Below are 144,179 nucleotides of genomic sequence, written 5' to 3'. Positions count from 1 at the left end.
CCATTCTCATCACCCAGAATATCTAGCTCTACTGCCACCTGCTGAATGTTTGATTGTATACTCAGAAGCATGTTTCTATTCTCACTTCCACATTTTTCTAAGAAGGGAGATTTAAAATTTCAGGGCCCTTATCATTTTAGAGATCTACATCTAAAATTCTTTCCAGGATCATCTTCTTTTTTATTCAAGGACTCAGCTCAGTGGGGTAAAAAAGAAAAAGAAAAATCCAACAATCCTTCTCTTAATCATCATTATAGCTATGGATTCTTCATCATAAAGCGTGGAGTCTGAGCCATATCTACTTGTTTTCTTTCCTCTCTTATTATTCTTACATTTTGTGTGGCTCCTAATTATTCTATTATTTACCAAATTAAGGGTATTCTATAATACAACAGAGTTGCGAACAGAGTTCAATAACTATAGGAGAGAAATTTTAGATGGGCACTCTTCAAGTGCTGAGTCCATAAATCATTGTTTTAGATATACTAGTATAAGAGTCTTAGATATTTAGAACTTTTCCATTTCAGACATAAAATGATCATCCTATGCGTCCTATTTACAGTTGGTAAAGGTTGCAAAACTTGGGTGTGTCTCATTCATTGTTTGTAAAGCAAATTTACATAAATCTTTATATTTTTAACTCCCTTAGTTAACATGAACAATTTTGATCAGCCTGAGAGTATTTGGGGCCATTGCTCATATGAAGAAGGCCACTGATGCCATGTAGGCAAGATCTAGATTAGCCATATTCCTTGGGTTGATATAAAAAAAAAGCATTTCCCAGTTGCATTTTTATCCAGTTTAGGTGCATGCAATGAAGGCTTCCAGTTTGACGCCTCTGGACTCCATACTACAAGACTGATTTCATCTCATGGGTGATAGGGCAGCTGGTGCCATGTTAATTCTTTGTCATAGCTTCACATAAGTTTGTGTTCTGAGATTTTGGGGGCCTGGCATCAGAGCATACAGTTTGTTGAATGGCCAAACACTACTCTACCCATTAGAGGATGAAAGTTCCCTCTATATTGTTTCCCGCTGGCGTCTATCCTCCTCCCTTGACTGGCAACTCTGTGTGGCAATGTCATTCTTTTTTATTAATTTATTTTAAACTTAAATACCAAAAGTTAAATACTCAATAATAAAAATAAAATATATGAACTTAAATACCAAATAAGAAAAGAAAAAAAGCATCACCATATGTGCAGCAGAAAATAAGAAAGGATTCAAAATACACCAAACAATTTACATTTCAAAAAAATCCTATATAATAAATACTATACATTGTGTTCAGAGCTATTCATATTTTCTTTGTTTCCTTGTAAGCTTTCTTTTATTCTCCTCTGTGAACTTTTTACTATATTCTTTTTTTTCCCACTCCTCCCTCTGATCCCACAAGAAGGCTACAATTAAGCCTGGATATATAGTTTCATATGTATACACACACACATGCATATACACACATGTGTATATGCATATGTACCTATTCACATACACATGCATATATTAAAACATACACTTGCACACATGTATACATACATATTCACACACACACATGCATACACTTACACATACATATACCTAGAGATCTATAATCATATATATAGACATATACATTCACATGTATATATGTAACGTGGCAGTGTCATTCTTTAGGAATGATTCTCCTTTTTCTCGTCACACCATAACAATTTCAGTTATTATCATTTTCAGAATATACGAGAAGAATTTTCAAGTAGTTAAGTAGAAAAATCTCAGCTAAACTCTGGTTTAATTTTCGTACTATTCATCTAAAAGAAGAAAAAAGAGTAAGATGATAATATATGACATACAAGAAAAAGGGGAAACAAGGCTTCATCTTATAATCAACATTCAGTTTAATTAGATATAGTTGGCTTTGCCCAGGACCTGCCATGACATCTACCAAGTCCTAGTTCTGGACATAGAATGGGAAAAAGGAAGTACTGCAAGGAAGTAGTGTAAGAAATATGTTGTATTGTGTTTTGCCCACATGTGTTATATTTGCCCTCATGGGTCTGTCTAGATGTGACTCATAACAAGGCACAAGTAGATATCTCTGGAATCTCTTCCCTTTGTGCTTCTTCATGAGAAGCTTTAACTCCTGTCAAGAGAGTGCCCAAGCTCTCAGGTACCAAAAGGGTGTAGCAAGATTGAATTATATCTACTATACCTCCCAAATACTAATAGTCTAAGGAAAATAATGATTTCTAGGTTCAATCTGAATTCATGATTACTATCCCTTAATGAGGAAATAATGACCTAAACTGTGTATACAAGCTTGACTCTATTCTGATAAATTGGAAGTTTTACCAGAAGCACAAATGTTGTTCATTTGTTTCAGCTGTGTCTGAAACAAATTCAGACAGGTCGTCTGGAATGAATTCACTGACTCAAGCATTCTAGAAGTCAAGGTGGCAAAGTTTATTGTTACATTTTTCAGCAGGCATGGATTCTTACAGATCCTGCAACCTTAGAGAGGTACAGTTAAAGTTTATATAGGACAAAATACAATAACACATGTGCCAAATATGCTAACTAGGGGATTCAGGGTGGGATTAGGCAGTGGTTAAGGAGTGGTCAGTTCTTAAAGAAACATGCACTTCTTGTACCTACTGTGCAGGCATTTTACCCAGAGTTCACTGGGAAAAGCCCACAGGGGGGCACATGAAGGTGTGGTTTTAGGCTTGCTACATCACTAAGTCAACCAGAATTCAGGGTAACTGAGAGTTGTCCAGTCTGCCATCAATCAATGTCTTGTTTTACAAGATAGATGTAGGTAGTATACATATATCTTACGTCTAGAATACAGTTAATGAGGAGCCCAGGATGTAGATAATGAGGTAGGGCAGTAGTATAGATAGTCCATTGGGTAAGAATGTCTTTATGACCCAGTACAAAGCCAGTTTAAACTAATAATTCCTTCAGGTGCTGTTTGCAACTGCACCAGGGAAAGAGATAAGGGTCTTATTGGGGCCCAATCATGAGTAATTGCTAAGCACAGAGTCCTTGGGCTGGGAAGAAACTGTCAGGGATAGTGTTTCTGAGGCTAGGGAGAAATTGGGGTCCAAGTACAAGCACCCAAGCACAGCCACCCAAGCACCCCGTCATGAACACTTATACTTCAGAAATCAGCAGACATTGAAAATTAAGGCTTGACTTTAATTGGTTTTCTTAATTGTTTAGACTTAAGAAATGGAGGAAGAAAATGTTAATAGTGTAGATTGAACAAAAGTGTATCATTCATATATTTTTCTCCCTTGAGACCTGCTTGTTAAAAAACTTACCAGCAGACTTTGGCTTCCAGGATCCAAGATAGCAGAGTAAAAAGGTAGTCCTTCTAACTTTCCCCTATCAACCTCTGAAAGCCCAGAAAATATTTCCCCAGAAACTTATCACAAGAATAATGAACTATGACCAGGTAGGATTTATACCAGGAATGCAGGGCTGATTCAATATTAGGAAAACCATCAGCATAATTGATCGTATCAATACCAAAACCAACAGAAACCACATGATCATCTCAATAGATGCAGAAAAAGCTTTTCACAAAATACAACACACATTCCTATTAAAAACACTAGAAAGCATAGGTATACACGAAGTCTTCCTTAAAATAATAAATAGCATATATCTAAAACCTTCATCAAGCATTATACACAATGGGGATAAGCCAGAAGCATTTCCAATAAGATGGGGGATGAAACAATGATGTCCGTTATCACCAGTGTTATTCAATATTGTGCTGGAAACATTAGCTTTAGCAATAAGAGAAGAAAAAGAAATCGAAGATATTAGAATAGGCAAAGAAGAAACAAAGCTAGCAGTCTTTGCAGATGACATGATGATATACTTAGAGAATCCTAGAGAATCAAGTAAAATACTACTTGAAATAATAAACAACTTTAGAAAAGTCGCAGGCTTTAAAATAAACGAACATAAATCATAAGCATTTCTATATATATATTACCAAAAAAGCCCAAAAGCAAGAGATAGAAAAAGAAATCCCATTTAAACTTACTGTAGACATTATAAAATATTTAAGAGTCTACCTCCTGAAACAAACCCAGGAACTATATGAACACAATTACAAAACACTTTTCACACAAATAAAGTCAGATCTAAATAATTGAAAAAACATCAATTGCTCATGGGTAGGCTGTGCTAATATAATAAAAATGGCAATTCTACCTAAGCTAATTTACTTATTCAGTGCCATATCGATGAAACTACCAGAAAATTATTTTACAGAGTTAGAAAAAATAATAACAAGATTCATTTGGAAGAAAAAAAGGTCCAGAAAATCAAGGGAACAAATGAAAAGAAATTCAGGGGAACGTGGCATAGGAATTCCAGATCTTAAAATGTATTATAAAGCAGAAGTAGAGTGATGGATCAGTGGAATAGGTTAAATATGCAAGACACAATAGTCAATGACTATTGTAATCTATTATTTGATAAGCCCAAAGACCCCAGCTTCTGATTAAGAACATACTTTTTGAAAAAAAAACTGCTGGGAAAATTGGAAAAGAGTATGGCAGAAACTAGGCATTGATAAAAATCTCACACCATATATGAAAATAAAGTCAGAATGGGTTTATGATTTAGATATAAAGGCTGATACTATAAGAAAATTGGGAGAGCAATGAATTGTTTACCTATCAGATTTATGGAGAACAGAAGAATTCATGACCAAACAGGAGATAGAGAACATTATAAAAAGCAAGATGGATAACTTTTCTTACATTGAATTGAAAAGTCTTTGCACAAACAAAGCTAATACAACTAAGATTAGAAGGAAGGGAGAAAATTGGGAAATAATTTTTACAACTAGTGTCTCTGATAAGGGCTTCATTTCTAAAATATATAGAGAATTAAGACAAATGTATAAGAATACAAGCCATTCCCCAACTGACAAATGGTCGAAGGATATAAACAGGCAGTTCTCAGATGAAGAAATTAAAGTCATCTATAATATGAAAAAATGCTCTAAATCATTATTGATTAGAGAAAAGCAAATCAAAAAAACTCTGAGGTACCACATCACACCTACCAGATTGGCCAAGATTATAAAACAAGAAAGTGGGAAATGTTGTATAAGATATAGGAAAACTGGAACACTAATACATTGTTGGTAGAGTTGCAAAATGATTGAAACATTTTGGAGAGCAATTTGGAACTATGACCAAAAATGCTATAAAAATTTGCATATCCTTTGATTGCAAAGAACTTCTAGGGCTATATCCCAAAGAGATATTACAAATGGGAAAAGGAAACACATGTACAAAAATATTTATAGCAGCTCTTTCTGTGGAAAATTTAGAGGATGCCCATCAATTGGGGAATGGCTGAGCAAGTTGTGGTATATGAATGTAATGGAATGCTATTATGCTATAAGAAATGATGAACTGGTGGATTTCAGAAAAAAAAAAACTTGATAAGACTTGTATGGACTGATGCTGAGTGAAGTGAGCAAAACCAAGACAACTTTGTACACAATAACAGCCATGTTGTACGATGACTAATATTGATAGACTTAACCCGTCTCAGCAATACAAGGATCTAAGACATCTCCAAAGGCCTCGTGATGGAAAATGCTATACTCATCCCAAGAAAGAACTACGTAATTTGAATGCAGATTGAAGCATCCTATTAGCTATTTTTTTTCTCTCTGTTTACTTGTGTTTCATCTTTCTGGTGGTTCCTCCTATTGGTTCAAATTCTTACTTATAATACCACTAATGTGAAAATATGTTTAATAGTAATGTATATACATTGCCTATATCAGATTGTATGCCATCTTGGGGAAGGTGGTGGGGAGGAAGGGGGAGAAAAATTTTAAGCTCAAAAGCATATGGAAGTGATTGTTGATGAATCAAAATAAATTAATAGTGATAAATTAAGAAAGGAAAAAATGAATCTAAATGAAACAGATAAGCAGGGAAACCACATTTTACTAAAAGTACTGTAGACAATAAAGTAAAAACAATATTAAACATATATGCACCTAAATGGTACAGCATCTGTGTTCTTAAAGGAAAATTTTAATTAATTATAAAAGGAAACAGATTGTAAAACTAGTTGAAACATCAACTTTTCCCTCTCAGAACTAGATAAATTTAACCTCAAAATAAACAAGAAAGAAGTTAAGGAGGTGAAAGAATTATAGAAAAAATATATATTAAAGATCTTTGGAGAAAATTGAAAGAAAATAGAAAGGAATATGTTTTATTTCATCAGTAATGGTACCTACACAAAAATTAACCCTTTATTAGGTTATAAAACCTCAAAATCAAACTTTGAAAGGTAGACATATTAAATGCATCCTTTTCAGATCACAATGCAATAAAAATTATATTCAATAAGCAGCAGTGGTAAAATAGATAAAATTAGTGGGAAACTAAATAATCTAATCCTGAAGAATGAGTGCGCTAAAGAATAAATCAGAGAAATAATAATTTCTTTAAGCAGAATGACCACAATGAGATAACACACCAAAATTCATGAGACAAACCCAAAGCATTGCTTAGAAGAAAATTTATATCTCTAAATGCTTATATCAAACAAAATAAAGAGAGAGCACATTGATGAATTGGGCATGCAAATAAAAAAAAAACTAGAAAAAGAACAGACTTTAAATCAGTAACTAAACATCAAATTGGACATTCTAAAATTTAAAAAGATTTAAATAATTGAAGTAGGAAAACCATCAAACTACTAAATGAAACTAGTAGCTGGCTTTATGGGAAAAGAAAAAAATAAAATAGATGAGCCATTGGTTAATTTGATTTAAATAAGAAAAGAGAAAACAAAACTACTAGTATCAAAAATGAAAGGGGTGAATTCACCACCAATGAAGAGAAAATTAAAGCAATTATTATGAGCTATTTTTTTCTCAATTAAATGCCAATAAATCTGGCAATCCAAGCAAAATTGAAGAATACTTGCAAAAATGTATATTGCCCAGATTAATCAAAGAGGAAATAGAATACTTAAATAACTTGATATTAGAAAAAGAAATGAAGCAAGCCATCAATCAACTTTTCAAGAAAAAAATTCCCAGGGCCAGACGTATTTACAAGCAAATTCTACCAAAAATTTAATGAACAATTAATTCCAGTAGTATCTGAACAATTTGGAAAAACAGGTGGAGTCCTACCAAATTCCTTTTATGACACAAATATGTTGCTTAGACCTAAAACAGGAAGAGAGAAAAAAAGAAAAATAAAACTATGGACCATTTACCTCATTAATATTAATGCGAAAATTTTAAATTAAATACTAGCAAGTAGAATTCAGCAATATATCACAAGGATCATACACAGTGACCACGTGGGGCTTACACCAGGAATGTAGGGCTCATTCAATACTGGAGAAATTAGAGCATAAATTGACCATCAGTAACAAAACAAAGAGAAATCAAATGATTATCTTAATATATATTTTAAAAAAAGCTTTTGACAAAATACAGCATCCACTCCTATTAAGAACACTACAGAGGATAGGGTTGGATTTAGTTTACCTTAAAATGATAAATAGTATCTATTTAAAACCATTTGCAAGCATTATCTGTAATGGGGATAAAGTGGAAGCCTTACCAATAAGAATGAGGTGAAGCAAAAGAAGAATGGAAAGAAAGAAGGAAGGAAAGGAAGGAAGAAAGGAGAGAAAGACAGACAGACAGACAGAAGAGACAGAGAGAGAAAGAAAGGAAGAAAGAAAGGAAGAAAGAAAGAAAGAAAGAAAGAAAGAAAGAAAAAAGAAAGAGAAAGAAAGGAAGAAAGAAAGAAAGAAAGAAAGAAAGAAAGAAAGAAAGAAGAAAGAAAGAAGAAAGAAAGAAGAAAGAAAGAAAGAAAGAAAGAAAGAAAAGAAAGAAAGAAAGAGAAAGAAAGAAAGAAAGAAAGAAAGAAAGAAAGAAAGAAAGAAAGAAAGAAAGAAAGGAGAAAGAAAGAAAGAAAGAAAGAAAGGAGAAAGAAAGAAAGAAAGAAAGAAAGAAAGAAAGAAAGAAAGAAAGAAAGAAAGAAAGGAAGGAAGGAAGGAAGAAAGAAAGAAAGGAAGGAAGGAAAAATGAAAGAAGAAGAAAGGAAAGAAAGGAAAGAAAAAAGAAAGAAGGAAGAACAATGGAAGGAAGAAAGGAATGGAAACCAGAAAACATTATGGCAAAAACTAGATATAGAACAACATCACAGATAGTATACCAAAATAAGGTCAAAATGCATACATGAGTTAGACGTAAAAGATGATAACATAAGCAAATTAGGAGATCAAAGAATAGTCTACCTTTTGGATCCAAGGGAAGAATTGAGGACAATGCAAGAAGTTAAAGAGCATTATGAAATATAAAATGAATTATTTTGAATATGTGAATTTAAAGTTTTCACCCCCAAAAAAAACAAATGCAACCAAACTTGGAAAGAAAGTAGAAAGACGTGAAAAATTTTTTTAGCAAACATCTCATTTCTCAAACATATAGACAATTGAGCCAAAGTTATAAGAATACAAGTCATTCCTCAATGAATACATGGTGAAAAGATTTGAAGAGGTGGTTTTCAGAAGAAATCAAAGTTATCTATAAATACTATGAAAAAATGTTCTAAATCACTATTAATTAGAGAATTGCAACTTACAACACCTCTGAGGTACCAGCTAACACTATCAGATTGGCTAATATGATAGCAAAGTCAAATTATGTATGTTGAGGAAAATGTGGGGAAATTGGGACATGAATGCATTGTTTGTGGAGTTGTGGACTGATCCAACCTTTCTGGAGAACAACTTGAAACCATGCCCATAGGGAAATCAAACTGTGCATACCCTTTGATGCAGCAAAACCACTACTAGGTCTGAATCCCAAAGAGATCATTAAAAAGGGAAAAGGACCTACATGCACAAAAATATTTCTAAAAGCTCTTTTTGTGTCATCTAAGAATTGCAAATTGAGGAGATGCCACTCATTTTGGGAATAGTTGAAGAAGTTGGGGTATTATTTTAATGGAATGGTTTTTTGCTATAAGAAATGACAAGAAGGATGACTTAGAAAACATGGTAAGAGTTACATGAACTGATACAAAATAAAGTGAGGAGAACCAGGAGAACACTGTATTTGGTAATAGCAATATTGTATGATGAAAAACTGTGAATGACTTTGCTATTCTCAGTAACACAATCCAAAGTAACTCCAAAATGAGTCAAGATGCTATCCTCCTCCAGAGAAAGAACTGATGTTGTCTGAATACAGATTGAGATATATTAATTTTCACTTTCTCTTCCTTCCTTCCTTCCTTCCTTCCTTCCTTCCTTCCTTCCTTCCTTCCTTCATTCTTTCTTTTTTCTTTCCTCCTATCAAATCTTATTCCACAAAATTACTACTATGGTACAGTTTGATCTGATGGCACACATATAACCTATATTATAATTACTTACCATCACAAAAAAGGGGGTGGGAAGGGAGGGTGGGATAAAACTGGATCTCAAAATTTAATAATTTTTAAAAATTGTTTTCATAGGTAATTGGGAAAATTTGTTTTTTATTTTGAATATGCTTGTATGATTTACATTTCAAAGGTAACAAAATCAGATGAAGTTAATCTGATTGTGTTAATTGATCCAGAAAAATTTCGAGCAAATGGATATTTGAAAAATCGCCTGCTTCTATTTTATCTTCATTTCATCCTTGTGCAAGAGTTCTTCATCCCCCGATCCCATTTTGCTTCCTGAATTTACCCACATCAATTCATCTCCCTCCATGCAATGGAAAGGAATAGAATAGAAAAGCATCTAATAATCTCTTACCACATGCCAGGCTTTATAATAAGCATGCTATTTCCATTTGGATTCCCTTTTACCAACCTGTCACATTAGAATAAGGCTTAACCTTTCAACATTATGTCTAGCTCAAGTGTCTCAATCCCATGTTCTAGTAACACTTAAGAGATCCATTTTGCATGTTGGAATTCATATCTTGATTTCAATTTCTGGGAGTCAAGATGGCAGATTCAGCAGTAAATTGCTCTCACTATCCTTTACTGACCTTGACAAACAAAGACAATATTGCCCGAGGAAAAATCCTGGAATAGTGGAGCCAGCAGAAAGACGAGATACAGCAGTCTTCTGGCTAGGGGGATTAATGGAAAAGCCTCTTGCTGTGGCTGAAGGGGAGCAATACAGGATGGGAGGTATCCTACTGGCAAGCCAGTGGCAAGTCCCACTTTGGCAAACCAGTGGGAGATCTTGAGCCCAATGGTGGTTGAGCAGGCAAGAGCCAACACCAAGCACACAACAGCCACCACCAGCTCCTGCTCAGCACCAGGTAAACTACCAGATGCCTACAGCCTCCAGCTGACAACATCTGAGGCCCCAGCACACAAAACCAGTAACCAGGCCCCTACACCCCCAGTACAAGAAGCCTGGGTCAGTGTCCCCAATAATGCAAAAGCAGCAACCAACTTTAAAACACAGAAAAAAAGGCAAACAACATGAGCAAGAAGAAACAAAGAAATTTGTATCTTTGATTGGAACAGTTCGATAATAGCTTGGCAAAGGTAAAGAAAAAAAAAGTCCAGGGCAGTTGAGAGGCAAAGAGACATCTTGGACATCATCAAGGACTCAGTGATTCACTAGGAAATACCTGAAGAGGATATACTTGAAAGGAAAGGCTTGCTTTTTATCCTTATGGATCTAAATGTCTCTTCAAACTAGTGCTACACAGAAGTCATGATTATTCTTGCTTCACAGATCAGGGATGTGAGGCACACACCAATATATCCAGTCAAATCAAGAGGACCATTTATGAAGTGAGAGGGATATAATTTTGATAATGTGAGAGGTCTGACTGAAAAGAAGCTTCATATTACCTCTAATTACATTGTCATGATCCTCTGATATGTGCATGAATGTGTGGATATATATATAACACATATATGTATACACATGGGGTATATATCTACATATATACACATTTGCAGGATCATATGCATAATATGTACATATACATATATGTATAGACATTTTATATGTATGTACCTAGAGGTAAGTATGTTTATATATGCACAGTGTGTATGAAAATGCAATAGGATGCACATAGTAAATGTCTGATAATTCCTAATTTGCCTCATATTTGGCAACTTCATCAGAATTAGTCATATACAAAGCATGCAAACCATTAAAAGAATATGTCTTTTCTTTATTTCTGGGGCATAAGGATGGGAAGTTTCTCAGGGTCACAAAGGAGATTAGATAGATAGATTCACAGATAGATAGATGGACAGATGGATGGATGGGATAGATGTTCACTGTGAATTGGGAAGAAACCAAAGAGCTTGAAAACTTTTCAGCCTCATACTTCAGCTGTTATTCTAAGTGGTCTCCTTGTGCTCAGTGTTCTTGACTTTCTTCTCTAAGTCATTCTCCACATGGCCTATCTGAATGAGTGGGTTTACATCTGGTCTCATACTCCTTTTTCTCACTGTGTCTCTTGCACAGTAATACATGGCTATGTCCTCAGCTTTAAGAGAATTCATTTGCAGTTGCAGCATGCTGTTACTGTTCTTCCTGGAGATGGTGAATCGGCCTTTCACAGAGTATGCATCGTATGTGCTTCCTCCATAAATATGTGCGAACCACTCCAGCCCCTTCCCTGGAGCCTGGCAGACCCAGTACATGTAATAGCTACTGAAGGTGAATCCAGAAGCTTTGCAGGAAAGGCTAAGAGATCCTCCAGGCTGTCTCACATCACCCCCAGACTCTACCAGCTAAACATCACAATGGACACCTGCAAACAAAGAGTCATTTAAGACAATAGTCACACAAATACACCACTTTAAAAAGTGTATAATTGGTCAAAAAACAAAGAAAAGACAAAACTACCTTGTAAAATAGTCAGAATGAAAATGCCATTCACTCCAAAACCGATTGTTCAGGCTCTACAGTGTCAGTCCTATAGAGAGAAAGGTCACACAGAACAAAAGGTCCTCTCCCAGAGCTGCAGACACAGGTTTTTGCTGGTTTTCATCCCTAAAGGGAGGAGCCTAATTTGCGTGTCTCCCTCTGTTTAGTGAGAAGAGCAACTGCCTCCCAGTGAAATGAGTCCCCTCCCTGAGCTGCAGAGAAGTTTCCCCCAGAATTGATTTAAAACTCTGGGGAAGGTTAATGACACTGAGAATCCAAATATCATTGGTAAGAACTCAGTGTCTGTCCTCTCCCTCACTCCAATCTACCTTCAATATCAACGGAACGCTCATTAGGCTTTTCTATGTTCCTGATACTTTCCTAGCTTATCCCAATGCCATTTTTAATTAGGAAAGAACTCCAAGCTTTTGTTATTTTTTATCCTCAGAAGATATTGGATCTACCTTAAGGATTTTTTTTTTCCTGAGGCTTGGGGGGTAGGGTGGTTTTTCTGAGCCTACTCCTGTTTGCTCATAGGGCTAGTTTTTGCTCATTCTCTTTGTAACTGGATTTCATGTGGATTATTTACTCCAAACCAATTCATGATCACTTTTATCGAGGGTGTGATCTGTTGGTATGAGAGAGGTCATTGTAAAGTTTTCGATATGAGCACTTATACTTCAGAAATCAGCAGACACTGAAAATCAGGGCTTGACTTTAATCAGTTTTCTTAATTGTTTAGACTTCAGAAAGAGACAAAGAAAATGTTAATAATGTAGATTAAACAAATGTGTATCTTACATACATTTTTCTCCGTTGAGGCCTGGTTGTTAAAAAACTTACCAGGATACCCAAGCTCATATCCCTCTTTGATCTGGAGGAATCCACAAAATCGACAAGGCATAATAAAGCCCACAGAGTTTCTTGGATCCTCCAAATTGTCCCATGTTTTATTCCTCAGAAGGACTCTTTGTGTGCTATGAGACAGTGACACCTTATCCTCTGGGGAATGTGTATATCTTCTGGAGTATCTGGGAACAGGTATAGGCTGAGACTCAAACTGAATGGACCTGCTTCCCAGAGCAACCAAGTCAGCTGCCACCCTCTGCACACAGCGACATCAGCTGAGACAACATATTTCTGGCTTATCTCCACTTAACAGTAATTCTTTCCTTCTTGGGAAAACTTAATTCTCATCAGGGACCATTTGGATGCTGGCAAAAATACAATTTATTCTCCAATTAGCCTTTGAAATTGGAATTTTGTATATTGTAAAGCCTGAACTGGGTGAGTCTGTCTCTTGTTTTTTCTTCCCCTAGTTTCAAGCCTTACTTTTGCATTGTCCTGTCATTGCTACATAACATATAGGAAAAAGAACAATTCAAAGCAGCTTATGGAATACAGTTAAATTTCTGTTCCTACAAAATATATCTTGGCCTCCCAAGTCTAAGAGGCTCACTGACCCTATGTTATTTTCAAGCTATCTTTTTAAAACTTTTCTCTTTCACTAACTCCTAGGAAAAGTATATATTTGACAACTTCCTTTAAGGTGCTTCTCAACCTTTTGTAATCTGTTTTGTGACCTTCTCACTCAAGTCATCTACCTCAGTCTCTCTTTGCCCAAGTTGTGTCTATCCATACCACTACCATACTTAATGAAACCCAGTTTCTCACTGTTGTCTCTAAGATCTAATATAAGCTTTAATCTCTTCTGCTAATTTTTTTTTCTGAAACAAGCCCCAACTTATCTTTGCAGCTTTATCATATGCTATTCTTCTCATTGAACTCTATAGTCCAGTTAAACTAGCCTTTCCTTTGCTCCTTCTAAATGTCACTCCTTCTCTCGGTTTCCATGCCCTTACAATGGGTGTCCCCTATGCTTGGAATTGCATTATTCCTAATATATATTTCTTTTTATTCTTTGATTCCAAGTTGATCTCAAGTGTCATCCTCTACATGAAGCCTTTCCTATTTCCTCCATTTGCTAGTGCCCTCTATCCCAGAGTTACCTTTTATTTATTTTTATGTAGCTTCTATGTACTTATTTATGTACATATTTTCCCACAAAAGAATGTAAGCAATTTGAGAGCACTGCTGCTACTAATGTTTTGGAGTATAATGAGACTTTATTTTTATCAAAGGATTCCTTGGTATATGAGCCCAGTAATGGACTTCCTGGTTCAAAGAGTATGGGCATTTTAGTCAGTCTGCATAATTCCAAATTGCTTTCTGAAATGGTTGTACCATTCTTTACCTCCACTAATAGAACATTAATGTGCCTATCTTCCCACAATCTCTCTAACATTGACTACTGCCAGATTTTGTCATTTTTGCCAGTTTGTAGAATGTGAGATAAACCCTTAGAACTGTTTTTATTTACATTTCTCTCATTTTCAATGATTTGAAGCATTTTCCATATGATTATGAATGCATTGCAGTTTTTCTTTTGAGATCTGTTTGCAGCATATTTTCTACCTCGTGACAGAGAACAGATGGATTCAAGGGATAGAAGAAGTCTTAGTTTTGCATGTAGTCACAGTGTGAATTTGTTTGGCTTGAATGTGTTTAGTTGTTTTAGGGGTTTTTAGTTGGGGGAAGGAAAAAGGGGATAATTATGGCAATTCAAAACAAAGGAAAGGTAAAAGAAGGTTATTGAAACATTAAAAATGAAGGTCAGAAAGAAGTAGAGGTAAGCAAGCCAATTTGGTAAGTAATGTGTTACACTGGCTATATTTTTTAAGAGGGTGAAAAAGAGATCTACAAATTCATATGTAATCCTCTTTATCTGTTCTATTTTGTATATATAAGGTGTGGGCTCCAAATATGTCATCAGAAGAAATCACAAATGTTTTATTCAATGGTGTCATTGTGAATGATTTTATGCGCATCAAAATTGTAGGGGTTCAGGAGCCACAATAACAAGTTGTTGAAAGAACAAGTTATGAATTACAGCTGTTGGATAAGTTGCCCCTCTCTAAGAGTCCCCCAAATCTGCATCCTAGTCCTACACCTCACTATCTCTAGGTGGATGGCATGTTTCCTGATTAGTCCTCTGGAATTATCATGGTTGGTAATAATTGCCCTGAGCAAAATTCCTAATTTTTTCAACATTGTCTATCTTTATCATATTGTTGTCACTGTATAAATTCTTCTTCTCTTCTAATCGATTCACTCTGTATCACTTTCATTACATCACATTTATACAGCATAATTTTTCAGTCATTTCCCAGTTTTTGAGCCATTCCCTTAGATTCCCATTCTTTGACATTTGCTTAGAAATAGTTGTTTCTTTAATCTACCCTCCAACTAATTTTCGCTTCTTCCTTTTCACCCACTTCCCTCTCATTGTCCTGTTGAAATCGGTGTCATAGTTTATAGAACACTGGGCCTGGAGTCAGAAAACCCTGAGTTCAAATCCTGCTTCAGATCCCTACTAGATGTGTGACCATTAGTTAAGTCACTCCTGTTTGCCTCATCTGAAAAATGAGCTGCAGGAGGAAATGTCCAACCATGTCTTTATCTTTGCCAAGAAAATCCCAAATGAGTTCATGAAGAGTCAGACAGACTAAAATAACTAAAAATTTTGTATTCAGTTTAATATGTGTGTGAGTTTTCTTCTCTTATTTTAGACAGTTCATATAAGAATGAGGTACAGGTGTCAGCTACTCCCTCCCAACAGGTGGTTTTATTTATATAAATGTTTACCTGTGCACCCTGATTATATGACATAATTTTCCCCAACCTTTCTTTTCTTTTCTCCCTTGTGTGAATATTCTTCTTCCTCTCTCCATTCTTCTCTTAGGATCAATAAGACATAACAGAGCCACTCTCACCTTCTGTCTAATGAAATTTCTTCCATAGGGACACAATCTCCCCATATGTGAATGTAAGTAGTTTATCTTTGTTTAATCTTTCTATTCATATTTGTGATATAAGGAGAAGGGAAGAGAAGGAAGGAGGGGAAGGTAGTAGGCATTTCTACAGTACCTACTATGTTCTAGTAACTATGCTGACTACTTTTTACAAATATTATCTCTTCTCCATTCCTTATTTCATATTAATTGCCCATGATTTCCTAAAACCCATGAGAAAAAAAAAGCAAAACAATACATGGATATCATATTTCCAGACGTCATAAATGAACTCATCAGACCTATTAGAAGAAGAGGGCAAAGTAAAAATAGAAATAATCCACTGGACAGATCCTAAAAGACACTGTCAAAATGAAAGTTAAGACTGTACTTCAGAATGTCTGGTCAAAGCAAAAATGTAGCATGCAGCCAGAAAACATGGTCCAACAGCAATAAAGAACCAGAGCAACTCCACAGGAGACCTGAGATCCAATCCTGTAAAATAAGTACACCTCAAAATATATTTTTATGAAAGGCAAAAGCAAAGGTTCACATCCGAGAACAATTTACTCAGCAAAATACTATTGTTATACAGAGGGAAAATAGACTTTCAATAGAACAGAATCAAGTACAGGAGGGAAAAGTTTGAATTAACAAGATAAATCTGAAAAGATAAGTATGCATGATGGGGAAAAGATATGAAAATATACATACACACACACACACACACACACACACACACACACACATATATATATATATATATATATATATATATATATATATATATATATATATATATATATATATATATACATATATATATATATATATATATATATACATATATATTCCAAGAAGAAGAGAACAAATTATTCCCATCAAGACCCTAGTATCTCCTTTTTTTTTTTTTGGTTAAGCAATCAGGTTAAGGGACTTGCCTGGGGTCGCACAGCTGGTAAGTGTTATGTATCTGAGGCCGAATTTCAACTCAAGTCCTCCTGAATCCTTGGCTGGTGCTCTATCCACTGCTCCACCTAGCTTCCCCCCTACTATCTTCTAAAATGAGAGAAGGAGTGAAATAAAACAAAGAGTTAATAAGTGATTTTATTTCATTTTAATAGGCTTTAGAGAGGAAAGGTAAAAGAAGGATAAACAAAGGCAATAAACTAGGCCAGCACATTCAATAGCTAGAGACAGATGGTCTCCATTTATTGAATTGCATATAAGTCAGCATTTTTCAAGTAGGGCCTAGAACAGGCTATAGTCCTGGAAGGTATAAAGCAGACTTTCCAGTATTCTCTTCCCTTTGAACCCCTGCAACACTGAAAGATCCCTGTTTCTGGAAGTCTCTGTTCTTAAAGATCAGACTGGGTGGATGGAAACTGGCAGATACCAAGAGGTAGCCAGAATAAGCTATTTTTAGGGACTTGGAGCTCCAGGCTCCCTAAGCAGCTGCTTTTGAAAAGTAGTTTCTTGCATTTTACTGTCCCCTAGTTGCTGTTGTTGTTTGTCCTTCATTCTCAAAGGGGACCATGACAACAGGAAGGTGATGCCATTACTTACAAGTGAATTGGATTTAAGTGAGGGAGGGCTGTGCAAAGTCACCAGCCTTGCTTTCTCCTCCAGAGTCATCTGGGTCTGGTGGTAAGATATAGATCAGGATGATTGTAGTTGCGCCTCACCCCAGTTGCTACTGAACAGATGACACAGTGATAGAATCACATTTTGTCCACAGTTGACTATTACTGATTGGATAATATAAGATGGTCCTTCCCGGAATATGGATAGAGAACAGGAAGCTTTTATTAATAAATGGAAGTGATACATTAGAAATCTCACTTGCCTGGTCTCTCTGGTATTAGCACTCTTCAGAAATAGTCACTGACTATTCTGGGGGCTGAGGCTTCCAGTCCAAATCCTAGAACCCAGACTCTTTCCTTGACCCTATGGATCCAACCTATAAAGACCTGGCTCCTGAGGAATGCCAATTTGCCTGGTTATCTGATGGCTCTTTTCACTACAAGAGAGACATATGTAATTGGTTTTGACAATCACTAATCTGATAAGAAATACTACCCTAGGGTGTAGAGATACTGGTAAGTTCTTCGAGTTGGTTGAACTCCATGCTGCATGACTGGCATGTGAAAGAACCTAAATGTTCTCCCTAAAGGGATGGAGAAGACAAGGTCTTCATCTATACCATAGTTAGGCAGCAGCTTTGAATCAGTTCAAGTGGTCTGGTGCCTGGAGAGAACAAGACCGAACAATCAAAGGCTCTCTCCCTTGGTGCCCACAATAGTGGAGCAATTCTGCTGATGACACCCATTGAATATAGTTATTTGTGAGGCACCAGTTTGAATCACATGTTAAACAACCAACCAGGCTGGAGTTACAAGAGTAGCAGTAGTTGGGAAGTGGATCCATCATCAATGTAAACATTTAAGTGCTAATGTGTTGTGCTGGGCATGGAGCCATATGTTCCCTCTTATTAAAGATAAGGTGGCTACTCTAAACCCAAGTAGTCCCCAATCTGTCCCTAACTGCCAAAATGGAACTTTTCCCACCTTAGGGTAAGGGGATTGCTTGTAGTGGTGAATAGTTGTATCATTATGCATCTGACTACCCAAATCAGGAAGCAACTTCCTGAAAGCTATGTCCATAACAATCTCCAAGATAATTGACCTAATAAGAATAGAGTGTTTGGGGGTATAGTTCGGGCTAATCTTTTCAAGCCCTTCTTTATTCATTTCCTAGAACACAGATGCCTTAACCTCAAGATCCTTGCCCCTTCACAGGGCTCCCTACATCCTGGGAAAGTCATTCAGGAGTGCATCAACTGGCATCTTTTGAGATGGTTTGTGGAACTCTTTCCCAGAAGAAGGGCTATTATTGTTGAGAAGTATCTTGCTTTCTAATAGGATAGAAGTAGTAACATAGTTGTCTGGTACTTGAAAACATCTTTCTCTACCATATTCTGGAATAGTTCTCTTTCTCAAGGCATCTCTGAAAGTTCTTCTTCAGATTTGTTTGTCTAGTTCCACATCACTTATACAATCTTAGATGCTCTTGCAGAAATCTTTTGCAAAGTAGATTTCAATGCAGTTTAGGACACCACCTTACATTTTGCTTCCCCAATAACTAGTTCACTTGATGAAAATTAGCTCAAAAGCAAGCTAGGTGACACAGTGGATAGAGCACAGCCCTGGACTGAGGAAGACCTGAGTTCAAATGTGGCCTCAGACCCAAAGCACCCACTAGTATTGACCATGAGCAAGTCACTTAACCCCATTGCCTAGCCCCCCCCAAAAAAAATTAGCTCAAATCTTTTGGTTTTATGTAAGATCTTAACAATAGAACTATAAAAAGTACATCAGGAACCTGTAGCTCACTTAAAACTTCAGAGCGCAGGACAGGAGATACCATCTTTAAAAACTCCAAGAACTAGCTCTGAAAGCAACAGAAGAAAATGCCTAAAGCTTAGAATAGAGCCCCCTTTACCCCAGGAATAGACCCCAACTTTAAAATAATATTAAAAGTCAAGAAATAGTCTGGAAAAAATGAACAAACAAAAACAAAAAAGAACTCAACCATAGAAAGTTAATATAATAACAGAGAAGTTCAAAGCATACACTCAGAAGACAAGAAAATCAAAATAGCAAATGTAAGTTGGTCTCTAGCCAAAAGTGAATTCCAGAAAGAGCTCAAAAACAATTGAAAAATCAAATGAGAGAAGTAGGAGGAAATTGGGAAATGAAGTGAGAGTGAAGCAAGAAAATTATGAAAAGGGAATTAACGGTGTGGTAAAAGAGACGCAAAAAAAATGAAAAAAGTAACACATTAAAAATCAGAATATGTAAAACAGGCACAAAAATGCACTGAAGAAAGCTCCTTAAAAAGCACATTAGCCAAATGGGAAAAAGATACATAAACATTCATTGAGAAGAATTTTTTTAAAAGCAGAATAAGCCAAATGTAAAAAATGTGAAAAAATTAACTGAACGAAATAGCTCCTTAAAAAATAGAATTGGGAGCAGCTAGGTAGCACAGTGGATAGAGCACTGGCCCTGGATTCAGGAGGACCTGAGTTCAAATCTGGCCTCAGACACCTAACACCTACTAGCTGTGTGACCCTGGGCCAGTCACTTAACCACATTGCCTAACCAAAAAAACAAACAAAACAAAACAAAACAAAAAAACCCAAAACAGAATGCAAATCAGACCTCTGACCAAACACTTGACACTTACTAGCTATGTGACCCTTGGCAACTCACCTAACCCCAATTGCCTAAAAATTCTTAAAAAAAAATAGAATTAGTCAAATGGAAAGGGCAGTACAAAAGATCTGTTAAGAAAATAATTCAAAACAAAATTAGGATTAGGCAAGTAGAACCTAATGACTCCACAATACATCAAAAAACAATAAAACAAAATCAAAAGAATGGAAAAAAATTAATTGTGAACTATCTCATCTGAAAAACAACTGACCTTGAAAGTAAATAGAGGAAAGATAATTTAAGGTTTCTTGGACTACCTGAAAGCCAAGATCAGAAGAAGAGCTTAGACAATATATTTATAGAATTTATGGAGAAAAACTACCCTGATATCCTTTGACTGCAGAGTAAAATATAAATGTAAAGAATCCACCAATCACCTCCTGAAAGAAATCCCAAAATGAAATTCTAAAAAATGTTATAACCAAATTCCAGAGGTCAAATACATAAGGAACTGAGTCAAATTTATAAAACTATAAGTCATTCCCAAATTTGTAAATGGTCAAAGATATGAACAAGCAGTTCAAAATCAAAGATAACAAATCTCATTTTAAAATGATCTAAATCACTATTGATTAGAGAAATGTTAATTAAAACTACTCTGATATACTACCTCACACTTATCAGATTGTCTAATGTCGCATAAAAGGAAAATGAAAAAATGTTAGAGGGGATGTGGGAAAATTGACATACTAAAGCACTTTTGGTAGAATTTGGAACTGAATATGAAACGTTCTGGAGAGAAATTTATCCCAGGTTTTTCTGAAAGCATCATCCTCATTTCTCATAGCACAATATTCCATTACATTCATACACCACAACTTGTTCAATCACTGTACAGTTGATGGGAATCACCTATATTTCCCGTTCTTTGCCATCACAAACAGAGCTAATATAAATATTATTATACATATAGGGCATTTCACTTTTTTATACCTTTAGGACACAAACTTAATAGTATTGTTGCTGGATGGAAGAGTATGCACAGTTTAATAGCATTTTGGGAATAGAAGCTCTAGACTAACTGTTGCAAAGTGAAGTGAGCAGAGCTGGGACAGTAGTGTCCACAGTAATGCCGGTCCTGTAAAGTGGTCAGCTATCAATGACTTAGCTATTCTCAGAAATAAAATCATCCAAGACACTTCCCAAGCACGTATGATGAAAAATGGTATTCACCTCCAGAAAAGAACTAATGGAATCTCAATGTAGATCAAATAAAAGTTTACTATAATCATTTACTACTGAATGGTGCATGTCTACTCTGTTAAACCGAGTAGTTCATGTAATTCTTTTTATGCTTTTTTGAGAGCATCCTGCTCAATATTTCTTGTAGTACAATAGTATTCCATCACAAACACACACAATGAACTGTTTTTACTGAAGGTAAGTGTCCAGTTTCTCCTTGATATTGTTGAAGGAATTTGCTCCCATAGAATCAGCCTGGCCTTGCACCCACCACTCCTTGTGTTCATCCAATTATACAAATGGTTGGGATGGAGGGCTGAGGTCCCCGATGTACATATGTGAGATTGCATCTGGGATTTTCTCTGTGAAGGTGTCTTTACCAATACCAAACTAGGGAGAAAGGGAAAATGTTGGTGTTGAAGATATCCCACCACATGGTGAGGAATTGTGAGTCATGATGGTGTCATGAATTTCATTTCTGAAACTTCAGTTGGAGGTTACAAGTATAATTCCATGATTTATTCATCTCAAGAGATATATGAATTCTGCAGTTTCCCCAAGTGCCTTAAATGCCTGATGGTAGAAGTATATAATAATGCTGCTTACATTATAAATAAATGCCAGGTGCTTGCTTTCTGATATTTGTTTTTGCCCAACTACTAAGGAAGATGTTCATCATGACCTGATCCTCACCATCAAAGCCGTGCTGTTCAGAAGCCATATGTAATAGCTGCTTGTATATTTCAGTGGAAGGTCAATAAACAAAGACTCCAGAATTGAAACAGTCAGACCAACCTGAGTCTGGTGCAGCCAATAGCTTCTCTCTCTCTCTCTCAAAAAAGCTAATCAGCATTTGCCAGTACCAGAGTATCTGCCTGAACGAACACACATTATGAATACTATATTAGTGATCAGAAGGAGAGTTTGGTTAAGATGACACTCAGCACAGACCTGTGTCTTTTCACTGAGGTTAGATAAGCTGGATCTTCACTGTCCAAGGTGGTGATCATGATGAATACATTGAAAATCTTTCCTAAACATTCCTCATATAGTGCTGAGGGGTCAGTGAGTGATCGTTATTGAGTATAGGAACCCAAGGCACTGAGGTGAGGGAGCAACTGAAAGGAACATCTAAACTTCTTTACTTTTTTTTTTTAAAAAGAATTTAAATCTTTTTTTTAATAAGTTGTTCTAGCAATGTTTGCCAATTTGCCTTAAGAGTTTTTTTGTCTGTATCGGTCGGTCAATCACTAGAAGTTCACAGTGTAATGTCAGTTTCATTCATGATTAAAGGCCCTCAGATCTCCTTAAGTTGATTAATGAAATTTCTCACATCAGTTAAAGGATGAAAGTATAAACATTTCTTTACATTTCCTTACAAGTTATGAATGGGACACTCTTTAGTCTCTATGTAAAGTCATGTTGATGCATTTGAGAGAAATAATTATTTCTCTCTTATATTTAATAACTAATTCTTTAAAAATGACCAAGGTTAAAAAACCTAAAAACAAAACAAAACAAAAGGGCAGCTAAGTGGCACAGTGGATGGAGCTCCGGCCCTGAAGTCAGGAGGACCTGAGTTCAAATCTGGCTTCAGACCAATCACTTGACACTTCCTAGCTGTGTGACCATGGGCAAGTCACTTAACCCCAATTGCCTAAAAACAAACAAACAAGAAAAAAAAACCTAAAAACAAAAAATAACCAAGGTTTTCCCCTTTTTCTACTTTTTCATTCAGAAGCCACTCTCTCTGGGTTATTCAGGCAGCCTTTGAAGGGCTGATACTGAGAGGGAGGACTCAGATTTGTTCAAAAGGTGAAGTTAGGTGAATTGATGGATTGAAGCCCATTGTGTTTAACTAAGACAAGTCTGGGAAAATGTGGAGTCTCCCTTTTATCAGACAAGGATATGGATCCAAATAATTCTCTTTGGTCAAAACCAAGTGATTAGAATCATATACCCCACACCCTCAGTAGGATAGGTCCATGTCTCGGTATAATATTCATTTTCTCATTGTTGACCAATCAAAGTTGATTCCAACTCTCAGCAACACACATTTTTCCCATGACCATTGAATGGGTTCCATGAGGGGTTTTTGGTAAAAGAGAGATGGCCAAATGGCCATCCCTTTATTAATAACATGCTAGCATTATTAATAAAATGATTAATTACACAGAAACTATGCTTCTCAAATTTTTCATATGTCACACATAATGTATGTGAGATTGCTGTATGCATATAATACTGAGAAAATTAAAATTAAAATGGATCTGTTGAGGTTTAGAAGTGTAGGAGTGCTGGGACCACAAAATCACAACATTCAGTTCTTGTCCAAATGAATTCAACCCAAGCCTTCTTTCAGAGAAGGACAAGGTTTATTAGAACATTGGGGTAGGTGAGATTTAAAGAATCTGCCAGATTGGACAGATTTGTAAGGAACCTAAGCATGTGTATTACTAATGCAACTGGACCAGATGTTAAGAATCTGAGCCCCTTAATGGAGGACAAATGGACCTTATATACAGAAAGACTGTGGGAGGGATCTAGGAGTGGGCAATGAGTCTGGGGTGACTGGAGGAGGAGTCTAAGGAGGATCTGAATGGGAGTGGCCAGTAAGCTGGGATGACTGTGAGGTAACAGAACACCAGGGACCTGAACCACATGGCCAAAGGAGAATGCAGCTCAGATAGGATTAAGGAATGGAAGTGGCTGGGCCATAGGGAGGTAAGGCAAGGGAGGGCTAGGCTACATTAAGGGTAACAAGGAATTGGGAGATTGGGCATAAAAGATAATAAAAGGCTGGTTGTTGGGATTATAGCCTCAGAAGAACCAGAGATTTGGCCATGTAGGAAAGTCCAGGACTTTTCCTTTTTGGAATCCAAATCCCAAAGACATGATCTTTACCTTTTAGGGGTTCAGATCCCATCCCATCAGATCCTGTATCATTTTTTTTTCTTTTTGGCGAGGCAATGGGGTTAAGTGACTTGCCCAAGGTAACACAGCTAGTAACTGTTAAGTGTCTGAAGCTGGATTTGAACTCAGGTCCTTCTGACTCCAAGGCCAGAGCTCTATTCACTGCGCCACCTAGCTGCCCCCCTTGTAACATTTTCTTATTGATCCTTTTTAAAACTAATTGATTTTGTCCTGTAACTGACTTCTTAGTCTCTGTCTCTAAACTTAGTTCAGAATTCACTGACCTGTAATGGGTTAAGTTTAGAAATGAAGTTCTCTTGATAACTACTATTCTAATCCTGATTCAAGGAATTCTGCTAACCTTGGAAGATATGGTCTGCCATAAGAGAGTGGGGCCTAATATATTTTTAACACCTTCAATCCTTCAATGATTTCTGGTTTGCTGTCCAAATAAGTGTAGGCCATTATCTTGGGCCTTACAAGTGGACTCAATCCATAGCCACTTCCTAGTCATGAGAGAGTGGAGGAGGCTTGCTAGCCCCCCAATTTTCAACCAATTATGTTCCCCACACCTCAAATATATGACCAATTATGTTGTCCTTAAGCACATGATGTCATCTATGCTATTCTGTTCTTTGTTCTATGGTTGCCAAAAATCTCTAAAAGGGGACCTGTTCTTTTCCTTGGGGTCTTTGACAGGAGACTGAAACAGCCATTGAATGATCTCATTCTCAGGTTATTAGTCTTCATAATAGAATATTAATTTGCTTAGAAAAATATGCCATAATTTATCTTTTTGTTAAACTTGACTCTCAACAATATTTAATAATTGTGGTTATTTTTTTCTTAATGTGTTAAAATGTTAGAGAAATTACTCATTATGTACATAACATGGAAATCATGGACAGAACACATCTCAGCAATATTGGAGAGTCTTATTCATGAAGAAACAGAAGGTCAAATCAGCAAGAACCATTTATTAAGCACTTACTATGTGCCAGTAATGGTGCCAAGAACTGGGATATAAGGACAAAAAACAGAACCTGTTTTTAAAGAGGTTAGTGTCATTCAGGGAGATACCATGAAAATAATTATGCTCTCTCTCTCTCTCTCTCTCCATATATATATATATATATATATATATATATATATATATATATATATATATATATATATATATATGTGTGTGTGTGTGTGTGTGTATATATATATATATATATATATATATATATATATACACAAATATACAGGATATATCCAGCACAAAGGCACTGAAATTAGGATTGGAGAAGGTAGAGAGGGGCAGAATTTCAGGTGAGATTTGAAAAAAGCCAGAAGGGAGAAGAGGAAGGGATGAGGAAGAGAAGAATTTCTTTTTTCTTTTTTTGGGGTGGGGTGGGAACAGGTGGGGGGAGGGCAAGGAGGCAGTCAGGGTAAGTGACTTGCCCAGGGTCACACAGCTAGTAAATGTCAAGTGTCTGAGATCAGATTTGAACTCAGGTCCTTCTGGCTCTAGGGCTGATGCTTTATCCCCTAGCTGCCCCTAGGAGAAGAATTCCAACCAGTGAAAACACATGAACTAAGGAATTGAAATCTCTTGCGAGAGCAACAGCAAAGAGGTCAGCGTCACTGAATTGCCAAGTATGTGTAAGGAAGCAAGGTAGAAAACGATAGGAAAGATAAGAAGGGGCCATGCTATGAAAGGTTATAAAAGCCAAATAGGAGTTTGTATTTTTTCCTGGAGTTAATACAGAGTCACTGGAATTTGGGGGAAATGGTCAGATCTGTGCTTTGGGAAGATGATTTTGACACCTAAATTTAGTATGGACTAGAGTGAAGGAGAGTACTGAGGCTGGGAGAACAATCAGGAGACCAGCATAATAGTACAGCTTGAGCTAGTAAGGGCCTACCTCAGGGTGGTTGCAGTACCTTGTGGAGAGAAGGGAGAGTGTACTAGATATGTGATGAAAGTAGAATTGACAGACATAACTACCAATTAAATGTGAGGTAGCAGTGGCAGTGAGAGTGATGCATTAAGAATGATAGCTAGCTACTAGAAAAGTTGCTTTCTCCAGGGATAGAAGAAAAAACAACACAGACCATAAATACAAATGGTTCACATTCTCTCTACATGTGCTGCTGGATCTGGGGATGTTTTACGTTGTGCATCATGAGCTCAACCCTCTTCTGGCCTCACTGGCACCTCACCTCCTGGCAGGGGAAGTTTCTGCGTAGTCTCACATTACTTTTCCTCACTGTGTTTCTTGCACAGTAATACACAGCTGTGTCCTCAGTCTTAAGGGAAGTCACCTGTAGACATAGCATGCTGTTGCCATTATCTCTGGAGATGGTGAATCAACCTTTCACAAAGTCTGCATAGTATGTACTACTTCCACTATTACTAATAGTTGAAACCCATTCAAGGCCCATCCCTTGAACCTAACATACCCAGTACATCCAGTAGCTACTGAAGGTAAATCCAGAAGCTTTGCAGGAGAGATGCAGAGAACCCCCAGGCTGTCTCACATCTCCCCTAGACTCCACCAACTGCACATCACACTGGACACCTGCAATACAGAGACCTTGCATTAAAGTCAATAATCATGTTAAGTCACCACTTCACATTGCCCTTCCCTCTCCTTAAAACTACCTTGAAAAATAATCAGAAGAAAAATCCAGTTGAGCCTAAATTTCATGGTAAGTTTTTAGGTTTGTCCTCTGCATCAAATGACACAAAGAGCTTGATCTTGTCTCCCAGAGGAGGTACAGGTACAGGTTTGGGACTGCTTTTCATCCCAGTAGGGAAGGACCCAATTTGGTGTTTTGCTTTATTCAAAAAGAGGAAGAACGCCTTCTTACTCCCAGGGATAAGTCTCTTTCCTGAAGTTCAGAGAGAAAGTTCTCCTAGAGCTGGTTCCAAAGCACTGGAGAATGTTGGTAACACTGAAACTCCCACAGTTGATGATTTTGACTCAGTATCAATCACACCACATCACTTTAATACCTCTAAACAGTTGGATCTCATGTAGTATGCCTTTATGTGCTCCCAAAAACCTTCTCATCAATCTTAATCTCATTTCTGATTGTCATAGCTCCTTAACTTTCTTACATTTCCAATGAATCAGTTCTATGAATCACTTTCTTCTCAGGGTTTCCTGTCCTGATTCTTGTCACCTCTACTGCTTTCTGAGTCTTCCTTTTATTTCTCTTTACCTAAAATAACATTTAAATTAAATTATTTATCCACAATCCCAGTTGTACTCTCTCATGATCCTGCTAGAAGCAGCTCATATTTTTATTTCACTCTTCTGAAGTCACAGCATACATTAAGAAAATAGCAAGTCTCCTCTGAGAAACACCTTGTCCTCAGAAGGGCATATCCTGTTTGATAGGAGAGAGAAACTTTTACCCTTGTGAGACTGACCTAGTAGTCTGATTTATGGAACAAGTATGGATCAGATCTCTATGAGATGATCCTCATATTTCAAGTACCATTCTCATTACCCAGAATATCCAGCTGTACTGCCACCTACTGCAAATTTAACTGTATACTAAGCCACACTTTTATTCTCACTTCCACTTTCCTTTTTTTTCCCAGAAGAGAGATTTGTAATTTCAGAGTCCTTATGCTTTTAGAGAGCTAGATCCAGAGATCTTTTAGAGATCATCACTATTTTGAAAGATTCAACTCAGTGGAGAAAAAAGCCACTAATCCCTCTCTTGGTCATTACTATGGCTATGGAATCTTTATGACAAAGTGGAGAGGTCTGAGCCATGTCTTTTTGTTTTCTCTCCCCTGTTATTGTGATTACATTTGAAGTGATTCTTTCTTATTCTGTTATTTACTAAATTAAGAGTAACATAATACACCTGAGTTGTGAATGGAGTTCAATGAGTATAGAAGAGAAAAGTTCATGACGGTCCTCTTCAAGTGCTGAGTTCATAAATCACTATTTCAGACATGCTAGTATAAAGGTCACAGATTTTAGACTTTTCCCATTTCACATATAAAATGATCACCCTATGTGTGCTATTTACAGATAGCAAAGGTTGCAAAACTTGAGAGTGTCCCATTCACTGTTTGTAAGGAAATTAAAAAAAAAAGTTTGTATTATTTTTAGTTCCTTAGTTGAAAGGAACAATTTTAATCAACATGAGAGTATTTGGGGTCCTTGCTTATATAATGAAGGCAACTGATGCCACATGGGCAAAATCTAGATTAGCCAAGTCTTTTGGCTTGATATGAAAAAGCAATCTAGTCAGTTCTGTTGTAAACAGACGGAGATTCAGCTCTGCTGCACAGAGTTGAGCTAAGGAAAAAAAAAGCCTGACCAGGGGATATAATTGTAAGACCTGCCCAGAAAAGATCTTGTTCCCACAAAGAGAAATGTGGGAGTTTCAAAATAAGAATGAGAAAGTCAGGTTATTAAAGTGAAAGAGACATGAGTTGGTTTGGCCATATGTATTCTTTATATGTATCTTTCAACTAGCATATTCTATGCAAGTGCCCACTCTTCCCCCTGACTCTGTGTGTATTTGTGGGAAAGTGTGCCTCATTTTTATAGTTAGAAAGTTCATGTTATAACTTTTGTCTTTGCTTTAAACTAATTGTGTCAACTGTTTTGGACCCATGAGCATGGACTTACAAACTAATTGGGTTAATTCATGGTAAATTTCCTCCAAAGGAATAGGCCAAGAGGAGGATGCTGTATTGGAAATAACAATTTTTTTTCTGGTATCAGGAAAAGTAATCGTTATATTTCCTTTAACAAGAATATAAACAGGGGTAGAGCCAAGATGGCAGAATAGAAGCAGTGACTTGCTTGAGCTCTCCCCCAAGCCCCTCCAACTGCCTGTAAAAAAATGGCTCTGAACAAATTCCAAAGCAGCAGAACCCACAAAAGGACAGACTGAAACATATTTCCAGCCCGAAAGAACCTGGATGGTTGAGTAGAAAGGTCTATCATGCCAGGTGGACAGTGAAGCACAGTTTACCACAGGTGCGCAGCCAAAAGAAGCCTCAGCAAAGCTGAAGCAGACCTCATAGCACTGAATCATGGGCAGCCATGGTGGTTTCAGACTTCTCAACTCATAAATGGGAAAGTGAGTTTAGAAGGTCAGTGGGGAAAATCTGTGAGAGAGAAGGTAGGTCTCAGCCCCAGGCCTCGTGCAGCCCTGGGGTGTCTCCTGTTTCCAGAGCTTCTGGCCAACAAGCTGAAGGAGAATCTAGTGCCTGATCAGAAGGGGATGGCAGGGTTCTCTTTACTGGTGCTGAGGCAGGATTTTCTTGCTTTGCTTGTGCTTGGGTCTGGGTCACAGTTCTATCTGGTGGTCCTGGGGAACAATGGAGTGTTGGCATTGTGGAGCTTGTAGTGGCAGTGTAGAAATACTCCTTACCCTTCCAAGGCAGAAAACTGTGTTTGTGGTCACTCATGGACCATAGCACAGGCCAGGAAAGGTGTAAACTCTTAGCCCCTTATCATACTACCTTGGAAGAACTGAAAATGTACAGGTCCCTAGAAGTGTCTCTGAAAACAGCTGCACAAAAACCCCGAAGTTTGGGAGAGTACATTTTCCACACTGGACACAGATTCCTACCTTAACAAAGAGTTTAAAAGTTAAGTCATTGGCTGGGATAATGAGCAAACTGTGCAAAAAGAGTCAGACCATAGAATCTTTCTTTAGTGACAAAGAATATCGAAAAAGACAACCAGAAGAAGAGAACAAAGTCAAAGCCTCCAAGAAAGAAGTGAATTAGTCCCAGGCTATAGAAGAGCTCAAAAAGGATTATGAGAAGTAAGCAGAAGTAGAGGAAAAACTAGGAAGAGAAATGAGAGTGACGTAAGAAAATCATGAAAAATAAGTTAACGGCTTGCTAAAGGAGACCCCCAAAAATGCTGAAGAAAATAACACCATAAAAAATAACCTAACCCAAATGGCAAAAGAGGTCCAAAAGCTAATAAGGAGAAGAATGACTTCAAAGGTAGAATTGGTCAAATAGAAAAGGAAGTCCAAAATCTCACTGAAGAAAATGCTTCATTACTTCTCCTTCTGGAAGCCAAGATGTTGGAGTAAGAAGTAAGTCACTCTTACCTTCCCTTATCAGCCTCTGAAAGGACAGAAAATATCACCCTAGAAATATAGCTGTTCTGGAACAGCTGAACCAGAAGAAAGACAGGGTGCAGCAGTCTATTAGCCCAGGCAGCTTGAGTGATTAAAGGGAAAGGCCCCTCTTGTCCTGGAAGAAAAGAAGCAGTACAGAACAGGAGGTGTCCCAGCAAGCTATCAAAAAACCCCACCTCAGCATATCCCGAGGATATCTTGAAACCCAGGTGATGGAGCAGGCAAACGCCAACACCTGGACCCACAAGTGCCTCAGTGAAGGCAGGGGAACCTTGGAAACCAGTTTGGAAAACCACCACATGCCTGGCATTGTACAGCAACCAAGTCTTCTAGTGCCTCAGCAAAACTCTGGGAAGTGCTCCAAGGGGACCCAGGTGGAGAAACATCCTGCAACATCCATCTGAAAGGGGCTGAAGAGAGCAAAAGGAAGCAAAGGTCTGGACGAGCAGGCAACCTCCAGGGACCACACTACACAATCTTGCTCCTAGAGTTCCAGTGTTGCTGATTCCAGCCCAACACCAGGTAAGCTGCCAGAACCCTATAGCCTCCAACTGCCAACATCACAGGCCACAACATAAAGCCAGGGGGCTTTAAAGGCCAAAACATAAGCAAACTCCACGAGAAAAAAGAAATGTACTATAGATTCATATTATGAGAACAGTGAAGATCAAGGCAGAAATTCTGAAGAGGACAATATTGTCAACAAACTCACATCTGGAACCTCAAAAGAGAATATGAATTAGTCTGAAGCCCAAAAAGCCTTCTTAGAAGAGCTCAAGAAGAATTTTAAAAGTCAAATGAGAGAAGCAGAAGGAAAAATGAGACACATGCAAGGAAGTCAATAGCTTGGAAAAAGAGGGACAAAAATTAACTGTAAAAACCATATCCTTAAAAAACACAATTGGAGGCGGAGCCAAGATGGCAGAGTGAAAGCAGTGACTTGCTTGAGCTCTCCCCCAAATCCCTCCAAACACTCATAAAAAATGGCCCTAAACAAAATCTGAAGCAGCAGAACTCACAAAAAGACAGAGTGAAACAAATTTCCAGCCAAAGACAACCTGCATGATTGATCAGAAAGGTGTATCGCATGGGGCTGGGAGTGGAGCAGCACGGCATGGGCACGCAGGCCATAGGAAACCTGGAGCAGGCCTCAGACGACTGAATCACAGGTAGCTGTGGATGTCAAAGGAGATGGGATTACAATCAAGAATCACCTACCCAGCAAAACTGAGTATAATCCTTCAGGGGAAAAAATGGTCATTCAGTGAAAGAGGTTTCAAGCATTCCTGATGAAAAGACCAGAGCAGAATAGAAAATTTGACTTTCAAATACAGGATTCAAGTGGAACATGAAGAGGTAAACAGGAAAGAGACATCATTAGAGACTTATTAAGTTTGAACTGTTTACATTCCTTCATGGAAAAATGATATTTATAACTCATGAGACCTTTGTCAGTATTAGGGTAGTTGGAGGGAAAAAATTATATGGATGGATAGATAGATAGATAGATAGATAGATAGATAGATAGATAGATAGATAGATGGATAGATAGAAGGCACAGGGTGAGTTGGAGATTAAGGGGTCATATCTGGAGAATAAAATTAAGGGATGAGGGAGGATCATACTCGGAGAAGAAGAATGGGGTAAATTATCTCACAAAAAAAAAACAGAAAAGTCTCTTACAGTGGCAGGGAAATGGGGAAAGGTGAGAGGGAATGAGTGAATCTTATTCTTATAGGATTTGGCTTAAGGATGGAATAATAATTCAATTCAGTATGGAAATCTGTCTAACTCTACAGGAAAATAGGGGGAGAAGGAGATAAGAGAGCAGGGGGATGATAGAGGGGAAGGCAGATTGGGAAAGGTGTAATCAAAATTAAATACTTCTGAGGAGGGACAGGGTCAAAAGAAAGAATAGAATAAATGGGAGGGCAGGATAGGATTAAGGGAAATAGAGTTAGTTTTTCATAACATGTCTACCATGGAGTGTTTTGCATAACTGCACATGTATACTCTATATTGAATTGCTTCCCTTTTCAATGAGGGTGGGTGGGGAGGGAGGAAGAGAGAAAATTTGAAACCTGAAGTTTTAAAAACATATGTTTAAAAAATGTTCTCACATGCTACTGGGAAATAAGAAATACAGGAAATGGGGTACAGAAGTCTATCCTGTCCTACAGGAAAATAGAAGGGGAAGGGGATAAGAGAAGGGAGGAGAGATAGAAGAGAGGACAGAATAGGGGAAGGGATATTCAAAATGCATGCCATCTTGGGGTGAGGGGAGGGTTGAGATGGGGTGAAAATTTGAACTCAAAAACTTGTGGAAGTAAATGTTGAAAACTAAAAATAAATAAATTTATATTTAAAAAATACAATTGGCCAACTGGAAAAAAGTACACCGAAGAAAAGAAGTCCCTAAAAAATACAATTGGTCAAGTGGAATAAAAGTACACTGAATAAAACAGCTACCTAAAAAATACAATTGGCCAATGGGGGAGGAGGTATAAAATCTAATAGAAGAAAACAATCTGTTAAAGATTAGAATTGGCCAAATGGAAGCTAATGACTCTATGAGAGAGCCAGAATCATTCAAACACAAACAGAAAAATGAAAAAATAGACGAAAATGTAAAATATCTCAATGGTAAAGCAACTGACCTGGAAAATTGATCCAAGAGAGACAATTTAAAAATCATTGGTCTACCTGAAAATCCCAAGAATAAAAAGAGTCTGGACAGTATCTTTTAGGAAATCATAAAGGAGAACTGCCCTGAGTTCCTAGAACCAGAGGGTAAAATAGCCATAGCAAGAATCCAGCGATCACCTCCTGAAAGAGATCCCAAATTGAAATGCCAAGGAATATAATAGCTAAATTCCAAAATTACCAGGTGAAAGAGAAAATACTACAAGCACCCAGAAAGAAACAATTTAAATATCATGGAACGAGAGTCAGGATTACACTGGACCTTGCAGCTTCTACCTTAAAAGACTCTCGGGCTTGGAATGTGATATTCAGTACGGCAAAGGAGCTTGCATTACAACCAAGGATCAACTACCCAGCAAAAATGTGCTTGATCTTTCAGGGGAGGAGATGGATAGTCAAAGAAATAGGACACTTCCAAAGCTATCACTCTTTGCAGATAATATGATGACATCCTTAGAGAATCCTAGAGAATCAAGTAAAAAACTACTTGAAATAATAAATGACTTTATACAAGTTGTAGGCTTCAAAAGGAACCCACATAAATCATTGGCATTTCTATATATTACCCACAAAGCCCAACAGAAGGTGATAGAAAGAAAGAAAAATTCTGTTTTATAATTTTTTTTGTTTTATTTCTATGATTTTTGATGCATCACCTCTCCCACTAAGATGAAAACATAAACAATTTTATTGTAAACATTTTTGTATGAGTTATTACCCTCATTGTAAGCTTTCTGAAGACAAAGATTCCACCAATATTGTATCCTCATCACTTAGTGCATTAGGTGATTATTTATTGAATTGAATAAACACAAGAAATCAAAATAAAGGCTGGATAGAGTTAGATATTTGTAAAATGTGCGGGACCAAAATTACCAAATTATGGATGTAACTTTTTATGACAATATATTTTCTTCATATTGTATTAAAATAAGTAAGATGAGGTGGGCCAGGTATGTAGCTAGGCTGTTAGACCATAGATGGACAGTCCTAGTTCTTGCTACCTTGGTACCCCTGAGTTGTTAAAAGAACTCAAGGAAAGTTTCCAGGTGTTCAGTTGATTTCTTATTAAAGAAAAATATCAATATATGGGGAAGAATGACATAGGATAAGAACAAATAGTAGATGTTGCGATTGGTTTTGTTTAGCCTTTGTTTTCAAAGAGGACATTAAGGAGTGACATCATGACATGCACGTGAATGGGATTTAAGTGAGTCAGAGCTGCACAAAGTCATCAGCTTCACTCTATCTTCCAGTCATTGACGTTCAATGGCAAGACAAAAGTCAAGAGGGATGGCATGGGACACAGTGGATGACCTTGGTGTCCTTGATGTCTGATCTTAAAAAAGCAGAAGGTAGGGAAGAGCATTATTCCTTAGATGAGTGGTTTCTTGTCAGCAATAAAAAGAATCCTCCCGCCCCCCGCGAGCTAAGTGCTCTCCACAACCTACATCAGCCATCTTCATGGCCACTGGAACAAATGGCTATCATCCACCCATTCTGCTGGAGGCAAGTCTTCACGTGCTTTGAGTAGACATCCTGGTAACTCGCTGATGGGTTTGAGGTCCATTGGTTACCCTCAACCTGTTTAGCCCATCTACCAAGATCATTTTATTGCAGTAAGGCCTCTGAGTATGCTACACCTTCTTGGAGCTACAGGTAAGTTAGGTGAGAGGTAGATACAAAAGATGAATAAGTAGCCCTGAAAAGGGCTCTGCAAGCCCTCACACCAGAAGTGCTAGTCTTTTCTGAACTCATGTTCCCTAGGGAGAACTGGGTGGCATAGTGGTTAGAACACTGTCCCTGGAATCAGGAAGATGGGTTCAGATCCAACCTCAGATACTAATTTTATGACCCTGAAAAAGTCACTTAACCATGTTTGCCTCACTTTCCTCGTCTATAAAATGAGCTGGAAAAGGAAATGGCAAATCACTCCAAGAAAATTCCAAATGGAGTGATGAAGTTGGATATAACTGTACAACAAAAACTCCTCCCCCACCCTCAACAGACAATAATTACTATCTGTAATAGAGAAAAGTTACATCCCTTTCTAGTAACATAAGCAAGAATGCACATCATACAATATGTTGCTAGAAATTGTAGCCATAGCAATAAGGAAAAGAAATTGTGAAATAAGTATGGGCAAAGAACAAGTAGCATTATCACTTTCTACAGATGACATCATTGTATACCTATAGAACATCAGTGTTACTAAAAAGTAATTGAAGTAATTAATAAACAGAAAAATCATGTAAGATAAATCCATATAAGTCATCATTCCTATAGATAATCAAAAACTCCACTAGAAAGAGCAAGAAAGAGAAATATCATTCAAAATTGCCATAGCAGCTACAAAATATTTAAGATTTGATTAACCAAGATTTATTCTCAGAAGAAAACTTTGACAAAAGAAATGAGTAATTGGGCAGCCATATCAGTCAACCTGTAGATTAACTTATTAAACTGCCAGTCAGATACAGACAAATTTTGGTATACGGAGAACAGCTGAGCCTTTGGGTAAGGGCTTTTCCAGATGCTACTGACCAGTCATACTTGCACCTAGGTTACCAAACAGACCACCAGGTTTACATCCCTGCCATGTAAAGCCTGCTATGACTGACCTCAGCACAGCAGAGAAAGCAACCCCTGGATCAGTCCCTGGATCCAGTTTTGATGAAAAAGGACACCAAAACAAGCAACGGTCTTGGTCATTTATTTGATCCTAGTAATTGAAATCTAATACTCAGTCATCTTCCATGTATTTGTTGCTTGCATTTTCTGCCCTGCTTTATCCCTCTGGGGTTGGGAGAACAGGAAAGCCCAACACTTATGTAGTGTGATCCAACATACCAGCCATCCTTTTAATTGAATCAGCTACTGCATATGCAGACATTCCCCTTTGTCTTTAGGGGAAAGGATGCCCCTGGTATGCATGGGACTTGTGTGATTTTTATTTGGCAATCAATAAGGCAAATTTCAACAAAATACCAAATTGTATAGAATGGGTTAGAAAATAATTTCTCCAACTTATTCATTTTTATTTGGGAAAATATTACTAACCCTTAAAAATTCTTACGCCCCTCTCCTCCTTTGAACTGGTGCCATATTGTCAGGCTACATGTCGGTACTATATCAGAAGTGGCTTGCACATAGGTCCGTGACAATTTCAACGACATTCATACCAACATGGACTCAGTTCAGATTGCATGGAACAAGTTCTAAGAGGATAGGAAGGATCCCTAGTCACCTTGGGAAGGGCTAACCTTGACTCTCCAAACCCTTATGGATAAAGTATCTACTTGTGCATTTGTTTTGTGTTTCCTCATAGAGATAGCATGTTGTTTGTTTTTACATTGCCTCCCTTGGTGCAAAGAACTGATTCCCCAGCTGATTCTGGTCAAGATATTAGGAGATGACCTGTTTTCCAGAGCTTTCCAGAGTTTTACAGAGCCCAGCAACCAAGCTGTGCCCTGAGCTTGGCATAGCAACAATCCTTTGTAATTATCTTCTGCATGATTTCAACCACAGCAAAATCCTGAAATTGTTTCATATAATATTATATTGCTTTTACCAGCACCAGATGTTCTCTGTGCTTGGACAATCACCAGAACAGCTCAGACAATTATCTGTGTGACAGTTATGAAGTCCTGCTATGAAGCATATCCCTCATTGTCAGGACTACAGCTACAATGCAGAAATTGGTACAAGTGTTGAGATCTTGGGTGTCTCCATTAGGGGAGGGATTCTGGCATGTCTGTCCTTGCTTGCAAGCCACACTCCTCACTTTGAAATTAAACTATACATATATAAATATAAATATAAAATATATATATATATATGTGTGTGTGTGTGTGTGTGTGTGTGTGTGTGTGTGTGTGTGTGTGCATGTATATATAATTGGAAAGTTTTCAGCATTCTGTAAAGCAAAAGTCAAGTCAAGTAACTCGTTGGGAAAATGAGCAGGCAGTGGACAAAACAGACTGTAGAATCTTATTTCAGTGAAAAAGAAGATCGAAACATACAACCATAAGTAGATAACAAAGTCTAAGCTTCTACATCCAAAACTCCAAGAAAAATATGAATTAATCCCATTCCACAGAAGAGTTCTAAAAAATTTAAAAATCAAGTAAAAGAAGTAGAGGAAAACTTGGGAAGAGAAATGATATTGATGCAAGAAAATCATGAAAACTGAGTCAACACCTCGCTAAAGGAGAGCTAAAAAAAGAATACTGAAGAAAATAACACCTTAAAAAAGAGACTGACCCAAATAGAAAAAGAGGTTCCAAAAGCCTATGAGAAGAAGCATGTCTTAAAAAGCAGAATTAGCCAAATGGAAAAGGTGGTAAAAAAAACTCACTGAAGAAAATAATTCCTTAAAAATTAGAATGGACTAAATGGAAGCTAATGACAATTTGAGAAATCAAAAAAAAAAATGTAAAACAAAACCAAAAGAATGAAAAAATACAAGGCAATATGAAATAACTCACTAGAAAAACAACTGACCTGGAATATAGATTCAGGAGAGATAATTTAAAAATTATTGAACTACTCGAAATCCATGATCAAAAAAAGAGCCTAGACATCATCTTTCAAAAAATTATACAGGAAAACTGCCCTGATATTCTAGAACCAGAGGGTAAAATAGATATTGAAAGAATCCACCAATCACCTCCTGAAAGAGATCTCAAAAGAAAAACTTCTAGGAATACTATAGCCAAATTGAAGAGTTCTCAGGTCAAGGAGAAAATATTGCAAGCAGCCAGAGGGGAAAAAAAAAACAATTCAAGTACTGTAGAAATAGTCAGGATAATAAAGATTTAACCACTACTACATTAAGGGATTTGAGGGCTTGGAATATGATATTCTGGAGGTCAGAGGAGATAGGATTACAACCAAGAATCACCTACACAGGAAAACTGAGTATAGTCTTTTAGGGGGGAAATGGATACTCAGTGAAATAAAGGACTTTCAAACATTCTTGATGAAAAGACTAGAATTGAATAGAAAATTTGACTTTCAAATTACAAGACTCAAGAGAAGCACAAAAAGGTAAAGAGGAAACAATAATCATAAGGGACTTAATAAAGTTGAACTCTTTACATTCCTACATGGAAAGATGATATTTATAACTCGTGAGACCTTTCTCAGTATTACAGTGGTTCGAGGGAATACACACACACACACACACACACACACACACACACACACACACACACACAGAGGGTGAAGGGTGAGTTGAATATTAAATGATAATATCTAAAAATAAAATCTTGGTGTGAGAGAGGATTGTGCTGGGACAAGAAGAAAGGGAGAAATAGAATGGGGTAAATTATCTCACATAAAAGAGGCAAGAAAAAGCAATTACAATGGAAGGGAAGAGGTGGGGAGATGTGAAGGATGAGTGAACCTTACTCTCATTGGATTTATATTCAGGAGGGAATAACATACACACTCAATTAGGTATATCTATGTTACCTTACGGGAAAATAGAGGGGAAGGCAATAAGGGAGAGTAAATAATAGAAAGGAGGTAAATAGGGGAGGAGGTAATCAGAAGCAAACATTTTTGAAGAAGAACAAGGTCAAAGAAGAGAATAGAATAAACGAGGGGTGGGATAGGATGGAGAGAAATATTAGTCTTTCACATTATGACTATTATGGAAGTGTTTTGCGTGACTACACATGTATAGGCTATGTTGAATTGCTCACCTTCTCAATGAGAGTGGGTGGGGAAGGAGGAAGGGAGAGAATTTGGAACACAAAGATTTAAAAACAAATGTTAAAAATTGTTTATATATGCAACTGGGGAAATCAGATGTACAGGTAAAGGAGTATGGAAATCTATCCTGACCTACAGGAAAATAGAAGTGGAAGGGGATAAGAGAATGAGGGGGTAATAGAAGAGAGGGCAAATTGGGGGAAGGAGAATTTAGAATAGATGCTGTCTCTAGGTGGAGGGAAAAGGAGGGATAGGGAGAAAATTTGGAACTCAAAATTTTGCAGAAGTGAATGTTAGCAACAAATTAATTAATGAATTCAAAAAAAAACAAAAAGATATAAATATATCCATAATAAGACTAAGAGAAACCATATGATTATCTCAATATATGCAGAAGAAGCTTTTGACAAAATACAACAGCTATTCCTATTAAAAACACTAGAGAGCAGAGGAATGAATTCCTTAAAATGATAGGTAGCATCTACTTAAAACAATCAGCAAGCATTATATGTAATGGGCATAAGCTAGAAGCATTTCCAATAAGATCAGGGGTAAAACAAGCATGCCCATTATCACCATTGTTATTCAAGTATGTTTTAGGTTATAGGGATTTTATTTTCTTAGGTGGCTCTTTTTTTGATAATCAAGTTATTTAATTATTCTATTTCTTCATCTGTAAATCTGGGCAATTTATATTTTTTAAGATATTCTTCCATTTCACTTAGATAGTCTGTTTGAATGGCACATAATTGACCTCCTAATAATTCCTTTATTTTCATCTTCATTGGTGGTACATTCATCATTTTAATTTCTGATACTGATAATTTGGGGTTTTAAATATCAAATTAAATGTTGATTTACTTTGTTTTTGTTGTTATTTTCATAAAACCAACTTCCATTTTTGTTTATTGATTCAATGGGTTTTTACTTTAAATGTTATTGATCTCTCAATTTTTACTACAATTTTATAAGTCTTTGCTTTTCAGGATTTGTACTTTAGAGTTTAATCGGAATTTTTAATTTCTTTTTTCTAGTTTTTAAAGTTGCATACCCAATTCATTGATCTTCTCTTTGTCCTTTTTTTTGTTTAATTTAAACATCAAAAGATAAAAGATAAAAGTTTCCCTGATTACTGCCTTGGCTGCACCCCACAAATTTTGGTACAGCAGCACATCACAAGGATCATACACTGTGACCAGGTAGAATTTATAACAGAAATGTAGGGCTAGTTTAATATTAGTAAACCCATGAGCATATTTAACTGTATCAATAACAAAACCAACAGAAATTACATGATTATCTCAATAAATAAAAAAAGAAGCTTTTAACAAAATACAAATGAATACCTATTAAAAAACACTAATGAGCATAGGAGTAAATGGAGCTTTCCTTAAAATGATAAATAGTATCCATCTAAAACCGTCAGCAAGCATTATGTGTAATGGGGAAATGTTAGAAGTCTTCCCAATAAGGCTGGGGTAAAGCAAGGGTGCCCACTTTATTATTGTTGTTGTTGTTGTGAGATTGTTACTTCTATTATTAGTGCCTGTTATTTCATATTGCACTAAACATGCTAGCTATAAGTATAAGAGACAGAAAAGAAATTGAAGAAATTAGAATAGGCTATGAGGAAACTAAAACTATCACTATTTACAGATGATATGATAATATACTTAGAGAATCCTAGATTATCAATTAAAAAATTAGTTTAAATAATTAGAAACTTTTGTAATGTTACAGGATATAAAATAAACCCACATAAATCATCAGCATTTCTACATATTATCAATAAAGGCCAGGAGCAAGAGATCGAGAAATACCGTTTAAAATAACTGTAGCCAATGCAAAATATTTGGGACCTGCAAAGAAAAATCCAGAAACTGTACAAATACAAAAGACTTTTCACACAAATCAAGTGAGATCTGATCAAAAAATATCAGTTGCTTATGAGGAGGCCAAAATAACATAGTGAAAATCACATTTTTACCTAAATTAATTTGCTTATTTAGTGCCATACCAACCAAATTGCCAAAAGATTATTTTACAGAGCTAGAAAAAAAATAATAATTCATCTAGTAGAACAAAAGCTCAAGAAAAAAGAATGTGAAGGAAGGAAACCTAATAGTATTGGATTACAAACTATATTACAAAGCAATAATCAGGCTAAGAAATAAAATGGTGGATTAGTGTCATAGGTTAGGTAAACAATACTTAAAAGTAAATGACCACAGTAACCTAATATGTGATAAATCCAAAGATTGAGGTTGGGTGGGAGGCAGTGATAAAAACTTATTATTTGACAAAAACTGATGAGAAAATACTGGGAAGAAACCAGACGTAGACCAACATCTTACACTGTATACTGAAATAAAGTCACATTGGGTACATGATTTAGACATAAATAGTGATTCCATAGTCAAATAGTGGAGCTTAGGTTACCTTACCCATGAGATGCATGGATAAGGGTAGGATTTATGACCAAACAAAGGATAGAGAGCAATATGAGATATAAAATGAATAATTTTGACTATATTAAATTAAAAAGTTTTTGCACAAACAAAACCAATGCAAACAAGATTAGAAGAAAACAGCCTGGAAACAATTTTACAGCAAATGTCTCTGATAAAGGCTTAATTTTTCAAATATTTAAAGAAGTGAGTCTAATTTATAAGAATAGAATTGATTCCCCAATTGAAAAAATGGTCAAAGGATATGAAAAGGTGGTTTTCAGAGAAAGAAATCAAATTATTTTTAGTCAGATAAAAAATGCTCTAAATCAACACTAATGAAAGGTTAAAAGTAAATTAAATTAAGGGCAAAGAAGCAGGTTGTTTGTTGTGTCAAGATGGCAAAGTGAAGAAAGAATTTTCCAGGAACTCTCCAAAATTTCCCTGCAAACAGTCTTGAAAAAGCCCTCAGAACTGATTTCAGTGTGAGGAACTAAATTACCAATGTGGCAGGAAAGGTCCATCTCTCTGGGGAGATGGGGAATGGGAGCCAGCAAACAAGCAGCAGAAATGGGCCACACCATAGGGAGCCACCAGCAAAGATACAATCCCCAGGACAATCCACCAGCAGAGGTCCCATACCTGTGTAAGTCAGCAGCCCCAAGGAAAACCAGAAGTGCCAGACCAGAAGCAAGTGTGGCCCTACATGCAGATGACCAGCAGTGAGACCTCATCTCTGTGGCCATTCAGTACCAAGATTTTGCCCTGAGGCCAGTCAGCTGAGAAGCCCTGCTCCAAGGGAGGCCAGCAAGAAGTCTTTTTCCCCAGTGCAAGCCAGCAGGGACACCACTCCTTCAATGCAAGCCAACAGTGAAGCCCTACCTCCGTAGCAAGTCAGTTAGGAAGCCTTCCTGTTGGGCAGAACATCAGCAAGACTCCATGATGTCAGGGAGGTGGTGACATGACTTACAATTGACTTTGACTTGAGTGAGGGAGGTCTGTGCAAGGTCACCAGCTTCACTTTCTCCTCCAGAGCCATGTGGGTCAAGCTGACAGATATTCATCTGCAATACTGGAGATGGCCCAGGGTGCAGTGGGAGACTATGACCCTTTTAAGCCAATGTGTTTACAAGTTCTCACTTTGAGTGAGGTAATGCTATTCAGTGAATAGGCCTCTTTCAAAGGGATGACCTCTTTAATCAAAAAAGAAAAAAAACATCAATCTGGGAGGGCAAGACCTTCAGGGTTGCTGGTCAAAAGAGAAACAGTTACTACTTAAATTCACTCTCAGCCAGGAGGACCCAAAAATAGCCATTAAGTGGTGCTTGGGCAGTGACCTATTGTTGTCCAATGTATGAGCTCCAAAGTGAATTGGGTTTAACGCTTGGTCTTTGAGAAAGAAACCTAGCCATTAAACCCCAGAAAGGAGAAGGAGAAGAAAAGGGAGAGGGAAAGGGAAAGGGGGAAGGGGAAGGAAAAGGGAGAAGGGGAGGAGGAAGGGGAGGGAGAAGGAGAGGCAGAGGGAGAAAGGGAGGAGGGGGAAAGGGAGAGGATACAAGGAGCTGAGTTATGCAACTTGAATGTGCCGGATGGATTGCTATTCAGGCAGCTTAGACTACTCACAGGTTGCGTTTGTCCTTCATTCTCTAAGAGGACCACAACATCAGGGAGATGATTACATGATTTATATGATCTGTCATATATATATAATATATGATATCCTGGAAGGAAAAGGAGTTAGGGTTGCAAACATGAATCACATTCTCAGGAAAACTGAGTATGATCCTTCAGGAGAGCAAATGGTCATTTAATGAAATTGAGGATTTGCAAGCATTCCTCATCACAAGACAAGAGAAGAATTTTTTAAAAAAATGATCTTCAAATATAATACTCAACAAAAACATAAAAGGTAAAAAAGAAATAATGAAGAGAAAACATGAACCTGTTTGATAAGGTTAGACTTTTTATTCCTGTATGACTCTTAAGAATTTTATCACTATAAGGGCAATTCAAAGGATTATATACATGAATAGAGGGTGCAGGTGTGAGATAACTGTGATGAGATAATATAAAAAAAAAACAGAAAGAAAAAGCAAAACTAAGGGGTAAAAAAGAAGACCATACTGGGAGAAGAAAGAAGGGGAGATAGAAGGGGGAAAATTATGACATGTAAAAGTGGCATAAAAGAGCTATTATAATGATTGGGAGGAAAGGGAGGTGGCAGGCAATGCTTTAACTTTAATCTCATCAACACTGGCTTAAAAAAGGTATACAAAAGGTAAAAAAGGGATTTGTTTGAGTTCTCCTCCAAACCCCTCCATATATCTGTAAAAATTACTCTAAACAAATTCTAGAGCAACAGAATGCAAAAAAGACAGAGTGAAAAAAATTTCCAACCCAAGACAACCTGGATTATCTGTTGTGCTGGGCTAGGAGAGGACCACCAGCACAGACCAGCCCCAGGAAACTTGGAACAGGCCTCAAGGAATTGAATCACTGGCAGTGGTTTCCAGGCTTCTCAACCAACAAAACCAAAGACAACTTAGAAGGTAAGTGGGAAAGGTCTGTGAGACCTGGTGAGAGAGGAGCATGGTCAAACCTGAGCCCCAGTGCAGTCCTGGCTGTAGAAATGGTGGCAGAGGCTTCCTCCAGAGCTCTCAGCCCACGTAGTAAGGAGATTGAACAACTGATCAGAAGGACATTACAGGGATTTCTTTGCTGACACTGAGGCAGGATTCTGTTGTTTTGCACATACTTTGATCTGGGTCACAGTCCTGAGGCAAGGAGGAGCACTGGCATAGCAGAGCTTGTGGCAGCAGGAGAGAGGTAACCCTTCCTCACAGTTCCAGGGCAGAGAAAAATGCTTGTGGTCACTCACTGACCAAAGTACAGGCCAGGAGAGGAGCAAACATCTCTCCTTAGATCACACCACCTTGGAAGAACTGAAAGTTTACAGGTCCCTGGAAGTATCTCTGCAAACAGCTGTGCAAAACCCCCAAAGCTTGGGATAGTACACCCTCCACAATGGAAGCAGAGCCCTACCTTAACAAAGAGTTTAAAAGTCAAGTAATTGGCTGGGGAAATGAGCAAACAGAGGGGGGAAAAACTCTGACTATAGAATCATAATTTGGTAACAAGGAAGATTAAAACACACAATCAGAAGAAGACAACAAAGTCAAAGCTCCTACATCCAAAGCCTCCAAGAAAAATATGAATTCATCGCAGGCCATGGAAGATCTCAAAAAGCATTTTGAAAATCAAGTAGGAGAAGTAGAGGAAAAATTGGGAAGAGAAATGAGAGTGATGCAAGAAAATCATGAAAAATAAGTCAACAGATTGCTAAAGGAGAACCAAATGACAAAAGGGGTCCAAAAAGCCAATGAGGGAAGAATACCTTAAAAAGCAGAATACAAATCCCAAATTAAGCACCAAATTGGGAATTCTGAAATCAAAAATAGTTAAATAAAGTTGAAAGTAGGAAAACTATTGAACAGCAGTTCAAATAAGTAGCTGGCTTTATGGGAAAAGAACATAATAAAATAGATGAACCATTGGTTAATTTGATTTAGAAAAAAAGAAAGAAGATAATGAAATGATTGTTATCAAAAATGAAAGGGGTGAATTCACCCATATTGAAAAGTAAAGTAATTATTATGAGCAATTTGCCCAATTATGTGCCAGTAAATCTGACAATCTAAGTAAAATTGAAGAATTACAAAAATTTCCCAGACTAAAAGAAGAGGAAACAATACTTAAATAACCCAATCTTAGAAAAAAGAAACTGAACGATGCATTAATCTACTTTTTAAGGAAAAAATCCCCAAGGCCAGGTGGATTCGCAAGTGAATTCTACCAAAAATTTAAAAAAAAATTAATTCTAATACTATGTAAACTATTTGTAAAACTAGGGAAAAGAATCCTACCAAATCCCTTTTATGACATAATTATCATGCTAATGCCTAAACCAGAAAGTGCAAAAAAAAGGAAGGAAAAATATAGTCTCATTTCCCTAATGAATATTGATGAAAAATGTTAAATGAAATACTAGAAAGGAGATTATAGCAGTCAATCACAAGGATCATACACTATGACCATGTTGGATTCATACTGGGAATGCAGGACTCATTAGCAGAATTGACGATAACGCTAACAAAAGGAACAGAGGTCAAATCAACATCTCAATAGATGTAAAAAAAAAATTTTCACGAAATATAGCACCCAATCCTATTGAAAACACTAGAGAGAATGGGAATAAGTAGAGATTACTTTAAAATGATAAGTGTTATCTATCTAAAACCATCAACCAGCTTTATCTATAATGAGGACAAATTAGAAGCTTTCCCAAAGAGACTGGGGTGAAGCAAGCATGCCAATTATCACTATTGTTATTCAGCAGTGTACTAGAAAGTTACCTATAACAATAAGAGAAGAAAAAAAACTTGAAGGAATTAGAATAGGTAATGAGGAAACAAAATTATCACTCTTTGCAGATAACATGATGATATACTTAGAGAATCCCAGAGAATCAACTAAAAAAAAAAGCTAGTTGAAATAATTAACAACTTGAACAGAGTTACAGGACACAAAATAAACCCACATAGATCATCAGCATTTCTAAATATTACTTACAAAGTTCACCAGTAACACATGGAAAGAGAAATTCCATTTAGAATAACTACAGACAATACAAAATATTTTGGAGTCCAACTGCCAAGACAAACTCAAGAACTACATGAAGCAATTATAAAACACTTTTCACACATATAAAGTCAGATCCAAACAATTGGACAAATATTCATTGCTCATGGGTAGGCTGACTCAATATAATAAATGACAATTCTATTTAAATTATTCTTAAACTATTCTTATTCAGTGACATAATAATCAGACTACTAAAAATTATTTTATGGAGCTAGAAAAAATAATAACAACATTTATATAGAACAAATTTAAAGAATATCAAGGGAATGTGAAGAAAGTAGCTGCACAAGATAGAACACTGTAATATAAAGTGGTATTTACCAAAACAATCTATACTTGCTAAGAAATACAGTGGTGGATTAATGGAGTAGATTAGGTACACACAACATTGTATTAAATGACTATAATAAGTCATCCACCACTTGGGAATAATTTGACTGGAAATAAAAATTGTACAAGTATCTCTTTTATAAATTTTAAAAAATTTTTCCAATTACGTGTGAAAACATTTTTTACTGCTTTTTTAAGTTTTGAGTTCCAATTCTTATCCCTCCCTGCCTCTCCACTCCTTTCATTGTGATAGTAAGCAATCTAATACAGTTATACAATTGCAATTACATGAAACATTGTCATATTAGTAATTTTGTGCAAGAATATTTGAACAAAGCAATGAAAGAAAAAAGGAAAGAAGAAAGAAGGAAGGAAGGAAGGAAGGAAGGAAGGAAGGAAGGAAGGAAGGAAGGAAGGAAGGAAAGAAAGAAAGAAAGAAAGAAAACTGCAAAACAGCATGACAAAAACAAGGTATAGTCCACCCTTTGAGACAGTGTATGTAAAGATAAGGTCAAAATATATACATTATTTAGAAATAAAGGGTTACACCATAAACAAATTAGTAGAGCAAGGAATAGTTTACCTTTCAGATCTATGGCTCAAGGAAGAATAGCATTATGAAATACAAAATGGATAATTTTGATTATATAAAATTAAAGTTTTCAGACAAATAAAACCAAGGCATCCAAGATTATAAGCAGAAAGCTCTGGGAAAAAAAAATTAGCAAATGTCTCTATTAAAGACCTTGTTTCTCAAATCTATAGACATTTGAGTCACATTTATAAAACTACAAGTCATTCCCCAATTGATAAATGATTAAAGGATTTGAAGAGGCTTTTTTTTCAAATAAAATATCGAATGTATCTACAATCATATGAACAAGCCTCTAAATCACAATTGATTAGAGAAATGCAAATTAAAATAACTCTGAGGTACCAGCTCACACCTGTCAGATTACCAAATATGACTAAAAAGTAAAATAATAAATGTTGGAGAAGACGTGGGGAAATTGGGATAGAAATGCACCGCCTGTGGAATTGTAAACTGATCCAACCATTCTGGAAAGTAATTTGAAACTATGCCCACAGGGCAATCAAACTGTGCATACCCTTTATTCCAGCAATACCACTCCTGAGTCTATATCTCAAAGACATCATGAAAAAGGGAAAAGGATCTACATGTACAAAAATATTTATAGCAGCTCTTTTTGTGATGGCTAAGAATTGGAAATCAAGGGATGTCACTCATTAGGGCAGGAGTGTGTAACCTGTGGCCTCAAGACCACATGTGGTCCTTTAGATCCTCAAGTGTGGCCCTTTTGGATTCAGTCAAAGGGCCACACTTGAGGATCTAAAGAGCCACATGTAACCTCAAGGTTTCAGATTCCCCACCCTTGAATTGGAGAAATGGTTTAACAAGTTGTGGCATATTCTTTTAATGTAATATGTACATGCTATAAAAAATGACAAGTAGGATTACTTCAGAAAAACCTGGAAAGATGTACATGAATTGATACAAATGAAGTGAACAGAACCAGGAGAACATGGTACACAGTAACAGCAATATTGTATGATGAAGAATTGTGAATAGCTATTCTCAGTAATACAACAATCCAAGACAACACGAAAGGACTCGTGGTGAAAGATGCTGTCTGCCTCCAGAGAAAGAATTGATATTGTTTGAATACAGACTGAAGCATACTATTTTTCACTTTCTCTTTCTCTCTTTGTTTTTTCTTTCTTTCCTCCTTCCTTATTCCTTTTTTCCTTCTTTTTTTCTTTAAGTCTCCTTGAATAAAATTATCGATATGTAAATGTTTTACACATTGCACATGTATAAGCTCTATTCGAATTGCTTACCATCATATGGAAGTGGGTGAAGAGAGTAGGAGGGATAAAATTGGAGGTCAAAACTATATTTTTTTGATAAATAATTTATTCATTTTTAGTTTTCAACATGCATTTCCATAAGATTATGAGATTTAAATTTTCTCCCTCTCTCACTTCTCCTCCCTACCCAAGACAGCATACGATCTGATACAGGCTCTACACATACATTTATGTTGAGTATATTTTCCTATTAGTCATCATATAAAGAACAATTAGAACTAATGGGAGGAACCAGAAGAAGGAAGCAATAAAACAAAACAACAAAGGAAAAGAAGAGCAAATAGTATGCTTCCATCTACATTTACACTGCATATTTCTTTCTCTGGGTGTGGATAGCAATTTCCTTCTTGAGTCTTTTGGAGTTGTCTTAGATTCTTGCATCGCTGTGAAGAACCAAGTCTATCAAAGCCAGTCATCCCACACCATGGCTGTTACTGTGTACAATGTTGCCCTGGTTCTGCTCAATTCACTCTGCATCAGGTCATGTAAATCTCTCCAGATTTTTTTTTTGAAGTCTGCCTACTCATCAATTCTTATAGCACAATAGTATTCCATTATATTCATACACCACAACTTGTTCAGCCATTCCCCAACTAATAGGCATTGACTCATTTTCCAATTCTTTGCCACCACAAAAAGAGGTGCTATGAATACTTTTGTACATGTGGGTCTTTTTCCCATTTTTATGATCTCATTGAGATACAGACCTAGTAGTGGTATTGCTGGGTGAAAGGGTATGTACAATTTTATAGTCCTTTGGGCATATTTCCAAATTGCTCTCCAAAGTGGTTAGATCATTTCACAACTCCACGAGCAATGTATTTGTGTTCAAATTTTCCCATATCTTCTCCAACATTTATAATTTTCTTGTTTTGTCATGTTAGTCAATCTGACAGGTTTGGTGTGGTACCTCAGAGTCATTTTGATTTGTATTTCTCTAATCAACAGTGATTTAGAACATTTTTTTTCATATTACTATAGATACCTCTAGTTTCTTCCTCTCGAAACTTCCTGTTCATCTCCTTTGACCATTTATCAATTGGGGAATGACTTGTATTATAAATTTGACTCAATTCTCCGTATATTTTAGAAATGAGGCCTTTATCAGAGACACTGGTTATAAAAATGCTTTCCCAATTTTCTGCTTCCATCCTAATCTTAAATGCATTGGCTTTATTTGTGAAAACCTTTTCAACTTCATGTAATCAAAATTATCCATTTTTCATTTCGTAGTGTTCTCTATCTCTTGTTTGGTCATCAATTCTTCCCTTCTCCATAGATCTGAAAGGTAAACTATTCCTTCCTCTTTTACTTTGCTTATACTATCAATCTGTTTGTCTAAATCATGTACCTACTTTGATTTTATCCTATATAGGTTGCAGGATGTTGGTCTATACCTAGTTTCTGCCATGCATTTTTCCAGTTTTCCCAGCAGTTTTTGGTAAATAGTGATTTCTTTTCCCAAAAGCTGCAGTCTTTGGATTTATCAAAGAGTGGATTAGTATAGTCATTGACTGTTCTTTCTAGTATACCTAACCTATTCCAACGATCCACTGCTGTATTTCCTAGACAGTATCAAATAGTTTTGATGATTGCTGATTTATAATACAATTTAAGACCTGGTATAGGTAGGCCACCTTCACTTGCAGTTTTTTTTTCCATTAGTTCCCTTGATATTCTAGACTTTTTGTTCTTCCAGATGAATTTTTTTATTATTTTTTCATCTGTATTAAATATTTTTGATAGTTTGATTGGTATGGTGCTGAATAATTAATTTAAGTAGAATTGTCATTTTATTATATTTTGCTTACCTATGAGCAGCTGGCATTTTTCCAATTATTTAGATGTGACTTTATTTGCGTGAAAAGTGTTTTGTAATTGTGTTCAGTTAGTTCCTGGTTTTCTTTTGGCAGGTAAACTCCCAAATATTTTGTAATGCCTACAGTAATTTTAAATGAATTTCTTTTTCTATTTCTTCTGCTGCACTTCATTGGTAATACATAGAAATGCTGATGATTTGTGTGGTCTTATTTTATATCCTGTAACTTTGCTAAATTCCTTTATTGTTTCCAATAATTTTTTACTTTAATTTCTAGGATTCTCTGAATATACCATTATATCATCTGCAAAGAGTGATAGCTTTGTTTCTTCTTAGCCTATTCTAATTTCTTCAAATTCTTTTTCTTCTCTAATAGCTAAAACTAACATTTCTAGCAGAATATTGAATAAGAGTGGTGATAATGGGCATCTTGTTTCACCCGTAATATTATTGGAGGTACTTCTATCTTATCTCCACTACATATGATGTAGTTTTAGATAGATGCTACTTGTCATTTTAAGGAAAATTCCGTTTAATCCTCTGCTCTCTAGTGTTTTCAACATGAATGGGTGCTGTATTTTGTCAAAAAGCTTTTTTTTGTGGGTCTATTGAGATTATCATATGATTTCTGTTACTTTTGTTTTTGGTATGGTTTTTGGTATGGTCAATTATCCTGATAGTTTTCCTAAGATTGAATAGTCCCTGAATTCCTGGTATCATAGTGTATTAACCTATAATCTCTCTGCTATATTTAATTTGTTTGCATCTATATTCATTAGAGAAATTGGTCTGGAATTTTCTTTGTCTGAAAGATGATACCATTTAGGGATCAGTGCCATATTTGTACCATAAAAAGAATTTGTTAAGACCCATTCTTCATGTGTTTTCCCAAATAGTTTATATTGTTTTGGAATTAGTTGTTCTTTAATGTTTATAGATATCACCTTTAAATCCATCAGGCTGATAGCTTAGAAGTAGTTTAAAAATACCAAAAGTAATAAGATCAATAATTTCTTTGTGTGATAATCTGAAAATGTAATTGATGTTTTCTGAAGTGTATTATTTGTGTTATTACTGCATTTCTCAAGTTCTAATCTGGATTTTGATACATATGAATTGATCCTTTTGAAAAGAAAGGGATGTGATAAAATCTTTTTGAAAACTGTTAACTTTTAATGAAGTATATTTGGTTATAATCAAATAACAGTAATAATTCTGATACTATAAAAGCTGATTTTTTCATTTGAAATATTTGCTATTATAAAAATATATAAGGTAGTTTTAGGTTGTAGTTTCAACAAATTAATGATTCCTCCCCATTGTTAAGACAGGTGATATGCAAACTGATGTCTCCTTAACCAGTAATAAGTGGTCTTTGTCATATACCTAAAATGATCCTCATTTTAATATGGCCCACTTCACAAAGTTGATAAGCATCCCTAGGGAACACCTACTCTTCGAAGGGCATATAAGGCTGCACCCCAAAAATCCAATTCAAGGCAGTTCTGAACTGGTCAGTCCCCTTACAGGGACCAGGTTTTGGACTGAACTCCAATGCAATGCAAGTCAAGCCTACTTGAGAGAAATTAAACTGTGGACACACATACCCGAATTTTGTTTTTCTATTTCTTAGAGTTGACTCTGTTTCAAATTGGGGTTGTTTTTTAGGGGGTTCTCACACCTTTGTCCAATTGTTCCTCCTCAACCTTCTTCTTTTGCTTCCTGAATTTCCCCACATCAGTTTGCCTTCCTCCATGAAATGCAAAAGAATGGAATAGAAAACCATGTAATAATCTCTGACCACATGCCAGGCTTTATAATAAACATGCTGACTCCCAATGAATTCCCCCTTACTAACCTGTCAGTATTTACCCTGCTCAAGAGTCTCAATTCCAAGTTGCAGTAATACCTAAGAGGTCTATTTTGCATCTTGGAATTTATATGTTTGGATGGGAAAGTTGGAGAATAGCGTGATATTCAGGGAAGAAAGAAAAAAAAAAGCCTGGGGAATTGAGAGGCAAAGAGACATCTTGGACATCATTAAGAGCTCAGTGATTCACTAGGAAATGCCTGAAGAAGATATCCTTGAAGGGAATGACTGTTTTCACAGATTCCTAAGGCCATTTCTAAAGGGTTTTATCCTTATGCACCTCAATATCTCCTCAGACTAGTGCTACAGAGAGGGAAAGGTTATTCAGACCTCACAGATCAGGTATTTCAAGCACACACAGATATATCCAGTCAAAACAAAAACTATCAGTTATGAAGTGAAAGAAATGTAACTTTGATATTATGAGAGGTCTGATTGAAAAGAAGCTTCATGGGCAGCTACATGGAGCAGTGAATAGAGCTCTGCACTGGGAGTCAGGAGGGCTTGAGTTCAAATCCAGTCTCAGACACTTAACGCAGACTAGCCGTGTGACCTTGGACTTAACCTCGATGACCTCACCAAAAAAAAAAAAGAGAGACAGAGAAAAGAAGCCTCATATTCCCTTTAATTACAGTGTCATGATCCTCTGATATGTGTATGAATACACATGGGATATATGTATACATATAAATCTGCATACATACATATCGGGAGGATCATATGCATAATATAGACATAAATATATATGCATATGTATTAAATGTATCTTCAGGTAGATATGTTTTCCACATGCACAGTGTATGCAAAAATTCTATAGGATGCATAGTAAATGTTCAATAATTCCTGATCTCCATCATGTTTGACAACTACAGAGAAGTTAGTCACCAAAGGCAAAACATGAAAACCATTAAAGGAATATATCTTATCTCTGTACCTGCAGGCAACAGAAATGGGAAAGATTCTCAGGGAAACAAAGGAGATTAGGTAAATAGATAGATAGATTAACAGATTGATAGATGGATGGATGGGATAGATGCTCACTGTGAACTGGGAAGAAACCACAGACCTTGAAAATTTTTCAGCCTCATACTTCACCTGATATTCTAAGTACTCTCCTTGTGCTCATGTTCTTGAGTTACCTCTCTAAGTTATTCTCCACATGGCCTCTCTGAATGAGGAAGTTTGTGTCTGGTCTCATACTCCTTTTTCTCACTGTGTTACTTGCACAGTAATACATGGCTGTGTCCTCAGCTTTAAGGGAATTCATTTGCAGGTGCAGCATGCTGTTGCTGTTGTCCCTGGAGATGGTGAATTGGCCTTTCACAGAGTCTACATACTATGTGCTTCCTCCATTGCTATTAATAGCTGCCACCCACTCCAGCCCCTTCCCTGGAGCCTGGTGGAGCCAATCCATGCTATGGCTGCTGAAGGTGAATCCAGAAGCTTTGCAGGAAAGGCTAAGAGATCCTCCAGGCTGTCTCACATCACCCCCAGACTCTACCAGCTGAACGTCACAATGGATACCTGCAAACAAAGAGTCATGTAAGATAATAGTCACACAAAGACACCACTTCAAAGAGTATATCCTTGATCAAAAAACAAGCAAAAGAAAAACTACCTTGTAAAAGAGTCAGAATGAAAATGCCATTCACTCCAAAACCCATTGTTCAGTCTCTACAGTGTCAGTCCTTAGTAGAAATAGGTCACACAGAAGAAAAGCTCCTCTCCCAGAGCTGCGGACACAGGTTTTGCTGGTTTTCATCCCTAGAGGGAGGAGCCCAATTTTCATGTCTTTCTCTGTTTAGTGTGAGGAAGAGAAACTGTCTCTCACTGGGATGAGTCCTCTCTCTGAGCTGCAGAAAGGTTTCCCCGAGAATTAGTTCTAAAACCCTGGGTAAAGTTAGTGACACTGAGAATCTAAATATCTTTGGTAAGGTTCAGTGTCTATCCTTCTCCATCACTGCAATTTACTCTCATTAAGAAAGGAATGCTCATTAGGCTTTTCTGTGTTCCTGATATTTTCCTAGCTTATCTCAAGAGTATTTCTAATTAGAATGGCACTTAAGCTTTTGGCATTATTTATCTTCAGCAAAGATTGGATCTACCTAACAGATTTTTTTTTGTGGGGGTTGTGGGATAAGGCAGTATTTCTGAGCCTAGTCCTGATGTCTCTGCTTCCTTATACAGACAGTTTTTGCTCATTCTCTTTGGAACTGGATTTCATGTGGACTATTTGCCCCCTATCTTCTTCATGGTCCCTGATATCCAGGTTATGCTCTGTTGGCATGAGAGAGGTCATTATGAAGTTTTTGATGTGAGCATTTATACTTCAGAAATCATCAGACACTGAAAATCAGGCCTTGACTTTAATTGGTTTTCTTAATTGTTTAGATTTAAGGAAGGGAGACAGAAAATGTTAATAATGTAAATTAAATAGAAGTGTGTCATTCATACATTTTTCACCCTTGAGATCTGCTTGTTAAAAACTTGCCAGCATACTCAAGCTCATATCCCAATTTGAGCTGGAAGAATTAAGGCACAAAATAGACAAGTAATAATAAAGCTCACTGAATTTCTTAGATCCTTCAAAATGCCCATGTTTTGTTTCTCAGAAGGACTCTGTGTGTGGTGAGACAGTGAGACCATATCCTCTGGGGAAATGTGTGTATCTTCTGGAGTATCTGGGAATAGGTACAGGCTAAACCTCAGACTAAAGGGACCTCCCTCCCAGAGCAACCAAGTCTGCTGCCATCTACTGTACACAGCGACGTCAGACAAGGCAACGTTTTTCTGGCTTATCTCCACTTTATAGTAATTATTTACTTCTTGGAAAAATGTAGTTGTCATCAGGGACCACTAGAATGCTGGCAAAAATACAATTTATTCTCCAATCGGTCTTTCAAACTGTGGAAATTTGTATATTGTAAAGCCTGAACGGGGTCAGTCTGTGTCTTGTTTTTTCTTCCCCTGGTTTCAGGCCTTACTTTTGCATTCTCCTGTCATTGTAACATAACATATAGGAAAAAGAACAATTCAAAACAGCTTTTGGAATACAGTTAAATTTCTGTTCCTACAAAATATTAGTTGGCCTCCAAAGACTAAAAACGTTCACTAACGTTATGTTATTTTCAAGCTATCTTTTTAAAAACTTTTCCCTTTCCCTAACTCCTAGGAAAACTATATACTTGATACCTTCCTTTAAGGTGCTTCTCAACCTTTTGTAATCTATTTTCTGACCTTCTCATTCAGATCATCTACCTCAGTTTCTCTTCATATGGCTGCCAAAGTTTTGTCTATTCATACCATACTTAATGAAACCCAGTTTCTCCCTGTGATCTCTAAGATTTAATATAAGCTTTAATCTCTGCTGTTAATTTTTTCTGAAAGAAACCCCAACTTATCTTTGCAACTTTATCATAAGCTAGTCTTCTCATTGAAGTCTATAATCCAGTTAAACTAGCCTCTCCTCTGCTTCTTCTAAATGTCACTCATTCTCTGGTTTCCATGCACTTACAATGGGTGTACCCTATGCTTGGAACACCATTACTCCTAATCTATGCTTCCTTTTATTTGATTCCTTCTAAGTTCATCTCAAGTGCCGTCCTTTATATGAAGCCTTTCCTGTTTCCCTCCATCTGCTAGTGCCCTCCATCCCTGGTTTACCTTCTTTTTCTTTTCATATAGTTTGTATATACTTATTTATGTAACTATTTTACCACAAAAGAATGCAAGCAATTTGAGAGTAGGGATTATTTCATTTTTGTCTTTATACCCCAACCACTTTGCTCCTGGTGTATTGCAGGTGCTTAATAAAAGGGGGTTAATTTATTGACTAACTGATTGAATTTAGAAACAGTTCAATGTTTGTTAAGGATTCTGCTCAAAGAAGTTTTCCAGGATAAAATATGTTTCTAATATACTGTCCTTCTGATCTTCATAATTAAATATTACCTGAATAGACATGATTAAAATGACTGTGAAAGTTTCAAAGTAATGCTGTAATGTCCTTTAGAAAAGATATTTCAACAACAGCATGAGACTGAATAAGGATAAAATACTCAAAGAAAAGGTACACTAAGTTCTTTCATCTATCCTCATACTATTTTAAAAATGAGTCTGAAGATTAGAAGGCCTTAGGAAAGGGTTGATGCCAGAAATACCAATGTTCCCACTCAAATGATAGTCTAGTACTGCCAGAGACTCTCCAGACACATGAATAACTTACAGGCTCTGTTTTTGGACAAGATGAGAGCAAAGGCCTTCATCATGAAAGTCCCAACATATTCATAAATGAACTGTGTGGATTTTGGAAGTGACTTGTATCAGCAACAATCATTGCAGGGCACATGCTCTTTCTATAGAACAGACTGAAACTCCTCTGGCCCTCTACCTCTTTGACCTCCTCAATGTCAGGAGGTTGCACAGAGTGCATCTAAAACATTCAAGAGGACCTTATCTGAGAAGGTGGAGGTTAGCATGGAAATACAGATGACACCTCAAGGCCAAGCAGGGCTGATCATCTGTCCAAAAAAATTAAGCAAAAAGCAGAACTGAGCTGTGAAACAAAGCCTCTACTCAAGGACAAAGGTTTGAAAATGGGTTATCCAAAGAAAAAACTGCCCACCATAAAGAACTGTTGTAAGGAAAGATGGTGGCATTGCTAAGATGTAGAGGAGATCTGATTCCCTATAAAGTCCTCTATGGAGCTCAGAAATGCACCAAGTATAAGAAAAAAAAATAAGGAACACCTATAGACTCCATCGCAAAGCCTTTGAGATCCATTTTCTCTCTGGCCTATCATAATGTTCAGTATGTTTAGTTCAAATAGGCATGCCAATTTTTCACTTTGCTTCTTTCATTTTTTTTGTTCAAATCTTCTTGTGCAAAACCACTAATATGGAAGAGTTTTAAATGATTGCACACGTAATCTATATTGGATTGCTTACTGTCTCCGGTATGGCAGAGAGTAGGAAAGGAGGATGGGAAAGAGAAAATTTAGAACTCAAAACTTTTTTTAAAAAAGTTTAAAAATTGTTTTAACATGTAACTTGAGGGAAAAAAAACACCATGAAAATAAAAAGAATATACTTAAATTGTCATAAAGATGAAAGGTTTCTGTCAATCCTCTTCAGACACTATGCTTTCAGGTCTATATGACCTCATTCTCCTTGAAACATGCTTCTCAATTTCCTTGAATGTAGTTGAAATCCCTTTAATAAAGGAGTAAAGAAATTTATGTCAATAATTGATCAGAGTTGTTCTAGACATGGATCTGTTTGTCTTCTAAGTCATCATGATTGCCTAGCTCATGTTAGATTGTTGTCTGATTGTTTGAAAACCTAATACTTCCATAATTTTCTTTAGTGAGATCAGCACATTCAGTTGATCTCATGGAAAGTTAGAGACTATATATCTTCTTCATTATCCATCATCATGATGACAACAATAACAATAAATACCTTTCATAATACTCTTTAAGATCTGCAAAGAGCTTTACAAATACTATTATTTTATATCCTAACAACCCTAGGAGTAAAATGTGATAATTATTATTCTCTAAGTCTGTGCAACTCTTAAAGGATTTTCCAGGGTAAGAAACACATACAATGGACATTCAGTGTAAGATCCATCTTTCCTCCTTTTCTAAATCTCAAAATCCCTTGGCATTATTTTTGAACCATTTCAACCATTCTGCCTTTACAATATTTTCTGATGAAAAGGCAATAATTCTCAAGAAGGCTAAATCCTGTAAATGTGCATTTGATTCAGCACTCTTCGCATTTCTTCTATAATTAGAGAATACCCAAAATCCTGCCCCCCTAATTTTCAACCTTTTCTCTTTTGTCTGTATATTGTGATTAATTTTTTAAAAATTTTTATTTGTTTTAAACTTAAATACAAAAAACAAAAAGTGAACTATATATACATATCACAACAACAACATAAAAAGGATTCAATACAAAACAATGAATTTCCATGTCATTGTTTACTTTAAAAAATCAATGTAGTACATATTATATATGATTTTCAAAGCTACCCTACATTTCTGTACTTCATTCAAAATTTTGTTTTGTTCTCTGCTGTGCAAATTTTTTCTTCCTTCCTCCGCACTCACTCTGGAGATTGCTACCATTAAATACAAATATGTTTGTGTGTATGTATATGTGTGTGTACATATGTATATGTATGTATATATATGTATATATATATATGTAAAATCATACTATGCGTTTTTCTATTTATCAGTTCTTTCTATGGATATGGATAGTATATTCCTTCATAGGTCCTTTGTAGTTGATTTGAGTATTTATAATACTCAAAATGACTCAGTTATTCAAAGCTGTTCTTAGAATACTTTTGCTGTTACTGTGTACAATGTTCTTCTGGTTCTGCTTATTTCACTCTTCATTATTTCTTCATTATTTCAGTCTTTCTACATTTTTCTAAAATCAACCAGCTTATCATTTCTTATGGCACAGTAGTATCCATCATAATCATATATCACAGCTTATTTGGCCATTCTCCAACTGATAAGCATCCCCTCAATCTTGAGTTCTTTGAGAGCTGCTATAATTACTTTAGAACATATAGGTTCTTTGGCTTTTTCCCTTAATCAGCTTGGGAAACTGATCTAATATTGGCACTTCTGGGTCAAAGGTTATAAACAATTTTATAACTCTTTGGGCATAATTCCAGCTTGCTCTGTAAAATGATTGAATCAGTTCAAAGTTCCACCAACAGTAAATTAGCATTCCAATTTTAACACATCCCCTCTAATATTTGTTGCTTTCCTTTTCTATCATTTTATCCAATCTGATAGGATTAAGATGATATCTTAAAGTTGTTTCAAACTGCATTTCTCCAATCAATAGTGATTTAAAGCATTTTTCATATGACTATAGTTTTGACTTCTTCATTGAAAAACTGCCTGTTCATATCCTTTAACAATTTATCATGGGGAGATGATTCATATTATCAATTGGACAAAAGTTTTATATAGTATATATGAAACATTTATCTGAGAAACCACCTTTAAAATTTTTCCCACAACTTTCTATTTTCCTTCTGATCTTAGCCACATTGATTTTATTTGTACAAAACCTTTTTACTTTAATGTCATTGATATTAGCCATTTTACACCACACAATAAATTGCTCTCTACTCCATAAGTCTGATAGGTAATATAAGCCATACTCTTCTAATTTTTCTATGATATCTACCTCTCTATCTAGGTAATGCACAGATTTAGACCTTATTTGAAAATTCAGTTTCCTGGAGAAGTATATCGGCATTGTATGTCAATTTCATGATGGCATGCTTGCCAGGTTCTGGATAATGGGCAAAGGTCTTATGCTTTCCCATTCACCAATGGAGTGAAACAAGGCTGTGTGCTTGCTCCCATGCTTTTTTTTTTTTACTTTCTAACATAAATTTATTTAGTTTTAGTTTTCAATATTCACTTCCACAAGATTTTGAGTTCCAAATTTCTCACCCCTCCCCACCCCAAGATGGCATGCATTCTGAATACCCCTTCCCCTGGTCTGCCTTCTCTTCTATCTCTCCCCCCTCCTTTCTCTTATCCCCTATCCCCTGTAGAGCAGGATAGACTTGTGTACCCACATTTCCTGTACTTCTTATTTCCCAGTTGCACGTGAAAACATTTTTTTTTTAAAACATGTGGTTTTTAAAACTTTGAGTTCCAAATTTTCTCCCTTCCTCCCTCCCCACCAACCCTCATTGAAAAGGCAAGCAACTCAATATAGGTTATACATGTGCAGTTATGCAAAACACTTCCTTAGTAGACATGTTGTGAAAAACTAACTCTATTTCCCTTAATCCTATCCTGCCCTCCCATCTATTCTATTCTTTCTTTTGATTCTCTCCCTCCTCAGAAGTATTTACTTCTGATTACCGCCTTTCCCAATCTGCCCTCCTCTCTATCACCCCTGCTCTCTTGTCCCCTTCTCCCCCTATTTTCCTGTAGGGTAAGACAGATTTCCATACCCAATTGAATGTGTATGTTATTCCTCCTTAAGCCAAATCCTATGAGAATAAGATTCCTCATTCCCTCTCACCTTCCCCTGTTTCCCCTCCACTGTGAGAGACTTTTCTTTTCTGTTTTTTTTTGTGAGATAATTTACCCCATTCTACCTCTCCCTTTCTTCTCCTGAGTATCATCCTCTCTCATCCCTTAATTTTATTCTCCAGATATGACCCCTTAATCTTCAACTCACCCTGTGCCCTCTATCTATCTATCTATCTATCTATCTATATCTATCTATCTATACATACATACATTTTTTCCTTCAACTACCCTAATACTGACAAAGTCTCATGAGTTACAAATATCATCTTTCCATGCAGGAATGTAAACAGTTCAATCTTAATAAGTCTCTTATGATTTCTCTTTCCTGTTTACCTCTTCATGTTCCACTGAGTCCTGTATTTGAAAGTCAAATTTTCTGTTTCAGCTCTGGTCTTTTCATCAGGAATGCTTGAAAGTCCTCTATTTCACTGAATGACCATTTTTTCCCCTGAAGGATTATACTCAGTTTTGCTGGGTAGGTGATTCTTGGTTGTAATCCTATCTCCTTTGCCCTCCGGAATATTATATTCCATGCCCTGCGTCCTTTAATGTAGAAGCTGCTAAATCTTGTGTTATCCTGATTGTGTTTCCACAGTACTTGAATTGTTTCCTTCTGGCAGCTTGTAATATTTTCTCCTTGACCTGGGAACTCTGGAATTTGGCTACAATATTCCTAGGAGTTTTCCTTTGGGGATCTCTTTCAGGAGGAGATCTGTGAATTCTTTCAATTTCTATTTTGCCCTCTGGTTCTAAAATATCAGGGCAGTTTTCCTTGATAATTTCTTGAAAGATGATGTCTAGGCTCTTTTTTTGATCATGGCTTTCAGATAGTCCAATAATTTTTAAATTCTCTCTCCTGGATCTATTTTCCAGGTCAGTTGTTTTTCCAATGAGATATTTCACATTGTTTTCTAATTTTTCATTCTTTTGGATTTGTTTTACAGTGTCTTGATTTCTCACAAAGTCACTGTCTTCCAATTGCTCTATTCTAATTTTTAAGGAAGTATTTTCTTCAGTAATCTTTTGGACTTCCTTTTCCATTTGGCCAATTTTTTTTTTAGGGCATTTTTCTCCTCATTGGCTTTTTGGACCTCTTTTGCCATTTGGGTTAGGCTTTTTTTAAGGTGTTATTTTCTTCAGTTTTTTTGGGTCTCCTTTAGCAAGCTGTTGACTTTTTTTCATGATTTTCTTGCATCACTCTCATTTCTCTTCCCAGTTTTTCCTCTACTTCCCTTACTTGCTTCTCAAAATCCCTTTTGAGCTCTTCCAAGGCCTGGGACTGATTCTTAGGCTTTGGATGTAGGAGCTTTGACTTTGTTGTCTTCTTCTGGTTGTATATTTTGATCTTCTTTTTCACCAAAGTAAGATAATATAGTCTGACTTTTTGCACTGCTTGCTCATGATCCCAGCCAATTACTTGAGTTTTAAACTCTTTGTTAAGGTAAGAGTCTGCTTCCAATGTGGAGATGTACTGTCCCAAGCTTCAGGGGTTTGTGTAGCTGTTTTCAGAGATACTTGTAGGGACCTGTAAATTTTCAGTTCTTCCAAGGTGGTATGATAAGGGCGAGGTGTTTACTCCTTTCCTGGCCTGTGACCACAAGTTCTTTCTGTCCTGTAACTGTGAGGAGGGTTCCTCTCCACAGCCACTCAAGCTCCACCACGCCAGTGCTCCTCCTCACCCCAGCACGCCCCAGAACTGTGACCCAGATCCACACATGGGCAAAGCAAGAGATTCCTGCTTCAGTACTGGCAAACGGATCCCTGCAATCACTCTCTGATCAGCCACTGGATTCCCCCTCAGTCTGTCAGCCGGAAGCTTGGGAAGCAGCTGCCCCCCCAGGGCCCCTCTTGGGGAATGGAGCTGAAACCCCGCCTTCCTCTCTGACACTGACAGAAACAGACTTTTCCCACTGACCTTCTAAGTTGTCTTTGGCATTTGGGGATTGAGGAGTCTGGAAATCTCCACAGCTGCCTGTGATTCAGTCCTCTGAGGCCTGCTCCATTTTTGCTGTGGCCTGTGCACCCACGCTGCGCTCCCAGCCCACTGCGATACACATTTCTGATCAATCATCCAGGTTGTCCTGGGCTGGAAATTTGTTTCATTCTGTCTTTTTGAGGGTTCTGCTGCTTCAGAATTTGTTTAGAGCCATTTTTTATGAGTATTTGGAGGGGTTTAGGGGAGAGCTCAACCAAGTCACTGCTTTCACTCCGCCATCTTGGCTCCGCTCTCATGCTTTTTAGCAAGATTTTTTCAGCCATGTTGTCAAACACCTTTGATGAGGACCAATAGCATCAAAGTTAGTTCCAGCACTGACAGTAAATTGTTCAACTTGAAAAGGCTACAAGCCAAGACAGAGTGGAGGAAGTGTTGGTGCATGATTTTCTGTTTGCCAATGATTGTGCACTCATTGCAGCCTCTGAAGCTGAGATGCAACAAAGTATGAATCCATTCTCTGCTGTTTGTGCTCATTTTGAGCTAACAACACCCAGAAAACACAAGTGTTCCAGCAGCCAGCACCACGCCATCCATATGTAGATCCACTGGTCACAGCAAATGGAGAAGTTTTACATGCTGTGAATAAGTTCACTTACCTTGGCAGTATACTTTCCAGGGATGTACACATTGGATAAGGAGGTTGATGTACCCATTGACAGAACTAATTTAGTATCTGGGAGGCTTTGAAGGAAAGAGTAGAAGAGAAGAGGTATTAGACTTACTACCAAACTGAAAGTCTGCAGAGCTGTTATGCTGACATTGTATGCCTGTGAAATCTAGACAGTATACCAGTACCATGCCAGAAAATGAATTGTTTCCATTTGAACTGTCTTAGGAAGATACTGAACATCACCTGGTAGGATATGATATCAGACACTCAGCTACTTTTGTGAGCTAAACTGTCAAGCATTCAAACCCTAGTGCAGAGAGCACAGCTTAGATGGGCTGGCCACATTGTTCACATGCCAAACGTATGCTTGCCAAAAAGACTATTTTCTGAAGAACTCTCACAGGGCAAATGCTCACATGGGAGTCAGAAAAAATGATACAAGGAAACTCTCAAGGTTTCTCTTAAGAATTTTGAAATTGATTATGTGACACTGGCACAGGCTCACTCAGCATGGCATGCCTTCATCAGAGAAGCTGCTGCTCTCTAAGGACAAAGCAGAATTGAAGAAGCTCAAAAGAAATGCGAGATGCACAAATTTAGAGAACCTACCCCAAATGTTCACCTGTGGAGATTTGTGCCCAACTAGTGGTAGAGTATTCTGAGCTTGTATTGGTGTGGTCAACCACAGTCAGATGCACTGTAACTTGACTCTAACATAGTGATGTCATTTTGGTGCTCTTTGAAAAGGAAGGACAACAACCAACCAATCTTGGCAAATGGTATAAGATATTGGTCTTATTAAATTGGCCCAATTTGTGTCAGACTGCTCTTCAGCTTTCCCAACAATTTTGACCAATAAGAAATTCTTCTCCCAAAAGCTTAAATTTTCACATTTATCGAATATAAGTTTGCTATAATCATTTGCTACTGTATGTTGCAGATCTACCCTGTTTCACTGATCAGTTCATGCAATTCTTTCTATGCTTTTCTGAGAGTACAACAGTATTCCATCACATCACACAGCATGACTGATTCAGCCATTCCCCAATTGGAAATAGACTAGTAATGGTATTACTGAGTCAAAGGGTGTAGGAAGTTCAAAAACCTCATTGGGCATAATTCCAGATTACTCTCCAAAATGAATGGATCAGTTCATAATTCCACCAACAATGAATTAGTGTCCCAAGAATGTTAAGAACACATGCATTTTCTAACTTTTTATTTTCAGGGCTAAGTTTTCATTGTTGTGCATAGTGCCACTATAGGTAAGCATTCTGAAAACTCACTTTTATCCCCAAAATAGAACTGCATGCTACCTTAGCACACACAGAAAAACAGTTTTTTAAAAAAGATTTTTTAAAGAGAGGTTAAAAGAGTACATCATATTTGGTAACAGTTATTAAAGTTTTGACTCAATTTGGCAGTGTTACATTGCTATTCCATAAAAGAAGAATTGGACCACTAAGGCAGTCTCTCATCAATCCTGAAATATCTACCTATGACAGAAAATTTTCCAGGCATATATTAGTGCCTTTCCAATTTATCCTTATAAACAGAACTGATTGGAGCCCAGTTATCCAAGTTTCAGGAGCCAAGGCCCATAATTTAATGGCTTCATTCCCACTCACTAAATTTATTTGTAATTCACATTAAATAGAAAATTTCTCAAATTTACTCTGAATGATCATGTGAGGAATCACTCAGCAATTAACTGACCAGAAAATGAGCTTTTTACTTCTTGACTTCTGTCCAGTTTTCAACTTTAATACTATGAAGCTACAAATGAAGAGCTTTAATCAAATCCACTAGCAGCTGTAATGGATTATATGCAACACTCTTCTAGATACTAAATCATCTAGAAACATTCCTGTGTAGTCAATGTTTGCACAGAGAAAATTGCGATCTTGCTACTGGAGGTAAGTGTCCAGTTTCTCCTTGATATCAGTAAAGTAATTTGTTTCCATGGAATCAGTCTGGCCTTGCTCCCATCACTCTTTTTGTTCATCCAATTATACAAATGGTTAGGATGGAGGGCTGAGGTCCCCATGGAAATTTGTGAGATTGCATCTGGAACTGTCTCTGTGAAGGTTTCTTTACCAATAGCAAACTAGTGGAGAAAGGAAAATGTTGGTGTTGAAGATATCCCACCACATAGTGAAGAATTGTGAGTCATGGTGGTGTCATGAATATCATTCCTGAAAATTTTCATTTGGAGGTTACAAGTTTAATTCCATTATTTGATTCATCTCCGGAGATACATGAATTCTGCATTTGCCCCAAGTGCCTTAAATGCTGGATGGTAGAAGTATATAATAATGCTGCTTAGGTTGTAAATAAATGCCAGGTGCTTTCTGATATTTGTTTTTGCCCAACTGCTAAAGAAAATGTTCATCAAACCCTGATCCCCACCACCAAAACTGCCCTCTTCAGAAGCCATGTATAACAGCTGATTGTATATTTCAGTGGAAGGTCAATACACAAAGACTCCAGAATTGAAACAGTCAGACCAATCTGAGTATGGTGCTGCCGATAGCTTCTCTCTCTCTCTCTCTCTCTCTCTCTCTCTCTCTCTCTCTCTCTCTCTCTCTCTCTCAAAAAGCTCATCAACATTTGCCAGTACCAGAGTATCTGCCTCCATGAACACACATTATGAATACTATATTAGTGATCAGAAGGAGAGTTTGGTTAAGATGACACTCAGCACAGACCTGTGTCTTTTCATTAAGTTTAGATGAGCTGGATCTTCACTGTCCAAGGTGGTGATATGGTGAATACATTGAAAATCTTTCCTAAACTTCCCTGTTATGGTATTGAGGAGTCAGTGACTGATCACAGTTGAGTATGGGAACCCAAGGCACTGTGGTGAGGGGGAACCTGAGAAGAACATCTAGAACTTCCTAACTTTTAAAAAAAGAATTTAAGTCTTTTTTTAATAAGTTATTCTAGGAATATTTGCCCACTTGTAAAGAGTTTTTTGGCTGTATTGGTAAGTAAATCACTAGAAGTTCCTAGTGTAATGTCAGTTTCATTCATGATTAAAGGCCCTCAAATCTCCTTAAGTTGATTAATGAAATTTCTCACATCAGTTAAAGGATGAAAGTATAAACATTTCTTTACATTTCCTTACAAGTTATGAATGGGACACTCTTAGTCTCTATGTAAAGTCATGTTGATGCATTTGAGAGAAATAATTATTTCTCTCTTGTATTTAGTAACTATTTCTTTGAAAATGACCAAGGGTTTTCCCTTTTTCTACTTCCTCAATCAGAAATCACCCCCTGTGGGTTACTCAGGCATCCTTTGAAGGGCTGATACTGAGAGGGAGAACTCAGATCTGTTCAAAAGGTTAAGTTAGGTGAACTGATGGATTGAAGCCCATTGTGTTTAACTAAGACAAGTCTGGAGAATGCGGATTCTCCCTTTTATCAGATGAGGATATGGATCCAAATAATTCTCTTGAACAAAACCAAGGGATTAAAATCATATACCCCACACCCTTAGTAGGATAGGTCCATGTCTCAGAATAATATTCATTCTCTCATTGTTGACCAATCAGAGTTGATTCCAACTCTCAGCATTGAATGGGTTCCATCAGGGGTTTTTGGTGAAAGAGAGATGGCCAAAAGGCCATCCTTTTATTAATAACATGCTAGCATTATTAATAAAATGATTAATTATGCAGAAACTATGCTTTTCAAATTGTTTGTCACACATAATATATGTGAGATTGCTGTATGCATATAATACTGAGAAAATTAAAATTGAAATGGATCTGTTGAGGTTTAGAGGTGTAGGAGTGCTGGAACCACAGAATCACAACATTCAGTTCCTACCCAAATGAATTCGACTGAAGCCTTCTTTCAGCGAAGGACAAGGTTTATTAGAACATTTGGGTGGGTGAGATTTAAAGAATCTGCCATACTGGACAGACTTGTAAGGAATTTAAGCATGTGTACTACTAATGCAACTGGGCCAGATGTTAAGTATCTGAGCCCCTTAATGGAGGACAAATGGACCTTACATACAGAAAGTCTGTGGGAGGGATCTAGGAATGATCAAGGAGTCTGGGGTGACTGGAAGAGTAGTCTAAGGAGGATCTGAATTGGAGTGGCCAGTAAGCTGGTGTGACTATGAGGTAACAGAACACCAGGGACATGGTCCAGTTAGCCAAAGGAGAATGGAGCCCAGATAGGATTAAGGATGGGAAGTGGCTGGGAGCCATAGGGAGGTAAGACAGTGTATGGCTGGATTAGGTTAAGGGTAACAGAGAATTGGGGGATTGAGTTTAGCAGATAATGAAAGGTCAGTTGTTAGGATCATTGCCACAGAAAAAGCAGAGATTTGGCCATGTGGGAAGGTCTAGGACTTTTCCTTTTTGGAATCCAAATCCCAAGGACTTTTGGGGGTTCAGATCCCATCCCATCCATCAGATGCTGTATCATTTTCTTATTGATCCTTTTTAAAACTAATTGATTTTGTCCTGTAACTGACTTCTTAGTCTCTGTCTCTAAACTTAGTTCAGAATTCACTTACCTGCAATGGGTTAAGTTCAGAAATCAAGTTCTCTTGGTAACTGCTATTCTAATCCTGCCTCAAAGAATGCTGCTAACCTTGGAAAATATGGTCTGCCATAAGGGAGTTGGGCCTAATATATTTATAATGCCTTCAATCCTTAAATGATTTCTGATTTGCCGTCCAAATAAGTCTGGGCCATTATCTTGGGCCTTACAAGTGGACTCAATCCATAACCACTTTTTAGTCATCGGAAAGAGAGGAGAAGGGTTGTTGCTAGCCCCCCATTTTCCAACCAATTATGGTGCTCCCCACAACTCGTATATATAACCAATTTTGTTGTCCTTAAGCACGTGATGTCACCTATGCCGTTATGTTCTTTGTTCTGTAGTTGCCAAAAATCTCTAAAAGAGGACCTGTCCTATTCCTTGGGGTCTTTGACTGGAGACTGAAGCAGCCATTGAATGATCTCATTCTCAGGTTATTAGCCTTGATAATAGAATGTTATCTTCTTAGATAAACATGCCTCATTTTACCATTTTGTTAAATTTAACTCTCAACAATATTTAATAATTATGGCTATTTTTTCTTAATGTGTTAAAATGTCAGAGAAATTACTCATTGTGTACATAACATGGAAGTAATGGACAGAACACACCTCAGCTATTTTGGAGACTCTCATTCATGAAGAAACAGAAGGTCAAATCAGCAACAAGCTTTTATTAAGCACTTATTATGAGCCATGAATGGTGGCAAGAAGTGGGATAAAAGGGCAAAAAACAGTCCCCGTTTTTAAGGAGGTTAGTCTCATTCAGGGAGACAATATGAAAATAATTATGCTCAAAAAAAATATATATATACATATACATTTGTATATGTGTGTGTGTGTGTGTGTGTGTGTGTGTGTGTGTGTGTGTGTGTATGTGCATACAGGATATATCCAGCACAAAGACACTGGAATTAGGATTGGAGATGGTAGAGGAGGGCAGAATTTCAGGTTAGGTTTGAAAAAAGCCCAAAGGGAGAAGAGGCAGAGATGAGGAGGAGAAGAATTTTTTTTTTGTGGGTGGGTGAGAAGAGGTGAGGGGACAGGGAAGCAGTCAGGGTGAAGTGATTTGCCCAGGGTCGCACAGCTAGTAAATGTCAAGTGTCTGAGACCAGATTTGAACTCAGATCCTTCTCACTCTGGGGCTGGTGCTAAACCCACTATACCACCTAGCTGCCCCCCAGGAGAAGAATTCCAGCCAGTGAAAACACATGAAGTAGGGAAATTAAGTCTCTTGTGAAAAGAACAGCAAGGAGGTCAGCATCACTGAACTGCCAAATATGAGGAAGAAAGAAAGGTACAATAAGATAGGAAGGATAGGAAGGGGCCATGCTATGAAGGTTATAAAAGCCAAATAGGAGTATATATTTTCTCATGGAGGTAATACAGCATCACAGGAATTTGGGGAAAATGTTCAGATCTGTGCTTTAGGAAGATAATTTTGATAACTAAATGTAGTATGGACTAGAGTGAAGAGAGTACTGATGCTGGGAGAACAACCAGTCGGATAGCATAACAGTCCAGGCAGAGCTGGTAAAGGCCTACCAGGGTGGTTGTGGTACCTTGAGGAGAGAAAGGAGAGTATACTAGATATGTGATGAAAGTTGAATTTGCAGTATATAACTACCAATTAAATATGAGGTAGTAGTGGGAGTCAGAGTCAGGCATTAAGAATGATAGCTAGCTAGTGGAAAAGTTGCTTTCTCTAGGGATAAAAGGAAAAAAACAACAGAGGCTATAAATAGAAATGGTTCAGATTCTCTCTACACCTGTTACTGAATCTACTCATCTTGCATTGTGTGCATCATGAGATCAAACCCCTTCTGGCCTCATTGGCCCCTCATCTCCTGACAAGGGAAGTTTCTGTGAAGTCTTACGTTCTTTCCTCATTGTGTTTCTTGCACAGTAATACACAGCTGTATCTTCAGTATTAAGGGAAATCATCTGTAGATATGACATGCTGTTGCCATCATCTCTGGAGATGGTGAATCAGCCTTTCATGGAGTCTGCATAGTGTGTACTACTTCCACCAATGGTAATGGTTGCAACCCATTCCAGTCCCTTCCCTGGAGCCTGGCAGTCCCAACTCTGCAGTAGCTACTGAAGGTAAATCCAGAAGCTTTGCAGGAGAGACACAGAGAACCCCCAGGCTGTCTCACATCTCCCCCAGACTCCACCAGCTGCACATCACATTGGACACCTGCAACACAGAGACATTGTATTAAAGTCAATAGTCATGTTAAGTCACCACTTCACATTGTCCCTCCCTCTCCATAAAACTACCTTTGGAAATAATCAGAAGGAAACTCCAGTCCAACCTAAACATCATGGCGAGTTTCCAGGTTAGTCCTCTACGTGAAAGAACACAAAGAGGTTGAGCTTGTCTCCCAGAGGAAGTACAAGTACACGTTTGGGGATGCTTTTCATCCCAGTAGAGAGGGACCCAATTTCCACATGTTGCTGCATTCAAAAAGAGGAAGAACACCTTCTTCCTCCCAGGAAGAAGTCTCTTTCTTGAACTTGAGAGAAAGTTCTCCCAGAACTGTTTCCAAAGCACTGGAGAATGTTGGTGACACTGAGGCTCCCAGAGCTGATGGTTTTGACTCAGTATCAATCACACTACATCACTTCAATAACTCTAAACAGTTGGATCTCATGTAGTAGGCCTTTCTGTATTCCTAATAAGCTTCTAGTCAATCTTAATCTAATTTCTGATTGTCAAAGCTCCTTAACCTTCTCACAATTCCAACGATCAACAGATTGAATCTGTTCTATGAATCACTTTCTTTTCAGGGTCTCTTGTCCTGATTCATGGCAATTCTACTGCTTTCTGAGTCTTCTTTTTCTTTCCCTTTACCTAAAATTACATTTCACTAAAATTATTTACCCACAGTCCCAGTTTTACTCCCCCATTACCTTGCTAGAAACAGCTCATAATCCTTATTTCACTCTTCTAAAATCACAGTGTACATTAAGAAAATAGTAAGTCTCCTCCAAGAAACTCCTTGTCCTCAGAGGGTCATATTCTGTTTGATATGAGAGAGAAACTTTTATCCTCTGTGACACTGACCCAATAGTCTGATTTATGGAGCAACAATGGTTCAGATCTCTATGAGATGATCCTCATATTTCAAGTACCATTCTCATTACCCAGAATTACCCAGAAGCTCTACTGCCACCTACTGCAAATTTAACTGTATACTCAGCCACATTTTTATTCCCACTTCCACTTTCCTTTTTTTTTCCCAGAAGAGGGATTTGTAATTTCAGAGTCCTTATGCTTTTAGAGAGCTAGATCCAGAGATCTTTCAGAGATCATCACTATTTTGAAGGATTCAATTCAATGGAAAAAAGCCACTATTCCCTCTCTTGGTGACTATTATAGCTACGGAATCTTTATGACAAAGCAGGAGGAGTCTGAGCCATGTCTTTTTGTTTTCTCTCCCTTGTTATTGTGATTACATTTGAAGTGATTCTTTCTTATTCTGTTATTTACTAAATTAAGAGTAACATAACACATGAGTTGTGAATGGAGTTCAATGACTATAGAACAGGAAAATTCATAGTGGTCCTCTTCAAGTGCTGAGTCCATCAATAACTGTCTCAGACATGCTTGTATAAGGGTCATAGATTTTAGGCTCTTCCCATTTCAGATATAAAATGATCACCCTATGTGCGCTATTCACAGATAGTAAAGGTTGCAAAACTTGAGAGTGTCCCATTCATTGTTCATAAGGAAATTAAAAATAAATGTTTATATTATTTTTACTTCCTTAGTTGGCATTAACAACTTTATTCAACCTGACAACATTTGGGGTCCTGGCTTATGGCAACTGATGCCACATGGGCAAAGTCTAGATTAGCCAAGTTTTTTGGGTTGATATAAAAAAAGCAACCTAGTCAGTTCTGTTGTAAACAGACGGAGATTCAGCTCTGCTGCCCAGAGTTGAGCTAAGGAAAAAAAAAACCTGGCCAGTGAATATAGTTGTAAGACCTGCCCAGCAAAGATACTGCTCCCACAAAGAGAAATGTGGAAGTTTCACAATAAGAAAAAAAAGTCAGAGTATTAAAGTGGCAGAGACCTGAGTTGGCTTGGCCATATATATTCTTCATATGTATCTTTCAACTAGCATATTCTATGCAAGGCCCACTCTTCCCCCTAACTCTGTGTGTATTTGTGGGAAAGTGTGCCTCATGTTTATAGTTAGAAAGCTCATGTTATAACTTTTGTCTTTGCTTTGAACTAATTGTGTCAACTGTTTTGGACCCATGAGTACGGACTTACAGGCTACTTGGATTAATTCATGGTTATCCAACCTGAAAATATGACTTGGTGGAATGGGCCAAGAGGAGGATGCTATGTTAGAAATCACAATTTTTTTTTCCTAGTATTACTGAGTGAAGCAAACTTCAAGCCCAAGACAACCTGGATGGTTAAGAAAGAAGGTGTATCATGCCAGCCTGGGAGAGGAATGCAGGTCAGTATGGGCTCACAGGCAAAAGAGACCTCAGCGAAACTGGAGCAGGCCTCAGAGGACCTAATCAAAAGTAGCTGTGGTGGTTTCCATATTTCTCAACCCACAAATGCCAAAGAGAGCTTAGAAGATCAGTAGGAAATGTCTGTGATGACAGCAAGAAATAAGCTAGGTCTCAGACCCAGTCCTGGAGCAGCCCTGGGGTGACAACTGTTTCCAGAGCTTCTGGCCCACAAACTGAGGGAGAATCTAGTGGCTGATCAGAGAGGGATTATAGGAATCTCTTTACCGGTGCTGAGGCAGGATTCTCTTGCTTTGCTTGTGCTTGGATGTAAGTCACAGTTCTGGGTGGTGGTCCTGGGGTAAGATGGAGCACTGGTGTGGTGAGCTTGTAGTGGCAGTATAGAGAGAACCCTCACAGTTCCAAGGCAGAAAAGAGTGCTTGTGGTCACTCATGAACCAGAACACAAGCTAGGAAAGGAGTAATCACCTCTCCTTTGATTCAGAAGCCTTCAGAAGTCTCCTCTCATACTGCTGTCTGGTGTTCAGGACATCATCTTACAAAGTTTCTTGGTTGGAGTGCTGCCAACCAAACTCCAGCAAACTGTCTTCTCAAAATTTCTTATATAGAGAGATCCTCTTTCTTTGTCAAAAATCTCTGAAGAGGAAATTAAAACAATAGAAGAGGAAATTAAAATAGTAATTAGGAACTATTTTGCCCAAATGTATGCCAATAAATTTGACAATCTTAGTGAAATGGATAAATATTTACAAAAACATTAATTGCCCAAATTAACAGAAGAGGTAGGAAAATATTTAAATAACCCCATCTCAGAAAAAGAAATTGAACAAACCATCCATGAACTCCCTAGGAAAAAATCTCCAGGGCCAGATGGATACACAAAGGAATTCTACCAAACATTTAAAGAACAATTAATTTCCAATAGTATATAGGCTATTTGGGAAAACAGATGAAGAAGGGGTCTTACCAAATATTTTTTATGATACAAATATGGTGCTGATATCCAAACCAGGAAGAATCAAAACAGAGAAAGAAAAAGATAGACCAATTTACATAATGAATATAGATGCAAAATTTTTAAACAAAATATTAGCAAATAGATTACAGCAACTTATCACAAGAATAATACACTATGACCAGGTAGGATTTATACCACTTATGCAAGGTTGGTTCAATATTAGGAAAACTATCAGCATAATTGATCATATCCACACCAAAAGTAACAGAAACCACATGATCATCTGAATAGATGCAGAAAAAGCTTCTCACAAAATACAACTTCCACTCCTATTAAAAACACTAGAGAACATAGGAATACATGGAGTCTTCCTTAATATAATAAGTAGCACCTACCTAAAACTTTCAGCAAGTATAATGGCAACAACCTAGAAGCTTTCCAATAAGATCGGGGTTGAAACAAGGATGTTCAATATCATCCTGGAAAGATTAGCTGTAGCAATAAGAGAAGAAAAAAATGAAGGCATTCAAATAGGTAAAGAAGAAAGAAAGCTATCACTCTGTGCAGATGATATGATGATATACTTACAGAATCCTAGAAAACCAAGTAAAACACTACTTGAAACAATAAACAACTTTAGCAAAGTTGCAGGCTATAAAATAAACCTACATAAATCATTGGCATTTCTATTTACTATCAAGAAAGCCCAACAGCAAGAGATAAAAAGAAAGGGAAATTCTATTTTTTTAATTTTCTGTTTTATTTCTACGATTTTTAATGCATCAGCTCTCCCACTAAGAGGAAATAAACAATTTTATTGCACACATTTTTTTATGACTCATTGTCCACAGTGTAAGCTTTCTGAGGGCAAAGATTCCACCAATACTGCATTCTCAGCACTTAGAGTATTAGGTGATTATTTATTGAATTGAATAAACACAAGAAATCAAAATAAAGGCTAGATAGAGCTAGATATTTGTAAAATGTACAGGACTAAAATAACCAAGTCATGAGTGTAACTTTTTTTGATGACAACATATTTTCTTCATATTATGTTAAAAACAGTAAGACATGTCTAATTATAAGATGAGGTGGGCCAGATATGTAGCAAGACTGATAGACCATAGATGGAAGTCCTAATTCTTGCTACCTTGGTACCTCTGAGCTGCTAAAAGAACTCAAGGAAAGTCTCCCATGTGTTTAGTGGATTTCTTGTTAAAGAGAAATAACAATATATGGGGAAGAATGACATAGGATACGAACAAATAGTAGATGTTGTGATTGGTTTGTCTGTTTTTTGTTTTCAAAGAGTGCATTATGGGGTGACATCATGATATGCACGTGAATGGGATTTAAGTGAGTCAAGCTGCACAAAGTCATCAGCCTCACTCTATCTTCCAGTCATTAAAGTTCAATGGCAAGACAAAAATCAAGAGGGATGGCATGGGACGCAGTGGATGACCTTGGTGTCTTCGATGTTTGATCAAGATCTAAGTGCTCCCCAGCACCTACATCAACCATCTTCATGGCCACTGGAACAAATGGCTATCATCCACCCATTCTGCTGGAGGCAGGTCTTCACTTGCTTTCAGTACATATTCTGGTAACTCACTGATGAGTTTGAGACCCATTGGTTACCCTCAACCTGGTTTAGCCCATCTGCCAAGATCATTTTATTGAGGTATGGCCTCTGAATACATGACACCTTCTTGGAGCTAAAGGCAAGTTAGGTGAGAGGTAGACATAAAGAGTGAATAAGCAGCCCCAAAAAGGGCTCAGCAGGCCCTCACACCAGAGGTGCTAGTCTTTTCTGAACCCATGCTCCTTAGGGGAAGCTGGATGGCATAGTGGTTGGAACACTGTGCTGGAATCAGAAAGTTACAGCCCTTTCCAGTAAGATGAGCAAGAATGCGCATCATTCATTATATTGCTGTCCATAGGAACATGTAAGGATAGAACTACCTCTAAATTTGAACATCTCATGGTTTTAGGTTTTGTTTTTATTTCTGTTTTTGAGCTACTGCAATTCTGCTTCATTCTCAGAGAACAATACCTTCTTTGATGCAGCCACCCCATGTTGAGCAGTCTTTTGCCATCTTCTCCCATGTCACACAATCATTCCAAAGTTCTTCAGAGAGACCTTGAGTGTGTCCTTGTGTTGATTCTTCTGACCATCAGGTGAGTGCCTTTCTTGCATGTGTTCTCCATAAAAGAATCTTTTAGGCAAATGTATCTTTGGCAATCGAATAACATGGCCAGCACATCAGAGCTGCACTCTATCAATAGAATTTGAATGCCCCAAAGGAGAGACTGTGAAAAATCAGTCCCTGGTGCAGAGTCAGTCTGAGTGACCCCACCTTTTAACCTTGTTTGACCTTTGGATACATGGGAAGTCAGCCTGCAGGTGATTAAGTGCACTGATTCTATCTCTTTAGCACTAATCACATCTCTTCAGCACTAACTCTCTCTATTATGCTATAATAAAGAGGTGACAAAATCTCAGTTCCTCATTGATAACATGTATCAATCAGGACTATTTTACCATTATATAGGTTTAATTCAGATCCAGCTTGATGTGGTAATAAACTCCTTTGGTCTTATTGACTGAGTTTGCCCTACTTGACCACGGTAGGGCCATAACCAAGATTTCCTTTACCAAAATGCTTACGTGTGTAAAATTACTTAGGTGACAAAAAGATGAAACAGTGCAAAAGGGAAATGCAAAGATTTACATTTCAAAGATGATAGAATCAGATCATATGATCTGGCTGATTTAATTGATCAACACACTCAGAAAAGTTTTGTGTGGGACAACTGAAAGTTTCTCATCTGAAATGGAAGCTATGCCCCAAAATTTAATTAAGGCTTTAGCATTAGCTGGGCCTAAGTTTCCTTTTCCTATAAATCATGTGATCAGGTCATACACCTGTTGACCACCCCCCACCCCTTGTTTTGTAACCACCACCCCAGCCTTATCTCTGCTGCCAAATAAGGCAATCTTCTAGCTTCCAAGCTTGTTTTTGGGTAAAATGTATCTTAGTTTCTGGGTAGAACGTAAGGTCTCTTAGCTCACCCAGTGAGGATAAAGAGATTGAGGTAAACAAGTGGGGAGGGGGAGTTTCTTAGAGTTGTTTGTCTAGGGGTATATAACTGCTTGCTTACTGCTTGTGCCCTGCTTCCCTACTCCAGTCTGCCCTGGGTAGGTGACGCCCAATTCTTGCGCGAGCCCTGCTAAATTAAACTTCTGTTTCTACCTAGAAAAAGCTCTGAATTTTTATTTGGGTAAGTGGTCTCAATCCCACTCAGTTTCTAGCAAACGATTATCTTAAAACAGTGAGGAATCCTTTTGCCACTGTCAAGATATTGGGAGAAACCTATTTTCCAGAGCTAAAGCTCAGCAAACAAGCTGTGCCCTGAGTTTGGCATAATAACAACTGTTTGCACACACCCTCTGGATGGTCTCAACCCCAAAATCTCAGAATTGTTTCACACCAGCGTCTCTGAGCTCAAACAAGCACTTTTAGTACCCATGTTCTGGTCATGAAGTTCTACTATGAATCAAACTGGTCACCATGTTGCTGTTACCCCTCATTGTCCGGGCTATAGCTCTCTGCACAGTCATTGGTAAAAGTACTGAGATTTCTTCATACTGCCTCTTCCTTTTCCCCACCCCACTATCTGTTGTCCTCATTTTGAATGTAAACTTCTGTTTGATTCTTGACTGTCCTGTCTCTAACTTGCTTTGTTCAGCTCCAGCCACTGACAAGTTAGACTGGTTATTTGACAGGTAGACTTTCTGGTACCAGTGTGAGTGGACTAGGGACCATCAGCAATTTATTTCTCCAGAGTCCTAACTTGCCCCCACTTCATATCGTGTATCCACTGTCCTTTCCTAGTTCTAATACTGGGCTCATGCTCTGGTTGAGCTCAACTTTTTTCTTGTGAGGAAAACTCCAGGGCCACTCCCATGACCCAGTTCATTCTGGACCACTTTGGTATGGATAACTGTTCTTAAATGGATACCTCTGCCAATTGACCCTGCTGCCTACCTCTGTAAATTTACCACCACTGGCTTCTGGTTGTTTTGTTTTTCTGTACCCATCATCACTGTGTGCCTTGGTAAAACTGGAATTTTAATTGTGCACCTTATTAGAATTCAGTTGTGAGCTAGCCTGCTATTTATAGCTGTCTTGTCATTTTGTCTGTATGTCTTTGTAAAATGTGAAATGTCTATGTAGATTCTTCTACTCTGAGAGATTTAAAATGCAACAAGTCATAAAGACTGCTGAAGGCTATAACCAGTGAATTTAGAACACTGGGAAATGTTAATGAACTTTCACAGTTGAAGTAGTTATCCCAGTAAGCAGAACTAACTCCCACTTTGAGCTTTCCACAGAAGATTAGGTTATAAGACAAGAGAAAAAAAACCTGTTAGAAATTTTTTTCCTGACATTTCAACATTGGCAAAGTTGGTATTACAGAAATAAAGTCAGATAATCAAAGTTTGTAGAACCATTAAAAACATCTTAGTAGATGCTGGAGGTTTAGAGATTAAACATTAAGGGTTTGAAGATTCATTATTTTAAAATTGCAGGGGAGAACTCCTGAGACTTTGGGATAATTCCAGGAACTCACTGTCTTCTGAAATACTTCAGCAAGTTTTGGACTACCATTCTATAGAATTTATTTTAAGGAAAAATAAGGATTAAATTTTATGAAGTTTTTGAAAATAAATGGCAAGATTAATAGCTTCATTGTTGTAGGACAATGAAGGAAAGCAGCTAGTTAGGAGGAGGTAACTGGTTTGCACTTTATAGCAACCTTTTGTTAACCCTTCATTGAACCAGAGATCCCCAGTAACACCACCAGGTCAGAGACCCACTCCCTTTCTCTGTTAACCCTTTTCAGATCAAATTCCCAAATACAGGTGCTGAAAAAAATTCCTGGAAAATGTAGGAAAAGTTGAATTGCATTCTCTTCCTCCAGTCATGCAGTTTAAAACTTTAAGACCCACCTGGTAGAAGGGGGCAGCAGCTGCAGTGGGGCCTGAGCCCTGGGTATTGCCCCAGCAGCTCTATGCCTTTGGGCATCCCGAAGCCCACCCCTTTAGTCAAGCCTGGGGCATCACCCAGGTCCATTACATCCTGCTCACCCTATGCCTGCAACAAGTAGCCCCAGCCTCAGCAGTGAGTGAGACAATGTAAACAGTGTGAGATCTCTCAGATGGACTGAGTGTAACAGTTTTGTAGACTGTTACAAACTCAAGCTTGGTTATGCTAACCTGAATAGGCCCAAGTTTGAAGTTCCTAGAAAACACATGATCTGTGCTGTTACATTAGTATTAGGTAATGGCTAATGCTAAATAAGGATAAAATAGCTAGGATTGGTAGTATTATAATGAGATTCCTGGTTTCTGGGGTAGATTTTCACATTTTAGATTGTAAGGCTGAAATTCCTGTCCAATGGGATTTACAGCCAGTGGTGGTTAGGTGTCATTGCGTTAGGACTATATAACCTTTGTTCCGACCTTTGTGCCTTGCCTCTCTGTGATGGGACTGCCAGACGAAGCAGACACCTGCTTCTCACAAGAACGTAATAAGTCTTTCACTTTATACCTAGAAAATATCTGAATGTTATTTTTGGGTAACTGTAGCACACAGCAGCATCCGGTGACAAAAGCTGCAGGTGTCAGGGGGTCAAGCCCGACAGCCAGCATCTGCTTTCCCCTGCCACCAGGACCTACAACCAATGGGAATGTCTTTGCATTAGCCACCATGGCACTGGGATTCTGCAGCCAGTACCTTCTGCCATAGCCCTCAACGCCCATTCAGTGTCTCCAGTGCAGGCCTAGCACTCAGCAGGCCCTGCCCAGCTACTGCCTGGGAAGGTCCTGGTGGCCCTGATAGTAACTAGCAGGGCAGTACAAAGAGGGGTACAGACCAGCATCTGCCCTGGTGAGCTCATCCTTCTCTGTTCCAGTTGGAGAAACTTATTAGCTGTGTAATCTTAGGCATGTTGTCTTATCTCTGTTCGCCCCAGTTTCCTGATCTGTAAAGGGAAAAATAATAATGGTACCCACCTCCCAGGGTTGTTGTGAAGATCAAAATAATGATGATTGTAAAGAGCTTAACACATGACTGGCATATGTTGAGCACTATATTACTGTTATTTCTTTAATTGAATGCAATTGTTGCATACCTGATAACTCTGAAATGGTTTTAAAATGACAAAATTAATAAGACCAATGATTTTTATATGTTATAATTTGGAAAAGTAATTGATGTTATCTGACACTTATTGTTTGTGGTATTGTTGTTTTTCTAAATTCTCTTATATTGTGAAATTTGAGAGACCATTGTAACACAAATGTTAGACAAAAAAACTTTTTGATCTGGATACTCTTAGATTTTGAATTGGGCTTTTAACAGGATGTGACACAAATATATGTTTGAAAACTTAAATATTTAATGAGGTATATTTTGTTATAAAACAGATAATGGTAATGATAATAAGAGTGTTTACTCTAATAACAAATTTTTGTTTGAAAATTCTTGGCAATTGGAAATTGAATGTTTGAAAAGCATATAGGGTGGTTTCAAGATGGAGTTTCAACATATCAATGATGAGATCAGGTTTTTCCTGTATGAAGCCCCAGAATAAGGGTAGTATTTATAAGTAAGGGTAAATGAAATGTTAACTGCTAGGGAAATATCAGGAAAGATATTCAAGCCTTAAGTTTTGGTTAGTGAAATATTGCCAATTAAGGTAAAAATTCCTGGGACTTTAATTTGTTATTTTTTGAGCTTTGATTATAGACATAGTTGTCTAAATTGTCATGAAGCCAGTATTAGAAAATGGTATGAGCTGCAGTCTGGGAACTGTTAAAAGTAGAGGTTTGTGCCTAGGAAACATTTTGGTGGTGACTTAGGCATGGCCTACGTAGCACTCTCCTGACTGTATTTCCCCATTTTGCTATTTCCTTGCTGAAAAGGAAAATTCCCAGATGGTTAATCCTGAGCCTTGTTTTTGATACACTGTGATGTGATTGGCTGTCAGATATGACTTGTGCCTGGAATCAAACAAAGCTAAGGGAGTTTCCTCTCCTCTGTTATGATATGCTTTGTTATAACTATATCCCTCTTTTTCCTTTTATTGCAAATTTTTATAATCAAGAAGTTTTGTAAGTCCAATACTAAATCTATTAACTGATAGATTGATACTGGTACATCTTTGACTTACTATCATAGGATGCAAGTATGAACATCTTACGATTATAATCTATACTTATGGAGAAATAATAATTTAGGGATGATATCCTCCTAAAGAAGAAATGATATGACAAAAATAAGACAAAGATGTAAAATGTTATGTAAATAAATGGAACAGTAAATTTTGAAAAAGTGACAGTATTAGATTATTTTCTCTAAAAATTGTATACAGATGTATATGATTGGCTTCCAAAAATTATCTATCATTAAAATTCAGGCTTTCAGTAATCTTAGCAATAAGTTCTCAAAATTGGTTTAAGAATTTATTCATACTAATTAAGAATTAAGACTTTTACATATAAAATTGTATTGATAATGGTGAAGAAAATGAAATTATTTTCCCATTTTTATACTATCTGCCTGATAATTTTAAAAGTCAGAGGAACAGGCCATAAAAGAACTTTCTAAGAAAAAGACACCAGTACCAGATGGATTTACAAGTGAATTCTATCAAACATTTAAAGGTCAACTAATTTCAACACAAAATAAATAATTAGAATAATAGGCAAAGAAGGGATCCTACCAAACTTTTCATGAATACATATGATACTGATGCTTAAAAAAAAAATATCATATGATTATGTCAATAGATGCAGAAAAAGTTTTTGATAAAGTACAATGCTCATTTGTATAAAAGACATTTGGAAATATAGATATAAATGAGTTTTTAACTTAAATTGATAAAAAGCATGTTTGTCCAAAACCATCAGCAAGCATTATGTGTGATATGGATAGAATAGAAGCCTTCCTAGTAAGATCAGGTGTAAAGCAATGATACCTACTATCACCAATATTATTCATTATTGAATTGGAAATCATTGCGATATCAATATGGAGAAAACAAAAGGGAAGGAATCAAAATAGGGAATGAAATAAAAAAACTAACTTTTTGCAGATAATTTAACAAACAAAACCCTGCAAATAAAATATTAAGAGATATCCCATTTAAAATAATTGTAGACAGTATAAAATACCTGGAAGTACATGTGTTGAAACAAACCCAGGAACTAATAGAAGACTTAAAGAATAAGAGAAATGTATATTATTCATAGGTAGACAGGGCCAATATAATAAAAACAAAGGACAAAAATTCAAGAGTAGGAAAGGTACTAAAAAATGTAAAGGAGGGGTTTAGCATTATCAGACCTTAAACTATATTATAAAGCAGTAATTATCAAAAGCACCTGGTGCAGGCTAAGAAACACAATGGTAGTTCATAAATTTAAAAAAAATTCTCATATCAGGTACAGGATTTAGATAAGGATAGAAACAGTAATGGGCATATGAGCTGAAATCTCTGAAGCTTCAAGATTGGAGAACCAAATTTAAGAGATTGTAGTAAATTGCCTTGCCTTGTTAACTAGCAGAATTATCTAGGAACTTCTGGATTTGGAATCAGAGAAGTAAAGCCCCTTTAGAGCTGTTCAGACAATAAAGCTTATTGTCCAAGAAAAGATATATAGGGACATAATAAATACATGAGACACCTGGGACTCAAATTGTGCGGTTAAATATGTATCAGGAATGTGTTATTAGGATGCAAGGATACTTGATATTAATTAATATTGGTGATAACGAATGTATTGTATTGGTCTTTTGTTTTAAGATGTTGTGTTTAAGTTTTCTTGGTTACCTTGGTGACATGCAAATCTCCCTTCTCAAGCTAATTTGTTGTGAGACCTCTAAGTAGTTTGATATGTAACTGCCTTAATGAAATTATACAATTATGGGAACTGTGAGAAAACGTTATTGCAGTGTTCGAACCTAGCCCTGCCTCGCTAGGAAATTGGATCATCTCTATCTGTTGTTCAGAGACTCTTAAGTAAGGGCATAAGTTATGCTCATGAGAAACTCAGATTCAAAGATTGATGCAAGGACCCTACCAGATGCTGCTGACTACTCCCGCAGTTGACAAACTTGTGTGTGCGGACTCAAGAGTGGATGGCTCTTCAGTGGACGGCAGAACCCTCCAAGGACCTCATGTTTCCTCCAGTAGCAACTAGGAAGGAAGTGATAGCCAGATGAGACAACCATTCTAAGATTCCAGACAAGGATTGAGTATCCTAGTTTTTTCCTCTTTCATAGGTGGCCATTTGAAATAACTTCCAATGGCTAAGAACGAATTGGACATAGAACCAAGAGAATGTTGTACACAGTAACAGCCTCATCGTGTGATGACTAATATTGATAAACTTAACCCTTCCCAGCAATACAAGTATCTAAGCCATCTCCAAAGGCCTTGTGATGGAAAATGCTATCCACCTCCAAAGAAAGAACTATTGAATTTGAATGTATATCAAAGCATACTATTTGTTATTTTTTTCTCTTCTGTTGAGCTTTGTTTCCTCTTTCTGGTGGTTCCTCCTATTGGTTCTAATTTTTACTGAAAACATCACTGATCTGAAAATATGTTTGATAAAAAAAACATTATTAATTGATGCAAAATGAAGTGAGCAGAAACAGGAGAACACTGTATACAATAACAGCAATATTGTATGATGAAGAGCTGTGAATTTTTTTTCTTTTTCACTTTCTTTTTTTAATTTTATTTGAATCCTCTTACTAATATGGAAATGTTTTTCATAATTGCACATGTACAACCTGTATCTGATTGCTTACCATCTCAGAGAAGGGTGAAGGGAGGGGAGAGGGATAGAACCTAGAACTCAAAACTTTAAATAAAAATGTTTTTAAAAATGTGGTTTCCAGAATTGATAATAACACTTCATATATAATTAAACTAGGGAGCAGAATATGGTGACAGTTCTTGTTTCTGAGAGTATTCTCTCCTTTTCCCTTTCTCCCTACCTCTATTTCACTGAATGAACCTTTCTTCCCTGAAGGATAATGCTCAGTTTTGTTGGTTAGGTGATTCTTGGTTGTAATCCTATCTCCTTTGCCCTCTTGAATATTATATTCCATGCCCTCCAGTCCCTTAATGTAGAAGCTGCTAAATCTCATGTTATCCTGATTGTGTTTCCACAGTACTTGAATTGTTTCCTTCTGGCTGCTTTTAATATTTTCTCCTTGACCTGGGAACTCTGGAATTTGGCTGCAATATTCCTAGGAGTTTTCCTTTGGGGATCTCTTTCAGGAGGAGATCAGTAGATTCTTTCAATTTCTCTTTTGCCCTCTGGTTCTAAAATATCAGGGCAGTTTTCCTTGATAATTTCTTGAAAGATGATATCTAGCCTCTTTTTTTGAAAATCGCTTTCAGATAGTCCAATAATTTTTAAATTATCTTTCCTGGACCTATTTTCCAGGTCAGTTGTTTTTCCAGTGAGATATTTCACATTGTTTTCTAATTTTTCATTCTTTTGGATTTGTTTGACAGTGTCTTGATTTCTCATAAAGTCACTAGCTTCCTTTTGCTCTATTCTAATTTTTAAGGAAGTATTTTCTTCAGTAAGCTTTCCATTCATCAAATATCTTTTTTCCCCCATTCAAGATTACACTCAACTTTGCTGAATGTTGTTTTTGGATGCAATGCCAGCTTTTTTGTTCTTCAAATATAAATATTCCAAAACCTCTGATCTTTTAGAATACACAAGCTGCTGGGTCTTGTGAAATCCTGACTATATTTCTGCAGTGTTTAAATAGTTTTTTTTTCTTATTGCTTCCAATATTTTCTCCTTAACCTGGGAGATTTAAAATTTGACTATGATATTTGCTATGAGTTTTCCTCCCGGGATCTCTTTCAGGTAGCGAATGGTAAATTTTAATGAATATAGGTTTTTAAGACTCTGTCCCTTATCATTTTTGGAAATAGACCTAGCAGTAGTATTTCTGGGTCAGAAGGTATAGGCAGTTTAATAACTTTTTGGCTGTAATTCCAAATTGCTCTCCAAAATGATTGGATCAGTTCATAATTCCACCAACAGGGAATTAACATCTCGATTTTTCCACATCCCCTCCAGCAGTTGTTACTTTATACTTCAACTGTGTTTTAGCCAGCATAATACGTGTAAAATGATATCTCAAGCTTGTTTTAATTTGTATCTCTCTAGTCAATAATGATTTACAGCATTTTTTCATATGACTATAATTGTTTTTTATTTCTTCATTGGAAAGTTGCCTGTACATATCTTTTGACTACTTATCAATTGGGGAATATCTCATATAATAGATTTGACAAAGTTCTTTAAATATATTTGAGATATGAGAGCTTTATCTGAGAAACTATCTATAAAAACTTTCCACCCAATTTTCTGCTTTCCTTCTGATCTTCGCTATATTTGTTGTATTTGTATAAAACCTTTTTTAATATGTAACAAAATTATTCATTATACATCTAACTTTACATCTAACAAGAGACTGTTTCTTCTTTATTCATAAATTAATCATCTATCCATAAGTCTGATAAGCAATATATTTCACTTTCTTCAAATTTTCATGTATCTCTCTTTATATCTAGGTCATGTATCTATTTTGACCTCATCTTTGTAAATGGTGTAAGCTATCTATGGCCAAGTTCTGCCATACTGTTTTCCAGTTTTCCCAACAATTTTTTTCCCAAATAATTAGTTCTTTCCCTGAAATCTTACATCATTACGTATGACAAATGCATGATTATTATATGTATTTGCTGCTGTTAATTGTATATCTACTGTATTCTATTGATCTACCTTCCTATTTTTTAGCCACTAACAGATAATTTTGATCATTACTTCCTTATAATATAGTTTAAGATCTGGTGCTGCTAAACCTCCTTCCTTTACATTGTTTTTCATTAGTACCTTTAATATACTTGACTTTGGTTGTTCTGAATGAATTTTATTATTTTTTCTATTTTGGAAAAATAGTTTTTGGCAATTTAATTGGTACTGAATATATAAATTCTTTTAGATAAAATTGTCATTCAATCAATGTTTCTTCAATTATTTAAATCTGATTTTATTTGTATGAATTTTTTTAAAAATAATTTTTGTTTAGATAGTTCCTGGGTTCATTTTGGCAGGTATACTCCCAGGTATTTTATACTATCAAAAATGATTTTAAATAGCATTTTTTTTGCTTTCTATTCTTGCAGAGTTTTATTTGTGACATATGGGAATGCTGATGATTTATGCAGATTTACTTTATATTCTGCTACTTTACTGAAATGAATTTTCAATTAACTTTTTAGTTCAGTCTTTGAGATTTTCCTGGTATATCATCATATTGTCTGCAAATAGGATAGTTTTGTTACTCCAATTCTTATTCTCATGATTTTTTTTCTTTTCTAATTGTTATTAGTAGGATTTCCAATACAATATTGAATAATATTGGTGGTAGTGGGCATCTTTATTTCATGTGTGATCTTATGGGGAAGGCTCCTAATGTATCCCATTACAAATAAAGCTTGCTGATTGTTTCAGATAAATGCTTTTTTTATCATTTAAGGAAAAATCATTTAATACCAATACTTTCAAACGTTTTTAGTAGACATGTGTGCTGTACATTAACAATAGCTTTTTCCTGTATCTACTGATATAATACAATTTTATAAATTTTTATTATTGATATAATTCATTATAATAATAATTTACAATTTAACATTGTTAAAATATCCCTGCATTCTTATTATAAATCCCACTTGATCATAATGTATAGTCTTTGTAATATATTGTTGTAATCTTTTCTCTAGTATTTTATTTAGGATTTATGCATTTATATTCATTAATGAAATTGGCTTAAATTTTTTTTTCTGTTTTTACTCTTCCTGATTTAGGTATCAGTATCATATTTGATTCACAGAAGGATTTGCTAGATCCTTTCTTTGCCTATATTCCAAATAATTTATTTAATATTGGAATTAGGTAATCTTTACATGTTTGATGGAAGTGACTTGTAAAACCATCTGGTCCTGGTGCTTTTTTTCTTAGGAAGCTCATTTGTGGCCTGTTAAATTTCTTTTTCTAAAAGTGCTCTATTTAGATATTCTATTCCCTCTACTCTAATCTATACAATTTATATTTTTGTAAGTATTGCGCCAATTCACTTTAATTGTTAAATTTATTGGCATGTAATTGGACAAAATAATTCCTTACAATACCTTTAATTTCACCTTTTTTAGTGGTTTATTTACCCTTTTCACTTTTGATACTATTGATTTGGTTGCCTACTCTCTTTTTTTAAATCAAATTAAGGTATTTCTTTTATTTGTTATTTATAAAGCCATTTCTTAGCTTTTCTCATTAATTCAATGGCTTTTTTACACTCAGTTTAATTCACCTCACCTCATTTTTAGGATTTCCAATACAGTATTTAATTGGAGTCATCTATTTGTTCTGTTTCTAGTTATTTTTAGTTGCATAGCTAATTTATTGGTCTACCCTTTCTCTATTTTATTGATATTTTTATTGATAAATTGAGATATAAACTTTCCTCTAATCGCTGTTTTTGGTGTATCCCAAAATTTTTATATGGGACAATAGTTTGTAGATCTTTGAAATAAGCCATTGATGACTTCATCATCATGATGATTATTAATATTATATTAAATATTATTTTCCTATTTTCTGTTTTTATCAAGGTTGACAAATGTTAATCAATTATTTAGAAGTACACACATCACTTAGCAAACCTTACCAAATGAGTGATTATCTTAAAAATGAAAAGCAATTATAAAACTTATTCAATCACAGTATAGATACAAAAAAAATGGACTTAGATATGCTAAATTAACCATGTTTATTTCCACTACAGAAACCACCAACTATTAGGACAAAAGCCCTCAGTTTCAGATCAGCCTGTAAAAGATAACAGCTCTCCATCTTCTTAGTGTGGAGTCTCAACAATTAGTGAGGGTGACAACACTTTGGATAGAGTACCAGTGTTAAAGAGATCTCAGCATATACTGAAAAGGTCCCATTCCTAACCCATACCAGTGATATTTAATTTTTTCTAGTTCCCAGGATCACAAGGGTAATGATTGATTAATGGGTTGGAAAATGTAGGATCAGAACACTCTCCATATATGGAAATTGGTAATTTAAACTCCCTAGAGCTAGGTGCTTAAAAAAAAATCAAACTAAACCAAATAAACAAATGACTCCATTTATTTTGAGATGATCTTGATTGTGCATGAGGTTGGTTGGTGTTGCAGTGTTTGGAGTACTAACCTAGAATAAGGAAAACCTGAGTTTGAATCCTTCCTGTCTGCATTTATTTAGCTACTGGGAAAATCAATTCCCTTAGTTTCCTAATGTGTAAAATAAGAATAATAATAGTGACTACAGTGTGACTACATTGGGTTATTGGAAGGATCAAAGAAAGCACATGGAAAGTACTTTTCAAAACTTTGAATGCTGTATAACTGCTAATTATTGATATTATCAGTACTGTTATAATTATTGTTATTAGTTTTGTTGTTTTGTTGTTATTTTGGAAACTAAAAGAGTACTCAACAGTTTAAGGATAAAAGACAAACTAAAGAAAGGCATAACATCACTTGGGATGGGATGGGAGTCTACACAAAGCATCAAAATATTCTAAGCAGTTGTCTTTATCTTTTGAGTTATATTTTATCTTTCCAAAAGAAGTGTCTTTAAGAAATATCCCTTAACTGTGGCTTTTCTCAACAGAGTTTACAACTTTCTCTTCATATTCTATATTTGAATGGTGACCTAGATAAAGTAGTCTAGAGAAACTTTAGGGGCAGCCAAGCATCTTCCTGGGTAGAGCACCTGGCCTGGAGTCAGGAAGACTCATCTTCTTGAGTTCAAATCTGACCTCAAATATTTCCTAGTTGTGTTACCCTATTTGTCTCAGTTTCTTCATCTCTAAAATGAGCTGGAAAAGGAAATCATAAACCATTCCAGCTTCTTTGCCAAGAAAACCCCAAAGAGGTCACAAAGAATTGGGTAACAATTGAACGAATGAACAATGAACATCTAGATGGGTGGGAGGAGTTTGGATCTTTCAAGAGATGTATAAGAAGTTTATGAGACATAATTTCCGGGTAAATAATCATTTTATTAATCATGCAAGCAGATAATTAATAAAAAGACAATGGAACATTCAAATGAAACATTCCTCATGGAACACATTCAACATTTATATGCCTTTGGAAGAGTAGGTGTTCCTGAGGGTGGCAATCAACTTTGATTGGTTAACAATTAATGAGAATGAATATTATAATGAGAAAGGCCTTATTCTAATGAGGAATTGGAGGACATGACTATGCTCACTTAGTCTAGGACAAAGAGATTTATCTGTTATCTGAACTACCCTAGACTAGGGCTCTAAGACTAGAGAAAACAGGGCCCATCTCTATTCAAACTCAGCTGAGTGGAACAAAATGGGCTGGAATTCATCTTATATTAAATTCTTTGTAAAGTTTTCTGGTTGGCTGGAGTAATGATTCCAAGATTTCATCTCACCATGCCCTCTGCCCTTTAGAGAACTACACTTTGACTTAATCTCCCAAAGAGGAAAGGAAAAAAATCCAAGATCTCCTCAATAATTAGTTATTTAATAATAATTTCTTTCAGTCATGTTAGGGAAAATAGGGATATATACTACTGCAAATTCACATATACATTCTCTAATAAACATCACTAATTCCTTGAACTCTCCCTCAAGCCCCTCCAAATACCTATAAAAATAGCTCTAAACAAATTCTAGATTAGAAGAACCCACATAAAGACAGAGTGGAACAAATTTCCAGCCCAAGACATCCTCAATGGTTGATTGGAAAAATCTATTGCATCAGACTGAGAGAGGAACGCAGTTCAGCATGGGCCACACAAACAAAGATGGGCCTCAGTGAACCTGGAGCAGGCCTCCAGGGACTGAATCAAGGGGAGCTGTGGTGGTTTCCAGACTTCTAAACCCACAAACATCAAAGACAGATGGTCAGTAGGAAAATTCTGTGACCGGAAGGAGAAAACAGCTCAGTCTGGGCATAGTCTTGGTGTAACCCTCAGGTGGCAGCTGTTTCCAAAGCTCTCAGCTCACAGAAGGAGGGGGGACAGAGCAGCTGATCAGAGGGGGATTGTAGAGATCTCTTTGCTGGTGCTGAGGCAGGATTCTTTTGTTTTGCCTGTACTTGGATATGGGTTGCAGATCTAGGTGGCAGCCCTGGGGCAAGGAGGAGTGTTGGCATGATGGAGTTTGTGGTAGTGGTGGAGAAGGAATTGCCCTCATAGTTACAAGGTAGAAAAGAGTGATTGTGGTCACTCAAAGACCAGAGTACCAGGAAAGGAGTAAAGACCTCTGCTTTGATCATACCACCTTAGAAGGTTTGAAAATTTACAGGTCCCGAGAAGTATCTGTGAAAACAGTTGCAAACCCCCCAAAACTTGGGACAGTACATTCTCCACACTGGAAACAGACCCCTTACCTTAATAAAGAGCTTAAAAGTCTAATAATTGGCTGGGATCATAAGCAAACAGCATCAAAAAAAGTCAAATATAGAATCTTACTTTGGTGACAAAGAAGATGAAAACATACAAGCAGAAGAATACATCAAAGCCAAAGCTCCCACATCTAAAGGCTCCAAGAAAAATATGAACTGGTCTCAGGCCATGGAAGAGCTCAGAAAGGATTTGGAGAAACAAGTAAGAGAAGTAAAGGGAAAAAGTGGGAAAAGAAAAGAGAATGATGCAAGAAAATCATGAAAAATGAGTCAACAGCTTGCTAAAGGAGACCCAAAAAAAGAATACTGAAGAAAATAAAACCTTAAAAAAGAGACTAACCCAAATTGCAAAAGAGGCCCAAAAAGCCAATGAGGAGAAGAATGCCTTAAAAAGCAGAATTGGGCTTTTTTGGTAATATATAAAATGCCAATGATTTATGTGGGTTTATTTTATTGCCTGCAAACTTTGATAAAGTTGTTTATTATTTCATGTGGCTTTTTACTGGATTCTCTGGGATTCTTTAAGTATATCATCATGTCATCTGCAAAGAGTGATAGCTTTGCTTCTTCTTTACCTATTCTAATTTGTTCAACTTCTTTTCATTCTCTTATTGCTAGAGCTAACATTTCCAGTAAAATATTGAACAACAGTGGTGATAATGGACATCCTTGTTTCACCTTTGATCTTATTGGAAATGCTTCTAGCTTGTCCCCATTACCTATGATGTTTGCTGAAGGTTTTAAGTAGATACTATTTATTATTTTAAGGAAGACTCCATTTATACCTATGCTCTCTAGTGTTTTTAATAGGAATGGGTGTTGTATTTTAGGAACAAGCTCAAAAACTTGGGGACCATTTGGTTAGCAATGACTCCACAAAATACCCCCAGGAACAGCTGCAGTTCCCACTACTAACCCAAGATGCCATTATCAGAAGAGTGAGAATAGGGGAAAGAGAGACTATATGGTAATTTGACTGTTAGAAGGCCTAAGAACTGCATTTTAAAAGCAAGTAAATTTTCAAAAAATTCAGGAAATTATTCAAGAAGTAAAAGAAAACCCTACCCTTTTCCAAGACAGGCTTGTAGAAGCTATTAAAAAGTATACAAATTTAGATCCCAACTCTGTAGAAGGGGCAACAAACCTGAACGTGTGTTTCATTAATCAGTCTATCCCAGAGGAAACTGCAGAAATTCGCAATGAGACCCCAAACACCTCAGGCTCAATTATTGGAGATGGTCTGTGGAGTTTTTAACATCAGAGACTTAGTAGCAGCAGAGAAAAGAAAAAGAAGGGAAAGGGCTAGAGATAGAGAACATGCTCAATTCTTGGCTGCTGTCACTACCAGGAAAAGATGCAAGGGCGTTCCTATCAGCTCCTTCAGTGGGAAAACCAGTTTTCCCTGCCACCAGGAGTGTCACTGGTCCAAGGAATGCCCCTCCAGGGCACCCCCTCAGAAGAAGCCCCCACAACCAATGCTTCTGGGACTGTGCCCAAGATGTGACCAGAAGGGACTTTGGAGAAAAGATTGTCCCCAAGGTTGGAAAAGTGGTGGAGTTGCCCCCCAGCACTCCATCCTGCAGTCTTCTCAAGACTGAGAATGAGAGGGTAGCCTGGGGCTTGGTAGTGCTCCCACTTTCTTCATCTCTAGCTAAGCCCTGGGCAAAAGTCGAAGCTGAAGTTAAGGTTACCTACTTTATCATGGCTACGTTCTCTGTTTTAACCAATTATTCTGGCCCTGCTTGCCCCTTGGCCTGTCAGGCCATGGGCATTGAAGGGAAAACTAAGGGATGTCACTAGACATACCCTCACCCCTGCCTATTTGAGGATCTGTTGTTTGAACATTCCTTCTTTATGCACTCCCCTTGCCCTACCCCTTTGTTGGGAAGGGACCTGATGGTGAATTTGGGGAGCCAATCTTCTCTAGTTAAGCCTCCTATCTCCCTTTTCCCTCTGTGCACCAGAACTCCCCATGTTCCCCCAGAAGTATGGGAGAAAGTTGAGCTAATTGTTTGGCATCAGGGAATTTTGTCAAGCAAATTTTCATAATTTAGTTGCTGCTAAAATAATTTGGCTATTGCTGGGTATTGTTTTAATGTGTCAACTTGCCAAAAAGCTTTTTTGGGTTTTGTCTTGCTGAGAATTTGCAAATATATGGAAATAATCTCTAATGATTGGCTTTTTACACCAGGACAAATTTAAATTTGAGATGTAAATCCTGGAAAAGTTTTCCTAAGCTGTGATTAGTGAAACTTGCTGTTCGAGGTAAAAAAAGTTCATGATTTTATTTTGAGTTGTCTAATGGGTCATAATAACCCATCAATAAATCAATAATCCACCGTCTGAGACATGTCTCAAGCTACTCAGAGAATGTGATACTGGAGGGAAGTCAGCATTGGGAAAAGCTGAGAGGACAATTTTAGGGTCAGCCTAAGATGGGATCCTCCTGGCTCACTTTCCTCATTATGTTCCTTTGAAAAGGAATGTTACCCAGCTGGCTATTACTGAGCCTAGGTATGAGGTAGATTTGATAGTGCATGGTTGGAAAACTGAATCATCTCAATCTGAATAGAGCTAAGGATATTTTATCCTGTCATATCTGAGCCCTGCAGTCTTTTCTGTCAGATTTGTGTCTTCCAGAGTACAGGCCATTGACCTACAGTTGGTGAATATTACTTCCCTGATGCAGCCTGTCCTCTGTTCCAGTCAACCTCCTCTTTGAGACACCCTCAAGGCAGGGACAACTCTAAGCCCCAATCGAGCAGGAAGCAGTTTCAGAAACCAAGACCTTTGCCCCTTACCCCAAAAGAATTTGGGGCCCATTTGTTTGAGGGGAGAATGATGAGAATAGGATCTAGACCCCGAAAAAGGAATAACTCTGGACAAGGTCAGATCTCTGGCATTTGCCACCCAATCTCCCAATTCTGTTACCCTTAACCTAGCCCCCATTGTGGAACCTCCCTATAGCCCCAGGTCACTTCCCACACTTAGTCCTATTGAGGCTCCATTCTCCTTAGGCCATGTGGTTCATATGCCTGGCATTACTACTTGGCCACTCCTAGATCCCTCCCTTATTCTTTCTGTACCTAAGATACATCTTGTCTCCACTAAAATGCTTAGATTCTTAAAAATCTAGCCACTGCTCAAATTCTTATAATCTAGCCAATAGCTCACTAATGTTCAGACGCCTTAAGAGTCTGCCCAATATGACACATGTTATTATAAATCTTGTCTTTAGCTGAAAAAAAATAAATTATCAAGGAAAACTCCCCTGATATTCTATAACCACAGGGTAAAGTAAAAATGGAAAGAATCCACCCCCTGAAAGAGATCCCCAAAGGAAAACCCCTAGGGATATTATACTCACATTCTAGAATTCCCAGGTCAAAAAGAAAATATTGCAAGCAGTCAGAATGAAACAATTCAAGTACTGTGGAAACACAATCAGGATAACACAAGATTTAGCAGCTTTTACCTTAAGGAACTTATATACTTAATTTAATATAACATTTTGGAGGTCAAAGGAGCTAGGATTAAAACCAAGAATCACCTACCCAGGAAAACTGAATATAATCCTTTAGGGGGAAAAATGCGTATGCAGTGAAATAGAGGACTTTCAAACATTCTTGATGATAAGACCAGAGCTGAATAGAAAATTTGTCTTTCAAATACAATACTCCAGAGAGGCATGAAAAGGTAAACAGGAAAGAGAAACCTTATGCGACTTATTAAAGTTGAACATTCTTAGAGGGAAAGATGATATTTGTAACTCATGGGACCTTTGTCAGCATTAGGGTATTTGGGGGGGGAATATATGTATGTATATATGTGTGTGTGTATATATATATATATGTATGTACATATGTATGTACGTATGTATGTATGTATGTATTAGACAAATAGATACATAGATACATAGATAGATAGAGAACACAGGGTGAGTTCAAGATGAATGGGTGATATCTAAAAAATGAAATTAAGGAGTGAGAGAAGATTATATTGGGAGAAGGAGAAAGTGAAAAGTAGAATGGGATAAATTATCTCACATAAAACAGACAAGAAAAAACTTAAAGTGGAGGGGAACTAGGAGAAGGTGAGAGGGAATGAATGAGTAAATCTTATTCTCATTGGATTTGTCTTAAGGAGAGAATAACATACATATTCAATTGGTATCTTACCCTACAGGAAAATAGGTGGAAAGGGGATAAGGTGAGGCAAATGATAGATGGGAGGACAGATTGGGGGAAGTGGTAATCAGAAGCAAATACTTTTGAGGAGGGACAGGGTCAAAAGAGAGAATAGAATAAAGGGGAGGCAGGATAGGATGAAGTGAAATGTAGTTAGTTATTCACAACTTGACTACTATGGAAGTGTTTTGCATGACTACACATGTATAACCTGTATCAAGTTGCTTGCCATCTCAATGAGAATAGGTGGGGAGGGAGGAAGGTAGAGAATGAACCCAAAGCTTTAAAAACAAATGTTAAAAATTGTTTTTACATGCAACTGGGAAATGAGATATACAGGTAATGGAGTATAGAAATCCATCCTGTGCTACAGGAAAATAGAAGGGAAAGGGAATAAAAGAAGGGGGGGCCACTGTGATAAAAGGGAGGGCAGATTAGAGGAAGGGGTATTCAGAATGCACTCCATCTTGGGTGGGAGAGGGGCAAAATGGGGAGAAAATTTAGAACTCAAAATCTCATGGAAATGAATGTTGAAAACCAAAATAAATAAATAATAAAGAGGCAAAAAAAATGATTATTGGACTACCTGAAATCCACGATTAAAGAAAAATATACAGGAATATAATTTTGATATTATGAGAGGTCTAATTGAAAAGAAGCTTCAGATTCCCTTTAATTACAGTGTCATGATCCTGTGATATGTGTATAACTACACATGGGGTATACATATATACATATATATACATATATACATATATATATATACACACATATATATACATATACAGATCTGCATACATACACATTCGGAGTATCATATACTTAATATGTATGTATAAATATATATACATATACATTAAATGTACCTACAGGTAGATGTGTTTTCCACATTCACACATAGGAAAATGCTATAGGATACATACTAAATGTTCAATAATTCCTGATCTGCCTCATGTTTGACAACTACAGAGAAATTAGTTACCATGGACAAAACACGTAAACCATTAAAAGGATACATTTTCCCTCTAAACCTGTGGGCAACATAAACAGAAAAGATTCTCATAGACTCAAAGGAGATTAGACAGACAGATAGACAGACAGACAGACAGACAGACAGACAGACAGATAGATAGATAGATAGATAGATAGATAGATAGGGATAGATATTGACTGTGAATTAGGAAGAAACCCCAGACTTTGAAAACTTTGTCAGCCTGATTCTTTATCTGTTATTGTAACTGGTCTCCTTGTGCTGGGTGTTGTTGAGTTCCTTCTATAAGTCATTCTCCGCATGGCCTCTCTGAATGAGGGGTTTTATGTCTGGTCTCATACTCCTTTTTCTCACTGTGTCTCTTACACAGTAATACAGGCCTGTGTCCTCAGCTTTAAGGGAATTCATTTGCAGGTACAGCATGCTGTTGCTGTTGTCTCTGGAGATGGTGAATCGGCCTTTCACAGAGTCTGCATAGTATGTGTTACTTCCATCATAATAAATAACTGCCACCCATTCCAGCCCCTTCCCTGGAGGCTGGCGGACCCAGTGCATGCCATAGCTGCTAAAAGTGAATCCAGAAGCTTTGCAGGAAAGGCTAAGAGATCCTCCAGGCTGTGTCACATCACCCCCAGACTCTACCAGCTGAACATCACAATGGATACCTGCAAACAAAGAGTCATTTAAGACAATAGTCACACACATACACCACTTCAAAGAGTGTATCCTTAGTCAAAAATCAAACAAAAGACAAAACTACCTTGTAAAAGAGTCAGAATGAAAATTCCAATCAGTCCAAATCCCATTGTTCAGGCTTTACAGCGTCAGTCCTTGGGAGAGAAAGGGCACACAAAGGAAAAGCTCCTCTCCCAGAGCTGCAGACACAGGTTTTTGCTGCTTTTCATCCCTAGAGGGAGGAGCCCAATTTGCATGTCTTTCTCTGTTTAGTGTGAGGAAGAGCAACTGCCTGTCGGTGAAATGAGTCCCCTCTCTGAGCTGCAGAGAAGTTTCCATCAGAATTGGTTCTAAAACCCTGAAGAAGGTTAGTGACACTGAGAATCCAATTTACTCTCAATTCCAAGGGAATGCTCATTAGGCTTTTCTATGTGTCTGATATTTTTCCAGCTTATCTCAGTGCCATTTCTAATTAGGAAGGCACTCCAAACCTTTGTCATTCTTGATCTTTAGCTGAGATTAAATCTACCTTAGGAATCTTTGGGGATTTTTTTGGTAAAGGGAAGGAGGAGGATTTCTGAGTTTACTCTTTAGCACCTCTGCTTACTTACAGGATTATTTTTTGCTCATTCCTTTTGGAACTGGATTTCCTATAGATTATATACCCCCAATCCCATTCATTGTCCCTCATATCCAGTGTTCGCTCAATTGGCATGAGAGAGGTGATTGTTAAGTTTTCAGTGTGAGCTCTAATATTTCAGAAATCAGCAGACACTGAAAATCAGGGCTTAACTTTTAAAAATTGTTTATACTTAACAAAGGGAGAGAGAAAATGTTAATAATGTAGATTAAACTTAAAAGTGTAGTATGTATACATTTTTCCCTGTAGAGTTTTAAACAGCTCACCAGCACACCCAAGCTAATATCCCTGTTTGAGCTGGAAGAATTGAGGCACAAAATGGACAAGGCATAATAAAATCTGCTGAATCTCCTGGGCCCTCTAAAATGCCCCATGTTTTGTTTCTCAGGACTCTTTGTGTATGGTGAGACAGTGACACAACATTCTCTGAGAAATGGGTATATCTTCTGAAGTACTGGGAACAGGTATAGGCTGAGCCTTGGGCTGTAGGGACCTTCTTCCCAGAACAACCAAGTCTGCTGCCACCTACTGTACACAGTGACAATGGCTGAGACATTTTTCTGTCTTATGTCTACTTCACATTAACTCTTCACCCATGGGGAAAAGGTAGTTCTCATCAGGGACCGTTAGAATGCTGCAAAAATATTAATTATTTTCCAATCAGCCTTTGGGATTGTGGAATTTTGTATATGGTAAAGCCTAAACCGAGTCAGTTTGTCTTTTTGTTTTTTCTTTCCCAGGTAAAGTCTTACATTTGCATCATCCTGTCATTGCTACATAATTTATAGGTTAAAAAGAACAATTCAAAGCAGATTATGGTATACAGTTAAATTTACCAGATATATTTTGTCCTCCCAAGCCTAAAAAGCTTCACTGACCCCACATTATCTTCAAGTTATCTATCTTTCTATACTGTTTCCCTTTCAATAACTTCTAGGAAAAGTATATACCTGATACCTTCCTTCAAGGTATTTTTCAACCCTTTATAATCTGTTTTCTGACCCACTCAGGTCATCCACCTCAGGTCTCACTCTTCTGTTTTTCTGTCCATATGATTGCTAAAGTTTTCTTTCAAGAGATGACCAATGCATTTTTTCTTGTTCCATTTCGCCCTCTTGTTCTAAGAGATCTGAGTAATTTTCTTTTAAAGTTTCTTAAAATATGAGATCTAGGTTCTTGTTTTAGTCAAAGCATTCAGGTAGTCTGATAATTCTTAAACTTTGTCTCCTCAATTTGTTTTCCAGGTCAAATTTTTTAAAAAATTCTTTAATTTTCAAAATTTTGACTTTTAACATATATTATTGTCTCTTGGAGCCACTGGCTTCCATGTTGATTCCCTTTCTAATTCTTTATCCATATGTTTCATCTCTTTTCCATGTTTTCCTCTAGCACTCTTCTGTCATTGATTAAAACAATTTTTTAAAAACTCATACTTTATTCTAAGAAGTCTAGTTGAATTTTTGCCCCAAGCTATGTTTCTCTTTGAATCCTTGAGGCTTTGCCTCAAATGATGAATTGGAATCATTTTCATTTTCTGGATTTGTGTCTTGAACACTCTGCCCATAATGACTTTTTGTTGTGAGATTCTTTTTTATTTGCTCTTTCTTCAAGCTTACATTATGATTTTGCACTTGATGATATGATTTGGCTGGTCTTTTTGCTATTTTTGGGAAACTAAGTGTTGTCATATTCCAGAGACTTTGGGAACTGCTAAGATTGCAAGTTTTCAGTGCTGTCCAAATAATCTGATGCAGGATAAAGTGTGATTGCTGCCCTACATTCTTCTCTGAGCTCTCTGTAAAATGTTGACCTGATTTGGGTTCTGAACAACAAAAGACTTCTGTAGATTCAGCAACATTCAGTCAGGAAGGAAACCATCCCCCCTTTTCCTATGGAATTCCTGTCCTAGTTATTTCCCCACAAGCTTCATAGTGAGACAGATGCTGATCACTTCTGAACCTGCACCTTCTTGGTACACAGCCCAGGACCTGCAGGGGAAAGAAAGATGAGGAATCATAAATGTGGAGTAGTTAGGAAAGGCCAGTTCCATTGTTCAGTTTGGTCAGGATTAGTGACCTAGAACCAGTCAGTGGGTGACAAATTTGCCAGTTGTCTCTTTTAAGTTGCCCTGATATGAATCTAGGACCTTAGGCTGCCCTGTTGCATAACCTATCTCTGTGGATTAGAGGGCTCTACAAATGGTTCTCAGGGCCAAAGGCAGTCCTAAGGTCCACAGATTTTTTCTGTCTTTTTGTCTGTGGTGAAGTGAAATGAACAAAAGACTCACTGTGATTTAGTTATGTTGTTTTGTTCTCCTTCTCCTCCTACTCACTTCATGTTAAAATAATGAGCTTTTCTAAAGAATAGATGTTTTGGGGGGCAGCCAGGTGGCACAGTGGATAGAGCACTGGCCCTGGAGTCAGGAGGACCTGAGTTCAAATGCAGCCTCAGACACACAATGCTCACAAGCTGTGTGACTCTGGGCAAGTCATTTAAGCCCAATTGCCTCACTTAAAAAAAAAAAGATGTCTTTTAAATTTAAAATGTGTGGGATATAGCTAAATCAGTGACCACAGGAAATTTTATACCTGTAAATACTTACATCAATAAAGTAGAGAAAGAGCAGGCTAATGAAATGGGTATGCAATTAAACAACAACAACAACAAAACTAGAAAAAGAATGAACTAAAAATTCCCAATTAAATATTAACTTGGAAATCCTAAAAATTAAAGGTGAGATTAATAAAGCTGAGGGTAAAAAAAATAATTGAATTAATAAATGAAACAGAGAGTTAATTTTATGAAAAGAAACAATTAAATAGATAAATCATTGGTTAATTTGATTTAAGAGAGAGAAAAAAATCATTAGTACTAAAAATGGAAAGTATGAATATACCACTAACAAAGATGAAATTAATTATAAGGAGTTATTCTGCCCAATCATATGCCAACGAGTTTAACGATTTAAAGGAAATGGAAGAATATTTACAACAGTATAGATTGCCCAGATTAGCAAAAGAAGTATGATATCTAAATAGATCTATATTAGAAAAACAGAAAAAAACAGGCCATAAAGGAGCTTCCTAAGAAAAAAGCACCTGGACCAGAAAAATTTGCAAGTGAGTTCTATCAAATATTTTAAGATCACCTAATTCCTTTTTTAGTAGTGTTTTACTTTTTTTTCCCATTACATATAAAGTAAGTTTTCAACATTCATTTTTATAAGATTTTGAGTACCAAATTTTTTGTCCCTCCCTCTCCTCTTACCTCCCTAAGATGGCAAGCAATTTGATATAGGTTATACCTGAATAATCATATTAAACATATTTCCACATTATTCATATTATGAAAGAAGAATGAGAACAAAAGGGAAAAACCTAGAGAAAGAAAAAATCAAAAAAGTATGAAAATATTCTACTTCTTTCACATTCAGATTTTATAGTTTTTTCTCCGGATGTGGATAGTATTTTCCATGATGAGTCTTCTGGATTTGTCTTAGATGATTGTATGACTGAGAAGAGTCAGGTCTACCAAAGTTGATCATTGTACAAGGTTGCTGTTACTGTGCACAATATTCTTCTGGTTCTGCTCTCTTCACTCAGCATCAGTTCATTTAAGTCTTCCCAGTTTTTTCTGAAATTGGCCTAGTCTTCATTTCTTACAGCATAATAGAATTGCATTAAATTCATATACCACAACTTACTCCCCATTGATAAGCATACCCTCAATTTCCAATTCTTTGCCACCACAAAAAGAGCTGCTATAAATATTTTTGTATGTGTGGGTCCTTTTTTTCTTTTTTATGATCCATTTGGGACACAGACCTACTAGTGGTATTGCTGAATCAAATGGTACGCACAATTTTACAGCTATTTGGGCTTAGTCCCAAACTGCTCTCCAAAATGGTTGGATCAGTTCGCTACTCCACTAACAATGCTTTAGTGTTTCAATTTTCCCCCATCTTCTCCAACATTTATCATTTTTTCACATGACCACAGATAGCTTTGATTTTTTCATCTGAAAACTGCCTATTCATATCCTTTGACCATTTATCAATTGGGGACTGAATTCTTATACATTTATCAATTTGACTCATTTCTCTAAATATTTTAGAACTGAAGTCTTTGTCAGAAACACTGGCAAAAAATTAGCTTCCCATCTAGAAAACAGAAACTTTCCTTCTAATCTTGGCTGTATTGGCTTTGTTTCTTTCAAACCTTTTTGATTTAATGTAATCAAAATTATCCATTATGTATTACATATATTCTCTATGTCTAGTTTGGTCATTAATTCCATAGTTTTCCATAGTTTTGACAAGTAAAATCCTTCTTGCTCTCCTAATTTGCTTGTGGTATCACTCTTTATGTATAAATCATATATCCGTTTTGACTTTCTCTTTGTATATGGCGTAAGATGTTGGTGTATGCCTAGTTTTAACTTATTATTTTCCAGTTTTCCCAGCAATTTTTGCCAAATAATGAGGTCTTATCCTAGAAGTTGAAGTCTTTGGGTTTATCAAACAATAGATTGTTATAGTCATTGACTACTGTGTCTTGTGTAACTAACCTAGTCCACTGATTCACCACTCTGTTGCTTAGCCAGTACCAAATGGTTTGATGATTGCCTCTTTATAATATAGTTTTAAATCTGGTATGGCTAGGCTACCTTCCTTTGCATTTCTTTTATTAATTGCCTTGACATTCTTGACCTTTTATTATTCCAGATGAATTTAGTTATTGTTTTTCTAGCTCTATAAAATAATATCTGGTAATTTGATTGGTATGACATTGAATAAGTAAATTAATTTAGAAAGAATTGTCATTTTTATTATATTAGCTTGGACTATCCATGATCAATTGATATTTTTCCAATTATTCAGATCTGACATTTTTGTGTGAAAAGTGTTTTGCAGTTGTGTTCATATAGCTTAGATTTGTCTTGTCATGTAGACTCCCAAATATTTTATATTGTCTACACTTACTTTAAATGGAATTTCTCTTTCTATCTCTTGCTGCTGAGCTTTATTGGCAGTACATTGAAATGCCAGTGATTTACATGGGTTTATTTTATATCTCCCAACTTTGCTAAAGTTGTTAATTATTTCAAGTAGTTTTTCAATTGATTCTCTAGGATTCTGTAAGTATACTATCATATCATGTGCAAAAAGGGATAGTTTTGTTTCCTCATTGCTTATTCTAATGCTATCAATTTCTTTTTCTTCTCATATTGCTGAAGCTAACATTTCTAGTACAATATTAAATAATAGAAGGGCAGCTAGGTGTCTCAGTAAATAGAGTACCAGCCCTGAAGTCAGTAGGACCAGGAGATCCAACTGGCAAGGGGAAAAATCAACTGGCACCAGAGAAGGAGGAGGGGTCGGGGGGGATAGTACTGAGACTGGGGTCTGGGTAGTCTTTCCCTCAGGGTAAAGGGCCTGGGGAGGACATGCTGAGGCAAAGCCTTTGTCCAAAACTTGAGAAGGGGTTTCCTCTGGAAGAGGGGCCTGCAGAGAAAATGCAGGGTAGGATACATGGAGGTGGACTAGAGGAAAAGGGAAGGTTAACCAAAGAAAGGAGGTGGGGCATAGGAAACAGGGGTGGTCAGTTGAAAATAAGGTGGAGATAGGAGTTGGGGAAGTGGTATTAAGGGAGGATGGAAAGAGGGGGGTGCTCTAGCACAGGGTGTCTTATGAGGCTCATTCAAAAAGTCTAGTTGATCCCCACTCCCCATTTGTGGAGCAGCTCTAGCTATGAGCATCCTACCATGTTTTCTGAAAGTGAGGTCATGAGAAAGTTCTACAAAAGTCATTACGGGGACAGTTAGGTGGCACAATTTGTATAGCACAGGCCCTGAAGTCAGGAAGACCTGAGTTCAAATATGGCCTCAGACCAAACACTTGACACTTACTAGATGTGTGACCCAATTACCTAAAAAAAAAAGTCATTATGTAAGGAATCTCTACCCATTGTCCTTCTCTGCAACAACATCTTTCTAACTCTGAGAGTGTATTTTGCTGTAAAGTCCAAAAAATGGGCCATACCTCCCATTTTTCCAGGTGATACTGAGGCCAAATGGTATTGTGAAATAACAACAGCCTTTTCTTTTTTAATTCTTTAGAGAAACTAATTTTTTCCCAATTTTGTAAAAGATAGCCCAAAGGTGGATCTTCAGGAACTGAAGAGGATTGGCCCTTTGCAGGCATGGGGTCTGTAAGTCCCTCCCTCCTTAAAGGAAGATTTGGGAATAAGCCTAGGGAAACAAACAAAAACATCAAAAGCCCAAAGAAGTACTTTAAGTTTTCCCAAGTCCCTGGGGCTGAGAAAATTAAGAGGATTGGGCCTTTGCTTCCAGATAGGGATTGTGTGCCCAGGTCCATGGTTTTGAACAGAATCACTGGACAGAGAGCTGGAAAGCCTCAGGCTGAGTTCAAGAAAACCTTATAGCTGTCTGCTCTAATGGGACCTGAGGGGTCAGGCCTGAAAAGTACTTCCAAGCCATGTCTTCTTGGTTGCTTGGAAATCCACCCAATTGCAGAGCAAAAAACAAAAAAAAAAGGAAAAAAGAAAAGAAAAAAGAAAAAAGGGATTGGGAAAGAAGGGAGGTTTATGTACATTCTGGTTATGGCTGGTGAAGAGCTTGGTATTAGGCAGTTTTTCCCAGCACAGGGAACCATATGATAAGGTCTAGATGTGAGGGGTGCTGGAGTTCCAAAATCACGACATGTGAGTCCTATCTGAAAGAATTCTACCCAAGCCTTCCTTCAGCTAAAAACAAGATTTATTAAAGATCCACCATATTAGCCAGACTCTTAAGGAATTTGAGCATCCCTGGGCTATTGGCTGGACTGTAAAAATCTAAGCAGTGGCTAGACTGTAAGAATCAGAGTATCTTAATGGAGACAAGATGGACCTGATTATACAGAAAGACTATGGGAATAATCTAGGAGTGGCTAAGTAGTCTATGACTTAATAGAACTCCAGGGGTGGCCAAGGGAGAGTGCAACCTACATAGGATTAAGGGTGGGAAGTGGCCTGGGGCTATAGAGAGGTAAGACAATGGAGGGCTAAACCAGGTTAAGGGTAATAGAATTGGGAGATTGGGTGTAGCCACAATGAAAGGCCAGTTGATGGGATTATAGCCTCACAGGAAAACAAGAGATTTGTCCCTATAGGAAAGTCTAGGGGTTTTCCTTTTTTTGGATTTAGCTCCCATCCTCATCACAAGGATCTAATACATCTCCGAAGGTCTCATGATGGAAAACTTTATCCACTTCCAAAGAAAGAACTATGGAATTTGAATGCAGATTGAAGCATACTATTTGCTATTTTTTTTTGTTCTGTTTTGTTTTGTTTCCTCTTTCTGATGGCTCTTCCTATTAGTTCTAATTCTTTCTTATAACATCACTAATGAGAAAATATGTTTAATAGGAATGTATATGTATAGCTTATTTGAGATTGTGAGCCATCTTGGGGAGGGAGGGTGAGAGGGAGAGAAATATTTAAAACTCAAAAGTTTATGGAAGTGATTGTTGATAAATCAAACTAAATTAATAAAAAATTTAAAAAAAGAAAAGATAGTTAAAAAAAGAAAAAAGATCAAATAATTCCAATATTACAGAAATTATTTTAAATAATAGGCAAAGAAGGCATCTATGAAACAAATATGATACTGATACCTCAACCAGGAAGAGTAAAAACAGAGAAAGAAAATTACAGACCAATTTCATTAATGAATATGGATGCAAAAATCCTAAATAAAATACTACCTAAAAGATTACAGCAATATATTACAAAGATTTGTTGTACCAAAAATCAGGGAGCAAGACCCAGACACAATTTGAAATGTCGATTTATTGGCTTGTGGCTGCAAGGGGTACACACCCAGACCAAGCAGGCCAAATCAGGGTTTATAAAGGCAGAGCCACAGAGGTAACGGTTGCGGAAGCAGGAAGTTACAGAAGCCAAACAAGCCATTGATTAATCCTGCCTTTGGGACCATATAAGGATCACGGAATAGATTGGGACAGGTATCTTTCTTGGTGGGTTTTCTAAGGCAGGAACTTCTAAGGTGGGAACTCCTGAGGTGGGAACTCCTACTTCCCCGAAGAAGGGGCATACAAGGTGGAGGTCAGAAAACAAAATGGAGTTCAGCACATGGAGTTCCGTACTTCATTCCCCACATTTTTTGTGCACCATGTCAAACCCTTGACATGGCAGGGGCTGTATCATTGTAGGGTGCAAAGGAGGCAGATGCCACAGGCTGATAGCAGGGATCTCTGATCAATAGTAACTTAACTGAATTAATATGGGATTCAACAAAATCAAGGAGTCAATTAACTAGACAAGGACCAAAAATTAGGGCTATAGTGAGGAGGAGCAGAGGCCTGCCCAAGGCAGAAATAAGAGTGGTTAACCATAGGGAAGTCTGAAACAGGCTCTGGTACCAATTTTCCCTCCTTTCTTGTTCCCTCTGCCTGTCTGCAATATTCTTCCTGACCAAAGAGATGCTCTCCTGCACCACCCCGGAGTTATTGGCATAGAAACAACAGACCTCTCCCAAAGCAGCACATAGTCCTCCCTGCCTGAGGAACAACAGATCAGTCCTCTTTTATTCTGAAAGACCACTTCAGCCAATGAGTTGACCTGTCTTTCAAGTTGTGTTACAGAATGTTCTAAATGACGGAGGTCAACATTGACCCATGCGCTTAGTTCCCGGTAACTTGCCTCTCCTCGGATTAAGGCAGTAGCTCCTACAGCAGTTGAGCCAACTAGCCCCAAAACTACAAGAATAGGAATGAGGAGAGGTACAGCTTGTTTGCTACGGAAGGACATGCCACCCACTTGAGTGAAATGCTCCCACAAGTCTGGGCCTGGCATAAGAGAGACTTTGGGGATAATGGAAACTGGTATGCACAAGGGTTCAGGGTCTTTCAGGAAAACTGTGACTGAGACACATTGTGTCATTCCGTCCAGGAAGGCCCACCAAGTGCCAGATGGGGCTGAATAAAAGGAATTGGAAGCCTCAGGGATCATGACAGTATAATTGCAGACAAAAGAGTAAGGGGAGGAGTCCAGCTACAGCCCTGGTTGCAAAGGGTTTCAGGTTACACACGGACACACACCATATATACAAACACAACACAGAACAGATATATGAGAGATAATGAGGTAGGCCGGTAGGATAATATAGTAGTGGGTAAGAATGTCTTTATGACCCAGTGCAAAGCCAGTTTAAACTAATAAATCCTTCAGGTGCTGTTTGGACTGCACCAAGGAGAGAGATAAGGGTCTTGCTGGGGCCTGCTCACAAGTAATTGCTAGGCACAGGTCCTTGGGCTAGGGAGAAACTGTCAGGCACAATGTTTCTGAGGCTAGGGAGAAATTGGGGTCCAAGTACAAGCACCCAAACACAAGCACCCAAGTACCCCATCATTTCCCCCTTAAACAGATGGGACCCAAAATCTTTTGGGGTAAGGGACAAAGGTCTCAGCTTCTGAAACTGCTTCCTGGGGGGTTTGGGTGTAGAGCTGTCCCTGCCTCCTAGGGTCCCTCTGGTCAAGGAGTCAGTTCTCTAGCCAGTGTCCACAACTTGGCCGATGCCAGGTCCAAGAGGTGGTGGGTTGTGGTCTCGGACAGATGTTGGTACCCAGTCTGAGCAGTCATCTGAAGTGGAGGGCACTGAGTCTAGAGGAGACAAATCTGGCAAGGAAATTAAGCAGACAATGGCCAAAAAGAAGTAAAAGGAATACAATCAGGAGTGGGACAAGAATAGTAGTTGACATAGAAAGAAGCCAGAATCCCCAAGAAGAGGATGTACTGATGTATTAAGGGTTGTTATGGATGTCTCACATCCAGGTGACTTTCTCTAGTCCTATTGAGCTCCACCTATTGAGAGTTGTTAATATACATACAGCAGGAGATGTTGGCCAGGGCACAGACACCTCCACTAAGCAAGTAGATAATGCAAAGCTCTCTGATTATCCAGGACCACACTTGCCAGGGAATTCAGAGGTTGCTGAATGTCCTGGAGACTATTAGCTTTGTCATTTGCCAATTGGTGAATGTCCCTTCTCAGGTTTGAAAGTATGAACTCATGTTGTAAATGTCCATAGCAAGGCATGAGATACTCTGCTCCCTTTTAAGGTACCAGACAACATTGTCCCAGAACCCATGCTTCACTCTTGTTAGGGTGGAGGTGCTGGGTTTAGTAATATTGAAAATGGTCAGAGGTGGTGCCAAAAATCCAAGGGAGCACACACCAAAATCCTTATGAGGTGTTAAACACCAGGTGGCCAGAACGACAGTCCTGGGATCCTGCCAAATAGTGGCATTTTGCTTACTTATTCCCCAGAATCCTCACCACCTGGCCTACCCATCCCACAAAGGAAGGAGTATCCTGTAGGGGTACAGATGGGACCTGTTTATAAAAGATACTGAGCATGGATGCCCCCATGGATCAGTATGATTACATGACAATATTACAGGTAAGAAAGAAACTTTCAAAAGATCAATAAAAGTGTTACAGCTAGAAGGGGGCAGCAACATTGTGTGTCAAAAAGGAAGAGAAGGTTAAATAAGAAATACCTACTAGGAGAGTGGCAGGAGGAATTTGGTCATAGGTGCAAGTAGGGAGTGTTCCCTCAGAACAGGTGGTACAGCTGGCAGAGGTAAAGTTCTGGGGACACATCACTGTAGGCATCATTACAGGTGGTGCAAGTCAAGACGCCAGCAGAGACATTTACAATCCCTCCCCTGGCAAGGGTCTTTACCTGTATAGTGGCCATAGAACTTGTCTCCCCAAGCAAAGGAATAATTCCCTGCTGAGAAACAAGATGTTGAAATAGAAATATTTTCCCATAAAGGAGTGGCCAGTACAAAAAAGTGGTGGCAAAGACCTCTGAGGTGGTTACACTGGGGAGGGGGGGCTCTTGTAAAAACTGCCTTAAACAAAAGAACTTCCTAATTTTAACCTCACAACTGAATAGATACACAATCTTGTTCTGCAAACTTGTTTGCAGTCTCTAATTATACTTCAGAAATTGAATCTTTTACATATGATAAATTCAAACATTAATTTTACACTTAAGCCATGGAATGACTACAAATTCAGATCAAAACAGCAAGATCTCACATACTTATATTGTGCTGATCTCTTTTACTGACCACTTGCTCTGATCAGAGAAACCAACCATAAAAGGAAAAGGTAGGGACATGTGACATCCAGATATGACAGGATAGAATATCCTTAGCTCTGTTTGAATTCAGATAGCAATCACAGTTCTCCAATCATGCAGTATTAATTCCACATCACAGCCAGACTCAGGAATAGTCACATGGGAAACATTCCTTCTCAAAGGAACACAATCAAGAAACTGAGCCAGGAGGATCCCATCCTAGATTGAGGCTTAGATTGTCCTCACAGCTTTTTCCCAGATGCAGACATCCACCTGTTCTGAGTAGCTTGTGACATTTCTGATACTGATTTAATGCAGACAACTATACCCAAATTCAAACTCAAAACAAAATTAGTTATAGTCCCAAGACCCTTTTACCTCAAACAGCAAGTTTCACTAATCACAGCTTAAAGCCAGATACAGTTAATTTTACTCCCATGGAGTTGCAATAAGCAATAAAGATTTACCAGGACTCACATACACAAGAGATTTCACTTAACATCTTTCTCAAATTTCAACTTGTCCTGGTGTAAAATCCAATCATTAGAAATCATTTCTATCTACTGTACATAAACTTGCAACTTCTCAGAAAGCCAAATTCATTGTTTAGGGACTCCAAACAAGTTCTTTTCTCAGAGCAGATGACCTTGCCCACACAGATTTTTTTTCCAGTGACCTTGGCAGTTTTACAAAATAAGGGGAATTGCCATGTACCCCAGGGAGGGGCTGATCCTAGTGCCCCTGCCTGCTAACCCCCTTACCCCAAGGAGACTGTTTTGAATAGGAAGAACTGATCTGGAAAAGGCTTTTACCCAATCCCTACCTTTTTTTTTTGTTTTGTTTTTGGTGAAGGAATCATCCAAGGACGAGTAAGAGGGCGGGGAAGACAGACTCAGTAAATACCCAGTTATTGCCCTCTCTAACCCCCTTCACCAGATCCAACAGTTTCATTCAGAAATATGTTTGGTAACTAGACTTCTCTCTCGAATGTAAGACAGAAAAGGCTCTCTCTTTGCCACTAAACTCAGATTCGGCCAGAATTAGAATGAAAAGAGAGTATTAATCTTTCAAAAATTTCAAAGTCTACTCTAGCCACTCTGTGCAAATGGAACCATTCTATCCTCTCTCCCCCATGCTTTCAATCAACCAAAGGATCTAAATAATAAAGTGTCATAAGTAATTATCAGGCACTTAAATCTTTGAAACAGAACCAGTTAATTACCTGCTTAAAACCAAAGATACCTCATTAAACGTTAACAATTGTTACATTATCCAATTTCATCACATCTAGGTACCATCTCTACCTCATAACGGTCTCTCAAGCTGTACAATCTAAGAGTCTTAGAAAAACAACTAGAACAGAAACCAACTATCATCTTTTTAAACCTTGAAATCCAAACCAATTAATTACCCCTCTGATGACTTGACTTTACTCAGAGACTCAAATTGCCTTACAGAGAAAATCATTCATCTCATCACCATTGACATAAACTTCATATCAAAGGAAATTCACATAAAGCAATTATATTTTTACTTAAAACAGTTTACATTCAGATAGCATTTGTTTTATACTAAACATGGTGCCAAGCACCTTTACAACCATGTGATCTTCGTAACATCCCTGGGGAGGAATTCCACCACCATCCCCTTATTGAACAGTAAATAGAACTTTCTTGGGGCCATATATGTAATGGATTTCTTAACGTCAAATAACGATATGTACTCTTAGAATTATACAAATATACGTTTCTGAGTTCAATACCTTTGAACCTTTATAAAGGATTTTTATCCACAAATTCATATATGTTTCTTCAATATTTCAGTTCCCCATTTCATGTCCACATTTTCTTGCAAAAGTTTGTAGTCAGGTGCACTTCAGCATTAGAGAGGTCAAGACAATATACTCCTAGTGGCCCCCTGCACTGGGGTAGTTGTTTTTTAGGACCAAAATGGGCAGCCCCAATATTTACCAGAAAATCAACAGGTGCTATAGGAAGGCCAGAGGAGTCAGGTGGTGGGGCAGATAGAGCAAAGGAGGATACAATCTTGGAGGAGATTGGGGCCATTCCTAGGAAGGCCGGGGTTGTAGGGAGGGGAAAGTCTTCTTCCTGAAGAACGTTAGGAGGGTCACAAGAGGAAGAAGTCCTCTGTGGCTGAGCAACTAGCACTGTGTAAGGAGCAGTCAGCCAGATATCAATATATACAAACTGATCACGGTGTCCGGGGCTTCCAGCACCAACTTTTCAAGCATCAGTCACCACCTGTTTTGTCTAAACTACCTTGTAGTGGCCATTCTACCCCGAAGGTCGGCCACTGTAATCCGCCCTTTCCTGATATACTACCTGAAAATGATTCAACATACAACGCAAAGGGGTTTTTGGATTTTCTAGCCGAGCCCCCCATTATCGTGGAACACTGACATGGACAAATAATAAAAGCCCAAACACAAACATGTCCTCCCAATAGAAGTCGGAGAAACTGCCCTGGGAAATCTGTCTGTGATCCAGCCTGACAGCTGCCTTATAGTACGAAGTGGGGGGGGGCTTCAGACACATGATCATGAAACAGAACCTCTTAGAAACACAATCTCTATACATATAAACTAATAGACCAATACAACTAAGACAGAAACCAGAAACCAGGAACCAGATACGGGCATGGTCCCGATGTCTTGGGGTGCCCAGGAGATTGAGGCGCTAAGCACTACTGCCCCGTCATACAGTCATTCTCCACCAGGAAACATAAGTCTGCAGACACTTACCTCTGGAGGTTTACCAAGTCCAGGATCCATGGGGCCGAAACGAGGTACAATCTGAGTCAGGGAGGGAAGGTATTTTTCAGTTCTGAATTTCAGGGCCCTGGAACATCTTCAGAGGCCAGCACCCCTAAAAGTCAGAACAGGTCAATTCCCCCTTCCTGAGGCCGAAGTCCTCCCCAGGTGGGTCTCCACAGCAATACAGCATGCTGCAATCTTGCTGGGGCCTCTAAAATGTTGTACCAAAAATCAGCGAGCGAGACCCAGACACAATTTGAAATGTGGATTTATTAGGGCAAGGCTGCAAGGGGTAAACACCCAGATCAAGCAGCCCTGATCAGGAGTACAGCTTGGGTTTATAAAGGCAGAGGCCACAGAGGAAACGGTCAGGTGTTCAAAGAGTGTATCCTTGATCAAAAAACAAACAAAAGACAAAACTACCTTGTAAAATAGTCAGAATGAAAATTCCAGTCAGTCCCAAACCCATTGTTCAGGCTTGACAGTGTCAGTTCTTAGGAGACAAAGGCCACACAGATGAAAAGCTCTTCTCCCAGAGCTGCAGACACAGGTTTTTGCTGGTTTTCATCCCTAGAGGGAGAAGCCCAGTTTGGGTGTCTTTCTCTGTTTAGTGAGATAAGTGTGTCTCCCCACCCCACTCCCCCACCGTCCCCCACCCCCGCCGACCCCGAGCTTCATAAAGATTTCCTCCAGAATTAGTTCTAATACACTGGGGAAGTTTAGCGACACTGAGAATCTAAATACCATTGGTAAGGACTCAGTATCTATCCTCTATCACTCCAATTTACTCTCAGTAAGAAAAGAATGCTCATTACTCTTTTCTATGTCACTGACATTTTCCTAGCTTATCCCAAGGTCATTTCTAATTAGTAAGTCACCCCAAACTTTTGTCATTATTTATCTTCAGTAGGTATTGGATTTACCTCAGGGATTCTGGATTTTGTTTTGTTTTGTTTTGGTGGGCATTGGGGGATAAGGTGGTATTTCTGAGCCTCCTCCTGACATCTCTGCTTGCTTATAGGGTTAGTTTTTGCTCATTCTCTTTGGAACTGGATTGCATGTAGATTATTCATCCCCAATCTTCTTCATGGTCTGTCATATCCAGGGTACGATATGTTGGCGTGAGAGAGGTCATTGTGAAGTTTTCGATGTGAGCATTCGTACTTAAGAAATCAGCAGCCATTGAAAATCAGGGCTTGACTTTAATTGGTTTTCTTAATTGTTTAGACTTAACAAAGGGAGAGAGAAAATGTTGATAATGTAGATTAAACAAAAGTGTATCATTGATACATTTTTCTCCCATGGGAACTGCTTGTTAAAGAACTTACCAGCACACTCAAGCTCATATACCAATTTGAGCTGAAAGAATTGAGGCACAGAATGGACAGGGCATAATAAAGCTCACTGAATTTCTTGGATCCTCCCAAATGCCCTATGCTTTGTTTCTCAGAAGAACTCTTTGTGTGTGGTGAGACAGTGACACCATATCCTCTGGGGAATGTGTATATCTTCTGGAGTATCTGGGAAAAGGTATAGGCTGAGCCTCAGCCTGGGGGGACCAACCCTCCCAGAGCACCCTAGTCTGCTGCTACCTATGGTACACAGCAATATCAGCAGAGACAACATGCTTCTGTCTTATCTCCACTTTACAGTAATTCTTTACTTTTGGGGAAGTTCTCATCAGGGACCATCAGAATGCTGTCAAAAATACAATTTATTCTCCAATTGGCCTTTCAGATGCTGGAATTTTGTGTATTGTAAAGGTTGAACTGGGTCAGTCTGTCTCTTGTTTTTTCTTCCCCTTGGTTCAGGCCTTACTTTTGCATTCTTCTGCCATTGCTACATAACATATAGGAAAAAAGAACACTTCAAAGCAGCTTATGGAATACAGTTAAATTTCTGTTCCTACAAAATATATCTTGGTCTCCCAAGCTTAAAAAGGCTCACTGACCCTATGTTATTTTGAAGCTATCTTTAGAACTTTTCCTTTTCACTAAGTCCTAGGAAAAGTATACACTTGATGACTTCCTTTAAGGTGCTTCTCAACCTTTTGTAATCTGTTTTCTGACCTTCTCACTCAGGTCATCTACCTAAATTTCTCTTCATATGGCTGCCAAAGTTGTGTCTATCCATACCACTACCATACTTAACGAAACCCAGTTTCTCCCTGTTATCTCTAAGATCTAATATAAGCTTTAATCTATGCTGTTAATTTTTTTCTGAAACAAGCCCCAAATTACCTTTGCAACTTTATCATATGCTAGTCTTCTCATTGAACTCTATAGTCTAGTTAAACTAGCCTCTCCTCTGCTCCTTCTAAATGTTACTCATTCTCTGGTTTCCTCACCCTTACAATGGGTGTTCCCTGTGCTTGGAACACCATTACTCTTAATCTACGTTTCCTTTTATTTGATTCCTTCTAAATTCATCTCAAGCGCCATTCTCTATATGAAGCCTTTCCTGTTTCCCTCCATTTGCTAGTGCCCTCCACCCCAGATTTGCCTTCTATTTATTTTCATACAGTCTGTATATACTTATTTATGCATTTATTTTCCCACAAAAGAATGTAAGTATTTAAGAGTAGGGATTTTTCATTTTGTCTTTATATCCCGAGCACCTCACTACTGGCATATTATAGGTGCTTAGTAAATGGGTGCCAATTGATTGACTAACTGAATTTAGTTTCAATGTTTGTTCAGGATTCTACTCAAAGAAGTTCTCCAACATAAAATATGTTTCTGATATACTGTCCTTTAGATCTTGGTAATTAAATATTTTAGAAGAATAGACCTGATTAAAATGAGTGTGAAAGTTTCAAAGTAATGTAGGTCTCATACATGTGCTTTAGAAAAGATATTTAAACAACAGTATGAGACTGAATAAGGATAAAACACTCAAAAAAATATACTAAGTTCTTTCACCTATCCTCAGACTACTTTAAAAATAAGTCTGAAGGGGCAGCTAGATGGTGCAGTGGAAAGAGCACTGGCCCTGGATTCAGGAGGACCTAAGTTCAAATCTGATGTCAGACACATAACACTTACCAGCTGTTTGACCCTGGGAAAGTCACTTGTTCCCCATTGCCCAGCCAAAAAAAATGAGTCTGAAGATTAGAAGGCCTTAGGAAAGAATTGGCCCCAGAAATACCAATGTTCCCACTCAGATGATAGTCTAGTACAGCCAGAGAATCTCCAGACACATGAATAACTTGCAAGGCTCCATATCTGCACAAGATGAGAGCAAAGGGCTTTACCAGAAATTTCACAGGATATTCATAAATGCACTGTGTAGATTTGGAAGTAACCATATCAACAGCCATCACTGCAGTGCACATGCTTTTTCCATAGCACAAACTGAAACTCCCCTGGCCTTGACATCTTTGACATCTTCAATGTCAGGAGATCGCACAGAGCGCATCTAGCATTCTAAATTATTCAGGAGGGCCTTATTTCAGAAAGTGGTTAACATGGAAATACAGATGACACTTCAAGGCCAAGCAGGGCTGATCGTCTGTCGAAAAAAATAAAGCAAAAAGCAGAGCTTGACTCTGAAACAAAGCCTCTACTCAAGGACAAAGGCTTGAAAAATAGGTTATCCAAAGAAAAAACTGCCCATCGTAGAGAATTGTTGTAAGGAAAGATGGTGGCATTTTCTTAGAGCAAATTTTATATCTCTAAATGCATTCATTAACAAAGGACAGGAAGAACAAGTCAATTAATCAGTCATACAAGAACAATAAAACTTGAAAAACAATAAATTAAAAATCATCAAGTTGAAATTCTGAAAATCAACAAAACTAAAAACAAAATAATCATTAAACTTATAAGCCAAATTAGTAGCTTTTTTTTTTTTAGGCAATTCGGGTTAAGTGACTTGCCCAGGGTCACACAGCTAGTAAGTGTCAAGTGTTTGGTCTGAGGCCAGATTTGAACTCAGGTCCTCCTGATTTCAGGGCTGGTGCTCTATCCACTGCACCACCTAGCTGCCCCAAAGTAGTAGCTTTTTTTAAAAGAAAAAAATGTTAGCTAATCTGAAAAAGAGCGAACTCTATTACACATGACAAAATGAAAAAGGAGAATTTACCACAGTTGAAAAAGAAATACAGAAAATTTGTAGGAACTACTATAACTAAAATTTGATAAAATTTACAAGTTCGAGGAAATGGATAAATATTTACCAAAAATATAAAAGACTTAGGTAAACAAAAGAAAAAAATAGATTATTGAAATAACAATTAAAAAAAACTATTGATATTTTTTGTTTCATACTTCGCCATGGTATCCCATGTACCCACCCCTTTACCCCTCTTCAAGAGCCATTATGACAAGAACATACAACAAATAGGTTTATTGTTTCAAGAGAAAAAAACAAATCAGTACAACTGTTACTTTGAGATAGTTCCAAATCATGCGATGTGCAATATGTAAGACCTGTGGACCTCTCACATCCTAAAAGGAATAGCTTGGGGATGTCTTCTCATAACTCTTCATTTCAGTCCCACTTGCATCTTTGTAATTTTATAAGATTCACCTTTTATTTTTTGGTGTATCATTGTTCCATTTAAATTGGTGTTACTGTTTATACTGGGGATTAAGGGGCTTTGTTTACTTCACTCTGCATAAATTCATGTAGATCTATCATTTCTTACAGCTTAGTAGTATTCATGAACCACAATTTGTTTAATCATTTACCAATTGATGGGCATCTGGTTTTTTTCCAATTCTTAGGTATCACAAAAAAAGCTGCTATAAATATTTTTGCGTATATAGAGGCTTTCTTCTTATCAATGGATTCCTTGGTGCATAAGCCTAGTAATGCATTCCCTGGTTCAAAAGGTATGGACGTTTTAGTCACTATCTGTATGATCCCAAACTGCTTTCTGAAATGGTTACAACATTCTGTACCTCCACTTAATACTAATGAACATTAGTGAACCTATCTTTCCACAATCTCTCTAGCATTAACTATTGCCAGATTTTGTCATTTTTGCCAGTTTTTAGAATGTGAAATAAAACCTTAGAACTCTTTTTATTTTCATTTCTCTCCTTTTCAGTGACTTGGAACATTTTTTCATATGATTATGAATGCGTTGCAGTTCTTCTTCTGAGATGTGTTTGAAGCATATTCTCTACATCCTGACAGAGAGCAGATGGACTCAAGGCATGGAAGGAGTCACAATTTTGCACATAGTCACAGTGTGAATTTGTTTAGCTTGAATATGTTTAGGTGTTACAGGGGATTTCTGTTAGGGGAAGGAAGGAGGGAATAATTATGATGATTCAAAAAAAGGAAAAGTAAAAAAAGAAGGTTATTGAAACGGTAAAAATGTGAAGTTCATAAAGAAGCAGAGACAAGCAAGGCAATTTGGAAAGTAATGTGTTACACTGACTATATTTTTTAAAAGAATGGAAAAGAGATCTACAAATTTATACACAATCCTCTTTGTTTGCTCTATTTTGCATATATAATGTGTGTGCTCCTAATATATCATCATAAGAAATCACAAATGTTTTATTCAATGGTGTCACTGTGTATGATTTTATGCAAATCACAACTGTGGGGGCTCAAGAGACATAATACTGAGTTGTAGGACTCCCTTACCAGGGTTATCCTTAAAACTTTGAAAGAACAAGTTGTGAATTGTAGCTGTTGGATAAGTGGCTCCTCTCTTGGAGTCACCTGTAATCTGCATCCTAGTCCTTCACCTCACTGTCACTAGGTGGATGGTATGTTTCATAATTAGCTATCTGAAATTATCATGGTTGGTGATAATTACCATGAACAAAATTCCTACTTTTTTTATATTGTTTGTCTTCATTATATTGTTGTCACTGTATAAGTTGCTCTTCTGCTTCTTATCACTTCACTCTGTAACAGTTTCATTACATCACATTTATACACTATAACTTGTTCAGTCATTTCTCAATTTATGAGTCACTCCCTCAGATTCCCATTCTTTGAGACTTGCTTAGAACTAATTCTTCCTTTAATCTACCCTCCCATTAATTTGTGCTTCTTCCTTTTCACCCCCCTTTCTCCTATTTTCCTGTTGAAATAGGCATCATAGTGTAGAGAACCCTGGGCCTGGAGTCAAAAAAACCTGAGTTCAAATCCTGCTTCAGACAGCTACTAGATGTATGATCATTAGGTAAGTCACTCCTGTTCACCTCATCTGAAAAACAAGTTGGAGGAAGAAATGTCGAACTATGCTTTTATCTTTGCCAAGAAAACCCCAAATGAGGTCATGAAGAGTCAGACATGACTAAAATAACTAAAAATTTTTGTTCTCAGTTCAGTGTGTGTATGAGTTTTCTTCTCTTATTTTAGACAGTTCATATAAGAATGAGGTACAGGTGTCAGCTACTCCCTTCCAACAGGTGGTTTTATTTATATAAATCTTTACCTGTGCACCCTGATTATATGACATAATTTTCCCCAACCTTTCTTTTCCTTTCTCCCTTGTGTGAATATTCTTCTTCCTCTCTCCATTCTTCTCTTAGGATCAATAAGACATAACAGAACCACTCTCACCTTCTGTCTAATGAAATTTCTTCCATAGGGACACAATCTCCCCATATGTGAATGTAAGTAGTTTATCTTTGTTTAATCTTTCTATTCATATTTGTGATATAAGGAGAAGGGAAGAGAAGGAAGGAGGGGAAGGTAGTAGGCATTTCTACAGTACCTACTATGTTCTAGTAACTATGCTGACTACTTTTTACAAATATTATCTCTTCTCCATTCCTTATTTCATATTAATTGCCCATGATTTCCTAAAACCCATGAGAAAGAAAAAAAGCAAAACAATACATGGATATCATATTTCCAGACGTCATAAATGAACTCATCAGACCTATTAGAAGAAGAGGGCAAAGTCAAAATAGAAATAATCCACTGGACAGCTCTTGAAAGACACTGTCAAAATGAAAGTTATGACTTTACTTCAGAATGTCTGGTCAAAGCAAAAACACAGTAAGCAGCCAGAAAATAGGGTCCAATGGCACTAAGGAGCCACAGCAAGTCCACAGAAGACTCGAGAACCTTCACCATAAAAATAAGTACATCTTGAAATATGTTTTTATAAAAGGCAAAAGCAAAGGTTCACAACCGAGAATAATTTACTCAGCAAAATACTGTAGTTATGCCAAAACAAAATGGACTTTTATTAGAATAGAATCAAGTATGCGTAATGAAAAGACCTGTGCACTGGGGAGAGGGGGGAGGAAGTTTGAATTACAGAGAAAGCAAGACATGAAAAGATAACTATGTGTGATAGGGAAGGGACATTATGATGATAAAAAATATATATATATATATGCTCTAATAAGAACAGAACAAATTAGTCCCAACAAGATCTTAGTATCCTCTTTTTCTTTTTCTTGTTTTTTTTTTTTTGGACTAGGCAATAGGGTTAAGTGACTTGCCCAAGGTCACACAGCTAGTAAATGTTATATTCTAAGGCTGGATTTGAACTCAGTTCCTCCTGAATCCAGAGCTGATGCTTTATCCACTATGCCACCTAGGTGCCCCTGTAGTATCTTCTAAAATCAGAGGGTGAGTGAAATAAGACAAAGGTTAATAGGTGGTTTTATTTTATTTCAATAGGCTTTAAGAATAAAGGAAAAAGAAGGATAAAGAAATATAATAAACTAGGCCAGCACATTCAGTACCTAGAGAAGGATGGTCTGAATTTATTGAATTGCACATAAGTCAGCATTTTTCAAGTAGGGCTTAGAACAGGCTATGATCCTGGGAGGTGTAAAGCACAGTTTCTAGTATGCTCTTCCTTTTGAAACCTTGCAACACAGAAAGATCCCTGTTTCTGGAGGTCTCCTTTCCTAAAGATCAGAATGGGTGGATGGAAACTGGCAGATACCAAGAGATAGCCAAAATAAACTATTTTTAGAGACTTGAAGCTCCAGGCTCCCTAAGCAGCTGCTTTTGAAAAGTAGTTGCTTGCATTTTACTGTGCCCTAGTTTCTGTTATTGTTTGTCCTTCATTCTCAAAGGGTACCGTGACAACAGGAAGGTGATGCCATTACTTACAGGTGAATTGGATTTAAGCGAGGCAGGACTGTGCAAGGTCAACAGCCTCACTTTCTCCTATAGAGCCTTTTAGGGTCGGTGGCAAGAAATAGATAGGTATGACTACACATGGCACCAGATGCAATGTGAGACCTTGGCCTTTTTGAGCTAAAGTCTTTCCCAGGCCTCAATTTGACTGAAGCAATGCCCATTCAGTGATTAAGACTAGGTTGTTGTTGTTGTTGTTTCTCCTTCATTCTCAAAGGGGACCATGACATCAGGAAGGTGACGCCATTACTTACAAGCGAATTGAATTTAAGTGAGGAAGGGCTGTGCAAAGTCACCAGCCTTGCTTTCTCCTCCAGAGTCATCTGGGTCCAGTGGCAAGATATAGATCAGGATGATTTTAGATGGGCCTCGCCCCAGTTGCCACTGAACAGATGACACAGTGATGGAATCACATTTTGTCCACAGTTGACTATTACTGATTGGGTAATGTAAGATGGTCCTTCCAGGAATATGGATAGAGCACAGGAAGCTTTTCTTGATAAATGGAAATGATACATTAGAAATCTCACTTGCCTGGGTCCCTCTGGTATTAGTGTGCTTCAAAAACAGGCACTGACTGTTCTGGGGACTGAAGCTTCCAGTCCAGATCCTAGAACCCAGACTCTTCCCTTGACCAAATGGTCAAATGAACCTGTAAAGACCTGGCTCCTGAGGAATGCCAATTTGCCTGGTTATCTGATGACTCCTTTCACTACAAGACAGGCATATGCAATTGGTTTTTGACAACCGCTAATCTGATAAGAAATACCACCCTAGGGAGTAGAGATACTGACTAGTCCTTCCAGTTGGTTGAACTGCATGCTGCATGACTGGCATGTGAAAGAACCTAAATGTTCTCCCTAAAGGGATGGAGAAGAGAAGATCTTCATATATACCATTCCTAGGCAGCGGCTTTGAATCAGTTCAAGTTGGCTGGGGCCTGGAGAGAACAAGACTGAGCAATCAAAGGCTCTCTACCTTGGTGTCCAGAATAATGGAGGAATTCTGCTGAACACCCATTGAATATGGTTATTTGTGAGGCACCAATTTGAATCACATGTTAAATAATCAACCAGGCTGGGGTTACAAGAGTAGCAGGGTTGGGTGGACCCAGCGTCAATGTAAACTTTCAAGTGGTAACATGTTGTGCTGGGTAGTGTACCATATGTTCCCCCTTATTAAAGATTAGGGAGCTATTCTAAACCCAAGTAGTCCCCAACCTGTCCCCAACTGCCAAAATGGAACTCTTCCCACCTTAGTTAAGGGAGTTGCCTGTACTGGTGAACAGTTGTATCATTCACATCTGATTACCCAAATCAGTGAGCAACTTCCTGGAAGCTAAGTCCATAACAAGTCTATTCTACCCTGGAAAGCAGAAAGGAAATCCCTTGTCTGGTGATTCCTTGGATCTAATCTCCAAGAAAGTTGACCTAATAAGAATAGAGTGTTTGGGGATAAAGTTCTGACTAATCTTCTCAAGCCCTTCTTTATTCCTTTCCTGGAGCAGAGCTGCCTTATCCACAAGATCTTTGACCCCTCAGAGGGCTCCATACATCATTGGAAAGTCATTTAGGTGCCCATTAACTGGCATCCTTTGAGATGGTTTGTGGAACTCTTTCCCAGAACAAGAGCTAGTATTGTTGGGAAGTATCTTGCTTTCTAAGTATAGAACTAGTAATGTCTGACACTTGAAAACTTCTTTCTCTACCACATTCTGGAATAATTCTCTTTCTCAGGGCATCTCTGAAAGCTCCTCTTCAGATTTGTTTCTCTGGTTCCACGTCTCTTATACGATCTTAGATGCTCTTGCAGAAATCTTTTGCAAAGTAGATCTTAATCCAATTTAAGACACCATCTTAAATTTTGCTTCCCCAATAACTAGTTCACTTGATGAAAATTAGCTCAAAAGCAAGCTAGGTGACACAGTGGATAGAGCAACAGCCCTGGACTGAGGAAGACCTGAGTTCAAATGTGGCCTCAGACCCAAAGCACCCACTAGTATTGACCATGAGCAAGTCACTTAACCCCATTGCTTAGCCCCCCCAAAAAAAATTAGCTCAAATCTTTTGGTTTTATGTAAGATCTTAACAATAGAACTATAAAAAGTACATCAGGAACCTGTAGCTCACTTAAAACTTCAGAGAGCAGGACAGGAGATACCATCTTTAAAACTCCAAGAACTAGCTCTGAAAGCAACAGAAGAAAATGCCTAAAGCTTAGAATAGAGCCCCCTTTACCCCAGGAATAGACCCCAACTTTAAAATAATATTAAAAGTCAAGAAATAGTCTGGAAAAAATGAACAAACAAAAACAAAAAAGAACTCAACCATAGAAAGTTAATATAATAACAGAGAAGTTCAAAGCACATACTCAGAAGACAAGAAAATCAAAATAGCAAATATGAATTGTTCTCCAGCCCAAAGAGAATTCCAGAAAGAGCTCAAAAACAATTGAAAAATCAAATAAGAGAAGTAGGAGGAAATTGGGAAATGAAGTGAGAGTGATGGAAGAAAATTATGAAAAGGGAATTAACAGTGTGGTGAAAGAGACACAACCCCCCCCCAAAATAATAGCATATTAAAAATCAGAATATGTAAAACAGGCATAAAAATCTGCTGTGGAAAACTCCTTAAAAGGCAGATTAGCCAAATGGGAAAAAGATATATGCAAATTCACTGAGAAGAATTTTTTTTTTAAAGAAGAATTGGCCAAATGTATATGATTCAAATCCTGAAGTGTCCTATTCTTCCAGAATGAGTATAATTAGAGAAGCTTGTGAAGAAGAAAATAAATTCATCAATTTCTGAGATTAGTCAGGAACTTCTTTGCTTTGTTTGAACTGGGAAAGGATTCTAGTACAGATAGTTATGTTACTGTAAGAGTAGGAAGTTATGAGCTCTTTTGTGTTAACTCAATGGGAAATCTAATATTCTTTTTAATCTGGAATTAGAACATGTGCAAAAATTTAAAAAAACTTCTGAAGACTCACCTTAAGATGTTCCCATTGTTTAATGGAATTATGAGAGAAGTTGTATTTTTCTGTGATCAATGTCTTACTGTTACCAATGTGAGATTTAAATTCTTATTATCTAGGATATGTGTCTTTATGGGACAGCAATTTACTATTGTTTTGGGCTTTGATTACAGGGCTAGTTGTCTAAGTTGTCATGAAACTAATAGTAGAATGGCATGTGCTGCAGGCTGAGAACTGACAAAGGTGGATTTCTGTGCCTAGGAAGAGTTTTGAGGATGACCTTGGACACAGCTTAGGTAGGATCTTCCTGATTCTATTTCTCAATTGTGCTATTTCCTTTCTGAAAAGGAAAATTCCCCACCTGATTAATCCTGAGCACTGCTTTTAACATCCAGTGACTACATGATTGGCTATCAGATGTGATTCATGCCTGGAATCAAACAGAGATAAGGAAGTTCTTTCCTTCTGATGTGATGTATGACATTGTCCCTCCTTTTCTTTTATAGCAAATTTCTATAATCAAGAAGTTCTGTAAGTACAGTACTAAATTTATTAAATAATAGATGGATACTAGAATATCTCTGAGTTACCATAATAGGATGCAAGTAAGAATAGCTTACAAATTTAATTTACATTCATGGCCAAATGGTGATAATATAGGGATAACATCCTCCTAAGGAGGAAATAATTAGACAAAATAAAACAAAAATGTAATGCACTAGATATCTACATGGGATAGCAAATTTTGAGAAAAGCAACAGGATTAGACTGATTCCTCTAAGAATTATATACAGATGTATATGATTGGATTCCAAAATGTATCTATCCTGGAAATCCAAGCTTTAAGTATATTTAGGTAATAAGATCTCAAATTTATATTTTTATACCAAAATTGTATAGGATAGTGGTAAAAGTAAGTGAAATTATTTTTCCACTATTAAAGTATCTGTCTGGTAATTTTAAAAGTCAGGAGAGCTCATTTTATGGTTGGACCCTCACGTTTCAAAAAATTCTTATACCAGGTACAGGATTTAGGTAAGAACAGAAGCAGCAGATGATATCAAAAATGGAGATCCAAATTGGGCGATTGTACTAATTTTTACTAAGTTGGAATTATCTGGGAGCTTCTAGGTCTAAATCAGAGAAGCAGAACTTCCTTTTTGCAATGCCTAAGAATAAAACCTATTGTACATGAGCAAGGAACTTAATGTTAGTTAACACTGGTAATAATGATTGTATTGATTTGTATGGTTCATGTTTAAGGTTTTCTTGGTTATCTTGGTGATAGGTAAATCTCCCTTCTCAAAACTCCTCTATTGTGAGCCCTCTGAGTAATTTAATCTGTACCTGACTTGATGTAATTATGCAACTTTGTGAACTGTGAGAAAAACTTTGTTGTATTGTTTGAACCTAGCCCTGTATGGCTGGGAAACTGAACCATCTTTATGTCCCTTTAACTAAGGACTTACGTTATGCTGTTTTCTCTCAATTATCCACACATACATCTTCTAAGAGTCCCTATCACATCTGTGTGACTGCTCTCATAGCTGCCAACTTCTGATTGTGGACTCCAGGATCATCTGAAGATGCCTGTTCCAAGTGGACATCTCTTCCCATTACCTAAAGAGGAAAAAGGTTTTTCCCACACCTTTATTTGCTCTAGAGGTGAAGTCTTTGGCTTCCCTTTGACCAAGAGGAGGAAATGATAATCATTTAAGATCAATTGAGCCCCAATAAGGGCCAAAAACCTGAATCAATCTTTTCTTTCTGAGTGAACTGAGAATGCCTCTTCCTGTGTCAACAGCTAAAGCTGATCAAGAGCATTCTTCTACTTATGACCACTAAGGTGCCTTTAACCCAGACACTACCTTGAATAAGGGGACTTTTCTTATCTTGATATTCTATGGAGGTAAAGGAAGCACAGATATCCTGGACCTGACATTTGCTTATCAATTAACACAGACATCCTGAGTCAGGGTTTAAATGTCTCACTAAAATTGTTTGATGCAGTCAGAGTTAAACCTCTGCCTCCATGTAACATGTTACATGTTACTACTTTAAGGGAATAAAACAATATGGACTTACTTATTTAAAAAAAATAAAGAAATAAAACTCCTTAAAAAGCAGGTTAACAAAATGGGAAAAAATAGATATAAAAATTCACTGAGAAGAATTTTTTTGAAGCAGAATTAGCCAAATGTAAAAAATGTACAAAAATTCACTGAAGAAAATAGTTCCTTAAAAAATAGAATTAGGGGCAGCTAGGTGGTACAGTGGATAGAACACAGGCCCTAGATTCAGGAGAACCTGAGTTCAAATCTGGACTCAGACACATAACACTTGACACGAGCTGTGTGACCCTAGGCAAGTCACTTAACTCCAATGGCTTAAAAATTTAAAAAAATAGAATTGGCCAAATGGAAAAAGCAGTACAAAATCAGTGAAGAAAATAATTTAAAATAAAATTAGGATTAGTCATCAAAAAACAACACAACAAAATCAAAAGAATGAAAAAATTTTTAAATGTGAACTATCTCATCTGAAAAACAACTGACCTTGAAAATAAATAGAGGAAAGATAACTTAAGATTTATTGGACTACTTGAAAGCCAAGATCAGAAGAAGAACCTAGATGTTATATTTCTAGAAATTATTGAGGAAAACTACTATGATATCCTAGGACCAAGGGGTAAAATATAAATGGAAAGAATCCAACAGCCACGTCTTGAAAGAAATCCCAAAATGAATTTCCAAAAAAAGTTATAACCAAATTCCAGATGTCAAATACATAAAGAACTGAGTGAAATTTATAAAACTACAAGTCATTCCCAAATTTGTAAAAGGTCAAAGATATGAACCAGCAGTTTGAAATCAAAGATAAATCTCATTTTATCACTATTGATTAGAGAAATGTTAATTAAAACTGCTCTGATATACTATATCATACTTTTCAGATTGGCTAATGTTACAAAAAAGGAAAATGAAAAAATGTTAGAGGGGATGTGGGAAAATTGGCATACTAAAGCACTTTTGGTAGAATTTGGAACTGAATTTGGAACATTCTGGAGAGAAATTTATTTCAGGTTTTTCTGAAAGCATTGTCCTCATTATTTCTCACAGCACGATAGTATTCCATTACATTCATACACCACAACTTGTTCAATCACTCTCCAGTTGATGGGAATCACCTCTACTTCCCATTTCTTTGCCATCACAAAAAGAGCTGATATAAATATTATTGTGCACATAGAGCCTTTCCCTTTCTATATCCATTTAGGATACAAACTTAGTAGTGGTGTTGCTGGATGAAAGAGTATGCACAGTTAAATAGCATTTTGGGAATAGAAGCTGTATACTAACTGTTGCAAAGTGAAGTGAGCAGAGCTGGGACAATAGTGTCTACAGTAATGGCAGTCTTGTAAGGTAGTCAGCTATGAATGACTTAGCTATTCTCAGAAATAAAATCATACCAGACACTTCCCAAGCACTTATGAGGAAAAATGCTATCCACCTCCAGAGAGAGAACTAATGGAATCTCAATGTAGATTAAAGCCTATTTTTTAAAGTTTATTTTTCTTCAGGTTGTTTTTTTTTGGGGGGTGTTTGTTTTTCACATGACTAATATGGAAATAAGTTTCGCATGACTTCACATGTACAGTCTATATCACATCGTCTTCTCATTAAAGTAGGAATGAGGGGAGGGAGAGAATTTGGAAATCAACATTTTAAAAAATAAATGCTAAAATTGTTTTGTATGTAAATAGTAGAATAACAAAAAATTCAAAACTGAGAAATAAAAAACTAAATATTTTTTAAATATCATAGAAGACAGAACTCTGAAAGCCTTTTCAATTATATATATATTCTTCTGATCTTGTTTTTTTTTAATACTTACTCCAATTAATTTTCCACTTGAACTCCAATTAATTCTAACTCCCCCCTGAGCAAGATCAGAGACTGATAATTACTTAATCCTTACACTGAAACATTGGTAACAATAGTTTTTGTAATTGGATGACCACTATCATAGAAATGAATTTACTTTAAAGATACTAATTTTACTCCAACTGAAAAAAAATAATGGAATGGGATATGGAAGATATATTAAGTAATTAATTCCAAATGGAGAGAATGGTGTTGACCAAATGAGTTGCCTATAAAGCATTTGCACTTTGTGACATGCTCCACAAAGGTGTTTATCCCAAACTAAATAATAAACATAAGTAAATAATAAACCTAAGTAAAACCGACTTCCTTCTGAGTTAACACAAGATAGTCCAAAGTTTCCTTCCTTTAAGATAACTGATTGCACTAAAATTATTTTCATTAAAACAAAATAGAAAATCTAGTATTGGCTAATAGTAAAATAAAAACAAAAACTAATAAGCAACAATGGAAAACAAATTCCATTTCAAATAACTACAAAATGCATAAAATATATTGGAATCAACTGACCAAACACACTATCAAAATTAATATATACTTTAAACACAATCAAGTGACCAAGGGGGTACATTATAGACCTTCATAAAATAATAACATTCATTTGGAAAACAAAGGATCAATAATATCAAGGGAAATTATTAAAATAAATAGATATGAAAGAAGAATAGCATATCCACAACTCAGATAAAGCAATAGTCATCAAAAAGCTTTGTATTGTTTAAAAAACAGGGAGATAGATCACTGGAACAGACTACACAAGGCAGAACCAGAAACAATGGAACTTACGAAACTTGAGAACTTGAGAAACCCTGTGTTTAATAAAATGGACAGTACCAGGCATTTAAGAAGAAGCTCCTTTTTTGATAAAAACTGCAAAAAAATGGAAACAAAGTAGATTTCCATTAATTAAACAATTGTTTAATAAATTGTGGAATATAAATATAAGAGATTGCTACTGTGCAATAAGAAATTATGTGCATGAAGAATACACATAATGAAATAGTAATAATTAAAATTATTATCATATTAACTTACATTCATATTGGAAAGTAAGGACCTGTTACCCTAAACAAATCATAGTATATTAACAAAATGGAATATTATTGTTGCACAAGAAGTGATGAAATGGACAGGTTTAGAGAAAACTGGGAAAACATCTATGAACTGCTGCAGAGAAGAGTAGTACTGGAAGAATAATGTATACAATGACAGTATCACTGTAGAAAAAAAATAATTTTGAAATACTTTAGAATTAGGTCAATAAAATACATGCAACATGAATCCAGAGGACTGAAGATGAAACACACCTCTCTTCTCAGCCAGATAAATGATGAATTTCAAAATAAAAAGATAAGATATACATTATTGGTAAGGCCTAAGTGATAATTTTTTTCCCTGAGATTAAACATTCAAGAGTGGAGTACTTGGGGATCAAAGAACACATCATGGTAATGCAAGCAGGAAGAAAAGCAGGAAAATTCTCATGTGATACCACAAATTAGATGCTAAGAGCGACCCCTCACAAGTGTTACCACAGAAGAGGGGTAGATGATATCACGAAAGTGAGGCTAATTATGTCATGGCACAGAACAAGTCATATCAAGAAGAAGCAGAGTGGGAATTTTTCCCAAACTATGTCATGCAAGGGAGAGAGCTAAATTTGAATAAATAAGAATTTCAGTAACAGCATTCTCCCTAACAGTGAGAAGAGACAATGTTAGCTCCTTTGGGCACACTACCTTGAGGCAGTAAAGGGAAAAGAGAGAAGGAATTATTAGGTTGATTTTGGGACAGTTGGAACACTCTAGGGACATTTTTAAAAGATACAGTCATACAAAGTTGATCAAAAGTAGAATTTCTCTAGGGAAAGAAAATCTTGCATTGTCCTGATAAAAATCTCAAGCCTATCTATGCCCTACTACAATAACACCAGACTTCTAAAGCCCAGCTATAAAATAAATATCTTAATTTCATATCATTAAGAAAAGCTAAGAAATTCTTAGCTGTTGTGCTTTGGATATAGACAATAAAAGGAGGAAATAGTTGTGCAGATACAGTGGTCAGCAGTCAGTATTTTGGTTTAACTGTAACAGGAAAGCTGACTATTCTGTCTTACCATATTTTTTTTTTCCATTTCCTGCCTTTAGGCAGCCCAATGGGTCTGACTCTCAAGAGCTTCTCTTTGATCTGGATAGGCACCTGGTATATGCAGCAGAAAATGAAATAACAGGAAGGAGATTTGCCGTTAAGGAAAGATAGGGCAGAGCTCTACTTACCAAGCTTCCTCCCCTAACAACACTAATTCATTTTTAGCCCAGCAAATTCGTGATGGTCTAGATTTCTATAGTTCAATTTTTTTTCTATATTTTGAGGAAATTATTATACTATTTGTCATTAAAAGGACTCTGCTTCATTTCAAGTCACCCTGAAAAATCAGACCCCCCCCCACTTCTACTTCCATGGCATTAAGAAAAGGAGCTTCTATTACATTCACTTTGTAGCTTATCATAACTTCCCCCTCAACTTCCTTTGAAGAAATTAAATAAATTCAGAGCAATACTCTTTTGGGTTAACCATAAATTTATTTTACTGTTGTGCCCCAGTCTGGACCAGCTGAAATGCACTAGGTCTGGAGTCAGATGTCTTGGGTTCAAATTCTTCTTCTCACCCTCACTACCACTGTGCCGGAAAATTGTTTAAATTCCCTTAGTTTCCTCATCTTGAGGGGCTAGACTAGGTGCCCCAAAGGTCTGTTTCAGCTGTAGAACCTGGACCAGCCATGTAATGCTATTACCTCATGGCTTGCAGAAAGCATGTGAGCCTCAGTGGACAACATAAAACTTAAAGAAACTGAAATAAGCTTTGGAACACATAAATGATCTTGGCAAGGGCGGAGAGGAGAGAGGAAATTATTATTCTCAGAAAATAAGGATGACTACAAGAGGATCCCTGGGGAAGTTGTTAACAGGAAAAAGAGAGGAAACCACAGACATTGAAAGTAAACTCCTCAGCATCACATATTTTTGAGCTCCCTCTCTAAGTTAGTATCCTTAAAGCCTCCCTGAAGGAGGAATTTATGTATGGTGTCATACTCTTTCTCTTCACTATGTCTCTTGTCCTGAGTAGCAATGAAATTCATTTAGAGATGCAGTGTGATGTGCCTTTGTCCCTAGAGATTGTGAATTGGCCTTTCATGAAGTCTGCATAGCATTTCTTACTGCTGTAATTCTTAATACTAAGACCCACCCCAGCCCCTTCCCTGAAGCATGGCAGACCCAGTACATCCAGTAGTCATTGAGGGTGAATCTTTACAGGAATCTTTACAACTTTACAGGAGAGGAGCAAGAGATGCCCCAGGCTGTGTCACATCTCCGTCAAACTCCATCGAGTGAACACCTACAAAGACAGAGAGATTGTGTTTAAAAATAACAGTCATGACCCACCAAAACAACTGTGTCTCTCCACGTCCAGAATTCTACCTTGGAAAAAGATCTGAATAAAAATCCAATTCAGAAAGGCAAGGAAAGATTTGCCTAAAATGATGAAGAGCAAAGGTGAGCAGAACCAAGAGTTTGTATACAGTAAAAGTAATATTATTTTTTAAGTTTTATTTTATTTTTAATTTATGAAACAAAACAAGAATTTCCATAACAGAATAAAAAAGATGATTGCACATAAAGCTACAACTCTATTATGTACAACTTGCTATTCTTTTCAAATATGTAATAAAATTATCGTGCAAATTTTTTTTCCTTTTTTTCTCCCCCCTTACCCTAGAGATATCAACCATTAGACATAAATATGTATAAACATGTAAAATCATTCTTCACATACTTCCATTTATCAGTTCTTTCCCTGGAAGCACATAGCATCTTCCTTCATAGGTCCTTTGAAGTTGATTTGGATATTTATTATGGATAAAATGAGTTAGTCTTAATATTCTTAAAACAATATTGCTGTTACTGTGTACAATGTTCTTTTAGTTCTGCTCATTTCACTCTTCATTATTTCATGCAAGTCTGTCCACGTTTTTCTAAGATAAGCAAGCTCATCATTTCTTATATCACAGTAGTATTCCATCATAAGCACATACCATAACTTATTCATCCATTCCCCAATTAATGGGCATTCCTGCAATTTCCTGTTCTTTGCCATCACAAAGAGAGCTGCTATAAATATTTTAAATTATGTAGGTTTTTTTTCCTTTCCCCTAATCATTTTTGGAAACAGACCTAGTAGTGGCATAACATAGAATATATTCAACACAACATCTGAAACCTGTCAAAAGCCTATTCCTTGAATAAGGATAAGGAACAAAGAGAAATTAGTCATCATTGAACAGCCCTGGAAATAAGAACTTATATTTACGCATTGCCTTTCATCACAAAGGCTCACAAATTCCAGCACCTTATAAATAAGCAAAACCTTCTTTCTCACAAAGCCATGCTCTCTGCTAATCAGCAAGAAGAATATGTGAGTTGCTTATTCTTCTTTTAAAGTCAAATAGCTCTCTTCTTCCTTCCAGATTTCATTCAAAGTTCAAAGAGAACTAATTTCTTGTTGTCACTGTTACACTCTGGCTAATGAGAGCTCATCCAAAAAAATTACAACAAGTCATTGGTCAAAACCATGCTTTCTTGGAACTACCCTATGATCCTTGCTGCTATCTCATAAATCTTTGAATCTAGCGCTGAAGGGATTCTTGAATTTAGAAAAGCTGGCCAGCCTTTTACACAAGTGATTTGCAGAGGCTCTGCCATGATGATAAGAATCTTGGGCTCAGCCAGAGTGGTGAAGTTGAGACTCTTGAGCACATATTCTCCTGGTTTGTTCTGTGGGTCAACACTGATGAGTAACATGGTGGGAGGCCCTTTCTCCCTTTGTGTGCCTGAAACAGGTGGAACTGGAACCTTGATGTAACCATTACGGACTGGAGAGGCTTGAAATAGAGAAGGCCTTTTCTTAGGACGCCTTAGGTGAACCGGTTCAAAATTCTTAATGTTTCTTTAAAGTCTTCCTCGAATGTCATTTCCTACGGCCAACTCTGGCAGCAGATCACTCCGTCTTGAAGACTTATGATCATTCTGAGACGCATTTAGTTTGTCCTTCGCCCTTTAGGAAGAGGCCAGGTCAGTGGCAGATGGGGAGGGACGGCCTCAGTATCGCGTGCGCTGCGCGGCTCCTCTGCATCCACCGCTCCGCTCTGGGCATCAGTACGGCTTCAGCTCCGCGAAGATACTGCCGCTGACGGGCTGCAGCTGCCGCTGCTGCCGCTGCTTCCGCTACCTCCCACCGCAGCCACCGACTGCCGGAGCCTCGGCCAGACTCGTCAAGCGCTGCCTCCTCCCTTTCCTCTGCGGCTCGCCTCCCAAAGCAGTATTGTTTTAAGAACGACTTCGAGCAACTAAGTCATTTTGACTATTACGAATATACAAAGTAAAAATAAAGGACGTAGGAAGAAAGATGTTAATTGCATCCAGAGAAAGAAGAAAAGGGAAAGGGCTAGTAGAAGGGAGGAGGGACTGAAGGAGGCGGTGGTCAAAAGTAAAACACAGTGAGGGGGGAAAGCAGAGAAAGAACTGATAAATAGAAGTATGTATAGAATAATTTATATATATACTTGTGTGTATTTGCGTGTAATGGTAGCCAGCCATCTCTGGGGATACGGACGGTGGGAGGGGGAGAAATTTACATGATAATGTATATTTGGAGGGAAGGACAAGTTGTACATTGTTCTTTTGCAGTTTCATGTCCAATCATCTTTTTTATTGTACTGTTATAGAAATGTTTGTTTTGCTCCATTAATTAAAAATAATTTTTCTTTTAAAAAAATACAATATTGGGGCAGCTAGGTGGTGCAATGGACAGAGCACTGCTCAAGGAGTGAAGAGGACCTCAGTTCAAATCCATCCTCAGACACTTAACGTTTAACTAGCTGTGTGACCCTGGTCTAGTCACTTAAACCACATTGCCTCGCCAAAAAAAAAAATCCAATTCAGCCCAAATCCCAGTGTGGAGGTTACACAGGCTCAGTCTTCAGGGTAAAGGAAAAGCCACACAAGACTGAAGCTCCTCTCCTAGAGCTAGACTTTTTGTATTGGTTTTCATGCCAAGAGAGAAGGAAGTCTGCATATTCTCCTCTCTTTAACAGGAGAAAGAACGGCTGCCACCTCCTTGGGGTTCATCCTCTCCCTGAACTGCAAAGGGAAGGATCCTCCAGAACTGATTCTAAAGCCCTGAAGCAAGTTTTATGACACTAAGAATATACAACATTGATGATGAGAAAGACAGTGTCTGTCCTTCTTGCCAAGATATGAGGAGACATCCTGTTTTCAAGAGCTAAGGCCCAGCAAGAAGGTTGTGACCTGAGTTTGGCATAAATCACTCCTTTGTGCTCACCTTCAGGATGATCTCAGCCACAGCAAAATCCCAGAATTGTTAAACACCATCATCAGGTGGTCTCTGAGTATGGACAAGCACCTTTAATACCCATGTTGCAGTCGTGAAGCCCTGCTTTGAATCAAACTCATCACATTATTACTTTTACACTTCCTTGTCAGTGTCAGAGCTCACTCCTTAGCCGTTGGTATAAATATTGAGATCTCTCCACACTGCCTCGGGCTCTACACTAGGGGTGGAGCTCCCACACATGTGTCCTTGCTTGCAAGCCATTTTCCTCTCTTTGAAATTAAACTTCTCTTTGATTCCTGACCCTCCTATCTGTAGTCTGCTTTGTTTGACTCCTGCCACGAACAGGTTAGAGACCAGTTCTGGTCCAGGTGACAGTCTCCATCACTCCAACTGTTCTCAGTACCAAGAGAATGCTTATAAGGTTTCTCTGTGCTTCTGATATTTTCTGAGTCAATACTCTCCTATTTCTGATTGATTTTGAATTGAATCTGCTCATGGGTTACTTTTTTTCTCAGTATCTCTGTCCCTGTTTCCTTGGCTCCCATGGTTCCTTCTAGGGGTCTTGCTTATTTTTAGAATTGGGATATGTGTGTGTGTGTGTATGTGTGTGTGTGTGTGTGTGTGTGTGTGTGTGTGTGTGTGTAGCTGAACTTATTGTAACTGTGTGGGATGCCACTCAAATTAAAAATAAAACAAAACACAGAGGCATCCAAGGAGAAACAGAAAGTTAATTTATTATAGCTATAATCATTATTATTTCAAATCTCAAGATTTGGGTGTCCCTCCATCAGGAAGCTCTGATGAGGGGAGACAAGGGACATAGACACATAAGCTGGCTTAAATAATAAAAAAATTCCTCCTCCCCGACAGCTGTCTGTTGATTCGGCTCACAATCTCACATGCCAGACTCTAACATAGGACAAAGGATGTAGTATACATCTCTATATTTCTTAGTTCGTTGAGATAATGTCAAAGAAGCAATAGAAAATGTGCAGTTAGGAAGATAATTTACAGTTGTTTTTGGGAGGTCTCAGGGATTGAATATATAATGTTGGGACCAGAAAGACATCTGAATAAAACCCTGTCAAAGTGAAATAAGGGGACTTGAACATTTAAGGGTTTTCCGGGATTTGGGACAAAAGGTGCATCTGGATAAGATCAGAAGGCAGGCCAGGGCTTAACAACTAGACAAATTTTAACTGCTATTATCTGGCACTAAAAAAAGAAGATCTTACAGTAATCTATTCTTAACCCTATCCTACCTTCTGAACTTACTACCTTAATTATACTGAGAAGTCTTCACTGGGACATCCCATTCATAACCTTCTTGGGGGAGGGGAGGTGGAAGGGGGAAAAAGAACAAAGTAAAAAGTGCACAACAGAGAACAAAAGAAAAATTGAAGGAAGCAAAGATGGACAGCTCTGAACAAAATGCGTAGTATATATTTATATAGACTTTCTCAAAATAGAAATTTATTGCTGTATATTTTGAATCCTCTCTTATGTTTCTGCTGTGCACATGGCAATACTTTTTGTTTTTCTTTTCTTATTTTGTATTATATTTTTAATATTTAACTTTGTAATGTTTCTTTTTCTTTTCTTACTGTGTGTTTAAGTTGTAGTATTTGTTTAAAATAATTTAATTTTAAAAAATAATTAGGATTCGCCTGTTATTTACCTGTAGTGCTAATCATGTTCTCTCATATTCCTCTTCAGCTAGAGGCATTAAGGCATGAAATGGACAGGAGATGTTCTCCAGGCTCCATCATCTGTTTCTAATAGGGGCTTGTTGTGTATAGTGTGGCAGTGACACAATTTTCTAGGGACATGAATTTGTCTTCTGTATTGTCAGGGGTAGAGAGAGCATTTTGGACTGAGCTTCCAAATGGAGGCACCTCTCTCCTTACTCAGAGCTCCCAAGTCTGCTGTCACTATGTCCTCAGGAGAGAAAGTATCTTTTCCCTGCTCTTATCTACTTTCTCTTTCTTCTGTACTGAGCAGGGAATGGGGAAGGTCAGTGCTCTTATTTCTTGGGGATAGGGAGTGAAGGTGGGGAAGTAAGAGTGGGGGTTTATGAGGTCTGTTAGGACCTTTCCAAAAAACAAATTACTTTCTTATCAGCCATTACAATTGTGAAATTTTGCATAATGCATAGAATCTGAACTGTGTGTCAATTCTGTATTTCTTTTTCTTTCCCTGGCACAGGACTTGCATTTTCATTTTCCTGTCACTGCTTCATAATCTTCAGAAAAAAATTAAAATCCCATACACTATGTAGAATACAGTTAAATTTTACAAATAGGTCCTTTCCCCTTTTTTATTCTCTTTGGGATACAGACCTAGCAGTGGTATTGCTGGATCAAAGGATATCCTTTTGTGGTGGTCAAGAACTAGAAATTGAGGAGATGACCATCAATTGGTGAATGGCTGAATAAACTGTGATATATGATTGTGATGGGAAATTATTGTGCTATAAGAAGTGACAAGCAGGATGATTTCAGAAAAACCTGGAAAGAATGAGATGAACGGATGCAAGATGAATTGAGCATAACTAGGAGAACAGTGAAAACAGTAACAGCAGTATTTTATGATGAAGAACTTGGAATGACTTAGCTGTTCTCAGCAATAGAATAATCCAAGACAATCCCGAAGGATTCATGATGAAGCATGCTATCCATCTCCTGAGAAAGAACTGATATTGACTCAATACAGACTGAAGCATGCCAGTTTTTCACTTTGTTTCTTTCATTTTTTTCTTCCACTCTTCTTACACAAATCACTATGGAAATGCGTTACATGATTATGGAAATATGGAAATGTTTTACATGATCGCACATCTATAATCTATATTAGATTGCTTACCATCTCAGGGATGGGGGAGAGTAGGAAAGGAGGATGGGAGAGATAAAATTTGGAACTCAAAACTTTTTTTAAAAAGTTTAAAAATGGTTTTAACATGTAACTTGGGAAAATAAAAACAATATACTTAAATTGTCATAAAGATGGAAGGTTTCTGTCAATCCTCCTCAGACAGTATGCTTTCAGGTCTATATGGCCTCATTCTCCTTAAAACACTCTTTTCAGTTTTCCTGAAGATGTTTGAAATCCCTTTAATAAAGGAGTAAAGAAATTTATGTCAGTAATTGATCAGAGTTGTTCTGTACATGGATCTGTTTGTCTTCTAAGTCATCATGATTGCCTACCTCATTGTTTTGATTGTTTGAAAACTTAATGCTTGCATAATTCTCTTTAGTAAGATCAATACACTCAGTTGATCTCATAGAAAGTTAGAGACTATATATCTTCTTCATCAACCATCATCAGGATGACAACAATAATAATAAATACCTTTCATATTACCCTTTAAGGTTTGCAAAGAGCTTTACAAATACTATCACTTTTTATCCTAACAAACATGGGAGATAAATGTTATTATTATTATTCTCTAACTCAGTGTGAGAAATCTCTTAAAGGATTTTCCAGGGTGAGAAACACATACAATGGACATTCACTGTAGAATCCATCTTTCCTCCTTTTCTGAATCTCAAAATCCCTTGGCATTATTTTTCAATCATTTCAATCATTCTACCTTTACAGTATTTTCTCATGAAAAGGCAAAAGTTCTGAAGAAGGCTATATCCTGTAAATGTGCATTTGATCCAGCATTCCTCATGTTTCTTCCATAATTGGAGAATACCCCAAATCCTGCCCCCATTCTTCAAACTTTTATTTTTTGTCTGTATATTGAAATTAATTTTTTTAAATTTTCATTCATTTTAAACAAATACAAAAAGACAAAAAAGAACTACATATGCATGTCACAATAACAACAACAAAAAAAGGAGTCAATATAAAACAATGTATTTCCATGTCACCATTTACTTTAAACAAAAACTAATACATATTGTATACAATTTTCAAAGCTACCCTACTTTTCTGTGTTTCATTCGAAATTTTGTTTTCTTCTCTGCTGTGCACATTTTTTCTTCCTCCCTCCCCACTCACTCTAGGGATTGCTACCATTAAACACAAATACGTTTGTGTGTATATATATATGTGTGTATACATATGTATATGCACGTGTGTGTGTGTGTATATATATATATATATATATATATATACATATGTATATGCACATTTGTGTATATATATATACATATATATATATATATGTAAAACCATATTATACATTCTTCTATTTATCAGTTCTTTCTATAGATACGGATAGTATATTCCTTCATAGGTCCTTTGTAGTTCATTTGAGTATTTATAATACTCACAATGACTCAGTCATTCAAAGTTGTTCTTAGAATACTTTTGCTGTCACTGCATACAATGTTCTTCTGTTTCTGCTTATTTCACTCTTCATTATTTCTTCATCATTTCAGTCATTCTGTGTTTTTCTAAAACTGACCAGCTTATCATTTCTTATGGCACAGTAGTATTCCATCATAATCACATATCACAGCTTGTCTGGCCATTCTCTAATTGATAAGCATCCTCTCAATTTTGAGTTATTTGAGAGCTGCTATAATTACTTTAGAACATATAGGTTCTTTTGTTTTTTTCCCTTAATCAGCTTGGGAAACTGATCTAATAATGGTACTTCTGTGCCAAAGGTTATAAACAGTTTTATAACTCTTTGGCCATAATTCCAGCTTGTTCTGTAAAATGGTTCACTCAGTTCAAATTTCCACCAACAATTAGTTCCACAATTAGTGTTCCAATTTTTCCACATCCCCTCCTATATTTGTTGTTTTCCCCTTCTATCGTTACATCCAATCTGATAGGTTTAAGATGATATCTTAAAGTTGTTTTAATTTGCATTTTACCAGTCAATTGTGATTTAGAGCATTTTTCATATGCCTATAATTTTGATTTCTTCATTGAAAAACTGCCTGTTCACATCCTTTGACAATTTATCAATTGGGAGATGACTCATATCCTTATAAACTGGACAAAAGTTTTATGTATTATAAACATTTCTTTACATTTCCTTGCAAGTTATGAATGGGACACTCTTTAGTCTCTATGTAAACTCATGTTTATGCATTTGAGAGAAATAATTATTTCTCTCTTATATTGTATAACTATTGCTTTCTACTTCCTTATTCAAAAATCACCACCTGTGTGTTACTCAGGCATCCTTTGAAAGGCTGATACTGAGAGGGAGAACTCATATCTCTTGAAAAGGTAAAGTTAGGTAAATTGATGTATTGAAGCCCATTGTGTTTTACTCAGACAAGTCTGGGAAAATGTGGATTCTCCCTTTTATCAGATGAGGATATAGATCCAAATAATTCTCTTTGACTAACACCAAGTTATTAGAATCTTATACCACAGACCCTCAGTAGAATAATCCATGTCTCAGTATAATATTCATTCTCTCATTGCTGACCAATCAGAGTTGATTCCAACTCTCAGGAACGCACATTTTTGCATGGGCATTGAGTGGGTTCCATGAGGGGTTTTTGGTCAAAGAGAGATGGCCAAATGGTCATCCTTTATTAATAACATACTAGTAGCATTATTAATAAAATGATTAATTACTGAGAAACTATGCTTCTCAAACTTTTTTTGTATGTCGCACATGATGTATGTGAGATTCCTTTAAGCACATAATACTGAGGAAATTAAAATTAAATGGATCTGTTGAGGTTTAGAAATGTAGGAGTGCTGGGACTCCAAAATCACAACACCTGGGTCCTTTCCAAATGAATTCAACCCAAGCCTTCTTTCAACCAAAGACAAGGTTTATTAGAACATTGGGTGGGTGAGATTCAAAGAATCTGCCAGATTGGACAGACTCTTAGAGAATCTAATCTTGTGTATTGCTAATGCAGCTGGCCAGATGTTAAGAACCTGAGCCCTTTAATGGAGGACAGACAGACCTTATATACAGAAAGGCTGTAGGAGGAATCTAGGGTGGGCAAGTAGTCTGGGGTGACTGGAGGAGTCTAAGGAGGATCTGCATGGGAGTGGCCAATAAGCTGAATGACTGTGAGGTAATAGAACACCAGGGACCTGGACCACATGGCCAAAAGAGAATGGAGGCCAGATAGGATTAAGGGTGGGAAGTGGCTGGAAGCCATAGGGAGGTAAGACAATGGAGGGCTAGGCTAAATTAAGGGTAACAGAGAATTGGGAGACTGGGCATAGGAGATAATAAAAGAGCAGTCGATAGGATTATAGCCTCAGAAGAACCAGAGATTTGACCATGTGGGAAAGTCCATGACTTTTCCTTTTTGTAATCCAGATGCCAAGATAATATATCTTTACCTTTTGGGGATTCAGAACTCACTCCATCAGATCCTGTATCATTTTCTTATTAATCCTTTTTATAGCTAATTGATTTTGTCCTGTAACTGACTTCTTAGTCTCTGTCTCTAAACTTAATTCAGAATTCCATTGACCTGTAATGGATTAAGTTTAGAAATCAAGTTCTCTTGGTAACTGCTATTCTAATCCTGCCTCAAAGAATCTGCTAACCTTGGAAGATATGGTCTGCCATAAGGAGTTGGGCCTAATATATTTTAATACCTTCAATCCTTCAATGATTTCTGGTTTGCTGTCCAAATAAGTGTAGGCCATTATCTTGGGCCTTACAAGTGGACTCAATCAATAGCCACCTCTTAGTCATGGGGAAGAGAGGAGGAGGGTTGTTGCTAGCCCCCCAGTTTCCAACCAATTATGGTGTTCCCCATACCTCAGATATATAACCAATTATGTTGCCCTTAAGCACATGATGTCACCTATCCTGTTATGTTCTTTGTTCTGCAGTTGCCAAAAACCTCTAAAAGGGGAGCTGTACTTTTGTTTGAGGTCTTTGACTGGAGACTGAGCCAGCCATTGAACAATCTTATTCTCAGGTTATTAGTCTTGAGAATAGAATGTTATCTTCTTAGAGAAATGTGCGTTCTTTACCTTTTTGTTAAATTTAACTCTCAACAATATTTAATAACTATGGCTATTTTTGTTCTTAATGTGTTAAAATGTCAGAGAAATTACTCATTGTTTATATAACATGGAAATCATGGACAGAACACACCTCAGCAATATTGGAGAGTCTCATTCATGAAGAAACAGAAGGTCAAATCAGCAATAAGCTTTTATTAAGCACTTACTATGTGCCTGGAATGGTGCCAAGTACTAGGGATATAAAGGCAAAAACAGTCCCTGTTTTTAAGGAGATTAATCTCACTCAGGGAGACAATATGAAAATAATTATGCTCAAAATATATATAATACATATTTGCATGTATTTGGTGTGTATATATATATATGTATGTATGTATGTATGTGAATGTGTGTGTGTGTGTACAGGATATATCAAGCACAAAGAAACTGGAATTAGGATTGGAGAAGGTGGGGGGGCAGAATTTCAGGTGAGATTTGAAAAAAGCCAAAAGGAAGAATAGGCAGGGATGAGGAGGAGAAGAATTCTATTTTTCTTTTTTTTTTTGGGGGGGTGGGAAGAGGTGGGGGCACAGGGAGGCAATCAGGGTGAAGTGATTTGCCCTGAGTTACACAGCTAGTAAATGTCAAGTGTCTGTGAGCAGATTTGAACTCAGATCCTTCTGACTCTACAGCTGGAGATCTATCCACTACACAACCTTGCTGCCCCCAGGAGAAGAATTCCAACCAGTGAAAACACATGAAGTAGGGAAATGAAATCTCTTGTGAAAGGAACAGCAAGGAGGTCAGCATCACTGAATTGCCAAGTATGAGAAAGGAAGCAAGGTGCAATAAGATAGGAAAGATAGGAAGGGGCCATGCTATGAAAGGTTATAAAAGCCAAATAGGATTTTACATTTTCTCTTGGAGGTAATACAGAGTCACTGGAATTTGGGGAAAATCATCATATCTGTGCTTTAGGAAGATAATTTTGATAGTTAAATTTAGCGTGAACTGGAGTGAAGAGAGTACTGAGGCTGCTAGAATAACCAGCAGGCTAGCATAATAGTCCAGGTTCAGCTGATAAGGGCCTACCTCAGGGCGGTTGTGGTACCTTGAGGAGAGAAGGGAGAGTATACTAGATAGGTGATGAGAGTAGAATTTACAAGACATAACTACCAATTAAATATGGGTAGCAGTGGGAGTCAGAGTCAGGCATTAAGAATGATAGCTAGCTATGGGAAAAGTTGCTTTCTCCTGGAATAGAAGAAAAAACAACACAGATTCAGAAATAGAATATCTGAATATATAAACAGAAATGGTTCAGATTCTCTCTACACCTGTTACTGGATCTAGGCATCTTGAAATATGTGTATCATGAGCTTAGCCCCCTTCTGGCCTCACTAGCCCCTCACCTCCTAGCAGAGGAAGTTTCTGTGTAGTCTCACATTCCTTTTCTTCACTGTGTCTCACAGCTGTTATCGACCTTTCATGGAGTCTACATGTTATGTACTACTTCCACCAATGGTAATGGTTGGAACCCACTCTAGTCCCTTCCCTGGAGCCTGGTGGACTCAGTCCATCCAGTAGCTACTGAAGGTAAATCCAAAAGCTTTGTGGGAGAGATGCAGAGAACACCAGGCTGTCTCATATCTCCCTCAGACTCCCCCAGCTGCACATCACACTGGAAAACTGCAAACATAGAGACATTGTATTAAATTCAATAGTCACATTAAGTCACCACTTCACATTATCCCTCCCTCTCCATAAAACTACCTTGGGAACTACTCAGAAGGAAACTCCAGTCCAGTCTAAACTTCATGGTGAGTTTCCAGGTTAGTTCTTTACATGAAAGGACACAACTTGAGCTTGTCTTCCAGAGATACAGGTACGGGTTTGGGGCTTCTTTTCATCCCAGTAGAGAGGGACCCAATTTGCATATCTAGCTGTATTCAAAAAGAGAAACAACTCCTTCTTCCTCCTAGGGAGAAGTCTCTTTCTTTAACTTCTGAGAGAAAGTTCTCCTAGAGCTGGTTCCAAAGCACTGTGGAATGTTGATGACACTGAGGCTCTCAGAGCTGACTCAGTATCAATCATACCACATCACTTCAATAACCCCAAAAAACTGGGTCTTATTTTGGAGGCCTTTCTGTGTTCCTAAAAAAACTTCTTATCAATCTTAATCCCATTTCTGATTGTCAAAGCTCCTTATCCATCTTACATTTCCAATGAACAACAGATTGAATCTGTTCTATGAATCACTTTCTTCTCTTGGTCTCTTGTCTGGATTCTTGGCCTCTCTATTGCCTTCTGAGTCCTCTTTTTCTGTCCCTTTAACCTAAAATTACATTTCCCTCAAATTATTTACCCACAGTCCCAGTTGTACTCCTCCATTACCTTGCTAGAAGCCACTCGTATTCCTTATTTCATTCTTCTATAAGTCACAGCGTTCATTAAGAAAACTGCAAGTCTCCTCCAAAAAATACCTTGTCCTCAGAAGGATGTATGCTGTTTGATAGGAGAGAGAAACTTTTATCTTCTGTGACATGACTTAATAGACTGATTTATGGAGCAAGTATGGCTCAGATTTTTATGAGATGATCTTCATATTTCAAATACCATCCTCATTGCCCAGAATATCCCCCAGCTCTACTGCCACCTAATGCAAATTTAACTGTATACTCAGTCACATTTTTTCATTCTCACTTCCACTTTCCTTTTTTTTTTCCCAGAAGAGGGATTTGTAATTTCAGAGTCCTTATGATTTTAGAGAGCTAGGTCCAAATCTTTAGAGATCATCACTATTTTGAAGGATTCAACTCAGTGGAAAAAAGCCACTAATCCCTCTCTTGGTCACCATTATAGGTATGGAATCGTTATGACAAAGCAGGAAGGGTCTGAGCCATGTCTTTTTGTCTTCTCTCCCCTGTTATTGTGATTACATTAGAGATGATTCCTTATTTTATTATTTACTAAATTATGTATAATTTATAATACAACTGAACTGTGAATGGAGTTTAATGACCATAGAAGAAGAAAATTCCTAACTGTCCTCTTCAAGTCCTGAGTCCACAAATCACTGTTTTAGACACACTGGTATAAGGGTCATAGATTTTAAACTTTTCCAATTTCAGATATAAAATACCACCCTATGTGTCCTATTCACAGATAGCAACGGTTGCAAAACTTCAGAGTGTCCCATTCACTATTTATAAGGAAATATTTTAAAAAAGTTTATATTACTTTTACTTCCTTAGTTGACATGAACAATTTTAATCAACCTGAGAGTATTTGGGGTCCTTGCTTATATGATGAAGGCAACTGATGCCACATGTGCAAAGTCTAGATTAGCCAAGTCTTTTGGGTTGATATAGAAATGCAATCTAGCCAGTTCTGTGGTAAACAGAGTGAGAGTCAGCTCTGCTGCCTAGAGTTGAGCTTAGGAAAAAGAGGTGTCCAGAGGATATGATTGCAAGACCTGCCCAGCAAAGAAACTGTTCCCACAAAGAGAAATATGGAAGTTTCACAATAAGAAAAAGGAAGGCAGAGTATTAAAGTGGCAAAGACTTGGGTTGGCTTGGCTATATGTATTCTTCATATGTATCTTTCAACTAGCATAATATATGCATGTGCCCACTCTCCTCCCTGACTCTATGTGTATTTGTGGGAAAGTTTGCCTCATGCTTATAGTTAGAAAGCTCATACTACATAAATTTTGTCATTGCTTTGAACTAATTGTGTCAACTGGTTTGGTCCCATGAGTGTGGACTTACAAACACCTTGAGGTAACTCATGAATATCTAACCTGAAATAAATGAGTTTGAGGAATAGGCCAAGAGGAGGATGCTACATTGGAAATCACAATTTTTTTTTCCTGGTATGTTTCCTTCAATAAGAATATAAATGGGAGTGGAGCCATGATGGTGGAGTAAAAGCAGGACTTCCTTGAACTCTCTCCAAACTCCTCCAACTATCTGTAAAAATGGCTCTAAACAAATTCTAAAGCAGAAGAACCCACAAAAAGACAGAGTCAAACAAATTTCCAGCCCAAGACATCCTGGATGGTTCAATAGAAAGGTCTATCATGCAAGGCAGGGAGAGGAGCACAGTTCAGCATGTGTGCACAGACAAAACAGGCCTCAGCAAAGCTGGAGGAGGCCTCAGAGGACAGAATTGCAGGCAGCTGCGGTGGTTTCCAGACTTCTCAACCCATGAATGCCAAAGAGAGCTTAGAAGGTCAGTAGGAAAAGTCTCCCAACATAAGAAGTTTGGGTCAGTGACCTCTGCTCCCTAGTAGGAGAGTTCAAACTCTTTAAAGGCCAGGAAATAAGCAAAACCATGAGCAAAAAGAAACATATTTATATTCATTCATTTTATGATTCATTTTATAAGAACAGTGAAGATCAAGGCAGAAATTCTGAAGAGGACATTGTCAACAAAGACATCTCGAACCTCAAAAGAGAATATGAACTGTTTTGAAACCCAGAAAGTCTTCCTAGAAGAACACTAAAAGAATTTTCAAAGTCAAATGAGAGAAGTAGAAGAAAAAATGAGAGGTATGCAAGACAGACTCAGTAGCTTGGGAAAGAAGGACAAAAATTAACTGTAGAAAACAAGTCCTTAAAAAATACAATTTGAGGTTAAACTGTTTACATTGCTAAGGGAAGATGATTTATGTAACTCCCAAAAAATGTATTAATTATTGCAGTTAGGTGGAGTCTACACAGAGTACACAGGTACAAATTAATTATGTGAGGATGATCTCAAAAAAAAATGGAGGGTGAGAAAGAGGGATGTTCTGGGAGAAGGGGGAAAAGAGAGGTAGAATAGGATAAATTATCACACAGAAAACAGTCATTCAGTAAAGAACTTTTATACTGGAGAGGAAAATGGAAATTGGATGGGCAGTATTTGAATGTAACTCTCAACTGAAGTGGTTTTAAAAGGGAAATTTATATATTCTATCTTGCCCAATAGTAAAGTAGCATGATAGGAAAAGAGAAAAAGAAGAATGTTAAGAGAAAGTGTGGATTAAGGGAATCTGTGGTCAGAAGCTAAGCAGACTTTTGAAGAGAAACAGGGCCAGTGGATAGAATGCTGGCCCTGGAGTCAGGAGGACATAAGTCAAAATTCAGCCTAAGTTAGTTACTAGATGTGTTACCTGAGCTAGTTATTTAACCCTGGCTGCCTCTGTTTCCAAAACTGTAAAAAAATGAGCTGAAAAAGGAAATGGCCAATCACTCTAGTATCTTTGCCAAGAAAATTTTAAATGAGGTCATGAAGACTCAGACACTATTGAAATGAGTGAGCAACAACAAGGTTAAAGGAGAAAGAGAAGGAAAAACAGAAGAAAATAGGAAAGACACACCAGTAATCATAATTGTAAATGAGAATGGGATGAATCACCCACAAAAGAAAACAGATAAAACGAATTCAAAAACCTAACAACATATTGTTTGCAAAAGACACACAACCACAAAAAGAGACGCACACAAAGTTAAAATAAGGCTTAGGAGCAAAACCTATTATACTCCAGCTCAAATAAAAAAAAAAACAATGCAGATGTAGCATCAATATCTCAGATAAGGCAAAATCAAAAATAGACCTAATTAAAAAATGGAATCAGGAGAACTATATTTCAAAAAAAGGTGCTATAGAGAATAAAGTAATATCAACATTAAACACATATGCATCAAATGACAGAACATCGAAATTCTTCAATGAAAAGTGAAATGAGTTGTAGAATGAAATAGACAATAAAACATTACAAGTAGGGACCAAAACTTTCCCTTCTCAGAGCTAGTTAACTCTAACCACAAAATAAATAAGAAAGAAGTTAAGGGAATGAATAGAATTTTCTTTCTTTTTTAAAAATGTATTTTATTTTCAATTCATGCAACCAGATAAGCATTTCCATAACACAGTACAAAAAAAAATGATTGCACATGAAACAGTAAATCTACCATGTGCAATTTGCTATTTGCTCCAAATATAGAAGAAATTTATTATGTAAATTTTTTTCTTTTTTTCTTCCCTCCACCCCCATCTTAGAAATGGCTACCATTAGATACAAATATGTAAATATGTTCTATACTTACTTTCTTTTTCTGGATAACATCTTCATACTTCCTTTATTTTTTTTTATTTGTAGTAGTTGTAATAACTTATATTAGTCAAAAATCACTCAAAGTTGTTATTAAAATAATATTGCTATTACTGTATAGAGTTCTCCTGATTCTGCTCACTTTGCTCTTCATCATTTTGTGCAAGTCTTTCTTTGCCCTTCTAAGGTCATTGAGTTCATCATTTCCTATAGCACATTAGTATTCTATCATGACCATACACCAAAACCAGTTCAGCCATTCACCAATTAATGGGGATCCCTGCAACTTCCAGTTATTTGCCA

General features: G+C 37.2%; 1 long non-coding RNA gene, 2 pseudogenes and 2 gene segments (V, D, J or C); 1 reads left to right on the top strand and 4 right to left on the bottom strand.

Annotated features, from left to right (window-relative positions):
* Positions 1 to 388, bottom strand: part of LOC110203229 (immunoglobulin heavy variable 3-66-like) — a 1,718-nt gene extending 1,330 nt beyond the window's left edge. Inside the window, exon 1 of the V gene segment in view lies at positions 1 to 388. This exon is cut by the window's left edge and continues 871 nt beyond it.
* Positions 389 to 21,733: 21,345 nt separating this feature from the next.
* LOC110203230 (glycogenin-1 pseudogene) lies at positions 21,734 to 22,221 on the bottom strand (annotated as a pseudogene).
* Positions 22,222 to 51,005: 28,784 nt separating this feature from the next.
* Positions 51,006 to 95,103, bottom strand: LOC110203246 (immunoglobulin heavy variable 3-33-like). The segment is given in 9 exon segments: positions 51,006 to 53,249; positions 53,344 to 56,935; positions 62,404 to 62,488; positions 68,853 to 69,175; positions 71,740 to 72,108; positions 72,826 to 72,922; positions 81,582 to 81,697; positions 92,406 to 94,881; positions 94,977 to 95,103. Coding segments are annotated over 2 exon segments (429 nt in total).
* On the bottom strand, positions 63,609 to 78,257 carry LOC110203231 (glycogenin-1 pseudogene; annotated as a pseudogene).
* A 24-nt stretch (positions 95,104 to 95,127) lies between the features above and the next one.
* On the top strand, positions 95,128 to 134,013 carry LOC110203248 (uncharacterized). 3 transcript variants are annotated; one of them, XR_013485487.1, is made up of 6 exons: positions 95,128 to 95,258; positions 114,205 to 114,312; positions 114,531 to 115,625; positions 115,978 to 116,061; positions 120,698 to 122,159; positions 127,803 to 134,013. It is a non-coding gene; the product is annotated as an uncharacterized LOC110203248 (long non-coding RNA). The 3 variants fall into 3 exon arrangements; XR_013485486.1 differs by having other exon boundaries at positions 115,536 to 115,625; positions 120,698 to 134,013; XR_002322887.2 differs by having other exon boundaries at positions 120,698 to 134,013.
* The last annotated feature ends 10,166 nt before the right edge of the window (positions 134,014 to 144,179 follow it).

Source organism: Phascolarctos cinereus, unplaced genomic scaffold (assembly GCF_003287225.1).
Source record: "Phascolarctos cinereus isolate Bilbo 61053 unplaced genomic scaffold, phaCin_HiC Scaffold_3;HRSCAF=262, whole genome shotgun sequence".
In the NCBI taxonomy this organism is placed as follows: domain Eukaryota; kingdom Metazoa; phylum Chordata; class Mammalia; order Diprotodontia; family Phascolarctidae; genus Phascolarctos; species Phascolarctos cinereus.
Note: the sequence above shows the minus strand (reverse complement) of the source record. Positions and strands in the feature narration are given on the sequence as shown.